The following is a 135,770-nucleotide window of genomic DNA, read 5'->3' as shown; positions in this document are numbered from 1 at the left end:
AACTCCACTTTCCAACCTTCCCCCCCATTTACACTCACTAGTCACCCTCCACCACCCCCTTGCTTGGGCTTCCTCACCCTTTCATGCTTTCCTGTGCTTGTTACAGTTCTATCTACCTGGCAGAACTCTTGACTCATAAAATTCTATCATCTCTGAGGCCCACCTCAAGCTCTGCTTCCCCATTGTCGTTCCAGGTAGAAAAGGTCTACCATTTAAATCCCCACAGCTTTGTCACAACTTCTTTAAGGGGCTTGCGATGCGAGGTGCTTGAGTTTTCATCACAACATTGGGAGGTACGTTTGTTTATTTATCTATTTTGAATGGGTATGGTTGTATTCCGATAAAACTTTATTTGCAAAAAACAGGCAGGATGCCAACTGCCAGAGTTTGCTAACTCCTGCCCCAGGCCTCTTCTGGCATAAGGAAAAATAGAAGGTCACCCTGACACTTATTTCTTCTCAACTCCTTCCCCACCCTCATGCCTCTGCCTTTCTGAAGACAGCACTGTGCGTGGCGATGGAGAACAGAAAGCAGACACCACCCATTTCGCCTGGTGGTTCTTCCAGGACTACATCAGGGCTCTGATGGGGATGGAGGACGATGGATAGGGAACCCAGCCAAAACCACCTGATCTCTTTTTAAAGTAGTGAGGAAGGGTGCACTGGAACAGTTTACCCTTGAGAGGGTCACTGCCCTTGGGAGCTCAGGGAGGTATGTTTAGTCCTATCTATAACATCAGAATCTCTTGGAGGGCAGCTGCTTATAAACCAAGTGTTCTCAATCTTTCTGGTGTCAGGACTCCTCTACTCTCAACATTTTGAAGGACTCCAAAGAGCTTTTGTTTATGTAAGTTTTATCTGTAGATATTTTATTAAAAATCAAAATGGAGAGAATATCAACAGTATTTTTCTAAAGGCGATCAAAAAAAATTATTCAGTTCCATTGAGCATGGAGTTTCTTGAATGTAACCCTTTGTCAAGATGGAGTCATGTAGTATCCAAGTTCGAATAAGTCACAACTGCTTTGATCTTTAAGTATGATCTTGGGGCGCCTGGGTGGCTCAGGCGGTTGGGCATCTGCCCTCAGCTCAGGTCATGATCTCAGGGTCCTGAAATTGAGCCCCATATTAGTGGGGAGTCTGCTTCTGCCCCTCCTTCTGCCCCACTCCTGCTCCTCTCTCTTTCTCTCAAATAAATAAAATCTTCTTGAATATGATCTTGATTAGATTTCAACTTTGTGAAAGCAGTACTTAGTCCCTGGTGGCAGACATAGAACCAAAAGAACTTTCTGTATCGTGTCAGAGGGGAAGAGGCAGGAAATAATGAGTAAGGGTTGAACGGTTTTCTAGTATTCATTGAAACTTGATTTCCTTCTTCCTACAACAGATAAAATTTCATTTGGTAATATCAAGTATATGAATTTTAAGCCTATGTCTTAGCAACAGAAACTTTTTATTCAGAAAAAGTCGAAGATAATGACTTGAAGTTTACTTGAACATCACTTAAAAAACTATTTTAAAAACTAAAGAAACTAATAAAATATAGAAGGGTCTTATTGTCATTGTTAGAGAAAAGCAAAGAAAATATTCGGGTGATCTAAGTTGGACCTTGAAATGTGATTGGATATTTACGTATTGAAATGATGTATCTGATATTCCAGACATTCACAATAAACTGAGTAAACTGAATATTTTCCCAATGAAAAAAATTAAAACTGAGAAAAATTTAAAGAATGTTTATTAATTCATTAAAAAAATAAGCCCATTGCATGTTAACATAAATGACACTTTTTTAAGATTTTATTTATTTATTTGACAGAGATAGAGACAGCCAGCGAGAGAGGGAACACAAGCAGGGGGAGTGGGAGAGGAAGAAGCAGGCTCATAGCGGAGAAGCCTGATGTGGGGCTTGATCCCAGGACTCGATCCCAGGACTCGATCCCAGGACTCTGGGATCACACTCTGAGCCAAAGGCAGACACTTAACAACTGAGACACCCAGGCGCCCCTAAATGATACCTTTTTTAAAGAGTTTATTTGAGAGAGAGAGCACGAGCAAGGGGGAGGGGTAAAGGGAGAGGGTGAAGCGGACTCCCTGCTGAGCAGGGAGACTGATACAGGACTCGATCCCAGCACCCTGGGATCATGACCTGAGCCGAAGGCAGACACTTAACCGACTGAGCCACCCAGGCGCCCCAATAATACATTTTAATTAAAAAGTACATTTTCAAAAACAAACAAAATTTAATGAACAAGAGTAACATTGTTTTATATTTTTGTAAATCTCCTTGATATCTGGTTCAATAAAAGACAAGTGAATTCCCGTATCTTCTTTCTGTGGTGGTATGTGGCTTTGGTTGAGTAAAGAAAACCTGGCCTCACACAGACGTGTAGGAGATCCTCAGACACCTCCTGAAAAGGGCCTCAGGGGAGCCCCAAGGTCCTTGGACCACATTTTGGGAAAGGTAAAAAGAAAAGCAGTGAGTTGGGAATCAGAAGAACTGGATTCTCATTCTGGCTCCTCCACTTAACCGAAGCATAACTTTGTTCAAGATACTTAACCTCAGTCTCCTCATCTACAGAATGGGTGCATCAGTAATTCCTCCGCCAGCAGATTATGTCCTGAGGATTAAGTGAGAGAATATATTTAAAGTGCCTGGCATGAGATAGGACTGAACAAATAATCGTCTGTGTAGGAGGGCTATTACACTGATGCTCTGAGGTGACAGTGACTGCTGAAGACAGGACAGCATGAGGGACCTGGAGAGAGGGAAGGGGTCTGCAACGGAAAGAAGGATACAAACAAGCTGAAAACCCAGGGGGAGGGCACAGGTTTTATACTCATTTTTAAAAATGTCAAACATGTTTATTACAGAAAAGTTGGAAAATACCATTTTCCCCCCCACATATCAAAGTCATTCTGTATGTACAGTTTGTAATCGGTGTCACAGAAGAGCATATCATTGAGCGCCCCTCCATGTTATTAAATTTTCTCTGGCTACATTGATTTTAATGGCTGCTTAAGCTTTCATTGCATGGATGATTTATTTAACCATACCCCTATAGGATATCCAACTTGTTGTTTTACATTCTTCGTAATCATAAAAAAAAATGCTACACTAAGCATTTCTCTTAATTAATCTTTGTCCTAGTTTGTGAAGATTGTCTAGGATAACTTTCTAGAAGGAAAATTATAGATGATATGCCTTAAGGTTAAGATCAAAGGCTCTGGAGTCAGTTGACCTAAGTTTGCACCCCATCTGAACCCCTTCTTAGGGGGGGCAACTCACTTTATCTTTCTTTTTTTTTTTAAGATTTTATTTATTTATTCGGCAGAGATAGAGACAGCCAGCGAGAGAGGGAACACAAGCAGGGGGAATGGGAGAGGAAGAAGCAGGCTCATAGTGGAGGAGCCTGATGTGGGGCTCGATCCCAGAACTCCAGGATCACGCCCTGAGCCGAAGGCAGACGCTTAACCGCTGTGCCACCCAGGCGCCCCTTACTTTATCTTTCTAAGACGAAGAGAGAAGTACCTCCTACCTCACAGGGTTCTTGCGAATGTACAGCGCTTTTCACAGAACCGGTCATGAAAGAAGGGCTCAGGAGGTGTTCGCTGGTTTTATTATTACAAATTAAATCATATATTTAATCACAAACATGTATACACATATAACTGGTCTGTTCCTGGGCTACTGGTTTAGCTCTTTTATTCTCTCTATTCTTACACCAACGGCACATTGTAGCCCTTTATTTATTTATATACTGCTTATTTCATAGAGGGTTTAAGGAAAAGGGCTTAAAATACAGAGTCAGTTCCTTCTCCTTTCTCCTCTTTTTTTTGGATTTTCTTTGCTCTTCTTGTCTGATTTTTATTGCAGATGAATAGTAGAATCATTTTATCAAGTAACAAAAGATTCCATTAGAGTCGTGATTGAATGTTGTAAAAGCGAGAAATTAATTTGGTAAGAATTGACATCTTTATAAGATTCTTTTTTTTTTTTTTTTTACAGAACACGGCTTGTCTCTCCATTTCTTCCTGTCTTTCATTGTATCTCTCAGCAAAACTTTGTAATTTTCTTTATACAGGTTCCCCACATTTTGCAGGAAGGTTCCAGCTAAGTATTTCATAGCGGCATTATTGTTAGCATTGTGAATGAGGAAAAAACTAATCGCAGTATTGAAGGCTTATTATGTGCAGGGTAGGTTCTCAATGTTTTTCTATTTTTAACTAATTTAAACTTAACTAATCCTTCTCACAGCTTTATGAGATAAGAACTATTATTTATATTCCCATTTTATGGACGAGGAAACTGAGGCCAGAGAGGTTATGGTCATGTCGTTAGTAAGTGGATGAACGGAGCTTTAACCATCTGGCTCCACAGTCCATGATCTTAATGATCACATTATTGGGATATTTGTATTAATTATGTCTTCTGACTGGTTATTCTCAGCATTTAAAAGGCTACAGATTTGTATGGTATTTGTCTTGTATCAAGTGACTTTTCTGAATTCTATTATTAATTCTCATCATTTTAAAACTGATCCTCATAGATTCTCTATGTATACAATCCTATCATCTGCAAACAGTGATAAATTTGTCTCTCTCTTTCCAAAAGTTATAACCCTTTTTTAAAAATTTCCAGCCTATTGTGTTTGATACTTCAGAATAATAGTTAATAACACAGTGATGAAGCTAGACATTCTTGTTTTTACATAAATTGTTGACTTCATGTAAATACACAGACACACACACACACACGTGTTTATATATGAAGACTATTAAGACTACTAGGAGTGCTTATAGCACATGGAATTGACTGGCCATGTTTTCTTTGGCGACTATTAAAGATGATCAGATGTTTTTCTTGTTTGGTTTATTTTTGACCTTTTATATAAATAAATTTCCTAATACCTAATCCTGTCTTAAGTCCCAAGATTAAACCCGAATTGGTTGTAGTATGTAATTATTATGTTAATATACTGCTGACTTTTATGTGTTAATCTTAAATATTTTAGGATTTTTACATTTACAGTCATAAGGGAGATTGGTCTATAGGGTTTTTTTTGGGGGGGGGAATGCTACTTCTGACAGGTTTTGATATTCAGCTTCGTAAACAAATCGGGTAGTTTTCCATCTTTTTCTGTGTTCCAGAACAGTTTCTACTTTCTATTCACTCTGACAGATAAACACTGTATAATAGAGCTGACAAGGAAGAGAATGCAAATCAGCAGCGATTATTTTGCCTCAGTGACTCTGCCACTTTGGTAGCTGCAGGACGGCCTTGATTGTACAGAAGCAATCTGGAGCGGTAGGAGGGTCAAACGGGCCATTATTTTGGTGTTGAAGAGTCTAGCTGGCTGGGCAGGCACAGAGGTGAGTGAAGGGGCGCTGGGGAGGGAGGCAAGTGCTGAGCGAGGAGCCGAGCACCAGGGACGAAGGGAGTGTTTACAATGGGCTGGAGGTGTTTAAACAAGGTCACAAAAACAGGATCCGGTTAAAGAACTGGGCCTGGAGGTGAGGAATGTGAGGGGAGGGGTAGAGGGGCAAGGGGAGAATCATCTGCGAGAGGATACTCCTTCCTTTCCAGAAAAGTTGCCAAGGTTCTTCCTGTTGGTCTCTGGCTCCTGTTGGAGAAAGTACCATTATTTCTCACCCAGAGTATTTGCCCCTGTCCTACCATCGCCCTACCTTTTCATCCCAGCAAAGGGTTGCGTTCAGTAGGCCTTCCATCAGCGACTTACATGCTTCTGAGCACAAGAGTTCAGCGCGGAGGGCAGAGCAGACGGAGGCCAAACAGAAGACAGACTTCACCAACTCTGACTTTATGCTTCCGGCCAAGTCCTTTCCAAGGAGCTCCGTTTCTTTTTCACTCCTTCGCTTCTGCTTCTCTCCGGCTCCTATAGGCAGACCCACAGTAGCTGCTGTTTTTAGAAGTCACAGGAAAGTGCTGTTGGAAAGGCGGGGAGCAATGTGGTGCGGAATTACTGGGGACTGTTCAGCACCATGTTTGCCACAGAGCTGAGGCCATTTTGAATGAAAAAACAAAGACATCCCGGACAAATGAAATTCAGCCCATGTGAAGTTATTTTAAGGCCAGTCAGAAATTCCAGGCTCGTTTTGCACAAGTTCTCTTGAAAATTATGTTAACCGATGGCAAAACTGACATTACTGTTTCATAGATATTCCTCCCTCCCCCTTACCCATGGATGGGTTAGTTAACAACCAACAGAGCAGCCACCAGCTTGACATCAGGAGGAAGATGCCAGGAGCACAGATGGTCCACAACCCAGATAATTAGCTTCTGAAGAAGAAACATCTAATAAGTCTTCTCTGAATGTAGACTTTGGTTGGGCACAGCTGGGGCAGAGAACAAGCAGTCCTGCTCAAAACTCTTTTTTACCTCTTCGAATGTTGGTAGAGCACTCACCCACTTCCTGTGGACAACCACCTACTCCTAAGAGCCGCAGGAAAGAATTCCAAATAAATATTGTTGACACTCCGCCCTAAAGGAGGGTCAGCATAACTCCCTACTCCTTAAGTGTAGGACGCACACGGTGACTTCCTTCCAATGAGCACGGGATGGAAGGAGGTGGGGAGAGTGTAATTTTACAGTAGAGGAACCTGATAAACACCACTTTTGCCAGGTGATAAAGGTCAACATCAACAGTCATAAATTATGTTGATGATATTAATGATATGATAGTATGGGACCGACACTTTATCTCTGTGATCTTCCTCCCCAAACCCATAATCGCAGTCTAATCATGAGAAAACAATCAGACAAATTCCAGTAGAGGGGCATCTATAGTGTGCCTGACCAGTGCTTCTCAAAGCTATCAAAGCCATTAAAAATGAGGAATAACTGAGAAACTTGACACAGCCCCAAGGAGCCCAGGAGACATGACAACTGTATGTAATATGGTATCATAGATAGGATCTTGGAACAGAAAGAGGTTAACACTAAGAAAATCTGAATAAACTATGGACTTCAGTTCATAATAATGTATCGGCATTGGTCCACGAATGGTAATAAATGTACCATATATGTTCAGATGTTAATAACAGAGAAATCTGTGGGAAGGCATTTGGGAACTTACTGTACTATCTGCCCAACTTTTGTGTAAATCTAAAACTGTTTTAAGAAATAGGGGCACCTGGGTAGCTCAGTTGTTAAGCGTCTGCCTTCGGCTCAGGGCGTGATCCCGGCGTTATGGGATCGAGCCCCACATCAGGCTCCTCTGCTATGAGCCTGCTTCTTCCTCTCCCACTCCCCCTGCTTGTGTTCCCTCTCTCGCTGGCTGTCTCTCTGTGTCAAATAAATACAATAATAAATAAGTAAGTAAGTAAGTAAGTAAGTAAATAAATAAATAAATAAAGCCTAGGGGTGCACCGGGGTGGCTCAGTCATTAATCGTCTGCCTTTGGCTCAGGGTCGTGGGATCAAGCCCTGCATCAGGCTCCCTGCTCAGCAGGAAGCCTGCTTCTCTCTCTCCCACTCCCCCGGCTTATGTTCCCTCTCTCGCTGTCTCTCTCTCTCTGTCAAGTAAATAAATAAAATCTTAAAAAAAGAAAGAAAGAAAGAAAGAAAGAAAGAAAGAAAGAAAGAAAGAGAGAAAAGAAATAAAGCCTAGGGATGCCTGAGTGGCTTAGTTGGTTGCATGTCTGCCTTTGGTTCCTGTCATGATCCGGAGATCTTGGGATCAAGTCCTGCATCAGGCTTCCTGCTCAGGGGGGAGCCTGCTTCTCGCCCTGCCTGACACTCCTCCTACTTGTGTTCTCTGACAAATGAATAAATAAAATCTTAAAAAACAAAAACCTGGTAGTAGTAGTTGTTGTTGTTGTTGTTGTTGTAGTAATATCTGCAAGAAACAAATGAAGACTAAGGTGGGACAAAAGCTCTTCCAACCCCTCTAGGCTTCATAGGCATTTTAAGTTGTTTGGCTTTTGGACTTTCATCCCTCTGGAGCACTACTTTGCACCCAGGGCTCTTTAGAGCTTATCCTATCCACACCCTTACCAGGTTTCCGAGGACTTTGTCCCCGACGGGCCAGGATGATCTCATTCAATCTCGTGGCTTCTGTCCCTATTTCTCTTCTGGCCATCTCCAAATCTTGTCTGGTTCACCTCACCCTTCACCCAACTCTCTATTACACAGCGCCCCCTAGGCGTCCAATTAATTCAGCATTTCCAAACCCGAACTCTCATTCTCCCTAAACCCATTTCTTTCTTGTTTCATTCACAGAGGCCAGAACCCAGATTCCTCTTTCTTACGGCTCCCTGCCAGGCAATCCCTAAGTTCTGTCGACGCCTCCTTCTTTGGGCCTTTTGTGCTGTGTGCTCCTTTCCATCTCCGCTGCCAGGTCCTCAACACCTCTGGGCTCCCTGCCTTCAGGTATTCCCGTTCTCTTCCCTGTCTTTCCTTGCTTCATTTCTCTCCTTTCGTTCCGTCCCTCTAACAAGAATGAAGATATTTTCCCAGGCCTCCGCCAGGCAGTTCATGACTCCTCTGCACTGTAATGCCTCACTATGAATGAATGTGGTGTGTATGTGTGTGTTTATTTACCTTTTGTGTTTGAGATACAGAATCATGAGGAATTAGCGGCTGAGTTGCCACAATCTATTTGTAATATACTAAGGCCCATTTTAAGAGCACCAGCCATTAACCCGGTTTTCTCAGGGTTTAGAGGGACCCAAGCAGTGACACAAGAACCATCTCTGAATTAGTTAACGGAAAAAGCTGACATGAGATGGCTGCAGAACTCAAAATAAGAGGTGAAAGCTGAACTCGTGAAAACGTAACAAGGAAATTTCTGAAAGTGTAAGGAGGAGAAGGGAGACTTAAAAGCTGCTGCTTAAGACTGTATAGCAATAAAGAAACCTCCGTCCCACCGAGCCAGCCAGGAGTCGAACCTGGAATCTTCTGATCCGTAGTCAGACGCGTTATCCATTGCGCCACTGGCCCTGAGACAATTGCAGTGGGCCCAGTAATAATACTTCAAGCTTATACTGCAGGGTTTCATGGGATGTGTAGTCTCTTAACGGAGGTCTATGAATGCACGAAGCATTCTGGGAGATTGAAGTTCGTCAAGAACCAGACCCTGAGATTGGCGGATCTTCCGGAGCCACGTCGTACGTCACTGTGCAGCCCGCGGATTGGCGGGAAGAGCCACTCCCCACCCCTCCGCCTCCAGCTCTGAAGCAGTGGAAGACGCTCTGGTTGTTAAGACGACTCATCCCGCCTTCCGGGGGCTTTTTTCTGGCTTTGTGATTGGCTGCTAATATCAAGGAATCCCGGCGTGGACAGCGCGAGGGAAAAGATGGCGACGATGGCGGTCGGAGGTGCCGGTGGGAGCCGCGTGTCCAGCGGGAGGGACCTGAACTGCGTCCCCGAAATAGCTGACACTTTGGGGGCTGTGGCCAAGCAGGGGTGAGGGCCCAGACCTCCGCAAGCGGAATGCGGGCTCCGAACTCGGGGACGAAGAGGGACAGACTAGTCATCCCCTGAGAGGCAGGGGTGAGGGGGTCGGAGTGGGTAAGATAGGGCGGGAGAAACCATTACTCCTTGGGGGAGGATGGAGAAGCCTTAGGCCCTGGAGCGTGGGGGGGGGGGGAGAAACCAAAAAAACAAACAAAAACTTGCTGGGGCGTATGGTCACTGAGCCCCAAAGACAGGGGAGTTGTCAGGTAAACTCAAAAAGGGGACTACAGACCTTCAGGGCCCCGGAGAGCGGAATTATAGTTTTAAGAGTGGAGTTGGGGGGGAGTGTTAGAGGGTTAGGGAGAGACGAGATAAACCTTGAGGGGGAAGGCCTGGGCGGTACTGGGGCAAATCTGGATGTGACAGTCTTGGAAAACCGGTGACAGTAGAGTAGAAAATCCACTTGGCGTGTGTTTTTATCTTTTCTCCTTTTCCATGCCTGTATTTTGGGGAGAAACTGAGGCACAGTGCAGCGGAAGTGATAGGCCCCAAGGTGGGCTGAACTCAGCAGTCCAGTCGGGTGACTGATGGCAGCTGAAAGGGTTGTGCAGAATTGAGATAGTCTAATCCAGTTGCTTGGATCTTTGGGCACTGCTGCTCTCTTTACATGACGATTCTGGGTCTGTCGCGGTTGTAGGTTTGATTTCCTCTGCATGCCTGTCTTCCACCCGCGTTTCAAGAGGGAGTTCACTCAGGAACCTGCTAAGAATCGGCCGGGCCCCCAGACACGATCAGACCTACTGCTGTCAGGAAGGGGTAGGGACCATCCCATATGCTCCTTAATTATTAGAGGCAGTAACAACTTCTGCTTTAACAGTGCCCTCATTCTCTTCCTTTCCTGACTTGGATATGTTGGTTAGTCCTGGGACATAGATAACTTTCTCCTTGCTTACCTGCTAAAAAGCCTTAGTCTTTTCTGCATCAGGCTTTCCCACATCTGTGATAGAAAAAGTCTTTGTCTCTCATCTCTACTCTCTATTCCCTGTTAAGAACTAGAAATTGAACAAGTAAAGTGCTGAACCTCATTTAGTCTTTGTCTTTCTTGGATGGGGGGAGTGCAGACTGGAATACGCTAATTGTGGGAAAGCTTTCTCCATGGATTCGTCCAGACTCAAAAGTGGAGAAGATCCGCAGGAACTCTGAGGCGGTAAGACTGTTTGACCTCTCCACTGGATTTTTCTAGAGATCAGGTCCATAACCTGGCTGGGTGTAGAGAGCAGTATTTTCCTCCCATAACTTAGTAAATCTAATATAATGCAATTAAAGCTATTTGGGTTGCTAGCTCTTAACCTTTTCCTCTTATCTCCACTGCAGGCCATGTTACAGGAGCTGAATTTTGGGGCATATTTGGGTCTTCCAGCTTTCCTGCTGCCCCTAAATCAGGAAGATAACACAAACTTGGCCAGAGTTTTGACCAATCACATCCACACTGGCCACCATTCATCCATGGTATGGCTGAGGGCTTCATTTCCTGCTGCATATTATGGTAGTCAGGCTGTGCTAGGTACTTTCTTGTTCCTAGCCATTCAGTAAAGGGTGCATTTGGCAGAACTGAAATGTCAGTACTGCCTACCACCATCTAAAAGTAGTAAGCAGAGGGGTAGAAAACATACAGAATGTACAATTATTTCTAGAAACTTAGAGTTGCAATAAAGAACAGGGCTGATATTTACATAAGGATTATATACAAGATATGAAGACGTGTACATATAATCACAAGTTGGGAAAAACATAAAAGGATTAACTTGAGATCTGGATCAAGATAATTGAAGGAAACTTTCTGGACCCAATGAGTTCAAAATAGAATTCTAAATAGCGTGCTTGTTCATGTTCAGTTCTGGATGCGGGTACCCTTGGTGGCTCCAGAGGACCTGAGAGATGATATCATTGAGAATGCACCAAGTACACACACAGAGGAGTATAGTGGCGAGGAGAAGACATGGATGTGGTATGTCTGCTTTCCTGCTGTACCAGGGCAAAGGGGAGGGGGAGGGGAAGTACACGGTAAAGCCTATAGGGTGGTCTCCTCCAGCTATGGTGATTGGTGGGCCATATATATTTAACTGTATTTTTCTGTATTTGACCCTGGACAGGTGGCACAACTTCCGGACCTTGTGTGACTATAGCAAGAGGATTGCAGTGGGTAAGTCCACAAGGGTCCAGAGATAGTTTTCCCTTCTCTGACCTCCTGTGAATAAGAATGAGGAGTTTCAGAGATGCCAAGTGAAGTGTGTACATTTTTGATAACTGTACTTCTGGTGACTTTACAGTTTGAAATATTTTATCAATGTTCATAAAAATGCAGAAATTTATTTTACTTTTTTTTAAAGCTATATTGTTAGCACACAGAACACTTCATTGTTGTTTTGGGGGAAGGGCATATGTCACTAATAGAAGATCTCTGAAGCTAGATTAATACCGGGGGCGGGGACACCTTTCCCTTATAGTTTTGAGAAACTTCCTTTGGTTCCCAGGAGGAGGGATTCCTTGATGTTGACACACATTAGCCACCTTGGCAAAGATGTCTTCTGGTGTGGAAAAATTAAAATTCATTTTTTACATCCTCTTCTCCCTCTCTGTCTTCAGCATAGACTTGACTCCCTTAAGCCCAGGGACCTGTTGGAACCTGACCCCAAAACACCCAGTATGTCAGGCAATATGGACTTTGCAGTGTCACCATGGAGATGGCATCCCTCAAAAGAGTTCCTTTTTTAGCTTGGTGGATCTTCAGATTGAAAATTCTGCCATTTTCATTTGATTTCCTGAAAGTCAGCGTCGGCTTGTGAAAAGTTGTTAAACAGCATGCTAAATGTGAACTGTCAATGCTCACTCTGAACTTTCCCTGTTCAGAGCATCACATGAAGGCTTCACTGGGTTTTATAGTAGCTCTCTGATTTTCATAGTCTACCGAGGGAGTTTGAAAGTAGTTGTATACTGTTGAGGATTGTCTGCCCACCTTCTGCCTGAAATACGTGATTGTTTATGAAAAGTATCTTTAGTAAAGCTGGATACAATTAAGAAAAAAGAATCAGGAGTTTCATGTATACTTGGCTGCTGGGCAGTTTTGCTGCTCTCTCTGCCTCAGTTGCTTTGCTCTGAGGGAGTAAACAGATCTTGCACAAAAAAGCACGAAGGAAAGCCGTCTTGCCTAGCAGTAGGTAACTGGTCTTTCTTTTCCTTTGTGTAGCTCTTGAAATTGGGGCTGACCTTCCATCTAATCATGTCATTGATCGTTGGCTTGGGGAACCCATCAAAGCAGCCATTCTCCCCACCAGCATTTTCCTGACCAATAAGAAGGGATTTCCTGTTCTTTCTAAGATGCACCAGAGGCTGATCTTTCGGCTCCTCAAGGTGGGTGTAGGGTTTCAAAGGTACTCCAGCTAATCCTCTTGCCTTACTCACATACGTGTGATGCTTTTTTTCCCGTGGGGCTGATTCTTTTCCTCTTTGGTTTCTGGAGAGCAGTTTCAGCAAAGTTGGAAGGCTTGAGAACAAAGAATCAAATGGCAGTAGGAGTTCCCAGAAACATTTCAAAAGGAACCAGATCTCATGAGAACTTTTCAGGTTTCATTTAAGATGTTACAGCGAGGATCCACAGGGCTGTTTGAGCCACGATGATGCTTTATGTCACAGGAAGGACATAGGAGGGCTTTATGAGTTTATCGAGGCCTCATGCTGTTTTGTGGATCCCTGGAGGGATTTGTTAAACGGGAAGACTGCTGGTCCAGGCCTTATTTTATGCTAGGGCTCTTACGCTAGGCCATAAACCATAACAGTATCGCAGAATCTTGGTTGGAGGGCTGCGTCTGATGGTCTGACCTCTCTCACAGTTGGAAGTGCAGTTCATCATCACGGGCACCAACCACCACTCAGAGAAGGAGTTCTGCTCTTACCTCCAGTACCTGGAATACTTGAGCCAGAACCGCCCTCCACCCAATGCCTACGAACTCTTTGCCAAGGGCTATGAAGACTATCTGCAGTCCCCACTCCAGGTGGGTCTGGAGTGCACTGAGAGGAGGGAGCTATGGGAAAGTGTCTCCGGTGGTAGGTGCCATAAAATCCTACCAAAGCTCAGGAGGCAGTGGGAAAGGTTTTGGTATTCTGATACATTGCCCCTGCCAGAAACTGGCGAGCTAACTTTGCCTTTTTCCTCTCATTCATCAGCCACTGATGGACAATCTGGAATCTCAGACATACGAAGTGTTTGAAAAGGACCCCATCAAATACTCTCAATATCAGCAGGTATAGTGTGGGTCCGGGTCAGGTATAGGGCCGGGATGACCTGGGTAGATGGGATTATAGTCAGAGTTCTTCTCTCGCTCCTTCCCCAGGCCATCTATAAATGTCTATTAGATCGAGTGCCAGATGAAGAGAAGGACACCAATGTCCAGTGAGTGCTCTTCCCCACAATCCCAGAGATTTGCATACCAATTCTTTATCTGCTGAGTCAGCTTGACCCTTCCCCTTTCTTTCTTAGGGTGCTAATGGTGCTGGGAGCAGGCCGGGGTCCCCTGGTGAACGCTTCCCTGCGGGCAGCCAAGCAGGCTGACCGGCGGATAAAGCTGTACGCTGTGGAGAAGAACCCAAATGCTGTGGTGACGTGAGTAGCAACCTCCATGCTGGGAAGTTTGTCTCCAGTGCCAGTTTCTCTTATCAGTGTCCTCACTTGCATTATCCTTATCTTAGGCTAGAGAACTGGCAGTTTGAAGAATGGGGAAGCCAGGTGACAGTAGTCTCATCGGACATGCGGGAATGGGTGGCTCCAGAGAAAGCAGACATCATCGTCAGTGAGCTTCTGGGCTCCTTTGCTGACAACGAACTATCACCTGAGTGCCTGGATGGAGCCCAACACTTCCTAAAAGGTGCTTCCAGGCTGTGTTGTACTGAGTAGGGGGAATGGATTATCAGCTAGGAAGGCTGCGGCAGGTTGGGGGGGGGGGGTTGGGTGGGCAGTAGCCGTGGAAGAGGTTGCAAGGTTGGATCTGGGTCAATGCCCTTAGCACATGAAGTAATCTTTCTGAACCTTAGCATTCCCATCTGTAAATTGAAAGGTGTGGACTGGAGCAGAGATTTTCAGTCTGAGGTCTGTGGATTCCCAGCACTGACATGAGATGTACCTTGGGCTTAGCTTTTATCCAGATCTCAAAGGGTTTTTATGACTCCACAGAAGAACCACTAGATTAGAATATCTTAAGTTCTTTCCAGTTTTATTCTTGTAAGTTAACCTAGAATTCAAATCTCCCTTGACAGGAGTTGGGAGTAGGTTGGCCTGGAAATGTGACAACATGGAGCAGCCTGGGTCTGTTTTTGGGGTGGTTTTGTTTTGTTTTAATTTTTATTTTAAGTAGGCCCCACGCCCAACATGGGGCTTGAACTCACAACCCTGAGATCAAGAGTTGCACGCTCCACCAGCTGAGCCAGCCAGGTGCCCCTGCCTGGTCTGTTTTGATGTTTGTTGGAGGTTTGAACCTTCAGTTAGTCAGACACACCATCCTCATGCCTTGGGAACTTATCTGACCCTCCTGCTCTGCAGATGACGGTGTGAGCATCCCTGGGGAGTACACCTCCTTTCTGGCTCCCATCTCCTCCTCTAAGCTGTATAATGAGGTCCGAGCCTGTCGGGAAAAGGATCGAGACCCTGAGGTAAAAAGCCACTCTCTTCTGGAGAACTCTATTCTCTTTAGTCCTCTTTTTTTTTCCCCCCTATATTGCATCGACTGTTTTCTTCCACTGGAGAAGATGAAGAGGGGAACGAGATGGGGATGTGGGCAAGTGGTTGAAGTGAAAATGTTTTTATCCTTTTCTGTGTCCTGGAGGCTCAGGCTTCTTTCCCTGGGAGAGTGGGTATGTCTTGACTATCTGCTCCAGCTCTTGCTCGGTCTCTCGGGACAGGCCCAGTTTGAGATGCCTTATGTGGTTCGGCTACACAACTTCCACCAGCTCTCTGCACCCCAGCCCTGTTTCACCTTCAGCCATCCCAATAGAGGTGGGTTCCTGCGTGGCTGTCCTCTGACTGGATGGGTGAGAGCTTACCTTTTGGTTTCTTCTCTTGCTATCCTGGGTCTGCTCTCTCTAAGCTTTCCTGGTTAGTTCTTGCTCTTGCTTTACCAGGTTGTCTAGAGCTTCTGGTCCCTTGTCATCCACACATCTCTTCCCTAACAGATCCTATGATTGACAACAACCGCTACTGCACCTTGGAGTTTCCCGTGGAGGTGAACACAGTGCTACACGGCTTTGCAGGCTACTTTGAGACTGTGCTTTACCAAGACATCACCCTGAGTGAGTGTCTGGGGCAGTGGATGGCGGGATGAGTGTGTTATCTGGGCAGCTTATGAACATGTTTCACTTAAGAGTCACAGGGAGCCCAGGAATCTGTGAATGTAGGTCTTTGATTACTTATTTCTCTGTTCACAGAAGACACTCCCCTCAATCCAGGTAAAAAGTAGAGTCACAGAGACCTCAGTTTTTTTCCTTATTTTTTTCACACAGGTATCCGTCCAGAGACTCACTCTCCTGGGATGTTCTCATGGTTTCCCATCCTCTTCCCCATTAAGGTAGGAATCACCTTTAACACTCAGTGGGTTAAGGAATAACTTTTGCCATTGGTGTTCTGCCCCTCCTCTACTCTCAAGTTGCTGCTTGACTGTGACCCGTGTTCTACTGCCCCCACATGCTCTTGGATCCCTCTTGTAGGTGTTGAGATGTCTTCAGTGCCCTTCTGCTTGGCTTCCCCACATCTCCTCTGTCTGCTCTTCTGTCCAGTCTCTACCTTGAGCAAGAGTCATCTTTTAAAAACCCAAATCCGATTATATCTCTGTCACGCTTAATACCCTTCACCAACTTCAGGCTGCCTGGGTGGCGCAGTCAGTTAAGTGTCTGACTCTTGCTTCTGGCTCAGGTTGTGATTTGGGGGTCCTAAGATTGAGCCCAATGTGGGTGTTGGGCTCCGCACTAAGCATGGAGGATGCTTGGGATTCTCTCTCCCTCACCCTGTCCCTCCTGTTTGTGCACATACACTCTTTCTCTCTCAAATAAATAAATACATCTTAAAAAAACAAAACAAAACAAAAAAACCCTTCAATGACTTCTTACTGCCCTCAGGATAAAGATTTAACATTGTAAGACTTGGTGTGATCTAGTTTTAGCTTGTCTTTTCAGCGACTGTCTCCTTGATTACATTGCGTCAGCCCTATGGACCTTTTTTTTTTTTAATTGAAGTATAATTCACTGTGTTGTATTAGTTTCATGTGTACAGCATAATGATTCCACAAATCTGTACATTACTCAGTGCTCATGATTCTAATACCCTGTCTTCTTTCCTGCTTCAGGCTTTCACACCTTTCTCCTTTGTCTGGAAAGTTCTTTGTTCATCTCTTCAGCCAGCTAACTTACCTCCCATGTCCCCTTAAACATTCCTCTTGTCCGATAGCTTTCCCTGACCACCAGGACTAGGTGCACACTCGCTCTCATAGGTGCTCTTCAGCGCATGTTCTCTGCACATTCACGGCACTCGTCACACTTTGATTATCTGTTCAATGGCTGACGGTTCGGTTCTGATTATTCATTCTGAAAGACTTCCAGCAAACTTCGAGAGGGTTGGAACATCACGTTTTATCCTTTTCTCTCCACGCTTAGCTCAGGAGTACATTGCCACATACAGTTCATTAGCTCTACCCTGAACCTCCCTGTCTTTCTTCTTGCAGCAGCCCATTACGGTACGTGAAGGCCAGACCATCTGTGTGCGTTTCTGGCGATGCAGCAATTCCAAGAAGGTGTGGTATGAGTGGGCTGTGACAGCACCAGTCTGTTCTGCTATTCACAACCCCACAGGCCGCTCATACACCATCGGCCTCTAGCCCTGCCCGCAAGTGTTCAGAGCCTTGGAAGCAGCTTCCGGTTCTGCTCCTGTGGCACAGAAAGTGCAGTACATCTGTGGGCTGTGATTCCCTTTGCCCACCGGCGTGGAGCATTTCAGTCTGCTTTCCTGCCTTACACCAAGGTGGGCAAAGGATGAGAATTGATTGCAGGGCTCAAGCCACCAATCTGTGAAGACCTCAGGCCAGGGTGGGAGGAATTAGTGCTGGATCGAAGCTACTCCGACAGGCACTTGGCCTCAAGCGCTCCCTGGAATAGCCCTGAGAACGTGGACTGAACACATTTCCAGCCCTTTCCCTGCCCATCTCTGTTCCTGTTATGATGGTTTTGTGTGGGAGGAAATACAAATAAAGTGAAGTTACAGCCTTTTCCTGCTCCAACCCTGCTGCCCTGTGCCTCTGCTTTCCCACACCTTACTTAAATCTAGGCATATTCAGATCTATGCCTTTATCCAAGACCCAAAGTGTCCTCACTTTGTTTCCTATTTAGGAACCTTAATGGTCACTCTTGGACTCCTCGGTGTAGGTCTTTCTGACCAGCTGTAAAGAGGTCTTGTCCATTGAGACCTGTGATTAGGCTTTTCTCTGGGGAGAAAAGATTGGCCCAGTGGAGACAGACGGGAGTAGTGAATGAAGCCAGCTTCCCTTCCACGTTCCTGAGCTACTGCGCTGCCAGCTACGTCTTGGGAGGGAAACTGGAAGCCATGCAGGCATCTCCAGCAAGAATCCATCTGTTTTGTTTGAATAAAGTCACATGGTTAGTGTTCGAAGTAGTGAGTCCCAATTCTCCATTTTACAGAGGAAGAATTTGAAACTGACACAAAGGTTTAATGTTAGTATTCAAATCAAGACTGGAACACAGGTCCTCCGACTCTGGCTCTCTCGATGTTCTAACCAGCTATGTTTCTGGCAGCTGATATATTGGGCAACTAAAGTATGGGGATTCTGGAAGCCCTTGGAACGTGAGTGAGCATCAGGTCCTTCTCTTTCTGGTTAGAGATCTGAGTATTGCTGCACCCAAGGAGTCACCTGAGAAACTTACAACTTTACTTTTGCAATGGGAGGTGTGTGGCTGTGGGACCAGGCAATGGCCATAAGAGCGTGAAAGAAGACAAATAAATATGTGGCAAGACTTGTGTTTCCCGGGGCCCAAGCACTGAGGGCAGGAGATAGTTGGGAGGGCTGTGTAGACATCGCGCTCAGAATGGGGTACAACATCCTTCCTGACGTGAAACAAATGCAGGTGCTCTCCCCGAGGCTGTCGTGGCTAAGCAGGACACGTGACCTTCTGAGGAAATCAGGAATAGAGAGTAGCAAGGAAGTCAATTGTACCTCCTCGTTGGCTCCGCCCACGGCGTTGGCCTAGTCACCTGGAGCCAGGAGTTGGGCCGGAGAGTCCTCGCTGGTTCTTTGCCCGCGTTCTCCGCCTTCCGCGTGTCACCTAGCCAATGAGAGAGCAATGGGCGGCCGCCTTAGGACGCTTCCACTCTCGGAGAGGTTAGCCAATCGATGGGAACTGGATGGTTGCTAAGAAACATTTGAGTTTGGCTCCACCCATGCCTAGGGGTTTGGCCAATGAAAATCTGTACTTTGGACAGTTGCCGCGAAACCAGTGAGATTAGTTCCACCGCCTGAATGTGTCGGCGCCTGCGCAGATTGGGGAAAGTTCTGGAAGACGGCGGAGCTGCCGCCATTTTGCGGGAAGACGAGCAGCTCCGACTGTAGTGCTGCTTTTACTGCTGAGACTCTGGAAAATAGCCGAGCTTCGCGCCCCCAACACACCCAAAGGAACGGCGGAAACCGGGACTCCCCCCTGCGGGGACCCGGAACTGGTGAGAAACACCGAAACCCAGTCCCCCCCGCGACGTCACCAATGCGTGACGTTGCCGCACGGCGCCTCCCCCTGACGTCACAGGCAGAAAATGGCGTCAAGAGCAGAATGAGGCAAACTTTTAAGAAAATATTTTTGTTTACTTTGGTCTGGAAGTGTTCGCTCCCTCAGTGTAGCCCTCTGGCATGACTTTAGGGATCGGCACTGTCGTGGTTATATCTCCTAAAGATGAAGATGCTGTCTCAAGGATCCCAGTGACCGATGTCTTTCCAGGTCCCCGAAGCCCTGACGTTTAGGGTCGCCAGTACCGGGGCGGGATGGGGGGGAGCATCGACCCACCGCGGTTTGAGAGGGCTGGCAGGATGGGTTTTCAGCTCTTAGTGCCACCACTCCCAGAGAGGTTAGGGTACTGAGACTTATTTCTCAATCTTCAGGCTCTGGAAGACTCCTGTTCCTTGTGTTGGCCTCTGGGCTTTTCCCTGGTTCCTTTTTTTTGACCGCACGTTCCGTGGCGGTACAGGAGTATAGTGAGGCCACATGTGAAGTTTTAGCATTGGGACACTGGCCCTCGCAGGGACGGTGCGAATCGGTTACCTGTAAGACCATTTTTTAAAGTGTAGCCTTGGCTTGTTACATAGCCTGGAGAGTGTATTTTACCTTTCTCCTGTTCCTGTTATTAAGCAAGCTGCTTTCAGTTTGGTGATGTTTGTGCCCAGCTCTGTGACTGGATCCATCACCCCTTGGGACTCAGCAGGTGGTGAATTTTGCCTGAACTGAGCTAACAGTGGTTCTTCACTCTCTTTTGTCCCTTCAGCAGTGAGGCCTTAGTGCTTGTTGGGGTCTTGACTGTGCTATGACAAAGTCCAGACACGTGCATGATTGTGGGCCCACCCCTAATGCAGTTTTTGGAGCAGGGATGAAAGAAGGCTCTGTAGTTTTTTCGTGGATGAGGTTGATGGACTTTGGCCCTTAATTTAGGACATGGGAAGAGTTTGAAAACTACCAACTTGAAAATGCATAGTGTTTGGGACTTTACTGCTTCTAGGACATCTGAAAAGATACACCAAACCGAGTGAGATTTCAGGTTTCAAAATGCGCTCGCGTTTTGTATGCCTGTTGAATAGAGTCATTCATTTCTGAGTACCTGAGTGAAAACTTCACTCCGTAGGTGGTGGCTCATTTGTCAACCTGAGCGAAAGTTGTTGTGCATGTGTTAAGCTACTCCTACCCTGTACGAGCAGTCAACAAAGAGCAATTATTGAAATCAGAAGCATTTCATTCGGGGAGGAAAAAGCAGATTTTAAAAAATAGAGAGGAGCTGTATGACATTTAGAAAACTTGTATAGACTTGGCACCTGGCTGGCTCAGTTGGAGAGCATATGACTCGTGACCTTGGGGTTGTGAGTTCTAGCCCCATGTTGAGTGTAGATTACTTAAATAAATAAATACTTTTAGAGAAAAAAGGAAAGAAAACTTGTATAGGCTTGGCAGGCAAAATGACTGGAAAGATCAGAAATTGTAGATTGAAACCTTTTATTTTTAAGAACCGTTTTTTCCACAGTCGGTCAAATAGTATGTATTACAATGAGGTTGGTTCCTGGTATTTTGAAGTGTATGCTATTTCATCTAGAAGCCACATAATAAGGTGTGACTAATGGGACTAATGCTTTTGATAAACCTTTCAGAATAGTAATTCCTTAGATGACTGTGTATTTAAAAGTAGACATCTTCAGGGGCGCCTGAGTGGCTCAGTTGGTTAAGTGGCTGCCTTCTGCTCAGGTCATGATCCCGGGATCATGGGATTGAGCCCCGCAAGCAGGGAGCCTGCTTCTCCCTCTCCCTCTGTCTCCCAGCTTGTACTCTTTCTCTCTGTCAAATATATAAATAAAATCTTTTTAAAAGTGAAATAAAATAAAAAATAAAAATAGACATCTTGGGGCACCTAGCTGTCTCAGTCGGTAGAGCATGAGACTTGATCTCAGTTGTAAGTTCGAGTATCATGATGGAGGTAGATTTTACTTAAAAACAAAATCTTAAAAAAAACTAGACATCTTGGTATGCTGTATACTCTTTAAAATTTTCTTTAAGACTGAGTTATAAAGTACAGGAGAGAGAGGTCACCTGATAGAATTGATAAGACATTAGACCTTGGGTCAGGAGACCTTAATCAAGAGTCAGCTCCTCCATTTAAGCTTTGTGATTCTGGGCAGTTCACAAAGCCTCAGTTTTTTCATCGTGCATTGGACCTGATAGCGGCTTGTAGAATATATTATCTTTGTTTGTTTGTTTTTTTTAAGATTTTACTTATTTATTTGACAGAGAGAGAGAGAGACAGCCAGCGAGAGAGGGAACACAAGCAGGGGGAGTGGGAGAGGAAGAAGCAGGCTCCCAGCGGAGGAGCCTGATGTGGGGCTCGATCCCAGAACTCCAGGATCACGCCCTGAGCCGAAGGCAGACGCTTAACGACTGAGCCACCCAGGTGCTCCTATCTTTGATTGTTAAATAAATGTACAGTGTTACAATAAGCAGTTGAGTTCAATTGAGGGGTTTTTTTTATTTTATTTTAAGATTTTATTTTTGAGTAATTTATACACTCAACATGGGGCTGGAACGGACAACCCTGAGATCAAGAGTCACAAGCTCCACCTACTGAGCCTGCTGGGCGCCCCAAGTTCACTGGTTCTTAGACACACCTATTTGATTTTGATTTGGTTTCCATTTTAAGTCTTAAATATGACTCCAGGTAATTTTTGCTTTGCTCTTTCCAAGAATCTTGTCTCTGTAAACAGGCTTAGTACAGTGCCTAGCAATATTAGGTACTGTAGGAGTGATTAGTCCTATTTTTATATTACTTATTTTACATTAGTTATTACTTTTATATTCCTGTTTTATTCTAAAGTCACCAGAATAGGCTATGGGCTCTGAGGGCAACAAGGACAGCATCATTGCATGATGCATTAGCTGCTTTAAAGAGGACAAAGCTCTTGTGGATATGGAAAGTCCGATTATGATTAGCCTCTTTGCACCGAAGTTTTTCAGATTAGTTGGAGATTTGTTTTTGTTTTTGTTTTTCGGTCAGCTTTATTGAGGTATAATTGATATAAAATAAAGCTGTACACATTAAGGTGTACAGTTTGATGGGTTTTGATGTTTAAACACCCATGAAACCATCACCGGCAAAAGTTTCTTCTGCCCTTCTGTAATCCTTTCTTCCTAGCCCCTCTCCACCTCCTCCTGTCCCTAGGCAACCCGCTGATTTGCTTTCTGCCAGTACAGGTTAGTTTACATTTCCTAGAATTTTTTCCTATAAATGGAACCATACAGTATATGTACCCTTTTGTCTTATTTTTTTCACTCGGCATTATTATTTTGAGATTCATGCGTGTTGTGTATATTGATAATTCCAGACTAACATTTTTTTGAATAATTTATCCTATTGATTTTGTTTGATATCTTGTTTTTCTTTTTTCTTTTTTTTTTAAGATTGTATTTATTTGACAGAGCATGAGTGTGCACACAATCAGGGGGAGCAGCAGGCATGGAGAGGGAGAAGCAGGCTTCCCGCTGAGCAAGGAGCCAAGCAGGGGCTCTATCCCAGGACCCTGGGATCATGACCTGAGCAGAAGGCAGACGCTTGATCGACTGAGCTACCCAGGCGCCCCAATATCTTCTGTTGTGTTTTTTTTTTTTTTAATTTGACGGGCCTATGGCGGACAGACTTGGGAAAGATGATTGCTAGGTGTGAAAGCTTGGGGGGGAGGCAGGAAGTCTTACCCTTCCTGCGTAGACAGCCTTCAAGGTGGAATTGGTTAAGCCTGTCTTAATCATTATCTTTCTGAGTTACCTGAATTCTAGTTGGTATTATACGGGAAATGCTTGGCGATGAGTCCCCTAATTATTGATGATTGTGTGGGGGATGTCGGGGAGAGCTTAGGGCACATCTGCATTCTGGTGTTGTTTTGTCTTGTTCTGATTTTTAGTCTTGCATCCTTATCTTTTTATTGGAAATATGTGCTTATTTCTATGGTTTAACTTTATTATTTTTTTTTTTTAAAGATTTTATTTATTTATTTAACACAGATAGAGACAGCCAGCGAGAGAGGGAACACAAGCAGGGGGAGTGGGAGAGGAAGAAGCAGGCTCATAGCGGAGGAGCCTGATGCGGGGCTCGATCCCATAACGCCAGGATCACGCCCTGAGCCGAAGGCAGACGCTTAACCGCTATGCCACCCAGGCGCCCCTGTGGTTTAACTTTAAACCAGTTATTTATACAGAATTTTGAACTGTAGAATGGAGGCCTAGTGTCCATTGTCAAGTGAATAGTAATTTTGAATGCCAACACTTTCTCTTTATAGGACAGGGTCTGTATTGTATTTTGTTTCTATCTAGATATTTCTTTTCCTTCGAGACACTTGACCTTTTCTAAGCCACAGAGCAAAACTAGTTCAGATTTAAAATGCGCAAAAATAAACCTAGAGTAAGCAACAGCCAGGAAGATCCCTTTGTATTCAAGAAACAGACTGTATATTCTGAAGTCTGTTTCTTAGAGAAGGAAGGGAATGTGGGATGCCAGAAGGGGAGGAAAAAGATGAGGTTCTTACATATCCATGTCCTCTCCTCAGCTCTGCTACGATGGCGTCCGATGACTTTGATATAGTGATTGAGGCCATGCTGGAGGCTCCCTATAAAAAAGAGGAGGTAATATTCCCCATCTCACTCCTGGAATTGGGTTAGTAAGAAGCAGCAGTTCTAGATAATCGGTTTCAGCACTTTGTAAATCCTCTTTCCCTGCTTGTTTATTCTGTATCGTGGCTATTCCTAAAAGTCATGTTTTTTAGTAAGCACCACTCTTCAGCTTCCATACTCAAAGGCATGCTGGCAGAGCGGGTCCCAACGCTGGGGGGAGGGGGGAGGAGGGTGGGGCAGAATGTACTGGGAGTAAGTGCTTTGCTCATAGCTCTCAGTGACATAGTAGAAAGTCAGTGTATCTCAGACCTAAATAATTTCTCACTCTCCTGGGAAATAGATGTCAGTGGAACAAATGTTGGGTAGCTAAAGTTTTGACATCAAAATCTGTCACTCTGATCTCTTCTTTTTGAGTGGTTTCCTTCCTTCCTTCTATTATTCCCTTTGTTAGGAGATTTGGGTGCTCAGAAACTGGCTAGATAACTGTGAGCTTTGATTTCATAAGCTTTCTTTGTCCACTTTTGTTCTTTTGTTGCCCAATGGAATGTGTGTGTCTGCCACTTTGTACCTGGTGACATTTTTCCTGGCAAACCCCTCAGGATGAACAGCAGAAGAAAGAGGTTAAAAAAGACGGCCCTAGCAACACCAGCACAAGCAGTACTGGCACGAGTGGCCCGAGTGGCCCCAGTGGAAGCAGCACCAGTGGGGAGGCAAGCAAGTAAGTGTGGCAGGAGGAGGTGGGTCGGTGACTTGGGCAAGGGAAGCAACTGCGTCCATCAGAGAAACAGCCAGAACAGAGAGGTGGTTGCTTGTAAGACTGCTAAGTTTTAGTGATGGCTCCACTAGGTCCTGGGAATCATGGTGACTTGGTTTAATGATCTTCTAGTCTTCACATTCCAGCCAAGACTTGGGGATCTGTGCTAGTGTCATTCTATTTCAGTTGAGTAAAATAGCCAGGGGACCCCTGATTTGGCAACAGCAGCTTTTGCTGGGCTTTGGGGGGAAATGGCCACTTCAGATGGCTGACAGCATTCAGGGTTGTGTGCAAGCTAGTGTTGCTGTGACTCCTGCCAGATCATCTTGGGCTCTTTGGTCTTTTACTGCTGTTCAACCCTGGCCTTTCTGTCGTTCTTTTCCTTGGGGGAGAGGGTAAAACCTTCTTGATAATAAGAATTTGTTCCCTCCTTCACAGGAAGAAGAGGAGTCGAAGCCATAGCAAAAGCAGGGATAGAAAGTGCAGGTCAGTAATTCTGGGGGCTTTTGGGTTTTGAGGATTACTCTAAATGGGAAGATACCAGGGAGAGCTACCCCTCAAAGGCCGGAAGAGGTTGGTTTGCCCTGCAGCAAACTCAGTAGTGCCTTCCCCCTGTAGTCGCAGTCGGGACCGGGACCGGCATAGGCGGAGAAGTAGTCGGAGTCGAAGTCGGGACCGGCAGCGTCGCCACCGCAGCCGGAGCTGGGACCGGCGGCACAGCAGTGAGTCACGCAGTCGGGACCGGCGGCGTGAGGACCGTGTGCGCTACAGGAGCCCGCCACTTGCCACTGGGTATCGCCTCTTGCTAATACGATGGCCTTTGTGTTGGAGTCCGGGTAAACCCTGTGCACTGTGGTTCCTTCCCGCGGGTGCTCGCAGCCCGGTGTGGTGGGCACAGACCCTGTTACTGCAGGGGTGGTGTGGACAGTTCCCATGTGAGATGAGGTGCTGGCAGACCAAGCATTGGACGAGCGCGAGTGAAATCGGATGACGTGATTTTCCATCTGTTGTTCTCTGTTCTGTAGGCGCAGGCACGCGCACAGTAAGAGTCCTCATTTCAGAGAAAAGAGTCCAGTCAGGTGAGTGGATAGTGAGCACTCCGCCAGGGATCGTGAGATACGAGTAGAAAGCCGTTCGAGCCAGAATACAGGAGTGTGTGGTACTTGAGGGGAGCTGGAGAGCGGTAACCATGTATCAGGAGCAGGCGTCTCACCAGATTGCACTCGCTTTTCAGGGAGCCCATTGATAATCTGAGTCCCGAGGAGCGTGATGCCCGCACGGTTTTCTGTATGCAGTTAGCTGCCCGCATTCGGCCGCGGGACCTGGAGGACTTTTTCTCTGCTGTCGGCAAGGTAACCTTCCCCCGCCTTTAGCTTTCTTCCATGTAGCCTATTTTCTGTCCATCCTCCTTTATGCCCAACTCAGGATTGCTTTCTTGCCCGGGAAAGGTTCGTGATGTCCGAATCATCTCCGATCGGAACTCCCGTCGTTCTAAGGGCATTGCCTACGTGGAATTCTGTGAAATCCAGTCTGTGCCTCTGGCCATTGGGCTGACTGGGCAGCGGCTGCTTGGAGTGCCCATCATCGTCCAGGCTTCACAGGTGAGCAAGTTGCAAAGCTGACACGAGAAGATGGGCTCGGCGGGAGGAGGTGTGGGATACGAGCTGTTGGTTCCTCCTCGCATAGGCTGAGAAAAACCGACTGGCAGCCATGGCCAACAACCTGCAGAAGGGCAGCAGCGGACCGATGCGCCTCTACGTGGGCTCCCTGCACTTCAATATCACTGAGGACATGCTCCGGGGCATCTTTGAGCCCTTTGGCAAAGTGAGTAGAAAGTAATGGAAACCTCGGAAGGGAATTGGAAAAAGTGGGGAGAGTGAGCGTACCGCATTGTTCTGTCTGACCACGATTAACCCGCTGCGTCAGTCAGAATGAGCGGATGGGTCCGTGCTGGAAAAGTTAGGCTCCATCTTTGTATGCAGAGTGCTCAGTACGCATATGAGTCAGGCATCATGAAGTCATAATGGGGTCCAGATTCAGTAAGATTAGTAAGGAAAGGTGTTTTGGAAAGAGGTGGCCTTTGTCTCTTTTTAAAGAGAAGGTTTGGAGAGTTATAATTGGTTGGCTACAAAGTTAGAGGTGGGTAGAACAGTTAAGAAAGATCAAAGGTGCGGGTTAGCGCAAAGATTGCTAATAATTTCTCCATCTTCTACAGATTGATAATATTGTCCTGATGAAGGACTCAGATACAGGCCGTTCTAAAGGTTATGGTTTCATTACGGTGAGTTTGTGGTCATTAACTTTTGAATTTCAGTGTGGGTTTGTCCACTTGTCTGATTTTGCAGCTTAGCTTCATCCTCCTCCTTTAGGAACTGTCTAAATGACCCATAAGCCCGGGTGCCTGAAGCTTGGACTAGCCTTCTGCCCCTTGAGATGAGTGCATTGGTTGAGATCCTGGCTTTGCTCCTACACACTGTCAGTGGCCCTGGTATGGGGGTGTCCAGGAGTTCAACCAGCTTCTCTGGTGCCGCAGCTTGCTCTTTGGGTAATAGAAATGATTTCAGGCTACAGCTAAAAGGTTGGGGGTATGAGGGAGGTAAGATGTGGGCTTTTATACACATGCTTCATGGAATTAGTATGTTTTCACGATAGGAGCAGGAATAGGGATTTTTTTTTTTCCTGGCACTACCCCATTTGAAGCAGTTTCTCCACTGAGAAATATCTTTATATTCAGAGACCGCCGTAGGGAGAATAGCGAGGCCTTTTCCTGACACTCCCAACAAAATTGCTTCCAGTTCCCATAACTGGTTCTTCTAGCCCCGTGTGACTCCAGGCTGAGGACTGGCTGCCAGCCACAGAGTCTCGAAGCTGGTATTTTGTAGGTTCAGTCCAGGCAGCATACACCCCCCACAGCTGCCTGCAGGGCAGAGGGGAGGTAGGTTGTTTTCTACCAGGAGTATTGCTCACCTCAGAAGCATCCAGTGAAGGCAAGCCACTTATACCACCTGCCTAGGAATTGTCAGTACCACATGTCAGGCCCTAGGGCAGGTGCTACCAGAGGAAACGGCCAGCTGTGGTGTCCACAGTGGCAAGTACCTCTTCTAACTCCTTGATGACTCAGGTGCAGAAAAGCTTTTGTGAGGCCTTTTTGCCCTTGTGCTGCCGCCTTTTTGATCAATACCCTTGACACTTCAACAGCAGACTGGAATCTTCTCTACCCCAGGCTGCTCTGGTGCTGCTGGGCAGTAGCGCCCTCTGATCAGCAGCAATGGTGGAGGCGTAGGGGTGGGGTGCTCTCCATGCCAGGATGCGTGCCCTCCTGTGTCTGGGCTCTGGAGTGCCCGATTCTTACTTCTTGACTGAGAATTAACTGACTAGTCCTAAGGGCTGAAGTTAAAAAAGCCCAGGAATCTTGACTCTCAGGCTGTCTTACTTGTGTTTATATGCTCATTTGTGAAGCAGCCTGTAAGTGTAGGCCACCCTATAGATAATAGACTGTTTGCATTATTAGGTTCTTAGTGGAGCTGGAAGATTAGTGATTGCCATTGAGTCCATTGGAAAAGGTCCTTTTCACATGAATATTTTGGGGGGATGGGGATCTTAGGTCACATTGCCTGGGACAGAACGATTTGTGCCATAGTGAGCATGCAGTTTTCTGGGATAGCGGGACGAGGTGGTGGTGGTGGGTCTTGGCGAGCATGTCCACGGCCAGGAGGTGACTGATACACGGACTGGGTTTCTTGTAGTTCTCAGATTCCGAGTGTGCCCGGCGGGCCCTGGAACAGCTGAATGGCTTTGAGCTTGCTGGTCGACCTATGAGAGTTGGCCAAGTGACCGAGCGACTGGATGGTGGCACAGACATCACTTTTCCGGATGGGGACCAAGAGCTGGATCTGGGATCAGCAGGTGGACGTTTGCAGCTCATGGCCAAATTGGCAGAAGGTGGAGAGAGTTTCTGTGCAGAGTGAAGAACGTGGGGTGGAATTTTAGATCAGGGGTTGGGACTTAACACCAACTTTTCTTTCCCTTTTAGGCTCCGGAATCCAGCTGCCTACCACAGCTGTAGCTGCTGCTGCCGCCGCCCAGGCTGCCGCCGCCTTGCAACTGAACGGGACGGTTCCCTTGGGGGCCCTGAACCCTGCGGCTCTGACTGGTAGACTTGGACTTGGGGAAGGGAGAAGGGGTTGGGCCCTGGAAAGAAGGAATGCTCTGTGCTCACTAACTTGTCATGCCTCTCTGTGTTGCAGCTCTGAATCCGGCCCTGAACCTTGCCTCCCAGGCAATCGCCTCCCAATGCTTCCAGCTTTCCAGCCTCTTTACCCCTCAGACCATGTGAGTCTCAGGGTCTGGCTCAGTTTAGTCTTTGGTTTTCTTTCCTTTAGCTTTCTCTTGACCTCTTTTTCTTGCCATAGGTAAGTCAGTGGCGCAGTACACTGCCTCCCTGTGCCTCTGGGTCCTGCCACTCCCTTCTCCACGTCTACCTTTTCACGGCCCCTTCTCCATTTTGTGGACCAAGCCATCCTGAGCGTATGGACGTTGACTCTGCGGGAATTGGAGCCACCCTTGGACTCAAGAGCTCCTGCCCAGGGCTGCATTGGGAGTGGACTCTGCTGAGCAAAGCCACTAGTCGAAGAAGACAGAATCTGCACCTACATGGAATGCCTGTTTCTCCGCGTATGTCATCTTCTGGGATGAGCTTTCATTGCTCTTTCCAACCACCTCGTAGTGATTCCTCGATTCCTCCCCCCTGTCGGGAAGGCCATAGGGCATTAACTGAAGGAACTAACCTCTCTCCTCTTCCTATACCTTTACCCTACAGTCCGTTGAGGAAAAAACCCTTAAGACCTCTGGTCTAAGAGGATTTTGGGGTTTTGGGGGGTGGGGGGTGATCCCTGAAGGTGCTGGCTTGCTGCTGCACACGCCCTGGAAGGTGGCACAGACATGCGCATTGTGAAGCCTGCCTTAGGCCTCAGCTTGGGGCCAGAACTGCTACCGTGGGCTCAGCATCTTGCTGGGGGGTGTGAGAATGATCTGTCCTGCCAGGCATTTCGGATGTCTTAGGGGCAGGGCTTTCAGGAGTTTAGTGAAAGGTGGGATACCTTTCCAGTATCTTCCATCTTCCTTTGTGTAGTTGTCCTTCCTCCCAGGTCCTTCCTGTGGCCCAGGGTGGAAGGATGGAGAGGAGGCTGCTACTCTCTACCATTTCCCATGTGCCTCTACCGTGGGCTTAACCCCAGCTGATAAAGCTGCTCCTGTCCCCTACCTGGGCACATGTGAGCCCTTTTCACTGGATTTTATACCCTCGTGTCTGTGTACATAAAATATATGTGTGTGTGTGTATATGTATGTGTACACACATGCATACATACACATACATGTGCATATATCCATATAAACCTTGTATGAAAGGCAGGCTCCACTGTCGTGGTGGCCGCTGCCCATATGTGTGTGGTCTCGGTCAGTTGGTGTGTCTGATGTTAATAACTTCTCATGAGCCAAAACCGTGAATGGTTCTAGGGATATAAAACATTTGTAATGCCTTTGTGTTTTTTCCTTTTATTTTAATTTTGTTTTATCTAACCTTCCTTAGAAATTAAAATGGACAGAAGGCACATGCCTGGATGGAGTTCACCATCTGTCTGCATTATACTCTCGGCCCCGTGGGTCTCCTCCGTATGTCTTCATCGTAACTGCCCCCCCCCCAATATTTCCAAACCTACCTTGTCACTGGACACAGTAACAGGCTCTCTGTGCCTAAGGACAGATCTTGTCTTTCCACCAGATGGCAGTGTGACGGTAGCACATTTTGCACCTTTGGCTAGAGGTGTTCTATGATCTTGAGTTTAAGTACCAGAGAAGCCTGCTAAATTCACCAGTCTTACCATTAGCCTCTGTGCCTGCCTTTGGCCCTCTTTGTAATGGAACTCCTAGTCCAGTATCCAGAGGGGTTTGGGCGTCATACGTCAGGGCTCCCCATTCCTGAAGTCTGCTATTCCTCAGTCATTGCCCTCAACTCTTGCTTTCCATATGTGACTCTGCTTGGGATGACACAGGCTTGGGACCAGTGAATTCCAGAATGCTGAGTATTCCAGGAATTGCCCTGAGGAAGGGGATGCGCACGTCTCCTCCACCTGCTTTGTAAGGCTTATGACAAGAGGCCTGCCATAAGGTGGCTCACTGTGTTGGGACCAGCCTAGAGAAGAAGGTCTGAAGTTCAGGGGCAGAGCTCTGTGGGACTCCTCCATTCTCTACCGGTCTCTATGGCAACAATGTTAAGACTTTATTGTCATGCTAAAAATATGGATAATTGCTGTTAGGTTTTAATTTGTCAGCTCTCAGACTCCTAAGCAGAGTGAAGGTTTCTTGGTGATACTCGCTTCTGGGGTTGCTTTTCACACTGAAGTATTAGGTACTTGGCGCCTGCTTGTGGCAGAAAAGGCCAGTACCCAGAACTAGCTCTTGATTCCCCCAGGCTGCTGCAGCCTCACTGCTGTGTTGCCTTTGCCGCCACCCCCACCCTTTGCCTGTCCTGGTTTGCTCTCTGCGCCTGGGAGAAGGGAAGCAGGACGCGTTGTTTTTAGGTAGTAGCTGGCTAGGGCCCAGTCCCCCTATAATTATTGATTTGGCCGCTAATGCATCCTGAAAAATAGTGTGGACCATTTTTGTTAGTTATCCTGAGGCTCGGGACCAGGGTTCCTCATGGCAGTCTTAAACTCCTCCAAACTATAAATACCCACAGGCCTTGCCTACTTCCCTGCCCTCATCAGATGGGTGCCTGTCTCTGCTTGGTTTCCTTTCGTTCCCATTCCTGCCTACTTTGGCCTGCCTTCACTTTTCTTCCACCTCAGTTCTCCCCGCAACGCTTCTTCGTTCCTCATACAGCCTTTTGCTGGGGGAGAGACGGTGGTGGAAGTGAGGAAACATGGAAGACAACTACTCTAGTCCTCACCCATATAAGGTGACAGCATCCAGTGGGTGACACCGGAGTCACTACATGTGACTCAGTGCCTTCTAGTTACTCATCCCTGCGTTGGGGGTGGTTGGAGTAGAGAGGAGGGGACAGCAAACAGCCTCCTAAGGTAAAAGAAACCTTCCTGAGCCTCTCTTGCCTGGGCATAGTGGCTCAGGTGTGGGTAGAGGAGAGACTGGCCCAGATCCTCTTCTAGTGCAGAATTGCCCAGCTGTCCTCAGTTCTAAAAAGGAGACGTTCACCTGACTTTTGACTTCTAGCCTATTCTGTCTTCTCTAAGGCAGTGGTATTTCCTCCTTGTTCTTTAAATTTACGTGTTTTTGAAATTGGGTTTCTGCCTACTTTCTCCTTAGCTCCGACAGTCCCCAGATGTGAGTGACCAGAGGAAGCAGGGGTTTGCCCTTTGCACCTTTAGTCCTGGTGCTTATGAGGAAGGGAAACGAGTTTACAGCTTGAAGGGAGAGGGTCAACCACAGCCTCTCCTTTTTCTGTTACGGAAGGGGCCTAGTGAGAATCGGGAAGTAATAGTCGGATGGTGAGGAGAGGCTGTGCTGGCTCCGAAAAGTGGGAGGTGGGTGGTATGACGGTGAATTGTCGACAGTGGTGCAGGGCTGTTACGGGTTAGGCATTGTTCTAGTCACTTTATGTGTACTGAGTTCTTAATCCTCACAACGACCCTCCGAGGTCGACCCTCACCATCTTTACTTTGCAAACAAGGAAACGGATACCCAAAGAGGGTAAGTAGCCTGCCCTGCGATTACACAGCAAGTTTGGGATTCCAATCCAGGCAGTCGAGCTTCAGATTCCTAGATCCTAATCTGAGCCTGCCCCTCCTGGGAGCCAAGGCCTGGGAGTCACTTTTCCTCCCTCTGTACCCAGAGTTCTCAGTACGTCCTGCACTTCTCCACTTCCATGTTTGCTCAGCTTGTTCCCTCTGCCCCTCTTCTGCTGGTCAGAATCCTGTCCTTTAAGACTCTGAAGCTTTGCTAGTTGATTTCCCTTTTCAGGATTCTTTGTCCTGTTACAAGTCTCTCATTCTGCCTTTACAGTTCTGGGTAAACTCTATTACTAGAAGATTATGGCCTGATGAGGCCAGCCATAGACATGCCTTCTTCATTATTGCTTTGCTTTGCACATACTAGGTGTCTGTTGAATAAGTTCCTTCTCTGTTTAAGTCAGAGCTAAGCTTTCTGACGCCCGTCCCTTCTAGCCTGCTTTCCCTGGTATCCTCCATTCCTTCCTCACCCCTCCAGGAGAAAAGGCAGCTTCACTCTTTTTGGTGTTACCATGGTAGCCTCTGATGCTTTCTGTCAGAAGTGCTGCTTGCCATCCACCAGAGACTGATGTTTCCATGGCAACCAGGTGAAGTCGCTAGTCATGAGCTGGATGCAGGAAAGGAATTCTGGTCTCAGAGCTGTGTCTGAACCTTCTAGCATCAAACATCTCTTCCCTCCCAACTTTTGCACTTTATATCCAGGACGGCTTTGCTCTCCCTGTGCTCTTGGTGGAGAGAGCTCGGTGAGAGGTGAAGCACACCAACCAATTTAGATCATCCGGGAAGGTGGAGGCAAGGAAAGAGCTGATCAAAGCTCACTTTTAAAAGTTGGATGAGTTCTGTTAGCTTTCCCACATGATCTCCTCTCAAGAGCCCTTAAGGAGTTGGCTGCAGTTACTGGAGAGCCATTAAGCAGTTATTTTTGAGGGCAGTGGTAGATGGATGAGGGGCCTGAACACTGGAAAGGAGCCAGTCAGTGCTGGCTTGCGGGGAGGGGAAGCAATGACCTTGGAAATCAGAGACTTGTCAGACTCCAGCCAATGTTCCAGGAAGGAAGGGAGCTTCCATCAGCTTTCAAGCATCGTGAAGCCTACTTGTTTAGAGTGGGTAGTGCTGAAAATTAGCCTTTTCTGAACTCCTGGGCCTACCCAAGCCAGGGACCTTCACCCCGTAGCAGAATGGTCACACCCCGGAGCGACCGCACACGCTGCAGATGGCTGTACTGTCACAAACCAGCTGAGGAAGCTGGGGCTTCATCGCTTTTGTGACTCAGAATCTTCATCTGTGAGAAGGAAAAGCTAACAGTAGCACCTGTCTCAGGGACAGTGTGAGGCTGAAATGAAACAGTCCATGGAGAGGGCTTGGAACTTGAGAGCTTGTCATTCCTCCTGGCCATCGGTATTCCCGTTCCTCCGAATGCCAACACACTGGCCTTGCTACCTGACCTCAGAGAATGCTCCGTATGTGTGGGGAGAGAAGTGAGGGGGAGGCAGTGGTGAAAGTAAGGCTTAATTGTTGCTGGACTGGGTCTCCCCGGATCACAAGGTCCTGGGTCACAAGCAGCCTACTTTCAGAAAAACAAGTCCCACTGGCCCAGTGCCTTTTTGTCCCTGAAACTATAAATCAGGGGGCACCTGGGCGGTTCAGTCGGTTAAGCAACTGCCTTGGGCTCAGGTCATGATCCTGGGCTCCAGCCCCATATAGGGCTCCCTGCTCAGTGGGGAGTCTGCTTCTCCCTCGGCCCCCCCCCCCCCCGCTCATGCCCACTCTCTCTCTCAAATACAACCTAAAAAAAAAAAAAATTATAAATCAGAGAGCAATCAGATGGCTTCAAAAAGTCAAGGTGATTCTCTGCCTAGCCTCCCCGTCAGGTACCTTCAGCATGCCTCCTGCCCTTTGCTTTGGCCAGGGAAACCCTGCAGTGTTCTCTGCTACCACCCTTTGCTTAGCGCCCCTCCTCACCTGCCACAGGGGTCCTGTAGCACCTGCCCCAGCTGGTCTGCAGAGCTCTGACAGTTTCCTTTCAGAGAAATATTTTAAATGAGCACCGGTCCTCTGCCTAAAGACAAATTATAACTGGAACAAAAAAATGGAATACTGCAGGATAATACCATCAGTTAGGCTTCAGTTGCCAATCTTCCCTCTTCTCCCCCAGTACTCCTCAAACAACAAATCTAATAATGGGCATTACCTATGAGGGTTACCTGTGAGTCCTTTGGAGGCAAGTTAGACCTTGTGGACCGTGACTTAAAGATGTCTTTCTTTTTATCATTTATTTATTAAAGGTGGGTTTTTTTTGTTTGTTTGTTTTTAGGGATGCTTGGGTGGCTCAGTCGTTAAGTGTCTGCCTTCCGCTCAGGTCATGATCCCTGTGTCCTGGGATTAGCCCCTGCACCTGGCTCCCTGGTCAGCGGGGAGCCTGCTTCTCCCTCTCCAGCTCCCCCCTGCTCGTGTTCCCTCTCTCACCGTGTCTCTCTGTCAAATAAATAAAACCTTTAAAAAATTTATTTATTTGAGAGAGAGAACACGAGCAGGGGGAGGGGCAGAGGGAGAGGCAGACTCCCCACGGAGCTAGGACCCCAATGTGGGGCTTTATCCCAGGATCCTGAGATCATGACCTGAGCTGAAGGCAGACACTTAACCAACTGAACCAGCCAGGCACCCCTCTTTTTATTTATTTAAAGTAATCTCTATACCCAGTGTGAGCCTCGAACTCACAACCCCAAGATGAAGAGTCACATGCTCCACCAATGAGCCAGCCAGGTGCCCCTTAGATTTGTATCTCCGGGGCGCTGCTGTGCTTTGAGAAGTTAGCAAGCTGTCTGGGTACCTGAATAAGGGATGAGGACACAGACTGTAAAAAAAAACAGTACTTCCACAGCTCATTTCTCTAATGTTTGACAAATTACAAAAATATTTGCATTTGCATTTAGTCCTCATGACCATCCTACAAGGTAGGTATTGTTACCTTTACTTTATAATTGGGAGAGCTGAGGTCCAGAAAAGCAGAGATTGAGACTGACTTTCTCCATCTAGAAAATTGTGGGACTGGGTACTAACTAAAATGCTTGCAAGGCCCCCGCTGAGTTTGTATTCACACCTTGAGTCTACTAGGCCACCAAACAATGGAGCATGGCATCAAAATTCAAATAGATGAGGGGCCTTTGGCTGGCTCAGTTGGTGGAGGGTACAACTCTTGATCTCAGGGTTGTGAGTTTGAGCCCCACATTGGGGGTTAAGATTACCCAGAAAAAAAAACACCTCAAATAGATGACAAGGCACCTTGAGCATAGCCATGAGAGCCACCAAGATGACAAAGGACTAAGAAGCAGGATGCTCTTACCTGGTTTGGGGTCCCCTTGACAACTCGGCTGTACCATCCCCTCGAGTTTTGCTGCCTTCTTACAGGGAGGGTCTTTATCTTACTCGGTGGGCAATACACCATGTCTTGTGTCTCCCGTGCATTTGCTCAAGAAGTTGCCCCACAGGCAGTTTTTTCCTCTTTCTCCCATCTTTCTACAGCCTGCATATATCCTTCAAGACCCAGTTCCTAAAATCTGTCTCCAAATTCTGTTTCTACTGTTCAGGATTCTAAGAGCAGGTGACATAGCCCCCAGATAGTTAGATAGTCAAAATGTGGTCCAGTTTGCTGCTGTTGACCACCTTGTCCCAGCTCTCCAGCTCAGTTGTAAGCTCCTGGAGGGCGGGAGCAGTGTCTTACCTGTATTTGTTTTTCCCATAGGGCCTAGCGCAGTGACTGGCGTATGGCAGCAAAACAACTATTTGTGGATGGATGGCCGGGAAAAATGGACTTGGACTGCTGTGGCTAGAACTATGTTAGATTAATAAGAAGATGTACGCATGGGTGGGCTTTCTGGGAGTGAGGGTTTTTTTTTTCTTTTAAAGATTTTATTTATTTATTTGACAGAGACAGCCAGCGAGAGAGGGAACACAAGCGGGGGTGGGGGGGGGAGAGGAAGAAGCAGGCTCCCAGCGGAGCTTGGAGCCCGATGCAGGGCTCAATCCCAGGGATCTGGGATCACACCCTGAGCCCAAGGCAGACGCTTAACGACTGAGCCACCCAGGCACCCCATGGGAGTGAGGGTTTAACCCAGAAGACTTAGGAAATCCTCTCAGGCTTTTAGAAGAGGAGAGACCCCGCCCCAGTCTCTAGAGAGGCTTAGGTGCAGCAGGGCATAAAGGCCCAGCTCTGAGCAGGGGCCCAGAGCAGAGGGATGCCTTCCGAGACACAGGACTGGCCTCACCTCGGGCCCCTCGCAGAGCACACACACTTCCTGCCGTTGGCCAGTGAGGGCGCCTTGTGGGTCAGGGACCGCGGGGGTGGCAGGGGCCGGCTAGCAAAGGAGCGCAGACAAAATCGCAGTGGTTAGGAGGAGCATGGGGGGGAGAAGACCTTACCTGGCGGAAGCAGCTCAGGCCACAGGGCCCTCTGCTGATCTCTCACGCCAGTGGATTGGCAGCCCGGTGCGACTCCGCCTGGATGAGAGAGAGAGGAAAGGAATGGCCTGGCTCTCAGAGAAGACCCCACCTTCCAAGTCTGGCGGGAGCGTGGCTTCGGCTTCCGTCTGTTCTGAGCTCGTCCCTGTAGGCTGTAGGCGTCTGGAGGGAACGCACAGATGGGTTGGGCTGATGGGGCTGGCTGAGTGAGGGGGAGGGAGGCTTGTGGTGTGTGTGGCACCCCTCACGGGGGAGGCCCTGCCATTGTCAGTATGCATATTTGAAGCTTCAGACACATGAAAGGCACTGGGCCTTTTCCCTCATCTTCCCCTTTGGCCACATTTGACCATTGGTGGTAGGCTTCCTTTGCGAAAGCCCTCTTCCTGGGGGCCCGGCGGGCTCCGTCAGTAGGACATGCTACTCTCGATCTCAGGGTGGAGAGTTTGAGGCCCACTGTGGGCATAGAGTTTACTTACAAAAACCAGAGCCCTCCTCCCTTGGCAGAACCCCCACATGTTCAACTCCAGTTCTGCTGCTGCCTCAGTGGCGGCTGCGTCTCCACCCTCCTCATCTGCTTATCCCCAGGACCCTCTCTCTGGTCTCTCTTCTTTCTCTGCAACATCAAGACTTTGTTTTAAGTTATTTCGGTTTTGAACAGGTAATATATACCATAGTTAAACATTCAAACAGAAGAAAAAGGGCATACAGTGAAAAGTAAACCTCCTGCACCTGTCCTCCACCCACCCAGTTCCCCCTCCCAGCAGCAATCAGTACCATCCTGGTTTATAATTTGTTCGGTCACAGACCCCTTTGGCAGTCCCATGAAATCTGTGAACCCCATCTCAAATGCACAACTGCACAAACGCATCAAATTGCCCCACTTCTCAAACATCACAGACCCCTAAGGCCCATGTGTGGTTTGAGGCTAAGGATCCTAGCCTGTATTGTATCCTCTTCCTTAGTGCCTCCCTTAGCATACCTTGTGGATCCTGGGGCAAAATAAAAATGCAGGGCTTGGGACGCCTGGGTGGCTCAGTCGGTTAAGCATCTGCCTTCCGCTCAGGTCATGATCCCAGGGTCCTGGGATCGAGCCCCACATCAGGCTCCCTGCTCAGTGGGGAGTCTGCTTCTCCCTCTCCCTCTGCTGCTCCCCCTGCTTGTGCTCTCTCTCTCTGTCAAACAAATAAATAAAATATTTAAAAAATAAAAACGCAGGGCTCCCTGTTCGAAAATGTTCAAGACCGCGACCGCAGGGCCCACCAGGCGTGGGGCGCTGTGTGACTGCGGCTCATTCTTTCCTCGGGCTCCTCGACTACTGTCTTTATGGGGACTATTCTCACAGCTGCGTCTCTCACCCTAACCTGTTCTGAATTTCAGACCCAGCTATTCAGGGAGCTGCTGAAACTCCATATGGATGTTTTACCGTCTCAAATTCAAGGGTCTCCAAAATGGAGCCATTTACCCACTTCCTCTTCTGCCCCCGAGCTCCCAGTTCCTCACCATCCTCCCACCACCTGCGACTCCTGCCTGTACCTAGCCACTCAGTTGCCAAGTCCTGCCAGTTCTGACTCACACCCTGGTACCTCTCCTTGCCATTGCTGTCTCCCTTGGGACGGCTCTTTATTACCCTCCATATGTCTTACGGTTAATCGCCCCCTCAACTTAGCTCCTCAGGCCTTGCCTCTGCTCCTCCAATCCATGCACACCTCTCCCAGCCTCCTCTTCCCAAGGACCGTCCCGATCGTGTCACTTTCATACTCAAAGACCTTTGGTGACTCATTGCCTGCAGGCTTGGGCACAAACTCCTTTGCTTGCCATTTAAGGTACTTAGAAGTAGGGTTCCAAGCCTCCTTCTCCATGCTCATCTCCTACCCCTCCTCTTAATGTCCCTGAGATTTCAACCCAATGGTATAACCATCCATCCCTCCATGGGCCGAATGTGTATTTCTTCATTTTACAGTATGAAGTGCCTCTGTTCCTGGTCCCCAGAGTTTAGACCTGGCTATTCCCCCATAGCCGCATAATTTCTCTGGCCCATTCACCACAGCCACTGCCCATGGCCCTGTCCATCAAGTCCCCTACATTTCTTCTAGCGACCTTCTTTCCTCTTCCTCTACTTACTAGAAGGGGAACCTTGGAGCAAACCTGGACAAAATCATTAAGTATCAAGCAAATATGAGGGAGTTCCCGCTCTGTTTCTTACTAACCTCAGGCAAGTTACTTAAACTGTATCTTCCACAATAAAAGGCTCGGTAACACCTTATATAGTCATTAGAGAATTAACAGAGAAAGTGAATACAGTCCTCAGGATAATGTCAGTATTCACACTATCGTCTCATAACCACCCATGCTGAGCTGGTCCCCCTTGGCTCCTTCCCAACTGCAGGGATCAGGAGACATCTCATCCCTCTTTCCAGCAAGTTCTGGGAACCTGGGTGGGTTGGAGCGGAGGCCTGGCCCTCAGGTGCTCAAGTAGCTGTACTATAGTCTGGGGTGAGGGGAGCTGCTGCCTCTGCTCTCTTTGTTCAGACTCGTGGCTCAGGCAGCAGTAGGCGTGGGCGTCCCCAGGGGGAGGCACTGACAGCTTGAGTTCTCACACGGGCTTTGCAGGTGACAGTTGGGGTGGTGGGGCCTGCCGGGAGAGGTGCGGGCCATCTTCATCACGCCCCAGCCGATGGGCCTCCCTGGTGGACGTGGGCCCCACCTGAAACCAGCTGGGTGTAGCTCTGGGTGCTAACTGTAGCCTCCAGCTTACTCTGCAGAATAAGGTGTGGTAAGGTGAGGAGGTCTAGAGTCTGTGGACTTGGTCCCGTAGTGTCACTACATTTCTAAAACTTCTAGCAAGTCTTTGCTTCTTTCCAGGGTTGTTTGCTCATCTGCAGAGGGAGGAGCTGGACACAGTTATTTCTAACAGCCTGTGGCTCCTTGTCACAGACTACACCAGGACCAAGTCAGTTCTGGAGCCTCCTGGAGATTTCGGTTCCTTGCTCCTCTGGGCCTAAGCTTTAGGGTGTAACAGTTTCCATCTACAACTATTCCTTTTGTGGGGCTTTTGAGAACAGAGTCAAAATGAGCAAATGTAGAAAAGTTCTTTATTGAAAAGGGAAGGGTGGCTCCCTTGCTGGGGGCCTCCGCGGCCCTGGCCAAAGGGGACCGTGCCACCTGCTCAGCTCTTCACAATGGCATCTGAAGGCAAACGTCTGTCCAAACCTTACCTTTAATAACCTTACAAGGGAAGTGCCCTGGTGGTGTGCAGGTAAATCACAGAATCAATTCTGAAAAATAGCACTTCCAGGCCTTTGCCTTTAAGGACTTCTTAAAGGCAAAGTGGACGACAAGTGCAGCAACTAAGAGCCACCACGTTTTAATAAAAGTCTCCAAGAAGCGTCTCCGTGTCTTTACCTTTAAGGATTTCTTAAAGGTGAGGCGTATTCGCGCCGAGTACAAAGGTGGAGAACTGGAAAGGGGTCTACAAAGCACTTTTCCAGTTCTCGCCTTTAGGATTTCTTTCCAGGAGGAGTGGTCAAGCGTGGCTTCATACAAGTCAAACAGCTCGCGGAACGGTAGGCCCTCCTGCCCTCCCGGAAGCCGCCCGGCCCTCCGCCCGCAGCGCGCCCGCCCACAGGTCTGCGTCCTCGCCTTCTAGGCGCCCTGGGGCGGGGAGGTAGCCGGGGCACGCGCGGTGGCGGGGCTGCGGGCGACGCGCGCCGGCGGCCGGGCGCCCCGGGCGTGTTTGGTTTCCTAGACGGTCCTCGCGGAGGAAGCCGGACGGGGGCGGGGCGGGGCGAGGGGGCGAGCGGAGGGCGCGGTGACCATGGCGACCGCGGTGACCATGGCGACGGCGGCTCAGAGCACGGAGAGGTCGTGACACGACCTGGAGCGCTGCTTGAAGAACTTGGCGTTGCGCGGCACCAGGTTGGCCAGGAAGCGCTTGGCCTTCTTGGTGAGGCTCTCGCGGCGCGCAGGCGGCGGGGGGCCGTCGGGGCAGCCCCACTCGGGCCGCGGACCCCCGGCGCGGCCCCGGCCCCGCCGCAGCCGGATCTGGCGCACCGCGCCCTCGAAGAGCTCCCGCGTGTTGTGGTGCAGCGCGGCCGACGTCTCGATGTGCTTGCAGCTCAGGGTGCCTGCCAGGTGGCGGCCCTCTGCGGGAAGGGACCGGTTAGGGCGCCCGCGGGCCGCACGGGGCCGGGGCGGGGCGAGGGTGGGCTTGGGATGGAGGGGCAGGAGGTGCCCGGATGCACTAGAAGGGGGTCGCGGCCAGCGAGTCTCTAGCGACCGAGAACAACCGAGAACAAGGCAGGTATCGCGCAGAGGGCGGTGGTGGTGCCGAGGGGAGGAGAGAAAGGGGCCTTGGAGAAGAGGTGAGGCGTGAGGAGAAGGGGTTCTCGGGCCCTAGGCACGGGCACTGAGAGTCTGCCCTTAGCCTGCTAAAGGCTACGGGCAATTGATCGTGCACCCGGGAGGGTAAAAGGGCCCTGTGGAGAAGAGGTGACCTGGAAGGGGGAGATTTCAGGGATGGATGAGGTACAGGAAACTCACCCTCCAGTGAGACCTCGCGGGAGCGGGCCAGGTCGCTCTTGTTTCCAACGAGGATGACAGGGAGGTCGTGGTGGGGCCTCCCAGCCCGCAGCCGAAGTAGAGTCTCTGGAACTTTGGAGAAGCTTCGTCGGTCGGTGACTGAGAAGACGATGAGAAAGGCATCCCCGGTCTGAAGGCAGTGGTCCCGCAGCCACCCCCCTGCGTCCCCCTGCATATGGGCAGAGAGTGGTGGAATGTCAGGGCTGGAGGGGCGGGAGCACCTGTCCAGCACCTGCATGTCAAGGATGAGGCATCTAGATGTGAGGGAGAAGCCACCTGCTTAGCTCCGCGGAGCAAGTTAATGGCAGAATCTCCATACCGTGGAGTGTGCTTGTGGGGGAGAGGGTGGTTTATCATGTGATCCCCACATGGGGGAATTGGCGACACAGGCTCCTAGACTGGGGTAGCGCACCCTACTCTCTTATGCTTAAGCTCTCAGTTTAAAAATGAATGCTCTTCAGTTGTATGTAATCCGGCCTCTCATGTCTGCGTAGTAACCATTTATGCTCCAGTAGTCACAAATCCTCACTTTCTCCTCTTCCCTGATATTCCAGAGCCCTGAGCTCTTGTCCTGTCCGATCAGACTCTTCCAGGCTGGAGAATGTATGGATGGGGTCGATTTCAGGGTGTTCAGCCTAGCTCACAGCTGCAGGGTTTGTCAAATTCAGATCCTAACTTCCCTCTGGGTCAGAAGATCCTGGAAAGGGGCGCCTGGGTGGCACAGCGGTTAAGCGTCTGCCTTCGGCTCAGGGCGTGATCCCGGCGTTGTGGGATCGAGCCCCACATCAGGCTCCTCCGCTATGAGCCTGCTTCTTCCTCTCCCACTCCCCCTGCTTGTGTTCCCTCTCTCGCTGGCTGTCTCTATCTCTGTCGAATAAATAAATAAAAAATCTTAAAAAAAAAAAAAAAGAAGAAGAAGATCCTGGAAAGACAGAGGCACTCAGTGCCAAGGCATGCGCATTGATGTGGGCCTTTGCTCTCTGAGAGGATACGTGTGAAAGATCAGGTTCTAGGGCATATTGGAACCAGGGCCTACAGTGTCACCAGCCTTCAGCCAAACTCTGCCCCTCCCCAGCTCTCCTAGGTTCTTACCTGTTCCCAGATGTCATAAACAACTAGAGTCACTTCCTCCTTATCCACCGTGATGCGTCTTTCATAGGTGTCCTCTGTTGGGAAATAAAGACAAAGAATAGAGCCCATTAGGAGGCTCCCCAACACTTGTGAGGCCTGGTAACCAGGGCCCCCCTCCAGGGAGGTTGCCACAGAAAGCACTGGAGTCGCTTCTCTTAGGTTCTGGCCTCCAGGGGCTGCTCGTGCCTTGAGCTCTTCCATCCCTGACTAGGGTTCCACAGGTGCCCTTGACCTTTCCAGGGCTCCCCCAAAATACCTGGGTTCTCCGGCTCATGAGCACTGTCTCCCTGGAGACCACCGAAAGTGCCCGCTAGGGCGCTCTTGCCCACGCCGCTCTCCCCTACCAGCATGACCTTGAAGATGCCATCCTTTTGGGTGGGGCCTGCCTCCCCTGAGCCCAAGGAGTCAGAGGAACCAGAGGATGAGGCTTGAGGTGGCCAGTCAAGTTCATCTATGGCCTGGGCGCGCCGGAGCTGGTGCTTGTAGGGGACAGGCATACTGCCTCTTCGTCTGGGGGCCCCTGGGGCAGGGGGTGGCCCACCCCGGTCCAACCCTGCCAACAGCTTCTCTGGCTTCTTCAGCAGTGAGGCATCTGTTTCTGGGGGGGCAAAGAGAAGGAAGCTATGAGTGGGGGTATGCCTAGCCATCTGCAGAGGGCTCAGTCCTGCCTGCTCTGGCCCCAGAGCCCGAGTGGATGACCATGACCCAGAAGGAGCTAAGAATATGTGTCTGACCTCTGACACTGAACTCCCCCAGAACCCTGAACTGGTGGGGCTCAAAGGAGCTGAACTGAAGCCTTACCCAATGCGGTTCCAGCCACAACCTGTTCAAAACATGCTCCATGCAGGGGAGGCACCTGTGCGCAGGCTCGCACACCCACTCAGGCCTCACACTGACACACAGGCCCACCCCAGACTAGGCCTCTGGCCCCGGGGGCTGCCCCTCCTTCCACCAAGAGGCCCTGCCTTCTACTGCTTCCCAAACCGGTAGTCCCCCCAACTGGGGAGGCGCGAGGGGTTGAGAAGCCGCCGCTGCTGCCCAGGTTCTGGGGGGCGGGTAGTGGTAGAGTCAAAAACTTTGTGGGGAGCCTGTTCCCAGGGAAGGGCCTTCCCTCCTTATGATGTGTGCATTGGGGCGCCCCCCCCCCCCCGTGTGTGAGAGGAGCTGCCTCTTCGCATGGCCCTGTAGGTGAGCATCGCCCAGTGCATGGCTGCGTGTGAGAATCTTTCTGCATCTCTGGCGGTCCCCGCGAGTCCCAGAGAATCTGTTCGTGGTGAGGTAGAGGGAGGGAGGGAGTGGGGGAGATGAGCGAGAGAGCGGGAGCATGAGCGAGAGGGAGAGTGACAATGCATGGGTCAGGGTAACTGGAGGAAGAACGACAGACACAACAAAGCGGGATGGCGAGAGGCTGGAAATAGCCCAGGATCAATACTTGGCTGGCCGCCAGGGCCTCCGAGAGCCAGTGAAACCCTCACAACAGGTCCCCAGGGTAGCCCCCAGCCCGTGATTCCCAGGCTGGTGGGCTGCCCCTTCCCTCTCCCCCGTCTGTCCTGCCCATCCCAGCCTCTTGGGAATGAGGCTGACCTAGGGCTGAGCACCAGTTTCCCCAGCGAAGCCCTGGGAGTGATGGGGGAGGGGGCGTTTAGGCAGCGCCCCGCGGCCCCCAGCCCAGCCTCAGTCCTGGTGTGAGCGGGAGGCTTCCCCACTTCCTGAGTTGCTCTTCCCCTGTGCTGTTTGGGTTCAAGCTCCGTCGGCCCCCAGTTCCGACCTCCCCACCAGAGCTTCAGCTCCCACCCCCATGGTGTCGGCTGCAACCTGCCCAGCTCAGCCCTCACCTGGTGTGGGCGTCCCCGGGGGGGAGGCCTGGTGGCTGCCGGAGGGGCAGAGTGCTGTGGTTTCTGTGTCCGTGTCCATGTCGGTGTCGAGGTCCGCGTGCATCGGTGCGCGTGTGCGTGTGCAGCCCCGCGGCTTGCAGTACCCACTCCCTCACTCAGCAGCACTGTCAGCTTTTCCCTTAAATACCACCCCCATGCCCTCCTCCCCCCCCACACCTGGGGAAATTGTCCCGCCCCCTGATGAGGTCACACATGCTAATGAGCAGTGATGTCAGCGGGATTCCCTCCTTTCTGCCCCCCCCCCTTTCCTTTGTGTCGCTTCCCTCTGGGAGCACACACACTGCGGAGTCTGGTTAAGACCCGACCAGAGACCAGAAGGAAGTCAGAGGGGCGAGAGAGACAGGGGTTCAGAGCAGCCGGGTGAGGGGTCAGTACGTAAGGGAGCTGAGGATGGCCGGAGGCGAGGCCCCGGGACTGGAGGTCTTCCTCCAGGAGCCAGGGCTGTGCGTCATTTGTCTGTGGACTCCCCGCCTCAGAGCCCAGTGTCCAGCTCCGAGTGGGTGCTCCGTGGCTACACGGGGGGGCCTCGACGCAGAAACTAAGAGATTCAGGGTCATCCTGGCACCAGGCTTCCCCATCACCCTCTCGTTCCCACCACAGTAGCCCCTTCTGGGCGAGGACCCGCCACAGTAGCCATTCCCCACCTTGGCCCCCAGGCAGGTGGGGGCTCTGAAGATGGGCGGTGGCTGCCCTGTTGGCACAGCTTCATCTTGTCACTAGGGTCAGATGGGTGCAAACCATGTGTGGACCGCCCCTTCTCTCCTGCCCTGCCAAGCCCACCAACCTACTGTTAATAGGAGCAGGACAAAAGGGGGAGATCGAGCTAAACCTTCTAGAAGTTCCCAATCCCGAGTGCCAGCCCCCGCTCTCTGTGCTCCCTGGGGCACCACCAGCCCTCCGGGGCTACAAGACGATGTCTATCTCTGTGTGGGGAGCCAGGATGGCTTTACTGCTCCTTTTCTGCCCGGGTCCCTTTCCCTTCAGGCTCCAGCTCTTCTCTTTTCTTCCTGACACTGCAAGCACCCAAACAGACCTTCCGACTTCCTGGCTCCTTCCCTCCCCCGCCACAGTTGGTTGCCAGGTGCTGCGCTAAGCACCTTCCTGCATTCTCCCCTTTCATCCTCATGACCCGAAGGCTCAGAGCGGTAGGTGGCTGGCCTGTCCCCAGATCTATCGATCGATAGATCAATCGTGCAGCTGGAAAATGGGGACACCAGGATTCCCAACCTGATTTTTCCAATACCAAAGACTGTTTTTCACCAGCTATGCTGCCTTCTTCGTCTTAAATATTCCAACAGTCTCCTGTTATTGGGAACGGTCTGTATGGTAATCTTCAGTGGACTCCTCCAATGGAAGAGACAAAGAGGAATCTTGGACTGATGTGCGGTGACCACTTATCTGGAGTGAACTGCAGGGCAATGTTCGGGGTCTCGGTGGGGCAGAAAGGACTCCTGAGCAACTATCATACTTCCACACTTTACTTGGAGAGTAGACTCTCCAGTCCTCAGTCACAGCCTACTTGTCCTTCCTTATTCACAATTCCAGAATGTCCCTGTGTGTTCCCGTACTCAACATTTAGAGTAGCAAGGGACCCCTGAGAGCCTGGTAGCAAGCAACAGTACGAAAAACTTTGAAAGCGGTCGTCAACATTTAAAATGTGGTCGGAGGGCATTTGGCAATAAGGCAAACGGCTCCCCTGACCCCGTTACAGGCTCTGAGAGCATTGCTATGGAGAGGCCCCTGGTTTCTCGGAGTGATCCTCCGCTCTCCAGAAAAGTATTCTATTGCAGATGTGCTGAAGAGGAGTATGTTTAGAATGATTTCCTTCCAAAATGAGTTTTAAACGTTTTAAATTGTAAAGGGGTGAGCTTCACGGATCTGGAAAACTCACTTAGGTGGGTGGAATCCTTTCTAGGATACCAGAGGAGAGTGAGTCAGGACACAGCGGACCCCGGCAGGACTCCGCCAGCCTTGGGTCGTACGAGCAGGCTGGGTTTCACCCTGAACCTCCATCTCTCTTGTCCCACTAGTAAGAGGCTGTGCGCTGGCCCCTGGCCCAGCTTCCTCGGCAATGGGAGATCCTGAGCAATAGCGGGGCGAAGGTGAGATCTGGAACTGAACCAATCCGGGCTTAACCCTGCATCTCCGTAGAGGCTGGACTAGTCTCGAAACTCCTGAGATTGCTCCTGAACCTGACTTGGGCTGATGATGCTCACGGCACAGCCTTGTTAGGAGGGTTCGCACACGTGAAGAAGGATCTGGCACTCGGCAGGTTACCCAACCAGCAGGAGCTTGCACAACCTCAGGCAGGGTGGCGGAGGTCCCTCACCCCTCCCAGCAGGGCCCAGAGCTTGGTTCAGGTCCATTCTTAAGGACTGAATTCTGGTCTGTGCTGTTAGCTCAGATTCCCAGGCTGATCTCCATCTCGTGCCGTGAACACCTCCCTCCTCCAGAGCCAGCGCCTTGGCAAGAGTCCCACACCCGAATACCGGGAACTTTGGATGGTGGTGTCTCTGTCTTGATAGGATGTGACGTGGTCCCGTTTCTTTTTCCTTAGGCCACGGTGCAAGTAAACTTGGGTGACTGCTGCCCAGTGCCCCACCTCTCCTGGGTGGGACCCTCGTAGTTTCCCCATGCTGCCTGTACAAGGCTCATCCCCTCTCCGCCAACCCGGGGCTTCACCGTGGCTGAAACAGTAGTGTTGCCCCTTGCACCTTCTGGAGCGTACGCCCAGCACCTAGAGAAACTTCTTTCAGGCTCAGGAATCCAGACACACAGCCCTTCCCAGTGAACGCTACCCTCAGGTCTTCCCCCTCTGGCTTTCTGAAGCATTCCACCCTGAGGAGCATTCCTTTACTTTAAATCTTTGTCCACATTCAAGCTACAGATACCACCAGGAGGTAAAAGGACTGGAGCAGGACAAGGAATGAAGCTTTCGGCTGAAGGGTTTTTTTTGGGTGGCTGTGAAGAAGAGAGGAGCAAGGGAGAGGCAGAGAGCATTGATGGGGAGGTGTGGGAGGGAAATCAGCACTCCCTGCTTCCCTGGGCCTGACACTGGGGGAACTCAGGGACCGCTGGCGCTTGGGAAGACTCAAAGAGGGAAGCGTAAGCAAGGATGGGGATCTCTGAAGGCCCTCCCCCAATCTCCAGAGAGGGTCTGGAGTGAAAGGATTCTGGCTCTATCCCAAGTCAAGATCCCATGATCCCACGACTGTACCACATTCACCCTCGGCCCCTTCCCTAGGCTCTTGGACCCAGTTGGTGCTGGATGTGAGGATGCTGACAGGCTGTGATCAACAGGGCCCCTGGACCCGGGGGTGGGGAGAGGCCAGGCCTGCCAGGAAGGCTGAGGGCGAGCCCGAGGGGAGTCTGCTTCTGTTGAGGAATGCCTCACTTCCACTCATGGGGCACCATGCCCACCCCGATCAGCTCTGTATCCTTTGTCCCAGTTTTCATTCCGAACTCTGGGACAGCTTCTGTCCCTGCACTCGCCAGAGGCTGGGCTCCAGCATTTCTCACGGATTATCCCCTCTTCCATCACCCTCTCCAGCTCTTCGACTCCGGCTGCTGCTTACACTCCTGCCCCTTGTCTCAGGTCTGGGGTCCAGCCTCCAGCCCTAGCCTTCACAGCGGCTTAGTTTGCTTATCCTGTAGATGCTTACTCTCCCTGGAATCCACAACTCTATTCCAACTACTGACCACATTCTTTAGAGTCTAGTTTGAGCCCTCTTCTGGGAAGACCCTTTGGATTTGGTCAAAGTGATGCCAGCATCTTCACATCCCGAATGTTTATGATTTTTCTCTCGATTTATCTTTGTCTGTTCTGAGGCATCCTGGCTGAGAGTTCATCTGTCTTGCCTAGGACAGACTGTAAGTGCTTGGTGGGGGTGGAGGGTGGAGGCCAGGAGTCGTGGCTCCTGTGTTCCACTAGGGACGTTCTGCTTCTGTGCTCTGGAAGTACTCCATAAATGGGAACCTTCCCAGCTACAGGGCCCAGCTGGCTCACCAGACTCCTGGCCTGGCGGTGAGTAAAGAGGTCCGGTGCTTACCCCTGGTGTCCCTCACTGTAGAGCTGAGCCCCGGGGGTGGGTGGGGGTGGTGGAGAGAGTTGATCTTTGGGCATCTTGGAACTTTCTTCCCCTCTGAGTGGTATAAAAACCACAGGTGTGTGGTTAGAAGTGAGCAGGACGGGGCAGGAGCGGGAGGGCAGACCAGAGGGCTTCACAGGGAGGAGCGCGGTGAGGCGAGCATAAGCTGAGACGGGTAGAGACAGGGCTCCGGTCATTGCTCATTTACAAAAATATGAAATTTCTCGTTCTTTTATTTTCAACCTTGACTTGCTGGGCAATGACCTAGCTATGGGACAAAAGCATTTTTTTGTGTGCTCTTTTTATGAGCCAGGCCCCGTAGGAAGGATCGAGGTGGGCAAACTTCAGGCTCTGCCCAAATCCTTCCCCTGGGGGCTGGAGGTCTCCAGCCAACTGACGGTCTGGTGCTTAAAGGCCACTTTTGGGTAGGGGTTTTGGTAAGGATGGAGTGTCCAGGCCTATGACCCTTTAAGAAATGTACTTTTTAAAAACAGCCACGTGAGTGGTGGCGGTGTGGGGAGACGGTGGCGGTAGAGACACTCTGGTCTCTGGACATGTGCAGACGGGGAGCTCTGTGTGAGCCCTTTCCCCGCCCGAGGGATACCTAGTTTACAGCAGCTACACAGGGTCAACAGGAGGCTCAGCAAGGCCCCTCAGATGGACGGCCAGGGAGGGAAGTAGGGGAAGGGAAGCTGAGCTGCCCTCTAAAGGGCTGTCGTCACTGCGACCAGAGCCCCCAGGGGCGCCAGGTCACCTCAGGCCAGCAGTGGCTCATCCTCCGCCTCGACCACCCAGACCCCCGGCTCAGCCAGCGGCAACAGGAGCACGTCATCCTCGTCCTCTGGAGACAGGACTGGGGTATGGGGTTCAGGTGGGGTCCGAGTTGGTCCTGGGGGCCGAAGGCTAGGCAGGAGGCGGCCTCGCAGGGCCTGCACCACTCCTGACAACAGGGACGGCTCTAGGGGCGCGGAGGGCAGTGGCCCTGGGGCCTCAGAGACAGTAGGGGGTGCCGGAGACGCGCTGCTAGATGGAAGGGGAGCCTTGGCGGGCAGTGGGGGTGCCTGTTCCCCATCCTGCCCTCCCACCGCCCCACCCTCACGGGCCGGCCCTGTGCTGCCATCTAGAGCCTCAAGGGGTGCGGCAGAAGGGGTGACCTGGGATCTGGTCTCGGGGGTCCGGGCTGGGGGGCTGGCTCGAGGCAGCAGGCCCCAGCGGCGGAGGCGGCGCACCAGCCGGCGCACAGAGCGGCCCCGCTGCCGGCGGCGGGCACCCGAGGCGGCCCCTGGAGTCATGTCCTGGCGCAAGATCTGCAGCAGAGAGCGCAGGTTGCCGAGCACTGAGTTCTGCAAGGAGAGGACGCAGACACCGCGGTCAGAGTCGTGGGGAGGGCCAGGAGCCTGAAGAAGGGTGGTACGGGGCGGGGCCGCGGGAGGCTTGGAAGCGGGAGGCAGGGAGGCACGAGGCAGGAGGTCACTTACGTCATTGGGGTTCTCTGTAGGGAAGTCCTCTACAGGCGGGATGGCGCCCTGGGCAATGAGCTGCCCGTAGGAGGGCGGCGCCTGCTGCTGCACAATCTCAGCCTCCATCCGGGACAGCGGGGCGAAGATGCTGGAAGGAATGAGGGCTGCTCAGTCACAGGTGGTGCCAGCCGGAGCAGCCTGTCCCAGCCCGGGCACGTCTCTTCCCTCCGCACCCAGGCCAGGACAACGGAGCTATGCCCCGGCTTTCCCGAGAGTCAGCTGAGGTCCCCTCCTTCCTTGAGCTTGCTTTCGGCACCTAGACCTGTCGTCTCCTCAGAGGAGCACCCTGTGCCCCAGCTGGACAACTCCAGGAGCCAACCCACGAGCAGGTCACCAGAACGTGCGCCCCTCCCGGCCTCGCCCTCGGCCCCACACGGCAACGGCTGGCTGCACCTTCACTGACCTGTACTCCTGGGTGCGGATGGCATAGAGCTTGCAGGTGCAGCCCAGCGCGATGACCAGCAGCAGGCCGCACACCAGGCTGCCGATGACAGCGGCCGTGATGACCTTGCGGGGCAGGGCATAGGAGCAGTCCCACTCGTCGCTGCCGTCGGCACAGTCTGGCTGCCCGTCGCACACCCATGTCTCATACACACACTTCTCGTCCCGGCATCGGAAGTTGCCAGGCTGGCAGTGCCGGCAGCGTCTCTCGTCTGCTCCGTCGGCACAGAAAGTCTGGTAGTTGCAGCGGTCGGCAGGCAGGTAGCAGGCGGTGGCCCCGGGGGTGCCGGCCGGCCCGCAGGGGAAGTGTCCAGGTGGGCAGCTGGGGCAGTTTTCCTCGTCCGTGCCGTCAGCACAGTCCCACGAGCCGTCGCAGCGCTGTGCCTCGCTGTAGCAGCGCTCCCCCAGGCCCTCACTGGCCCCCAGGCCAGCACCCAAGCCACAGGGTCGATCCCAGGGCAGGCAGTAGCCCCGCACGTGGTAGGTGGCGTTGAAGCCCCGGCCGCCGCTCCAGGCAACCGTGTGGTAGGCCACGATGGCCTGGCCGGACAGCGTCTCCACAGTGACAGCCTTGCCGTTGCTGAAGTGGGTGAGGCTGCGCAGCAGGCGAGAGGTCTTGGGAGGCCCGGGGCCGTCGTACACATGGACCGCATCTCCGTAGCCCAGGTCCAGGGCCGTGAAGCGCACTGCCAAGCGCCGGCCGTCGTGGGGGTCCAGCAGCCAGAGGCAGGACTGGGGGTGGGAGACTGAGGCTGGGTGTGCGTAGCCCGGGGAAGAGAAGACCCCGTAAAAGTCTTCCAAGGTATGATTGCAGGGTGGGGTGGGGACAGGGGCCGGGGTCAGGTCGGGGAAGGGGTCTGAGCTGCAGCCGGCCTCGTCAGAGCCGTCACCACAGGCATCGATGCTGTCGCAGCGCTGCGCCACGGGCACACAGCGGTGGTTCAGGCACTGGAACTCTTCGGGCAGGCACATCAGCCAATCTGCAGAGGCGCCGTGGAGAAGCGCCATGAAACACGGGAGCTGGTGGGATCCTCCCCTCCTCCCTGGGGCTGCTACTACCTGTCTTACTAGTCCCAGAGACCTCCCTGTCCGGCATACCTTGGCTGTAGGAGAGCAGGAAGCCCTGGCCCATGGGTGCTCTGGCCCCGGCATAGCTGTAGGTGATGGTGACGTTGCCCCCAGGCAGCTGCAGAGGGCTGGCTGGTGCCTCGCACAGGGAGATCTGCGGCTGGAGAGGGGAGCGCAGGACTAAGCGCTCTGAGCCACAGGCCAGGTGCAGTTTTTGGAACCTACAGGGGTGGAGGAGAGCAGGACATGAGATTTTGGTTTTTTTTAATGATTTTATTTTTAAGTAACCTCCATACCCAATGTGGGGCTCAAACTCACAACCCAGAGTTCAAGAGTCACACACGCCACCAACCGAGCCGGCCAGGCGCCCCACGGACGTGAGATATTCTTGACCACCGCTGGTTTCTTCCTCTCCCACCGCTGTCAGGTCCCCTCTACCCCAAGAAGCACAAGTCCCTGCTCATACACAATCCACATCAAAGAGCCAAATGAACTCAGCCAAATTCCGTCCGAGTCAATGGCAGTAGTCCTAACGGAGGCCAGCAGCAGCATGGCATTCTGATTCGTCCACCTCTTCCCAGACTGCCCTCTTTGCCCTTTCTGGGTAAATTCATGAGCGTGAACTCTGTGAAGCAAATAGCCAGGTACTTAATTGGGCCCCAACCCTATGGCCCAAGGTCAGAGGAGACTGGGGAGACCCATACCGCTTAAAAGACCTGGGGAGACTGAGGAAGGTTCTACGCTAATTAGGAATAGCTTTTGAAACCCAGGCGAGGGTGTGCAATGGATTGAAGGAATCCTCAGAGCAGCCATATTGGAGCCCAAGGACTGCTTCTAGAGTGCCTGCTGTCCTTCAGAGAGGACCAGAATCCAAACCAGGTGTCTGCTCCAGCTCAGCTCCAATGCACTGTAACTGGGCCAGAACAAGCCAGGCTTTTAGGGCAGACTCGGCCAAATCAAATTCTACTCTTCCTCCCATTGGCAGGGCTGGCAGCTCCATGGAGAAGTAATTCCCGAAGACTTTCCCATGGTGAAGGAGGGAGGGTAATAGGATCTTGCCCTGCTTCTCACCTCACTGTTACGGTCTGCTCCTTGCTCCCCAGGATAAGCCAGGTGCAGTTGGCAGGGGCGCTGCGGCTGTCCCTGCCCAGGGGCCTCTGTAAGGTGCCCTGCACTTCCAAGAGCACTGCCGGAGGGTCCTCACAGGCTGGAGAGAGAGGAAGGTAAGGACACTGATGAGAGCCCATTACTGTCATACCCCGTGCCCCCAGGCTTGAGGCCTCTAAGGGCCTGAGCTCTTTAAGAAGGAGCAGAGACACTGCCCCTCTCAGTCCACACACCCACACCCACACTCTAGAATCACAGTCTTCATCTGGCCCCCTTCCTTCCCACCTTCGTTATAGCTTCACCTCAAATATCAACACCACAGACGATCTGAGGTCTGCTTTGCCAGCCACTGGGCCAGGAGGAGCAGGAAATCCTGTCTCTACAATCGGGGAGACTACATTCTGGCTAGGGAGCTCAAGTATGGATATTTGGAAAAAAACAAAATAGTACATAACTACCAGGTGAGAGCTCACACGGGGTCTGTTTCCCCGTTTGTAAAATAAGGATGGATAATCTCCACTCTAAAACTATGGTAGGTGCCACAGGAATTCAGGGAAGAGAGAATCCTCGTGGGTCTTCTCTTATTACCAAGCCCTTGGGGCCCCAGGGGCATCCTCTACTCACCAGGATGTGGGAAAAAGGTCCGGTCTGGATGTGCCAGAGCGCCTCCTAGAGGAAGAGCGAGAAAGGGCAGGGGAGTGAATCGCCCCTAGTTTTCTTCACCTGAGCTACTCAAGGAGGAAAGGGAGCCATCTGGGACTTCCGGGTAGTTTAAGGGAAGGGGCAGTGGAGCAGGGGGAGGCTGCGCTGTGCGGCCGGGAAGAAGGTACGGAAGCACGGCCTGGGGGGGTGGGCATGGCGATCTAGGGAAGCCCGGGGGAGGAGGAGGGCCGAGGGGGGCGGCTGGCAGCCTCCCGGGGTTTGGGGCAGGCAGCGTCGGATGCGGCGGCCGGGGCTGGGAGACACCGGCAGGCAGGGGAAGTGAGGGGCGGCAGAGGAGGGAGTGAGTGCCGGGGCTCTGTGACAGCCCTAGGGGCGGGGTGCCGGGTGAGTAGTCTCGTTTCGGTTTCTTACCCAGGAGGAGGAAGAGGAGGGTGGTGGGCAGCATCCTGAGCCGTCCGGAGGTGCAGGAAGCGTCCCGGAGCTTCCGTCGTCTATCCAGTGGGGAGGCGGCGCCGCTCCGGGCGTCCAGGCCCCCCACTGCCGCCTCCCCGAGGGGGCTGCATGGCCCGGGCTCCCCGACCGGCGCTCTGGATGCCAGGGCTGGGGACGGGGAGGGGGCGGCCGTCCGGGAGCAGGGGCGGTGCCTCTCTCCCAACTTCGGAGTTGTTTTCCCCAGCCGCCGCTGCGCTCTCTCCCGAGGCCGGCTCCCGAAGTCCCGGGAATGGGTTCGAGGCCCGGCGCTGGAGCGCGCCCTCGCCTAGAGCCCGCCCGCAGGCCGCAAGCGCCCCTGTCCAGGCCCGGCCGCCACCTGCCGGGTCTTGAAGCCACTTCCTCTTCGGGCCAAACTTTGCCGACGGTCAGCCCCCAGGGCCGGCCCGGGCGCGGCACAACTTCTCCAGCGCGTCCAGCCGGCGGGACGCGGCGGGGGAGCGGGGGAGGGGGACGGGAGGCTCGGCCCAGCTCCCCGGCCCTCGCCCGGGCGGTACCCCTGCCAGCCCAGGGGTTGGAGGAGCCGGGGCGGAGGGAGGGGGCGGGTGACGAGCCTGGCCCCACCCCTGCCAATCAACGCGCGCGCCCCGCCCACCCGCTCGCCTTAACCCCTTTCCGGCCCTGCCGGGACTCGTCAGACCCGCCCTCGGCCGGGCGCTCAGCCTCCGCTTTGAACTCTTGTTTTGTTCGGGCCTTTCGGGGTGACACGTTTGTTACAGGACACGTTGGTCAGAGAACCACTGCTTATTCCGTAACTGTCATGTCTTTCCTTTGGACCCTTAAGCTCTCAGTACTTTTCTTGTCCCAGTGTCTGAGATCCGGCAGCACTTTTTGGCGTGAGCCTCTATTATAGCAATTACCACACGGTGTTATAACTATTTGTTTACTCGTCTTTCCCGCCCCCGCCCCGCCCCTTCTCTGGAAGCAGAAACTTCCTGTAGGTTGGGGCCTAGACTGTTTACCTTTGCACCCACAGGGTTTCTCTCCTGCTGAGACACAGTAAGAACCCAATAAACGGGAAATAAACGAATACATGTACCTTCGCCACATGCTGACTCTGTGACCTTGAGAAAATCACTTAACATCTCTGTGCTTCTCGATTGTAAAATGGGGTTAATAGTGCAACTCTTTTAAGGTTGTCATCAGCATTTTAGGGAGGTGATACAAGTTGAGCATCTAGGAAGTGCTCTGTACCTTGGAAAATTATTATGATTAGTCACAGAAGATCTTTCTTATTTATGTGGGCTGTTATTACTTCTTCTTCCTGGGGTACTGATAGCTAATATTAGTAAACCGTAACAGTAGCAAATACTTTTTGAGCTTTTTTTTACATTTCAGGCACAGATCTAAGCACTTTTCAAGAATTTGCTCTTTTGATCCTCCTCATAATCGTTGTCAAGTAGAAACTACTGATGCTCCCATTTTACAGATAAGGAAACTGAGGCACAGAGAGGTTAAGGATTTTGCCCCATCTAGTAAATGCTGAAACAGGGTTTGGAACCTAGGCGATCTGGTTCTGGACAGAGTGTACATCTGAATCCTTGCTCCTCTCTCCTCTCTACAAACGGCACAAAACACTTTTTTATCTGAGACATTTGTTGTTGGCATCCGTTTTTATATTTTCAAAACTGGAACCATAGCAGGGCCTGAAGCCATAGCGTTGGCCATAAAAAGGCCCGTCTTCCACTTGGACCTTGGTGCCATGCCAAGGGATCTTGGTCCCTGGGTCTCTCTGTGCCGTCCGCTGTGCTCTCTCTCTGTGCAGCTCTAGGGATTAATGAGGAGTGAAATAGAATCCTGAGTGTGGGAAAATGATGTGGAGCAAAGGGAAGCAGAGCAAAGAGGTTGGAAAAATTAAAAATATTTAAGTTCTAAAAGTGATCATGGAGGTTTTAGTTGAGTGCTGGCTACGTGTTCTCTATGCTTGGTGGATGCCTGGAATTCCTTTTTTTAAAAAAAAAAAAGATTTTATTTATTCATCTGAGACAGAGAACATGAGTAGGGGGAGAGGGAGAGGGAGAAGCAGAAGCAGACTCCCCACTGAGCAGGGAGCAACACCCCGCCCCCGCCCCAGGACAACAATGAGATGATGAGATGTGGGGCTGGATCCCAGAACCCCAGGACCCAGAGATCATGACCTGAGCCAAAGGCAACCGCTTAACCATCTGAGCCACCCAGGTGCCCTGGATGCCTGGAACTCTTAAGACTTCACTTGAACTTCAAGGAGCTTACTGTCTACTTGGAAAGAGAGGTCAGATACACAAATGAAAGAAGCCAGACAGCCATGGGTAGTACCCGTGGGAGTGGGCATGTGGGGGAGTAAGGAATTTAGAAAGGAACTGGAAAAGGTGGTAGTGAATTGGAAAGAGTTGTGGGAGGCAGGGAAAGGAGGAAGGGAGCCCATGGTCTGGGATGCCCAGTAAATGAAAATTTGCCAAAAAATAAAGTCAAGATCTAGGCTGTTGGAAGCAATCATCATCATCAGGAAGAAATTGCACCAGGGTAGAACAGACTTTCATTCTATAACTATTTATTAGAGTGCCTTCCAAGTGCAGGGCACTGAGCTAGACAGTGGGGTTCATAGTTAGAGTGAATTCAAGCCCCAAAACGATAGGAAAAGATTAAAGAGGACCTAGGTACTTAAAATGAGTGTAAGCTTTAATTAGTCTAGTGAGTTGAAGTGTCCGGACCCCTATAAATCACATCCTAGACCATCAGGTACATTTAGGAATGGGCCTGTGAAGATGTTCTTGGAAATCTTTGAGGAATTATGAAAAATAGTGGAAGTAGTGGAAAACGGGCAGATGTCTGGTTTTCAAAATGATAATATCTAACTTTGGTAGACTACTTGCCTATGGCAGGCACTGTCCTAAGCACTTCACGTGTATTATCTCAGTTAACCCTCACCACACCTCTAGGAAGTAGGTGTTATTTTTGCCCTCCTTTTATAATTGAGGAAACTGAGTCATAGGTAGGTCGAATGACTTGCTCAAGATGAAACTTCTAGCACACGCAGGAGCCAAGGTGCTATGGTCTGAACATTTGTGTCCCCCAGACCCCAGATTCATATGTTGATTTCCTAACCCCCAAAGATGATAGTGTGAGAAGGTGGGCCTTTGGGAGATGTTAGGTCTGTGAGACGGAGCCTGCAATGGGACTAGTGCCTTTGATAAAAGAGGCCCTAGAGAGATCCCTCCCTGTCCACTAGGAGAGGACACAGTGAGGAGATGTGGCGGTGAACCAGGAGGAGGGCCCTCACCAGCAGGTGACCACGCTGGTGCCTTGATCTTGGGTTTCTCAGTCTCCAGAACCATGAGCAATAACTCTACCGAGTCGGTGGTATCTTGTTATAGCAGCCCAAGTGGACTACGAGGCTTGCTGCTGAGAAGTTGGGGTGCTGCTGTAGCAAATACCTAAAAATGTGGAAGTGGCTTTAGAACTGGGGAATGGTCAGAGGCCAGAGGTGCATGCTTAGGGAAAGCCGCCATTGCTGTGAATGGACCATTAGGGGCGATTCTTGGGAAGGCTCAGAAGGAGAGAGCTGTATAGACCTCAGTCTCCTTAGATTACCTGAGTGGTCGTGCACAGAATGTGGATAGAAGTGTAGATGGTCAAAGTCCCTCTGACTAGGTCCCAGATGGAGATGAGGGACATGTTAATTGGAAGCTGGAGGAAAGGAGAGCCTTGATAGAAAGTGGCAAAGAGCTTGGCCTCACTGTGTTTGTGTCCTAGTGTTTGTTGGAAGGTAGAACTCGTGAGTGATGAAATTGGATATTTGGCTGAAGACATTTCTTCTTTTTCTTTCTTTCTTTTTTTAAAAAAAATTTTAAAAATATATTATTTATTTATTTATTTATTTATTTATGAGAAGCAGAGAGAGAGAGGCAGGGGCAGAGGGAGAAGCAGATTCTCCACTGAGCAGGGAGCCTGATGTGGGGCTCGATCCCAGGACCCCGAGATCATGACCCGAGCCGGAGGCAGATGCTAAACCGACTGAGGCACCCAGGTGCCCCTCTTTTTTCTTTTTCTTTTTTTTTTTTTAAAGATTTTATTTATTTATTCGACAGAGATAGAGACAGCCAGCGAGAGAGGGAACACAGGCAGGGGGAGTGGGAGAGGAAGAAGCAGGCTCATAGTGGAAGAGCCTGATGTGGGGCTCGATCCCAGAACGCTGGGATCACGCCCTGAGCCGAAGGCAGACGCTTAACCGCTTAACCGCTGTGCCACCCAGGCGCCCCTCCCTCTTTTTTCTTTTTAAAGTAATCTCTGTACCCAGTGTGGGGCGCAACCTCACAACCCCAGGATCAAGAGTCTCATGCTGTACCAATTAAGCCAGCCAGGCGCCCAGTTGGCTGAAGAAATTTCTAAGCAAAGTGTTGAGGAAGCAGCCTGGTTTCCCTTGAATACTTAGAGTAAAACACAAGAAGAGAAAAGTGATTTATAGGGGGGAACTGTTCATCAAAAAGGATGCAGAACTAAAAATGTAGAAAATTCTTATCGCTATCTAGTGTTCCATAGATACACATATGTAAATGCGTGTGCGCACCCATGCGTGCGTGTGTGTGTGTGTGTGTGTGTGTGTGTGTATTTTTTTCACTCATTTATCATGTTTATTGCCTGCTCCTCCCACAAGAATGTACGTTCCTTGGGGCAGGGATCTGTTTGTTTACTGGTGTATCCCCAGTGCCCAAAACAGTGTCTGACACAAAGTAAGTACTCATTAAATGTTTGCCGAATGAATGCCAGCCATAGGCATCGCATAGATTACATCTTTTAATTCGTTCAAGTACTCTTTCAATTATTAGCCCCATTTTAAAGATGAGGAAATGCAAGCTCCGTAAAGTTACATAACTTGCTGGCCGCCAAACCAGTGAGTTGTAAAGACTGGATTCACACTTGGATTGTGTAACTGCAGAGCCCTTGTTCCTAACCGTTGCGTGATACTGCCTCTCTCTGTGCTGGAAGCTATGTTTTAAAGGATTGATACAGTGGGGGTGCTGGGCTGGCTCAGACTCTCCGGGTTGTGAGTTTGGGCTCCACATTGGGTGTAGAGATTACCTTAAAATAAAATCTTAAAAATATATATATTGATATAATGAATCAATCCAGAGGAGGGTGTTCAAGACGGATGAGGGGTCTCTAAGCCATGTCATATGATAAGCTATTTATGGAACTAGAAAGTCATTTCACCTAAAGAAAAGCTTAACTTGAGTGAGGGATTGAATATATGAAAACCAGATCCAAATATTTGAAGAGCTATAGCATGGAACAAGAATTTGTTTGTTCTGTGCAGTCTGAAGGGCAGAGCCTGGAATTAACAGAGCAAATAAAAAAAGTCAGTCTATTCCCTGCTTGAGATATAGAAGCTGACGGTACAGGTAGGGTTGATGCAGGGGACAGATGTCCTGGACCTTCAGGATTCCTTGGCAACTCTGTGAATTGTGAATTTCACGATGGCATGACTTCCCAGAAAACAAGGGCAAAGAAGCTTCTAGAAGCAAGTTGTGTTCGATGCTGACATGAAGCCAACACAGTGAAAGCAGAGAAAAGACCTGGAAGGAAAGAGGTCATGAGGGACCTTTAAGGAGAAATTTCAGTGCTCAATGTGGCAGCACATATACTGAAACTGGAACAATACTGAGAAGATTAGCAGGGCCCTGTGCAAAGATGACACGATTTCATGAAGCATTCCATATTTTTATTGTACACCTAAAACTAATATAACCCTGTATGTTAATTACACTTCAATTTTTTAAAAACGGTTTTTTATTTATTTGAGAGAGAGCGCATGAGCAGTGGGGAGGGGCAGGGGAAGAGGGAGAAGCAGACTCCCTGCTGAACGGGGAGCCACAAGAAGAAGACGAGGACGGGGCTAGATACCAGGACCCCGAGATCATGACCTGAGCTGAAGGCAGACGTAACCTACTGAGCCACCCAGGTGCTCCTCCCCCTTTTTAAAGGAGAAGTTTCAGGGGTGTCTGGGTAGCTCAGTTGGTTGGGTGTCTGCCTTCCACTCGGGTCATGATCCCAGGGTCCTGGGATCGAGCTCTGTGTCGGGCTCCCTGCTTGGCGGGGAGTCTGCTTCTCCCTCTCCCTCTGCTGCTCCCCCTGCTTGTGCTCTCTTGCTCTCTCTGTCAAATACATAAATTAAAAATCTTTAAAAAAAAAAAAGGAGAAGTTTCAGTAAATGCCTGGGTTGCCTCCACAGATGTGGAGGTTAGTTTAAAAAGAAATGACTGGTTGGGGCGCCTGTCAGGCTCAGTCAGAAGAGCATGCCACTCTTGATCTTGGGGTTGTGAGTTCGAACCCCATATTGGGTGTAGAGATTACTTAAATGAATAAATAACTTTAAAAAAATTTTTTAAAAAATGACTAGTGAAGGAATGCAGACAGCTGTTGAAAAACCTTGGCTTGACAGAAAAGGGGGATATGAGGGAAATCATTCAAGGCTGCAACAGTATCCAGGAGAGAGCTTTTCAAGATGTGGAAACTTCTGTGTTTGAAGGGAGTGGGGATTAAAGACCCTGCCATATGGTTATAGGAGGAAGTTTCCTTGCGCTTTGGAAAGAATGAGATACTGGGTTGGAGACACACCTCGGAGATTTGGAGCAACCTCAAATCATGTCCATTTTGGGGGGTGTCTGGTATATTACAAAGTAAAAGACTAAGATTTTTTTGAATATACTTAGTATATTTTATTTTTATATTTATTTATAAAGGTTTTATTTTTTAAGTAATGTCTACACCCAACATGGGGCTTGAATTTAACAACCCTGAAATCGAGAGTCACATCTTCTACTTGACTGAGCCAGCCAGACACCCCAATACTTAGTGTATTTTAGATGTTTCTATTTAACAAATAAAAACTCTTTGCATAAACACAGCAATAACATAGTGATAGTTACAAAATACCTACAGGCATTTTTTTTTAAAGTACAAAATTGAAGAGCCCTCTAAATATGAGACTGGGATTAAAGGATCCTCCTGGGGTGAGGTTGAGGTTAGGGTAGGGATGAGGTTAGGAGGATGGGTGCAGGCTAGAGGCGCCCCAAGAGGAGGCATGATCTCCAAAGGCCTCAGGGAAGGGACACAGAAATGCCCACTCTGGGATAAAGGAGTCAGGGAGGCCGGAGGGCCTTGGCAAGGAGGAGCCCTGTCAAAGCATTCCGAGGTCAGAGCCCAGGGGAAGGGCATCCTGGAGCCACCAGTGTCTGAGGCGTCCACAGGGGGGCAGCATGGCGACTCGGAGGGGCTCTGAGAGGGCACCGAAGTGCCCCCTTACTTCCTCCCGCACCCCCTCAACTCCACACCCTCTTCCTTCCCGTTGTTATTCGGGAGCTGCCCACCAACCCCCGCACAGAGACAGCTGAGGGAAACTCTGCCTTTTTCTTCTCTGCAGCTGGAAGACTAAGGCTTGTCATCCTGTTGCGCCCATAGTCCCACCCCTTTAAGTACAGGTGTCCTGGGTGGAAACTTGGAAAGTGGAAAGGGGGAAGGAACAGGCTGGCGGTATCCCTGGCCCTTGTTGGGGGGCTGGCTTGGCCTCTGCCTCTCTCAAGCTTGGTTCGCAGTGCCAACACCCAGCACAAGGGGGCGCTATCGCCCCGCAAACCCTGACCGGCTGGTCTCTGCGGCGGAGGGGGTGTGGCCAGCTGGGGAGCGGGGTGGATGTACCTCTGGCCCCTTGTCCAGTTTTCCTCCACCCGGGATTAGGATGCAGTTTTGTGCAGGCAAGGGGTGGGGGGGTCTCTGGCGCACAGGCCGGTAAAGTGGAGGAGAGACTTTGGGGACAACTGGCATGGAGCTTAGAGACCTGTGTGTGGGGCCCCCCAGGTCAGGATCCGGGGAGCAGGCTGGCCTGAGGGTGCAGGCTGAAGGATTGGTATTTCCAGAAGCGCTGGGTTAACACAGCGCAGTACTGATCACTCCCAGATTAAGGGCAGGCGGTGGGGGACACATGAGGAGGCCACAGGGACAAAGTAGTTGCTTAGGAGTTATGAACCCATTGCCTGGATATATTTTTCTTTCTTTTTTTAACTTTTTAAAGATTGAGGTAAAATACATAGTCAAGTTCATAAAATGTACTAACACCTACAGCTCAATGATTTTTTAACTTACGTATACATAATACTCGTGTACATAATACTGGTAATACAGTACTTACACATTCCCAGCTACCGCTGTGTGCTTGTGTAATTCACAACTTTCACGGGCAATTTCAGTCAACAAGCATTTCCCCCCCTTTTTTAAAGATTTTATTTATTTGTTTGTCAGAGCGTACAAGCAGGGGGAGGGGCAGGCAGAGGGAGAAGCAGGCTCCCCGCTGAGCAGGGAGCCCATCTGGGACTTGATCCCAGGACCCCGGGATCATGACCTGAGCCGAAGGCAGACACTTAAATGACTGAGCCCCCCAGGCGTCCCTTCAAATCAACAAACTTAGTAAGGGGCTCCTGCGTGCCTAGCACCGTCCTACTCCTTTGTGAGGAAGCGAGGACAGAACATGCTTGTCCCGTGGCTGTGGTGGGGTCAGTATTCTTATGAATCACAGTCATTCCTTGACAGAGCTATCCCAGCAGGGCCTCGGAGGGCTGGGGCAGGCCATGTGATCTGCTCACAGGGGCCGTGTTTTTGAAGTATCTGCCATGTCTGAATGCGCTAACGCACAGAACCTCAGGAAGGTTATGTTATTGGATCCAGAATATACGGTCAGGGCAACCACGATCCTAGCACGCAGCCAGACACGGAGTGGCCAAGGAGAGCATTTTTGGGAATCGATTTTGCTCTCTGGCCTGGTGCTCCGTGTCTCTGGAAGCTGAGCAAAGGCTGACGTCTGTGACCACAGGCAGGATCGAAATGAGCTGGAGCTTGTCGCGTGTGTGTGAATCCGCTAGGCCTCGGAGGTCCCGGTCTTTCCCCCTCCCTCGTGGTCATCCTGGCCTTGCCCCACCCAGACCCCATCCTGCCCCAAATGAGGGAAGTGCCCCTACTGGGAAGTGAAGTGTATGAGCAGGATGTGACCCATGGTGAGACAGCTCCCAGACCTGGTCTGGTCCCTGAGTCAATGAGCTACTTGAGGCACTCAGAGGAAGTCCTTCCGCCCATTCACTGCAGTGTGGACACCTCTTCTGTGCTCTCTATTGCCCCTCCCCACCCAGGTGTGGGACTTGGGGGACAGGAAACTAGTCTCCTCCTCCTCTAAGCCACAAAGGGCCCATTGGAGAAATAAGGTACCCTGGGGGTGGGGAGGGGCAGTGGAAGCTGCTCCCTTGGGGTGTGGCAACAGCCTTGCCCTGGGTGCCCAATTCTGCTGTAAAACCCCTGGTTCTAGGACTGGTGAGGGACAGAGGAGGACAGAGGGGGCTGGGCCTGGCTGGGGAAGGCTGGCCTGGAAGGCGCTCAGCCTTCGGCCCTGGGCCAGGGTGGAAAGTATGTGTGTGAGCTCATTTGGAAGGTGGCTTCTGGCCAGTCAGGACTGCCTCCTTTCCAGGCCCCAATTGCCCAGCCCCCTCAAAGGCTGCCTCTGGGTCTCCCCAGTCTCCCAAGACTGTCTGAGGGACGAAGGCCGAACACCCCAGGTTAGGTGTGCAGGCATTGGTGTCTTAAATGAAGTGAATGCAGATTTGGAGGGTGGGTAAAAAAGGGGTACAGGGACCGCAGGACAATAGATTAGCCTTGACTGGGGTTCCCTTGGGGCCTCAGGGAACGGGAACTATCCTCCTAGGCCCTTGCCACAGCCATTCGCCACCCCCATCCCTCCCCTAGCTGCTGCCATTCGAGCCACTCAGTCCTTCTGGCTTCTGAGTCCTTCCTGCTTCTTCTTTCCTTCTCTCGGGGTACCTGTTCCTGTCCCCCAAAAGGAGGTGACTGCAGGCAAAGTGGGTTCCTGAGGAAGAGCCCTTCTGCTCCATTCCTACTTCCCATGCCGATGCTGCCACAGGAGGCAAGCCCACATGGGCCCTCAGATCCCCAGAACACACACTACCACACACACCGGCCACACAGCGCCACACTGGAAGAGACACCCTGAGACACGGGCAGAATCTACCCGCACAGATTAAAAAAAAAAAAAAAAAATCAGACAGACCTGGGTTTTCATTTTGGCCTAACAAGTTCCGACCTTAAGGAAGTCTTATCTGGGCCTCAGGTTCCAATCCTGTGAAACAGGGGCCGTGGTCGTGCCTGTGTCACTGGGTGTCATGAGGACCTCAGCAAATGTTGGGTTTTTACCACCTCCCTTTGGCTGGAAAGGGAAGTGGGAGCACAGAGGGGAAAGAGGACTGGGACGTCTGTCAGAGTGGGGAGAAGGGGCCCCAGGGGAGGGACAGTGAAGGACCAGCAGGGCTGGCCAGGTTGTGCGTGAGGGGTCACTCTGCTCAGTCCTCTCTTCTCTGGAGGGCCTGGCTCCTCTTCGATCTTCCCTCCTCACGTCACTGACCCAGCACCTGGCTGGCAGCCTTGGAGGTGTGGGCCCAGCTGGTGGCAGGAGCCCTGGGGAAGGGAGTCTGTGGCTCCCCGCCTCAAACGTGTGGGGTGCAGTGGGGGGCAGAGCACTGCTTCTCCTCAGCGCTTGCCCCTGCTCCAGTCTCCTCTGAGGCCGCTTCCCTGGGTTCTGCCCAAACCTCCTCGCAGATTCCCCTTGGCTCCCTCCTGGCCGCTCTAGCTCACATGTGCTGCTTTCGAATACAGGAACTTGGAACCTTGGAAACTGGGTCAGGCCCAACGGACAAAGCGGGGTAGGGCCAGTGAAAGCGGCATTTTCAGGTCTCTTGGGAGCCACAGGGACCTCTGTTCTCCCCTCACCCTGCCTGACCCTGTGCAATCGGCTAGGCACCTCCAGGGGTCTCTGGGTGGCCTCCCTGGGCTGGATCCCTTAGGCCCGGGGCACGTCAGAAGCACGGGACCTTGGCGGCCTCCACCCCACAGTTCTCCCTGCTTGGGAAGCCTCTTCCACCTCTTCCCCCCTTTGTCTCTGGTCCTCCATTCCCATCTCTCCCCCTTGGCTTCAGAGAGCATCTTGTGATTCCAGAATCAGGGCCAAACAATTTCCTCGTGATGGGGAAACCGCACTCCAGCCGTGGCAGCCCTAGGCTCCCCTCCTCTTCCCTCTGGCAGTCCCCCCTCCCCAGGCTCCTGTACTGGTTCCAGCTGTGTTTTGCAGAACTCCCACTGGATAACATCTGTAATTGCCTCCAGATGTGGGCCACAAAAACACAAAGGGGCCATGAGCTCATCTTTGAGCTCCTTGCGACATGCACGGCCCCCTACACCCCCCCATACAACCTCTGGCTTTCCCATGCCAGCTTCCCCGGGTCCCCATCCCCTCCGGTGAGGGTGGCGGGGAGGTGGTGTCCAAATCCACTGAGATACACAGCCTGTGCCAAACAGCTGTTGGCAGGAGAGGTGGAGGAGGCCAGGCATAGGTTCAGGGTTCCTGGCTGGCAGAGAGGTGGGGTACCCCTTCTGCCAAAGCAATCACACCAACCAGCCCTGAAGAACAGCTGGATAGAACCACACCGGCCTAGGTGGGGCCAGCGCTCTTGGAGGAAGGCTGTGGAGGGGGCCTGGGCTGGAGCCCAGGGAGGGCCGGGCTAAGGCAGGAAGGGAAGGGGAGGAAGAAAGAGGGCTGCTCCCCTTCAGCTGAGCTGACTCAGCAACTGAGCTATTCCTCCCTCCAGGCTGGTTTCGGAGGAAGGGTGGGTCGACAGCCTGGGAACCCTGTCTGGAGCAGCAGTTTCGAAGAAACAAAGCCTTGTTATTCTTCCCTTCCGACCTGACCATCCTGCCTCTCCTGGGCGATTGGGGTGAGATTCGTTTTGCCCGAGATAGGCTGCTCCTGATTGGCCACGGGGCAACTGTCCGTCCTTCCCAGGTGTTCCTTTTGCCCCCCCACCCCAGGCAGAGCCCCCCAGGCTTAGAAGAGGCTTAGACATGGAGGGCTGGGGTAAAGGGCCTGCCTGAGGCCGAAGATGATCCTGGTGGGAGTCCCCAGCAGCAGAAAGAGAGGTCTGAGGAAACGGAGGGTCTGCGGCCAGATCACGGGACAGGGTAATGCAATTTAGGAAGATTTTCCGAGTGGCCCCAGCTTGACCACTTCCTCTTGCCTTTGCAGCTCTGGGCCTCGAAGGTAACCTCTTGGCTGGGTTGGGAGAGAGCGGCGGGCTCTGTGGACCACTTCCCTGCCCCCACGGAGTAAGTATGCCCTCCTTCCCAGCTATGGCCCTGAATCCCCGTTGTCCACCAAGAATAAACAGATTCCTTTATGAAAAATGCCGAAACTCCACGTCACAGGAAACACCGGCTATGGGCATGCTTTCCATTCACCTCTCCGAGAGAAGGCAGCGACACAAAGAATGTGAAACACCATTTATTCTTTGTGGAAAGGTTGAACAAGGTCAAAAATGTCCTTAGAGGGCACTGACCCAGCCCCGCCCTGCAGGTTCCTGGGGTCGGATGCCTCTGCCCCCCCCACCCCCACCCTTCCCATGCCCCTTGTTAACAAAAAGGAACGATTTGAAGGGAATTCATATATAATAATTATAATAAAAATATACATTAAACAAAACAAAAAAAAAAAACCCCAAACAAGACAAATTTAGCCGAACTGCCAGCACCGTTCATCCCACACACCCCCACCCCCCATACCCCCCCACCCCTGACATCCCTCTCCTCTCCCTGCCCCCACAGGGTCTCACTCTCCCAAGTCCCCGGTACCATGACCACGTGTGGTGGCCAGAGGAGACTTCAAATGGGTGGGCTGGGTGGGGGAGAGGAGGCAGGACACCGGTAGGATGGGCCAAGGGGCGGGGGCATCAGGAAGTGAGGGGCTAACCTGATGAGACCCACCCAGGCACGTGCCCCTCACTGAAGCCAGCTGAGGCTGCTGTCTCAGCGCTGCCAGCCCCTGTTCGCCTCGCTGCCTAGGTGGCCACCCTCATGAAGGTCCCGAGTCGCCAGGCCCTGGATGTGTGTCATCTCTGCCTTTCTCTGGGCTCCCCACCCTTCCCATACACGTACTCTGGTTGGAGGAAGGGCACTGAAGTGGGGCAGGTGTGCTGTTCCCCGGCCCTTCCTCAGAGCTCCGATAAAACATGCCCTCCCCTGGGTACCACAGCCCACCTTGTGCTGTCGCTGCTGGCCTGGCCTGCCTGGCCCCTGGCCCTCCACTCCCACTGCACCTCCCTGGTTAGCCTTTTGGTCCTGTCCTATCCCCCCCCGACTGCTCTGCCCCTTGGTCCCTATCCCAGCTGCCTGCATTTGAGCAAGATTCTTCTTCTGTGGCCTTCAGGCTCACCCCCAGGGCTCCAGACAGTCTCTCTCCTTGGCCCCACCTGCCCTACCCCGGTAGCTACAGCCCCTAGTCTCAGCTCCTCTAGCCCTGACATCCCAAGGCTGACATTTGTGGGGGTAGGGCCGTCAAGGGTTTCCACAGCCCCTTAATGGCTCAGGCTCCTGGGGAAGTTCTCGGGGCCAGGTGGGGCAGAGGCAGATCTTTGCGGAGAGGACTGACTCTGAGCTTTCCTCCCAAGGTCTTAGGATGGCTGCGCGGCCCTTCCCCCCTCCTCCTCTCTCTCTCAGGGTCTCCCCCTCAACAAGATTAGATTCCTTTAAGCCAGGAAGAGTGGTAGGAGGTTGCCAATGGGGCACACCTGGGGGCTTGCGGGGCTGGCGTGCCCAGAGCCTCCTGAGGTCAGAGTTCAGAGGTTACAGTTACGTCAGGGAATGGAAAAGGAGCAGATGACCCCATTTGACCTTTGCCAGCGAGGTCTGAGGGTCCTGCCTTTAAGTGCAGAGCCAAGACATTCAGGTGGGGCTGGACACATACCAAGCTACGGAGGCCCCTGGGGGGACAGGGGCTGGAGACGGCGGCCCCTGATCAGCCCCCAGGGGACCCATCTAGGGAAGAAGCAATGCCAGGGCTGAGGTTGACAGAGGCAGTCACGGGACAGAAAAGAAGGGAGGTGGGGGGCGGGGAGGGAGGGGGCCCGGGACAGGTGGGAGCAGCCCACCCACCACCACCTGCTGCCACTGGCCTTCAGAGGCAAAGTCCTCGTGGGAGGAGTGGGCGGGCGGCCGTGGGGGTCAGACCTTGTCCAGCAGGGACCGCTGGCAATAGAGCAGTCGTTTCGGGGTCCCGTGGCGTCTGAAGAAGAAGACGGCGAGGCCCGCCGCCAGCACCAGGAGCAGCAGCAGCACGGGCAGCACCACGGCGGCCGCGCTCACCGCCCCGCTGCCCTCTTCGTCCACCTCGATGATGATCACTTCCGTCTCCTCCTCGGTTCCCTCGTCCGGCCGGCCCCCCGACGCGGGGCAGCCCATCCAGTCCCGCAGGGCTGACTTGGGGTAGCCTGGCTCTACCTTCAGCTTCTGGTTGTTGAATTTCCAGTATTTGTTCCCCTTGTAGAAGTACGTGAAGACTGCAGGGGTCGGCACGAAGGTGGCGTCCGGAAGAGCCACAGAGAGGAGAAGAGCGAAGGAACATCTGTGAGTGGCGCGAGCCAGCTGAGTTCATCCCTTAACCTTTGTGAACATCACTGGCCTCAGCCGTAAACCCGGCTAGTTCTAGGACCAGGCTGGAAGGGCAGTGGGGCTTCGGGAAAGCACCGTGCTCAGAGCCGGGCGCGTGGCAAGGGTTCCGGCGCCCTCCTCGTCACTGCTTTCCCCAGCATACTGTCCTGTATGGCTCCCCCCCATTCCCCTTCACCCCCTGTCCCCATCCTCCCCTCACGACACCTCCCTTGCCCCTCACCTTCATCGCTGCCCATGAATGACCCTCTGGGAGACTCGGGGATCCCTTCCCAGACCTTGATGTTTTTGGGGTACTCGCTGTCCACTGCCCTGAGCTCCTCGTTGAAACGGTAGTACCTGGGGGACAGGAGGGGGACGGAAGCGGTCGGGCACTGGGCCTGTCCTCAGAGGGTAGCGGGGCCCACGACTAAATCCACCAGTGAGCAAAGGGTGGCTACGGACAGGGTGCGCGACAGGGGTTTTGAGTAATGAGGGCCTGCAGCTGAAAGTGGCGGAAGGTGGGGGTGGATGGGAGGTCCCAGGCTGCAAGGAGCCACCAGCAGCCTTTAATGACAGTGCCTGGCAGCTGGGGTGGAGGCACGGTGCTGAGGGCAGGAGGCGCCAAATGACCGGGTCTGGTCTGGAATGGTGACCCGGTCACTTCCCACTCACTCAGCACCTAATGGAGGCTGTCTGTTGCTAGGCAACAGCGCAGGCTCAGCCAGCAGCTAACCTCTCCAGGGAAACGCCCCAGGGGTAGGTGGGTCTTTCTCCAGAATTGAGGGACTCTGGTGGTGGTGTCTGAGGAGGGAGGCCTAGAGTCAAGGGGCTGAGGTCTCACTTGTTTCCTCGGAAGAAGTAGGTCTTTCCATTGGGCATCCAGAAGAGAGCGGCATCAATTTTGTCAGTAGGCAGTCCTCGGCCCAGCTCCTTGATGTGCTTGGGGTAGCCAGGCTCCAGGGAAGCTTCGTCAAACACCCAGTGCTTATCTCCTAGAGAGGAGAGAGAAGGGCCGGATCAGGGTTCCCCTTGGGCACTTGGGTCTTTGGAGGAGTCAAGTGGAATCCACTCCTCCAGGGAGACTCTCCCCACACCCAGAGAACTAAGGCAGAATGCCTGGTTACCTTTGAAAAAGACAAACTTGCCATCCTTCCTCTCGTAGGCAGTGCTGATGGATGCAGGCAGGCCCCGCCAGAACTGGCCGATGGGCATGGGGTATCCATCCATCACTTGGTTATTTCTCACCCTCCAGAACCAGCGCTCCTAGAAGGCGTCGAGGTGGGGACAGTACATTGTCTTGTAGCTCGTCCTCTGGCTCGGTCCCCAAAGCTTCCCACTGTCTCAGTTCTCGTTCTTAGTCCTCCTGCTGCCGTTTCCACCCAGCCTGCTGGGCTTAGAGCCCTCCCGTCTCCCACACCGGCCCACTTCTTCCTCTCACCTTGAAGACAAACATCTCCCCTCGGAGCACGGCCACGGTGTCGAAGTTCCCGTCACAGATGTTGGGCCCATAGGTGGGGTTTTTGGGCTTGTCGGGGACAGAGGGCCTGGAGGTCGTCCTGGGTTGAGGGGGCATCTTGGTGGGGGACCCTGACTGACTCCCTGGTGTAGAGAACATGGGAGGCACTTCAGAATTTGTGGCAGAGGGGGAGGAAAGAACAGCTATTTGGGCAGATGATCTCCTCGGAAAGGTGTGGATGGCCCTTTGGGGGAGGCTGAAGCCATCAGGTGGGAAAGGGCAGAGAAGGTGGAATCAAAAGTGGGAGAAGAATAAAACATGTAGAAGAAATAATGTAAAGAAAAAAGAAAAAAGTGGGAGTGGGTGGTGGGTAGAGGCCGGGTCAGGTGGGGTTGGGTGGAGACCGTAGGGTGTGGGGGAAGGGAAGGGATGCACAGGTCGGAGAGACCAGGAGAGGAGAAGGAGCAGGTAGGGATTACTCACCGTAAAGTTGCTGGATCCCCCGGCGGTCGTCATCGGGCAGCACAAAGTTCTCTGTATCCATCCACTGGTAAAAGGGCGCCATGATGGCCGAGGGATCATTGGAATGCTCAAGGCCCAGGGCATGGCCCAGCTCGTGCACAGCCACCAGAAAGATGTCATTCCCTGGAGGGATGGGGATGATTATGAGGGCAGCCTGGGTCCCTTCCCTCAGGCTCCCTGCTTTCCCACCAGAGGCTTCGTTTTCACACCCGAGACTGCCTGTCATGTTTTCCACCCCCAAAGCCACAAAGCCAGTCAGCAGTCTATTCTGGGTAGAGGTGAGAGGGTGTCCTGGGGCCAGATACCAAACCCAGGAAGATGTGTATGAAAGGAAGCTGAGGTCCCATCTGGGCTGCAGGTTCTCCCAGGAGCTAGAGGTGACGTTTGCCTGGAAACGTGGGAAGTCTTTGGGAAGTCAATTATTGGGTAAGAGAGGGACCAGATATAACCAGAGCAAAATAAGAATCCTGCTTTCACTGGAAGTCAGACTAGGAGATCTTTGTAGGCCAGAGACTTTGGGGTTTGAGGTTTTGGGAAGAGGCAGAAGAACCCCCCCCCACCCCCAAATGATCATCGACTCTCTGCAGAATAAAGGAGTCCCAGGGCTACTTTGCTCACCGTTCACATCCTCATTCCTGACAGTCCAGGGCTCAGCAGAGTCAAAGTGGGTGTCCCCTCCGATGTTGGGGCCCGGGAAATAGGCATGGGCCAGGAAGCCACCCTCGCCATCGAAAGGCGTGCTGTCACCATGGAAACCCTCAGCGAAGAAGATCATGATGTCTGCCTGCTTCTCATGGCCCTCGCGGATATAGGCATAGGGCACCTCTCGGAAACGAAGTGGTGTGGCGCTCTCCCACACGCGGAACGCCTTGCGAATGGCCTCGAACGTGGCATACTCGCCCACCTTGGGGGTGTAATTCTGGATGCTGAGGTCCAGCCACGTGGGGAGAGGATGGGAGTGTGTTAGGATAACAATGGATACGATTCTCCTTCCCTGTACTTTCCCAGGTCTGACTGAACCGCCCAGCCACCTTTCCTGCCCCGGCTCTTCCTGCTGCCTCGGGATGCCTCTCCCCCAAGAACGGAGGGCTCAGGGGACCCCGAGGCTTCGGCTTTCTGGCCCTGGGGTGCACCCCCCACAAGCTGCACCTTCCTCCAGGATTACAGCCACGTTCCTCCCCACTCCCAAGGGCACTTTGCAGAGAGGTGAGTAGGACAGGAGGCCTCAGGGTCTGTTAGCACAACTGATAGGGAGGGCGACCCTGATGCGAGAAAGGCAGCTTGCCTGTTGGACTCACCAGAAAGTGATCTCATTATGCTGCCATTTGAGGCCCTGGATGGCATAGCGCTTCCTTCGAACATTGGCCTTGATCTCGGCCCCAAACTTATCGGGAACACCACAGCGGGGACGCCTCATGGCCCTGGGGTGTGACGATTGTGGTCAGGATAGCATATTAAAGAGAAAGGTCTTCAGAGGAGAAGGGGAGTGCCTGGTCTCAGGGTCAGTGTGGGGAAGGGCCAAGGCTATGGGGTTGGGGTGAATGGGAGAGGGCGGGGACCAGCGAATGCCCAGCGTGTGGGGTCGGGGGAGAGGGCAGGAGTCAGGCGTGTCGGTGGCAGTATCTCTGTGCTCAGTGTTGTCGCTGGGTGCCAGGCAGGATTCCTGCCAGGGTCTCGCACTTACTTCATGGTGTCTGCATCAGCCTTGCCCGTCACACGCAGCCCATAGAACTTCTGCATGGCAGCGATGGCTGCTGAGAAGGACTGGGGCGAGCGCTGTGTGTGCGTGCGCAGATCCCCGGGGGGCAGGTAGCCATACTGCTGCAGCCAGGCCTGTAGGGAGAGGGATGTGGCTTAGAGCATCTCCACTTGGCCCAAGGGGAGCCTCTGCCTCCCCATGGTATCTGGCATGCACCCTTGGCTTAGGAGGAAAGGGCAACGAGCTCCCAGCCTGGCTCTGGCAGTGGGGCTGGAGGAGATCCCAGGTTGGACCTGAACTCTGGCCCAGGCCCCAGTATGACTTGTCTTCTCGGGGCTCTGGGCTCAAACAGGGGTGGGGAGCCACGGCTCTGGACTTTGGCTGTGACTCTTGAGAATGGGAGTCCAGATGGCTTAACTGAGTCCTAGGATGTCTTCTCAGAGCTGAGATTCCTTCCAGCACTTTCCTCCTCTGTGTCAGTGTTCTTGTAAATATAGCAGGTCCTACCTGCGAATGGGCTGTGCCCATGATGGGTGGAGGCAGGGAGGGGGAGGGGGCTCTCTTTTGGACCTGGTATGCGACCGTCTTGGGACAGGGGTGCCATGTCTCCAGGACCCTCACAGCTGAGATCTTCTTAGAAAGGAGAGTGGAACAGGAGCTAGGGCTGAGGTTGGCTGCTGAGATGGGAAGCTGGGACCTTTGGAGGTGGGGGTGTGATCCAGCCACAGAGCTAGGATCCTGCCACTGTCCCCATCCAAGCGTCTGACCTAGGGCTTGGGACCTAAAGGCCCATCTGAGGTTCTCAGTAGAGGGAGTGGGAGGTGGGGGTGGTGACAGAGACTCGGTGACAGTATTGTACTTGAGGTATGTTGTGAATTGTTCGTAATATAAAGGCTGGCATGTTGCCTTAACATAAAGTTAGGTTTTCGGTATTTGATTGAAAGGCACACAAAATACAAAGCCCTGTCGGGGGGAAAAACCAGCCTTTATTATAAGAACAATGGAGTATTTTCCTAAAGCCTGAAAAGTAAAACGAGCCAAGTTATATATGGAATAAGAAAACACTCGGCTTCTCCAGTGGAGACACTACTTTGGTCCCTGCTCCAGCTTCAGTTTCCTAAGGAGATAGGAGAGGGCCTGCGGGTTGCCTAGGGTGCAAGTTGGGAGTGGGTGCCACAACCCCTAGCCCACGTTGTCACGGTGGGTCTTCCTGGCCCTTCTTCACCTCTAGGCCCAGGCCCTGGTAGTGGAGCAGTGCTCCTGCATTGGGGCTGGGGGTGATTCAGGAGCAGCTGACTGGGGACATGTGCCCGCGGGGGCAAGAATTGCAACAGGTTCTGGGAAGTGATCCCCCAAGGCTGATGGGAGTTAGGGCCCGAGATGTAAACAACCCAGCCTTTCCCCAGCCAACAGGCCTGGCCAAAGCAACCTTAGCACCACCCGCCTGGGAGAGCCCCTCCTCAGGGGTAGAGGAAGGAGCCAAGTTTAACCTCTGGGATACCACAGGGGAGCAGAGCAGGGTGCTGCAGGACCTGGTTGCTCTCCCCAGGAGCTGCAGACTTGCCCTGACCTGTGCCGGCTGATACCACAGCTAGTGCCCGCGGGAGGCCTGCTGTGGCCTGTGCCTAAGTATGCGGGAAACTCCCTTTGCCCTTAGCCTCACCTGTGGGGTACACACACCCCAGGCTCAGGACCCCTGGTGGGGGAGCGGCTGCTTCAGCTCTGGAGAAGGATGAGAGTGGCCTACTCCTGGAACTGGAAGTCAGGAGGACTTAAAGTCGGGCCCTCTCAACCCTCGGGGAACACAACTGAGGGGAATTCTCTTAGGGCAGAATGACAGAATGGAGAGTGGCAAGAGAGGTGAGAACCCACATCCAGGAGCTCTGGGATAAAGCCCTCTCCCTGATGCGTCTTTCAAGAAAGTAGGCAGGCGTAAATATTCACACCCACAACGTCCACCCCACACACAATAGACAAAAATGGAGACTTAGGCAAGAAAGGGACTTCCCTGCAGTCGAGAGAGCCTCGAGGCCTGGAAAGGAAGTGCCCCCATCCCTCTCCTCCCCGGCCTAGGCTCTGAGCAAAGCAAGAACCACAGAGGAGACTAGGAGGTGAGGTAGGAACCACAGAAGAGAGGACTCTTGTGTCTGCGGCTGGGTGGGGGAAGGGCCAAATGCCAGACAGGCCGCGGGGAGGAGAGGGCCGTCCTGGAGCTGGTGCAGGACTCTGGAGGCCCGGTGGGAGGGACCCGGCTGCCTGAGGCCTGGCCACCCCAGCTCGTCCTCTAGCTTGGCCTGGAGAGGGAGCAACTCTGTTAGGTCAGAAAACTCTGTTGGCTGGCTTTGTCTTGAAAACTGAGTGGTCCGGAGGTATTCCCCTAGGGGAGAAGTCCAGAGAACCCCTCCCACCTCTGGCCTAGGAGTCCTGGGGAAGGTGGGTGGGTTGGGGGGAACTCTGGCAAACTCCAGCAGGCCCTGGATGGGAGCCTCTGGGCGCGCTCCTCCATCCCTCTGCCTCCCACCCCTCCGTGGCCCAGAAGCGAATGGTGGTTCTGGCACTGGGACTGCCCATGACCCACTTAAAACAGAGCCAGGGCTGCCGCCCCTCCCCTAGGGGGCCTAGTGGGGCAGGGGAGGGAAGGCAGGGCAGGCAAAGTTGGCAGTGGGCAGCCCCAGATGCCCGGGCTTCTTTTGTTAGGAGCTCTCTTTGCAGGCCTAGGATGAAGACTCCAGGCCAGGGGAGAGGATGCCTCCTCCTGCAGGACCGTGTCAGGCTTAGCCGCAGGGCAGATCTGCACTGTCCCTGGTTACCCCCACTCCTAGGGCCACACTTGGCTTTTTAGCCTCAGATCCCTTCGGGACAGAGAGAGTGTGTTCTTTCTGGAGATGTTTCCTCCGGGGGTGGGTCCAGGGCCAGGACCAAGAGGGAGGAAGCCAAGTCCAGATCCCCTCCCCCTTCTGGGGCCCTTCCCGGCCCCTCCCGACCGCACCCAGGCCCTGCCGGGCTGAGTGGGTTGGGATGGCCCAAAATAAGAAGCTGATCAAATTCGTCTCCCACCTTCACCCCAAAATAAGAGAGAGAGAGCGAGAAAGAGAAAAAACCTCCCCAGACAACTCCTACGCGGCTTCCTCCCGGGCCGGTGGGCCAGCCTCAGGGAATGGGCTGGGGGGGCGCCCGAGGCAGTCAGTCGAGACATGTGCGGGTGCCCTGGGCCCGACCCTCTCCCCACTCCCCGGTGCGATGCCCTCAGTCTCCCTGCAATTAACACAGAAAAGCAATTAACAAAAGCAACTGGAAGAGCCTAAAGGCGCCGCTGGGGGGTGGGGTGGGGTGGTGAGGGGGGGCAGAAGGAGGAGGCGGCCTCCCGGCCGAACCCCGGCTCACAAGGAGAGCTTTGTGTGTACGGAAAGGCGGCCAGGGCGCCAGCCCCGCGACCCTCGACGCCAGGGCTCCCGGCCGCGACACGGGGTCGGCGCGGGGAGGTGGGGTGGGGTGGGGGGCCGGGGCCGCTCAGCCGTCCAGCCCCGACCCCACCTGACGGCGGCGGCATCCGCGGAGGGCCGGGACCGCCCGGGAGGCGCGCAGCGTGGGGGGCCCCGGAGCCGCGGCGCGGTCCACCCGAGCCTCCCCGGCCGGCGGGCGCGGGCGGGAGAGCGCTGGAGGGCTGGAAAGTTGAAGAAACAACGGACTCGCGCACATGACAAGAAACCAGGGCAGCGCAGGGGCTGAGCGGAGTCCAAGTATTTACCAGGCTCCCTCCTGCTTCTGGAGCTGAGCTCAGAGCCCGGGGGAACCGGGGAGGGTGGGGGTGGGCCCAGGCTGTAAAGCTTCCCAGGAAAGGACCGGGAAAGAAAGTCAGCGGCGGCGGGTGGGGGGGCTGGCTGGGGGAGGCAGAAGTTGGATCGACTTGGAAGTTTGGAGATGAGGAGGGAAAGGAGAGGGAGGGGGTTGCTGCGGGCCGGAGCGGCCGAGACCCCGAGCGCCCTGCTCTCCAAAGAGGGGGCTGTCCCCTTGGAGACCCCCGGCTCGCCTCCCCGGCGGGCGCGACTCCCGGCAGGGCCGGGGGAGCTCACTTACTTCGGGGCTGAAGCTGCTTTGGGCCGAGCTGAGGGAGGCGAGCGCGGTGGCGAGCGTGAGCAGGGGGAGCAGCAGACCGCCGGTGGGCCGTGGGGCAGGAGACATGGTCCGCGACCGTCCCGGCAGCCAGCCGTGCGGGCTCCGCGGCGGGGGCCCAAGCCCTGGGGTCGCGCCGCCACTCCCTTGGGGCGCCTTTGTCTTCGGTGGGCACTGAATCTGGATTCCTAGAGCGCTGTCCGCTTGGAGATGAGGGGATTGTTCTTGAAAGCGCCTGTTTGCTCGTCCCCTCTTTCCCGTTTTTTGATCTTTCTTCTGCTTAGTCTGCGAACTGCATCGCGAGCCCTCTCTCACTCCTCTGGTCCCTCCCTTCTCCCACAGCCTCTCCGCCCCCGCCCCAATGCCCTCCTTTCCCGGTGCGGACGTGGTTGTTTCAGGCTGAATCCAATTACAGCCAAGAGCCGGGTAAAAAAAAAAAAAAAAAAAAACAACACAACACACACACATACACACACAAACCCTAAGTTGCCTTTCTGTGGTGGAGGCTGCCATCTGCAGGGGTTGAGGCCACAGCTAAGGACGGGGTGCGGGGGGGCAGGGGACGGGATGTGGGAGACTTTCTCCCCTTAAGCATATTTTAGGTGGCTTGATTCCTCTGGTATTCAGCGTTTGTCGCACCTCGGAGTGGGAAGTACTGGGAGGCTCAGTGGCTGGGGCAGACAAGTTCAGAGTCTGGGAGGCTGCTGGTGGAGGTCTTCTATGTTCACCACACCTGGGTTGGAGATTGTCTGCTGGGACCTGTGGCTCAAACAAATTGAAACTTTTGCCCCTTGTTCTTCACAACCACCTCCATCCCTCTCCTGCCCAAAACATGCAACAGTAACAAAACCCACCAACCAACTTCCACAACCACACTGGTCCCGTCCTCGTGGAAAAGACAAATGCACTCCCTTAATTATCATTTGCAATCTGGCTGCTCCTTAAACTGACTGGAGGAAGGAGGTGCAAGGCCGTGGAATGTGGTGAAAGGCAAATCAAGTTCAGGGAAACTTAGACAAGACAGACTGGGAGTTCGGACTTTGGGGTTTAGTTTCCCCGCTGCAGTGGAAAAGGGCAATTTCTTGAGGAGTAAAATCTGCAGGGACTGACTAAACAGAGAACAAAAGGTGGAGGTATGTGGGGGAAGGGGGAGGACTGGCGAAGGGGGAGGGAGAGCTGAAGCTGACAGTGGGGAAGAGAGACCGATAAGAGGCTGAGAGCTAGATCTGGAAAAGCAGCCCAACAGAAGCAGGAAAAGTGTGGGAGACAGAAAACTCGACCATCAGCGAAATCTAAGATCCCAGAATTGCATTGGTCAGCGAGAGAGGAAGGAGGTAGTGGGGGGAAGAAGGGAGGGAAAGAAAGCAAGGCAAGGAATAAAGGAGGCTGGACAGAATTTAGGTCAGGTAGGGAGCTCTAGCAATACTAGAGATCCAGGAACTATCACAAGTTTGTAGCAGGATAATGGAAAGAAAGCCCAGTGCTCTGTGTTGTAATGGGAGTAAAGGCCCTTTTCTCCCAGAATCCATGATCAACAATAGGAAAAGTTTCTCTGGGTCCTGGGCAGCTTACTGGTTTGTGGGAGATATATGGTGGATATTAGACACGGATGCCACGGTGACCGATTAGGGGCCGAGCACCTCCAGGGCTCCCCTACACAAATTGGGGTCGAGAGGTACAGGCTGTCTCTGACCAGCCTCTGGAATTCAGCCAGAACCACAGAAACCTCAGGCTCCAAGGCTTTAGCAGACATGCGACACCCAAGTCTGGTTCTTCCCATGTCAGCTTTCCCAGTGGGGGTATCCTCTTGGGCCATGTATCTGAAGTTTGGGAAAACTGACACCAGTTGCTTGCCAAGAAATGGACCTCAGCCGGAAAGCCTTTTTCATCAAAACATTTATTAAATGAGTAACTGCAGGTGGCCTGAGGTGTGTACGGCCGTTAAAGGCCTGAGTGCCTGGCTAAGACCAGGAGAGCTGCTGCCCCTTTTCCATGTTCGCAGAGCAGCTACTGTTCATAGCTGGGCCGGTCCTATGGCCTGCAGAGAGGGTAAGTATCCCAGAGCCAGACTCCACTGAACTGGAACGGGGCCAGGGATGAGGGCACTGAGCCAACTCTTCCAGGCAGTGATCTTACAGGCGGTTCTTCCTAGTGTCCAAGCTCTTGTGCTCTGAAGACAGATGGGGACGGGGGATGTGGAGACTCTCTTCTGGCCGGGATGAGGCATGTAGGTGACAGAGAGGAAAGCCAGAGAGAGAGGCTCGGCAAGGGAGACAGGAACTGCTTTTTACTGACTCGGCCGTGGGTTCTGCAGTAGAGCCCCTTTGGGTTTAAGAGCATTTTTCTGCTTCCCTTCTTCTTCCTGCAACTTCTCCTGCTGCCTAAGCTGCCATGCCTGTAACCCAGCATCCATTTCCTGTGACAGCAGTACGACTCGTCTCTGAAACAGACAGGAAAACAGGGTGGATAACATCTGGGGCTTGAGCTCTGCACCATGTATCCTTTCGCTCACAGATCAAAGCCAGAGGTTTCAGCTGGAAAATGACACTGCTGACCGGGGGAGGGGACCGGGTCCCGGGATGGGAAGCAGGAGGCGGCAAAATGTGTGGCAGAATGGTTACGACTGGTTCCCGCCCTGGGAACGCCCCACTCTCTTCCTCCCTTCGCACAGTACCTTAAAAACCTCTGGCTGTTTAAACGTTGGTGTAGGGGTACATGTGGGCTTAGGTGTCAGCACAGCTCAAGCCAAATTAAAATGTAAATTTTTCCCTCCAAGTACATACAGGTTGCCCTGACTGGGGCCCTAGCCACTTACTGCAAACTTCTCCCTTTGGGCTTTTCTTCGAAGCTGGCCTTTCATTGGAGGTGCGGGGCGGCCATCTGTAGGTGGAAGTGAAGAAAAAGACAGGTATTAGAGATGGCTGGCAGCACCCTGTGAAGGCAGTGGGATAGGAAAGGACCAGTCTCTAGTTGCTCTCTCCCATTTCACACCCCTGGTGGCTTCATTTTCCAAAAACCCATCCCTCGGTGTCAAGGGTAAGGTATGCCAGGAATAAGCTCTGAGGCAAACTCCGACTCTATTTCACGTACCCCTTGTTATCCTGGAATGGTCCTTTGCAGTGCTGAATCTCTTGTTTTATCTTTTTCCCCCCAAGTTTTTATTTATTTGAGAGAGAGGGAGAGAATCTCAAGCAGACTCCCCCCTCCCCCCCCCCCCCTGAGTGCAGAGCTCAGCTTGGGGCTCAGTCTGGGGCTCAATCTCGAGATCTTGACTGTGAGATCATGACCTAAGCCAAAATCAAGAGTCTGGTGCTTAACCGACTGAGCCACCCAGAAACCCTCCACTCAGGCAATCTGATCACTGTTCTACTCATCATGAGTCTTTGCTAAACTCCACTTCACTCTTCAATGAAATGCTCTCTTTTCCTTTCTTTTCTGCCCAGTTCTTGTCCTTAAGCTCCCCTAAAGTCCTATCTGCCCAGAAACGCTCCTTCAACTCTGTTAGCTTTCTCCTGAAAGAAGTGCCTATTGGGGCGCCTGGGTGGCTCAGTGGGTTAAGCGCCCGCCTTCAGCTCAGGTCATGATCCTGGAGTCCCTGGTTAGAGTTCACTGCATCAGCCTCCCTGCTCAGCAGGAAGTCTGCTTTTCCCTGCCCCTCCCCCTGCTTGTGGTCTCTCTGGCTCTCTCTGTCTCTCTCAAATAAGTAAATAAAATCTTTTTTTAAAAGTGCCTACCAATGATTAATATTCATCTATTTGCCTTGGGACATTTATTGTACTATTGGGTTTTTTTTTTTTTTTTTTTTGCCTTATTTGGCCATCTCAAATTCTTTTGGAAAGAGGTAGAGCACTGAAGTATTATTATTATTATTTTTAAAGATTTTATTTATTTGAGAAGGAGTGCATGTGGGTGAGACAGCATGAGTGGAGGGAGGGGCAGAGAGAGAAGCAGACTCCCCGCTGAGCAGGGAGCCCAATGTGGGGCTCCATCCCAGGACCCTGAGATCATGAGCTGAGCCAAAGGCAGATGCTTAACCAACTGAGCCACCCAGGCGCCCCTATTATTTAATTTTTAAAATCTCCATGCGTTTTCCCAGCTAGGCTTTCACAGACTATGTCCTAGGTTTCACTGTAGTACAGTATAGGCACACAAGTACATCATACAAATTCCAGAAATTCTGCTGACCTGGTGAAAAATGCAATATCTGACCTGAAGTTGTTTATAATGAAGATAAAGAAAAAGGACATTTACTTTTTACAAAGTAAGAAACAGTGAAAACTCTGCCCAGAAGTTTTGTAGAAACTGAGAGATACAATGAAGTAATATGTCCAAGACCACAAAGTCAGCAAGTAGAGAAGCCTGAATTAAGAATTCCAGAGTCTTTCCAATATTCCATACTACTTTTAGGAGATGCTGGGTTTCCTGCAGTAAGTAATAAGTGGAAAAAATCTTTACCATCCTCAGGATCATAGTCCAATAGAATCCAATAGGGTATTAATACCCAGGTCTCTGTGCTGTTGAAGGGGGCCTTGCCCCTACCCAGTTCTAGTCTTTGCTTTGCTATTACCTAGCTTTGAGATCACAGGAACTCTTAAGGCCTCAGTTTTCCCATATTGGGAGGGGGGAGTGGCTTCAACTTTTCTAAGATCCCTCCCTTCTAGGGATAATACCTATATTTTCTTTCTTTCCTTTTCCTCCCCCGCCCTCTTTTTTTCCCCCCTAAGAGAAGAAACTTTTCTGAAAGGAGCCCTCCATCCTCAATCCTCACCCTCCTAACCCCTCTCTCTGAGATGTTCATTTTTGGCAGCCTTTCAGAGATCTCTCTGCATTTGGTACCAGATTTTCAACAATATACTCACCACATGAAACGGTGGATCTTTCTAACTTTAAAAACCGTCCCCCCATGAAAAACGTAAAAATCTTTGTCACTCTCTCCCCCGGGGCGCTCCAAATTAGAATTATATTCTGCTCATCCCCACAAGATCCTGTCTAGCTTTATTTTCCATAGGCGTAGTTTAATTTACAAAATAAACAATTGGGCTTTTCCCCCCAACTCCAAATATAAAGTTCAATACGTTGTCCGCTCAGACACATCCCCACCTTGACTCCCTTCTCTCCCTCCTCGCTTTCCCCCCCTCCCCAGCCCTCCGTCCAGGGGCGTTCCCTCTGGGCGAAACTGAGTTAACTGTCAGGTCAGCGCTCACCCGCGTAAGACCAGTCTGGGAGCTCCGTAAGGGGCCCGTAGCCGGAGGGGTTGGCAGCCAGGCCCTGCCTGGGTGGAGAAAAACAGTCCGGTAAGGATTCGGCCCCGCTTCCGGCTTCCCAGTACCCCCCAGTACCCCCCAGACCGGCATTAGACCTGCACTCACTGGAGTCGCCACTGGCTGCCCGCCCGAGCCGCCACGCTGCTGTGCAGCCTCCGGACACCTGCAGGGAAAACAGGGCAGAATTGGGGCAGAGGCCATACAGTCAATTCAGGGGTTCTAGACTTGCCCCCGCGGGCTCCCGAGCCCACCGACTCCACACCCACTTACCCAAAAGCAGAGTACCTAAAGCAGCCATACTGAGGCCGCGGAGCCGGAAGTGGGCGTGACCTCGGTGGCCACGCGCGACGCTGCAGGGGAAGTCGGTAGCCGCCATCTTGAATCTGAGATTCCACCACGGGCCCCGCCATCTTGGGGCATTGTACGGAAGAGAGGACAGAGCTGAGACCGATGTTTTTGAGGGAGAACAGTTGGTCTGCATATGAATCGTTCGTAATGGTTACATCCTCAGTGGAAGTCGTGTCCTAGACTGAACCATTTTGAACCGTACCAGTGACCTCTGCGCAGGGGTGTCTGGTCCTTTGGAATTTATTCCTTTATCTTAGAGGAGTATGTACCTCATTCTGCCTTCTTCCGCATCACTGAAACGTTTTTCATAGCCTAAGAGTCAAATCTAGAATGAATAAGAAAATTTGGGTTTCAGGCCTTATTTATCCAACAAAATTGAAGAGCTTATATGTGACAAGCATTGTATTAAGTGCACGGGATTCTATGCAGAGCAAAACAGACATTACTATTCTGGTAAGAGTTCTGGGTCTAGAGAGAGAAGACGACAATAATCACACACATTACTGTAATACCGCTGAGATTGTAGAGGGTGCACAGGGGTGCAGGAGCACCTGGCTGCGCGGGTCCCAAACAGACGAGCTTCAGCCACTTGCCACTAAAAATCCAAAGGCAGAAAAACGGTGGTGAAATAAGAAAGGAATTCATTTCAGTGAGGCCATCACTGGGAAGACAGGGAAGTGTCTCAAAGACTGTCCCCAAAGTGCCAAAAATACTTCCGGTTCTTATAAGGAAGATGAGGGGCAAAGGTGGGTGAGTAGGTGCAGGTGGGCAGTGAAGGTCAAATCCATCCTTGTCCTGGAGTCAATCACAAGTGGGATCTTGCTGGCTCAGGACAGTCGTTTTTGCTTGAGGGGGTAGTTTCCTTCCTGTCATGGGTGGCTTTGCCCTCAGGGTCTTCCATCTGCGCCAAGAGCTGAGCAGGAAAGAACCCAACTACAAAGTTTGAGGCCAAAATTGAGGCAGCAGAAGTCCTCTTTCAGGATGAGTGTTGGGAAGGGAGGGACTCCTTTGTAGCTGTAATGGAAACTTGATCTGAAGAAGGGTCTTAAAGAAGGCTTTCTTGAGGAAGAGGTCTTGTAGCTAAGATCTGATTTCATCTTTGTAAGGGCTAACACCACATATTATCTAGTATAATCCTTGCAGCAACCTGTGAGGCAGGTAGAGAAGTCCCCCCTTAACCATGGTTTGGCTTTCCACAGTTTTAGTTTTCCAAATTCAGTTGCCCTATGGAAGCAGATGATCCTTCTGACAAATTGTAAGAAGGCCAATAGTAGCCTAATGCTAAGTTACAGTGCCTATGTCATGCACCTCTCTTCATCTTATCATCTACAAAAGAAAGATGAATACAGTATAATAAGATGTATTTTTAAAGATTTATTTATTTATTTGAGAGGGAGAGAAAGCACAAGCGTGAGGGGCAGAGGAAGGAGAGAGAATCCCAAGCAGACTCCGTGCTCAGCACGGAGACAGACACTGGTCTCAGTCTTACAGCCCTGAGATCAGGACCTGAGCCGAAACCAAGAGAAGATGCTTAACCCACTGCACCACCCAGGCACCCCAGTACAATAAGATATTTTGAGAAAGACCACATTCACATAACTTTTATTACAGTATATTGTTATAACTTTTTATTATTGTTAATCTCTTAGTGTGCCTAATTTATAAATTAAACTTTATCATAGGTATATCTGTATAGGAAAAATAAAACACATATAGAGGATTTGGTACTATCCATGGTTTCATACATCCACTGGGGTTCTTGGAAAGTATCCTCTGTGGATTAGGTGGGACTATACTGTATTAATACATAGTAAACCCAGATCTGTGACTCCTTCCCTCTTTTTTAAATCATTATTTGTCTTGGGAAATTCATTTATTCTTAATTTCTTTATTTAAAAAACCCTTAATATATCACATTTCTGAAAACATTTAGAAATGATAATATAAGTGCAAATGCTTTATAAATGGTGAAGCTTTGTGCTAGGTTAGACACTGAACATGGGGGCTGGGGGATACTGAGGGAGGGGTGCGATGGCCTGTCTGGAAGTTGATCATTTCCTTCTGCAGGACTGGGAAGTTTTTCCACAGGAGGTGGCTCTGAGCTGGGCTTTGCAAGAGGGGAAGGGTGGATCCTGGTTTAAGAAGTAAAAGCAGCTGTTTCAATAACAATAAAAATGGTATAGGCTAGGGCTGAACCAGAAGAAAGGATGGGAACAAAAGAACCTTGGCTATAAGCCAACAGATGGATCCCCCAAAACTAAGCAAGGGCAATAAGACAATAAAGAACTATCACCATCTTACACTCATACACTTCATTTTCACTTATGGAAACACTTCTATATAAATGATTTCGCATGATTTTCATAAAAAACATCTACAGTAGATAAGACAGTCCAGGAAGCAATCATCGTAGAGATTGCTTGTAGTTGTCAGAGATCAGGAAATTGAATCAAAACGTGGCTCTGGATTTATTGTTTTACAGTTGCAATAATGATTGAATGCCACTTTCCCAGGCCTGGCTGGCTTCATAGACCTTTGGCTGGTCCTCAGACAGCTGAGGTAGACAGCACTTGGAATCCCATTACGTAGTTTACAGTTGGCAAGTCTGATAGTAGAAGGCAAGGGCTGGAAAAATAACCTTAGTGTCAACATTCAAGATTGACAGGAAATATGACAAGCTGGCACTACCACCAACACTGTATAAAGGAATCGAAGCAGTAGTACTACCTTCCAGTAGCTCACACACTAGGGGGACGCCATCGGTTTGCAAAATTAAAAAAATGGGCACACGCATTAAGGTGAACAAATCATGTGAACAATATAAATTCCACAGGCTGAAATGAACACATGCAATACTTTAATAGCTGTGGGAGTCAAGGAGCCCGAGCTGGAAGACTTTGGGGGCAGGATGGGAAATTTAATTGGGAAAACTGAGAAATCTGGGAGGGGAAAGGTCTTTGGAAGGAAGACAAGTTCAGCCTTTGACGTGGTTGGTGTGATGTGGACAGTCCGTGGGTTGTAAATAGCAGGAAGTATGGGTTAGGATTTTGAGAGCGAGAACGAAAGAACATTAGTGCTGACAGCTCACATCAGCAGCATTCTCTGCGACCTCATGGAACACTGTGGCAGGGGAGGGGGTCTGGCAAGTGGACAGCACTCCTTAATGACTTCACTAGACTCAAGCCACAGGAAAGCGGCTTCGTCATCCCAAACTAGATGTCTTACAGACTCTTGACTTCATCTGGCAAAGGCTGGCGTTAAGAGCAATGAGAAGCATCAGGAAGCTGAGCTTCATGTCTTTCCTCTCTCTCTCTCTCTCTTTTTTTTAAGATTTTATTTATTTATTTGACAGAGAGCAAGACAGCCAGTGAGAGAGGGAACACAAGCAGAGGAAGTGGGAGAGGAAGAGGAAGAAGCAGGCTTCCAGCGGGGGTGGGGATGAGGGGGGAGCCGGATGTAGGGCTCGATCCCAGGACTCTGGGATCATGCCCTGAGCCGAAGGCAGACTCTTAACCACGGAGCCACCCCGGCGCCCCCATGTCTTTCCTCTCTTAAACTCCTTTGCCTCTCAAGGGCGTCACAGCCTGTATTTGGTTTTAATACTTTGTTGTCAACTCATGTTTTGTCCAATATGTTTATTCACTATCCTTCTGTATGGTCTGTACACAGTCACTTTTGTACAAGTGCATTGCTCTGAGAAATTAGGAACGTTTTATTTTTTATTTTTACTAAAACGTTAAAAAAATTTTAATGAAATAATCTCTATGCCCAACGTGGGACTCAGTCTCGGGACCCTGAGTTCGAGTTCAAGAGTCACCGACTAAGCCAGCCAGGTGCCCCTGGGAAATCAGGTGCTTTTTAAATTGTTGAGATGAATAATAATGACATTGGAGAAAATGTCAGTGAAGCTGACTCTGGGCGACCAATTCCACCTCATTTTGTAACTTGTTCTCATTTTTGCATGCTTCTGACCAAACTGAAAGTTGAAGAAGAGCAAATTACTTGGGAAGTGTCTTATTTTACATTCCTTCATTATCTTCCTCCTTAGGCCAGCTCAACAATTAAACCACTGTCACCCCATGCAAGAAATGTGGGAGCTAAAGGCAAGCCCTCACACAATACATTGCTTTGCACATTATTTCCTTATCACATAATTCGTTGTAACTTATTCCTTTTCTTTTCCCATGGCTGCTAAATCAGTTCGGGCTAAATTTTGTGTTAAATCACCCAGCTTTGAGATGCGTAAATTATGACCTCGGGCTACACTCTTTTTTCTTGCCTGGCAGCTGGGAAGTCTCTCAGCTGTGTGCCTTTCCACGAGGCTGGTCTTGAAGGCGGGTGGCTCTTTGTGAATTTCTGCAGAGTGACAGTGCCGGCTTTAAAAAATGCCAAAATTTGCCCAAAAGGTGTAAAAAATAATCATAGTATTTGCAAGTCATCTTTTAGCCTTAAAACATGGTGAAAAGAGTGTTTCCAGATTCTTTTTCTTAAATCAGCCCAGCAACTCCCTCTTTTGTTGGGCCCATGCTGTCACTAAGACTCTTCAGATGAAAGATGCTTTGGGGACTTCAACCTCCCTGGCGCCCTAAGACAGGATTTTTGGTTAAGTGCTGCCTCCTGGCGGCGGCTCTACTGCCCGACACCTTCCCGGCCTTGTGGAGACCACTTTCTTTAACTGGGGATCTCGGAGCTGATGCAACAGCTCCCCGAGGGGGCGGGGAGTTGAGAAGCCCTTGCGGGAGACCCCTCCCCTGGCTCGGGGCGGGCGCCGCTCCCCTCCCCCTCCCCTATGGGGCTTTGCAGTTCAGAGTCCCTACCGAGTTTCAGCTGACGTCTCGGGACCGGAGGCGGGGTTGCCAGGGTTTGGGGCCCTCGCCCGGACCCCCGTCGGGCCACCAGCGCGAGCAGGATTGGGAGGGAGGGAAGAGGAAGCTGAGCGTTCCTGGGGCGGAGGACGCGTCTAAGGGTATCAGCTGTCAGTTTCAGGCAGCGCAGCTGTGCCTGAGTGAGGAGAGGGCAGGGGAGCGGGTTGCGGGGCCCCTCGGTTCTCGGACCCTGACGCCCTTCGTCTACACCCCACCCCCAGGGCTTCCTGGAGCCCGGGGAGGGGCGGGGGCTGCTCCGCCAGGTGGAAGGAAGGAAGGGAAGGGACGCCGGGGTGGGTGGGCTCCTGGTCCCCCAAGGCAGGCCCAGGTTTGGCCTCCGCAGCCAGACCTGGACTTCGGGGGCGATCGAGCTCTTAAGAGGGTCAAGGAGGGCGGGCAGTGGCTGGGTCGGGATTTGGGAAGGCGAGGTCTCCGGGCTGCAGACTCGGAATAACCGGGGTCAAGGGAAAGAGGGTAATAAAGGGACTGGCGGAGGCGACGTTTAGGGCCGGGCAGGGGCCGGCGAGGCGGGGAGGAGGGGAGCGTGGGAGAAAGGGGCAAAGGTGAGGTCTGGCAGCCGCTGGGCGGGGGCGGAGGAGCGTGGGGCCAGGGTCACCCGGAAGGGGAGAGTTGCGGGAGGGCGTCCGGGAAGAGGTCACGCTTAAGGGTTCGCGGCTCCGCTCTTGATCTCGCCTGAGAGCTTGTGAACCTGAGCCCTCGCCTCCCTCTGCCTCGTCCGTCCTTCCGCCCCCGGCGGCCGTCGGTCACACCTTGCTCTCGCCGCACCCAGACCGGTCACCTGAGCGGGGCTGTGGGACAGCCGAGGTCCCGGAGAGCGCGTGGGATGAGGGGCTTTTTGTTTTCCCCTTACTGAAACTAAACGTTCATTTCAAACCATTCTAGGCCTCGCAGTCAAACTGAAGATTATACCCTCCCTCTCCCTTCAACCCATTACTATCAAAAAGAATAAATACTTCCAGACACTCCTGGCTTAGTTTAGGGGCAGACCAGCAGCAGCATACGTGGGCCAGAGGGCAAGTTCAAGGACGTTCCCAGAGCCCCGGCTGCTGGGAAATCAGCCGAGGAGGCACGGGATCGTTCGTGCGTTCATTTATTCTTCCCGCAAGGATTCTTGACTGTGTCCCTGTGCTTTGCCCTGGGGACGCGGGGTGAATAGCGACGGCTCTGGTGGTGCCTGCATTCTAGTGAGAGAGGTGACGACAAGCTGCAAATGCAGTCTGGGTGGCGGTGCCCTTGCAGGAAAGTCCAGGACGGTGAATGGATGAAGAGGGAAGTTGCTCTGTCGGAGACTCCTCACGCGAGGCCTCTGGTAGTGTGGTGTCTAAGCACAGACCCGGATGGAGTGAGTGGAGGGTGAACAATGTCACCAGGAAGCATGTTGCAGGCAGAGGCAACTGCGATTGCGAAAGCTCTGAGCGGGGAGCGTGACTGCTGTGTGACAACAGCAAGGAGGTGGGCAGGGTGGCTTGAGCGCCAATGTCAAGGGGGCCGCCTTAGGGCTGTCTCCCTAGGACTTCCTCATACACCTTGAGCCTGACCCCAGAGGGGAATGAAGGGGCAGGCCAGCTGGGCAGTGGCCTGGGTGTAAAAAGACACGAAGCGATCTTTGGAGTAATTCAGACGTTCGGTGCCAGTGAACTCCGATTTCTGTCTGTGTCCCTTGGTGAACCGTAAGCTGGCTCCCATCCACAGACGGAACCCTTGACGACTGCTTACCTGGACTGTCTGTCTGTCGGATAATTTTGCAACACGCAGGTACAGGTATAAGTTGCAGGGTGTAGTCCTGAGACTGGCCAGCCGGTAGTTGTAGGGAGGCAGGAGTCAGAGCTGGAATTCTGAAAATGCACCTTGCACTGTGAAGTGCCATTCCCCAGGAAAGATTTACGCTCTTGTCTGCAGTTTAAATGGTTTAATATGCCCGCCGAGAAACTACTTCAGAAAGCTGCATGTAATGAATTCATAGAATAAGCTCTCATTTTGAATAGGAAGAATGAGGCTTCCCGTTTTGATTCCAAGAAAACCGGTATTCCTCCACCTCTGCTAAGCTGACATTCAACAGACGTTTAAAGGATCCTGGTGTGAAGGGGTGCCAACTCATTAGCTTGCCCAGGGTGCCAGAGCTGGCTCTTACCCGGTGGCAAGTATATCCCCTGAACCAGCTGGGGACCTGAGCTGTGAGTGGGCTTCTTGTTGGGGCATCTGGCTGTACCCGCACAGGTGGTCTTCTTGGCATGTGTTGCCTGACATAGGGGCTGAGTTCCAGAGCCCTAACGACGGATCCTATGCCCTCCGCAGGACCAAGGATAGTATGAGAGTGCGAGCTGAGTAGGAGACGGAATGAGGGGAGCAGGCGAACAGGAGGGCACTGTCAGTCACTGGGAGAGCTTAAGTGCTCAGTAAATGTAGGGCAACAAGGAAGATCAGGGACCAAGGTGGGGAACAGGAGGAGCTGAGACTGGGTAGAGAAGGTGCCTAGAAGCAGGCAGGCGACGAGGTCCTCTGGGTCTGACCAGGCAGTCCCAGCTCCAGCCCATCCCCTGGCCCCTCCCCGCCGCCGGCCAGAGTCACACATGTGTTTTCCTGTTTTCCATTTCGGTCCCCGTCACCCTCTGCCTTTTCTGCTCCTCGGAGTCAACAGCTGCTGCAGCTCGAGCCTTAGCCGGCTTCCCTTCCTAGCACCTTCCCCTCCCCCGCCCCCCAGCGTGCTGGTAGCCCCTCCTCCTCGCACCTGCCCAAAGGTCACGGGACAGGTAAGAGGTGGGAGAGGAGGGACTATGGGCGAGAAGGGAAGTGCAGGAGGAGGATGGAGTGAGCCTCCGACCGGAGACCCAGGAACCTCTTGTCTCCCGGTCCTGACCCCGGCCCTCCCTAGGCAGAGTCCTCTGCCCAGAGCCTTCAGCCCTATGCTAATGGGAGCCCTGGCCACAGGAGTAAACAATTTCGTTTCACTTTTTTTTTTAAAAGGGACTACCGGAGCCACAGGGAGTATAGAAAAACAAATGGAGAGCTGGGGAGGGAGAAGCTGAGAGCTTCCAGCTTGGGGTGATGGGGGCATCCAGCTGCCCCACAGTGTCTGTGTTTTCTGTTTCTGTTGTTAGGGGAGGCAGGACAGACCAGTTGGAGCTAGGAAGGCAGGACATGGGGTCTCTGGGGGAGACAGTGTCTTCTCACATTTAGCTCTTGAGCTAGACCGAGCAGCCAAGACCCTGAACTGCGGGCTACTAGTTCCTGGAGGAAGTATATTTTGGTGTTGCCATTCATGGGTGGGTTTGGGGCCAGGGGCTTCTCTGGTTGTTGTGCTGGGCATGGCATGCTGGGTGCCCAGTACCTGCCTTCCCTGAACCCCTGAATCTGAAACTTCACCCATAGGCTGTAAGGTGAGTGTATTGTCCTGTAACCTCCACTAGGTCCTCAGAGTTGAATGCTCCTCAGGCAGGAAGAAGACGGGGCGCTGTGTATCAGGAACGCTGCCATCTCCTGGGGTTCCAGACTCTACAAGGTTCTCCTGTAAAGCCTGGGGTGGGAGAGCCCTCTGGGAGAGGTCCTGCTGGTCCCAGGCTGCCTGAATGGTGGAAGCATTGCCTGAGAGCCAGAGGCTCCGGGAGGAATGTGAGCTGCCAAAGACGGTGCCTTCCTGCCCGCAGCCGCTGGTGCTGAGCAGTGGTTGAGGAAGGAGGGGGCATCTTTTCTCTGAAGGGCAGCCTCCCCCGTCCAGTTTGCGCGGGCTGAGGGGTAGGCTAGAGAGAGTCCACCGGCAGCACTTCCTGGTGAGGCCGCCAGGGTGCGCTGTCCGCTGGAGTGTGGGTTTCACCGCCCCCGGCCCCCACCGTGAGTTTTCGTCGCAAGATTCCCTGAAGAGGAGGACTTCGCTTTTCCCCAGCGGGGGTTAAACCCTGCACACCTCTTCCCTACGCTCCCTCACAGTTTCCCCTTCCTTCGTCCCTCCTTCATTCGTTTCCTTTCTGTTCCATTAGGACATACGCCCACCCCTTGGTGCCGGTAAATGTGGTCTTAAGATGGCAGGCGGGATGATGTGTTTCCGCGTGTTTTTGTTTGCTGAGCAGTGGGCACCCTAGCAATAGCGTCGCCGCCAAGAGGACTTGCGGTCGCCTCTCATCCCTGCAAGGGGATGAGAAAGGGGAGGAGCAGCTGGGAAGGAGATGGACCGGCTTTGCTGGAGCCTTTAGGCTAGCCTGCAGGCTAAAGGATGGCAGAGGCTTTCTGTTTAATCTAATCACACCCTCCCCCAGGTAATTGACGAGGGAGCCATCTGAAGTGTTTTCCTGTCTGAGGGGAAGGCCTAGCGATGGGGCAGGTCGGAGCAGGTCGGAGCGGGTGAGAGGTGGGGGAGATGCGCAGTGCCCTTCAGAGCCTGGACTCTGCTGGCGAGGCTCCCCGCCTCCCTGGCTAGTTTGCACCCTGGCACGTGACTTAGTGCCAGCCGTAAGGGGCTGCAGGCGGGATTGGGCCAGATAAGGCATTTGGGTGCTTAGCATATGTCTGGCACTGGGTAAGTGCTCAATAAATGACCGCTATCATTATCAGAGCCTGGAGGGGGCAGCTGGAAGCCAAGGACAGGACCCTCTGGAGGGATTTCCAGATATTTGTGAGGATGGCTTGGGGGAAGCGTGATCTCTGGGAAGGCTGACACCAGGATATTCAATTAAGGGGCTTGAATGCAAAGACACAGGGTAGAGATAAGCCCCCACCCCCTGGGGATTTTTAGATCTTTATTCTCCGGTTGTAGAATAACCAAAGAGGGTTAGAAAGAGTGTGGGAAGACACCGACAGATTTCAGAACAGATAGGATGTATTTCAGTTGGTAAAAGAGACCCAGAATACCAGATTGAAGTAGACTATGAAGATAGACTATGTGATTTCCAAAAAATGTTTAACTTTCTCTGTTCTGGGCCTGTCTGTCCAGGATAGCTCAATGAAATCTTATTTCTCCGTATTTTTAGGAAATTGGATTAAACTTATAGGTGGGAAGGTGTTTATAGGAATTTATGGTTTCTTTTGAGGATGGAAGGGCACCATGCAGCCAGGGGTTTGAATCTCCTTTCTTGACCTTGTTTCCTTGGAAGTAGCTTGAGGCTCAGCCATGGGGTCCTGGCTCAAATTTGGGGGCAGCCATCCTTTGCTCTGAGGGGAAGTGTGCAGAGTTCCTCTCTAAGGACTCCCGTCACAAGGCCACGAGGCGTGGGGACTGCACTCACACTTCCTCTAATCTCAGCACAGCACCGAGCCTTTGTGGCACCCTTGCCACCTCCCTGCCTTGCTTGTTGGGGCGAGAGGGGAGTGGGGCTAGGGTGGGGCCTGGAGGACAGAGGGTTGCGCCCTCCTTCTCAGCCGCCCGCCCTGGCCTCAGCTAATTGCCTCAGGGCCAGCTTCCCTGGGGCTGCAGATATGCACCCAGCTACGGTCATTTCTTCTGGGCCCTCAGTCCCAGCGCAGCGCTGACAAAGGAGATTCCTGAGAGAGTGCCTTCTTATCATGGAAAGTGCTGAGCCAAGAGTTCCTAGCTGCCCCTTTTGCAGATGTGAAGGGCCAGTGAACCTTGGACCCAGACAGTTGCTTAACGCTCCCCTCCCCCTCCCTCACCCCCTCCACCCATCTTGACTTCTCGATTTGATTTAAATCCATAAGCAGTAGCCTGGCCTTTCCTTTTACTGCTGACTGAAAAGGAGGAGTGGTCAGGCCACAGTTCCCAGAGGCTGCGTCTCTGTGCCTGCTACTGCGGGAACCTGCTGGAGCCTGGGGCCAGGGAGTGAGTGTGCTTCCCCCCGCCCCTCAGCCCCGCTCACCTTGCCCACCCCCTGTGCTGCTCTGCACCGGCCAATCGCTTCCTCTGCCCCGGGCCTCGGGCGCTCGTACCGCTGTCCTTGCCGGGCCAGCCTCGCCTCTCGTCCTCCCGCTGTCTGCTGCTCTGCGGGCCGGCACCTGCGGACACTTTAGCGGCTTCCTAGCCTTTGCGTCTTTGGGTGCCGACTCTCCAGCTGCGGCTCCTGGGTGGGGAGCCGTCATCAGCTGCCTCCAATCACCTCGAGGTTGGGCTGTCCCTTCGGATCACCCTTCTCTGATTCAGACTTTTTTGGGTGATGGCGCTATGCTGATGTGAGGAAGTTGACAGCAAGAGGCCTGGAATATTAGGGGCTGGGAAAGAGGTCTGGGAAGGAAAAGAGGAGAATAATCTGCCTTCTTTCTTCCAGGGTGGGGTGGGGCTGCTTGGGCTCTATTTGCTAGGGCTGCCGACTTAACCGAAGGGTACTTAACCTAAGGGTGGTTAGGGTTAGCGGCTCCCTGAGCAGGGGGAGGGTTGTAGGTTTCCAGCAAGAGGTCCCTGAAGCCTTTAGGTTTGCCAGAGCTGATGTCCTTGGCGGGGGTCGGGAGGGGGTGGGAGGTGGGGGGGGGGTGGAGGAGTTTTTGAGGAGAACCCACAGATAGGCAGCTTGCAAGATCGGTTCCTCACGTTGCAGCTCAGCACAGGTAACAGGTGAGACTGAAATTAGAGGGAAGACAGACTTTTGGGGTGAGGCTGAAAATGCAGACTCAAATCGTGATGGTTATACCCGGAACTGCCGGCTTGCCTTTTACCACAGCAGGCTCAGATCGAACAGGGTTTAGTTTTCTCTTCTGTAGATGCGGTAGGCAGCACCATCCTAGTGAGGAGGAACAGCTGCTTTCTCTCTAGGGAATGAGGGCTTTCCCTTAAAAATTCCAGCTGGGGTTATTTGAATGAGCCAGCTGGAAGAAGAAGAGGTTGATGGGAGGTGGGAGGCCAGAGAGAGCTCTCTGGGCTGGGGGGGGCGCTGGGGGACAGCAGGACATTGTCCGTGTTGACCACTGCGGGCGAGCGTGCTCTGTAATCGCCAACCACCTGACTTGTTCTTTCTTCCTTAGAAGGCAATGCCAAGAAGCTGGTGACGGCCATCTTCTCCTCCGCCATGGCTGACGGCGTTAAGTATGAAGCGGCCTCCCAGCAGGAGGGGGACGCTCCCCCTTCGGCTGGTGAAGCCAGCCCAGGGTCTGAGCAGGTAAAGCTGAAGAAGGAGATCTCGCTGCTTAATGGCGTGTGCCTGATTGTGGGGAACATGATTGGCTCGGGCATCTTTGTCTCCCCCAAGGGCGTGCTCATGTACAGTGCCTCCTTTGGCCTCTCCCTGGTCATCTGGGCTGTGGGGGGCCTCTTCTCCGTCTTTGGGGCCCTTTGTTATGCGGAATTGGGCACCACCATTAAGAAATCTGGGGCCAGCTATGCCTACATCCTCGAGGCCTTCGGGGGATTCCTTGCCTTCATCCGACTCTGGACCTCGCTCCTCATCATCGAGCCCACCAGCCAGGCCATCATTGCCATCACCTTTGCCAACTACATGGTGCAGCCCATCTTCCCGAGCTGCTTCGCCCCGTATGCTGCTGGGCGCCTGCTGGCCGCTGCGTGCATCTGTAAGTGGGGCCGGGGCAGGAGGTGTGGGCTGGAGCTCCAGGGCAGAGGCTGGGGTGTGAGTCCAGGAAGCTAGGGAGAAGGAGCTGGAAGGGAATGCTTCTGACAAACACTCTTGTTGTTTTTATTTTATTATTATTTTAAAAAGATTTTATAGTTAAGTAATCTCTACCCCGAACATGGGGCTTGAACTTACAACCCTGAGATCAAGAGTTGCTTGCTCTACCGACAGAGCCAGCCAGGTGCCCGCTCTTACTGTTTTTACATTCGTGTATGCTTCCCGTGAAAATTCAAGTGGTAGCAATGTGCAAAACTACAAAGAGAACAATTTACCTTTCCCCCATTTTCCCATGGTGAGCCCCATTAGCAGTTTGTATGACCTTCCTGACTTTTTCTTGTTCCTTCAAGAAGTATAGTGTTTTTGGGTTTTTTTTGATTGATTGGTTAATTAATTAATTAGTAGACACCATGCCCAGTGTGGAGCCCAGTGTGGAGCCCAGTGCAGGGCTTGAACTCACAACCCTGAGATGAGGACCTGAGCTGAGACCAAGAGTCAGGTGCTTAACCGACTGAGTCACCCAGGTGCCCCTCATTAAGTGTAGTTTTGTTCTGTTTTTAAAAAATGGGATCATAGTACACATACAATCCTACAGTTTTTGCTTTTTCCCCAGAATTTACCAGTGATATTTTCTACTTAGAGATCTACTTTTTTAAAAAAAGCTTCATGGTATTCCATGTTAATTCTAAGGGTGTATTATTTAACGAATCAGTCCTCTGTTAGTGGTCACTTAAGTTGGTTCCAGTTTTTCTGTCCTACAGGTCATGCTCTGGTGAATATTCTGTTGCGTTTGCTTGAGTTTTTCTGTGGGCTAGATTATTATTATTTTTTTAAGAGATTTTGTTTATCGAGAGAGAGAGAGATTGAGAGATTGAGACCACGAGCAGGGGGGACAGGTATAGGAGGAAGCAGGCTTCCTGCGGAGCAGGGAGCCCGATGTGGGGGCTCTATCCCAGAATCCTGGGATCATGACCTGAGCCGAAGGCAGACGCTTAACCGACTGAGCTATCCAGACGTCCCTGTGGTCTAGATTCTTAAAACTATCATTTCAGTCTCCCTTGACTTTGCTGTGTCTCATAAATAATGCATTTAAACCTGTACATTCTACAAAGCTACGTTGGAGGTACTGGGAAGCTGATCTTCTATAGTCCTATCCCTCAGGTGCCTCTGTTCTGTAAAAATGCCCTCCTAGCCTGAAACCTTGGAGACCCTTTCCATGCCTGGATTAGCCCTGTCCAGTCACCCTCATGTCCCCTTCTCTTGAGGTTTCTCCACTGCCCCATTTTATCCCTCAGCTTCCTCCCCAGCCTCCCTCCTTTTTACTCTTGCAGAGATCTGGGTGTCTGTGTGGGGCCCCCCTGTGCTTCGTGCGTCCATGTGTGTGGCTCGGACTCATATCTTCGTGTATCTTTGTGTATGGGGTTTATCCTGCCTGGCAACAATCAGGGAGGAGTGGAAGGCCCTGCCTTGTGTTACAAGAAGGAGGTTCTAGGGGCGCTTGGGTGGCACAGCGGTTAAGCGTCTGCCTTCGGCTCAGGGCGTGATCCCAGCGTTATGGGATCGAGCCCCACATCAGGCTCTTCCGCTATGGGCCTGCTTCTTCCTCTCCCACTCCCCCTGCTTGTGTTCCCTCTCTCGCTGGCTGTCTCTATCTGTCGAATAAATAAATAAAATCTTTAAAAAAAAAAAAAAACAACAAGAAGGAGGTTCTCCCTGGAGGTCTTAAATGGGATCTGTAATTTCTCTCGCATCATTTACAGATGATCCGGTAGGTTGACTTACTGGTGAAACGAATTTTAGGATCTGTCAGGCTTCAGGTGCCCTCAAATGTGGGTATACAGTTAACATGTCTTGTGTGGTGTAAGGATTATTCCACCTAAGTAAAATTTCCAAGATGGCTGCATCCCTTTAAGGCCTAGGATCCTATTATGTTAGTCATCTTTGTCGCAATCTCTTTAAAACCGGTGATATATCTGCTTGCCTTCATAACTTGACATTTCTTCTGGTGACTCAGAGTTACCATTGCGCGTCTCAATTCCTGTATGACTGTGAGGGCTTCCCAGGCCACTGGGGGTGACGATGAGTGCTTACTTCCTCAGTGGCTTCAGAGTGCTGGCCAGACTTTAGTTCATCAGGTTTCCTTCTTTATGGCTTCGATCTGTGTCCTCTGACAGCTGTTCCTGGGTTCTGGCATCATGCCTGCCTCCATCAGTCACCCCCTTTTAATCTGCATCTACTTTGGGAGCAGAGGTGTCCTCAAACTCTCGTGTACCCAGGTACACTTACGCACGCAGGTATGCCCTTGTAAGAATACATGCGAAGGAGCCACAGTTACGATTAGTCTGTAGAGCTCCCCAGTTAATAAAAGACACAGTCGTATGCAGGGATTTATGGCATATTCCGGTAGAGTGACAAGAGCACCAGACCTGCATTTGAGGCTGGACTGTGTGACCCTAGGCAAGAGGCGGTTACTGTTTCACTTCCAGGCTGCTGGGTAGGTGAAGTGAGATTCAGTGAAAACCATAAATCATGACTCAAGTGCAATGTATTGGTGATGATTATGTTTAAAATTACTCTCTCTCTCGGCTGCTTCTAGGACTTTGTTCTGTCTTTAATAACTTCCGAGGAACCTAGAGATCTGGAAGAAGGTTCAGAAGGGCAGCCAAGATTGTAAGGAAGAATTAGGGACATAGGATTCATGAGTTTCTTCCTTCAGTCATTGTCTAATGAGCACCCAATGCATGTCAGATGTGGAGACCTAGGAGGACATTCTGGCCATATACCGCCATGCGGTAATGTCTGTCTAACCATAGCCATTCAGGAGAAAGGCAGGAGGTAGGCCTAGAAGCAGCCAAGAGAGAGAGTAATTTTAAACATAATAATCATCAGTATGTTTCACTCGAGCCACGATTTATGGTTTTCACCGAATCTCACTTCGTCCGCGCGGTAGCCTGGAAGTAAACCATCCCTGCGCTTGCCTGGCGTCATAGGGCTGCGGAGCCCGCCCTCAAACACGGGTCTGGTGCACTTGTCACTGCACTAGAGCTGTCAGATATATGCCAACAGTTTACGCACAAAGTGAGGACTGAGGCTAAATCTTCAAATTTAGCAAGGGAAGGGATTCAATACAGAACGTTCCTTCGTTCAGGGAACATTTAGGGCATACTGTGTGCTAGATATCCCACCTAGTGCTGGGAAGCAAAGAAGAAAAAAGTATGGCCCTTGCCATCCAAGAACTCATAGTTGAGGAGGGAGACAGATATGTTGACCGATAATTATCATGCAATATAGTCAGTGTGGTGGTAGAGACACCATGGGAGTGAGCAGGACAACTTTCTTCCTGTGGGGAAGAGAGCTTAGGAAGACCCCACGGAGACCACGGTGTCTAAACTGAATTTTGGAAAGATCCACAGCTGTCTCCTATGACACTTCTCACAGAAGGAACTGGGTGTGAAAAGGTGTGGAGGTGCAGAAAGGCATGGAATGTTCAGGGAATTCAGGGTAGTTGGTATGGCTGGAATGCGGGGTGGGAGAGGGTGAGAAGGTAGAGACTGGAAATGCGGCCCAGGGCCAGCTCCAGGACAGGTTTGTCTGTTGCCTAAACAGGTTAGGCTTTATCTGGAAAGTGGGGGGACGCTGTTGATTGTAAGTGGGGAAGCGAAATCAAATTTGCTTGGAAGAAGAACTCTGGTGGCCACATGGAGTGTTTTTGGCAAGTGTGAGAGTCAGAAGGTAGGCAGACCGGTTTAGGGAGCTGAAACCTGAGTCCACGTGAAGGATAGTGAGGCCTGCACTGTGGGCAAGGCCTTTGGACTAGAGATGAGGGGATGGATAAAGAACTAGTTGTTATAAAGTGGCATTTCTCGGACTTCTGGCCGGGGGTGTGTTGGGGGGCTCTCAGAGGTGATGCTAAGGGTTCAAGCTTGGACAGGTGGGCAGTGATGGTGCCTCCATCTGAAATAGGGAAGGTGAGCTGAGTGATGAGTAGGGGGGCATCTGATGACCCAGAGTTGGTCATTTTCCCATCCACGGAGTCCTACTTACCTAAAAAAGAAACTGATGTGTAAATGGTGATGCCAGTCTGTGACTGTACAATGGTGAGCGTACATGTGTGATTTCTAGGGACCAGAAGGCGACTGTGTGTCCACTATCAAGGGGTCCTATTACCATAGTCCCTAGGAAGCCCATCCAGTACTCAGGGAATTGCTTGCAGGGCATGGACTCGGAACAAGGGAGTTGTGACCACTGGAGAAAAATTTACGGAACGTGATGGGTTCTCTCAAATACGGAGCTGAGAGGTAGAGCCCGGAACTCGTGGTGGTGGAGACAGGCAAAAGGAGTCAGTGAGACCTACTGTATGTGGTCGGTGGGCACTGGGAGGGGGTGGAGAGTGCCTTACTCAGGAGATGTCTGCACGCAGCACTGAAGGAGGAAATGGGGTCCGGGCGTGCTTGGAGCGGCTGCTTAGCATGGCCTGCGAGGCCTGCTCCATCTCTCTTCTCCCTCACTCTCTCTGTTCAGCTACACCGGCCCTCTTGCTTTTCCTCCAGTTCCTGGCCTGTTCCTGCTTCAAGGTTCTGTACTTTATTGTTCCTTCTGCTGGGAAGGCTCTTTCCCCAGATATGCTCAGAGCTTACCCCCCAGCCCCCACTCCATTCACGTCTTTGTATGGATATTACCTCACCAGAGACTTATCCTGTCTGAAGTGGTCACTCTGTTTCCCATCCTGTTTTGTTTTTCTTTATAGCCCTTGTCACCACCTGACATTAATTATTGACTTGTTTATTGTCTGTCTTTCCCTCCAGAATGTAAACACCACAAGAATAAACACGTTTGTTTTGCTCACTGCTGAATGTCCAGCGTCTAGAACAGTGCCTGGCATCCGCTAGGTACGCAGTAAAATTGTTGAATGAAGAAGGGGCAGGGGCGTTCTAGGCACAGGGAAAGGCAATGTAAAGCACAAAGGGGAGAAAAAGTACGGGGTGTGGGGGGTGTGGGGGCGATTGTGGGATGTGAGGGGACAAAGGGAGGCAAGGGGCTGGAGCACGAGGCAACTGTTCCTGGGGAGTTGAGATTTTAGCCTAATGCATCTGAGGAGCCACCAAAGGGTTTTAAGCAGGGGAACAGTGTAGCGGGGGTGGGACATAAGAGCAAGGCTGGTGGCAGAGACACAGATGAGGGAGCTCTTGTGGCAGTCCCGGCAGGAAATGACAAAAGCCTGAACTAGGGCCATGGCGGTGGGAGTGTGACTTACTTAGGAGATGACGTCTCCAGGAAAGGACAGGTAGGAGAGCAGTTTAGAAGGTATAATCAGGGGCGCCTGGGTGGCACAGCGGTTAGGCGTCTGCCTTCAGCTCAGGGCGTGATCCCGGTCTTATGGGATCGAGCCCTGCATCAGGCTCCTCTGCTATGAGCCTGCTTCTTCCTCTCCCACTCCCCCTGCTTGTGTTTCCGCTCTCGCTGGCTGTCTCTATCTCTGTCGAATAAATAAATAAAATCTTAAAAAAAAAAAAAAAAGAAGGTATAATCAGCGTAACCAGTAATACTCATTGGGATGTCCGGTGTAAGAGAGAGGTAGGTGATGAGGGAAATACTCACCAGCCTGTGAATTCTGTGCCACAGGGGCTAAGCCTGTCTTAGGATCCACTGTATCCCCAGCAAAGAAAGAGAGGAGCTTGATAAAGATTGTTTGAATGAAAAGCTGAGGTTTCTGGTTTGGGCTATTGGTAGGTGGTGGCATCATTTACGGGGGTGGGGAAGATGGAATCATGTTGAGTTTGAAGTTTATTTGTAGGATAGTGGGTGGATTTGCCCATTTGGAGCTCGGGAAAGAGATGGGGCTGGAGATTGGCAAGTGCTTCGTGACTATTTGTTGAATGTTCATTTTCCCAGCACTATTCATTGTCTTTATGGAGCTCTGTGTGTGTGTGTGTGTGTGTGTGTGTGTGTGTGTGCGCGCGCGCGCGCGCAAGAGCACGCTGGGGGCGGGGCGGGATGGGCAGCCCAACACAAGATCACAATGGATTATGACGAGTGTTGTGATTCTTCAGGCACAGGGAGCCACAGGAGGACACCTGTGCTAGTCCTAGGAGTTGAGAAATGTTCCATGAGGAAGTTTAGGCTGACACCCGAACGATGGATTAACCAAGAGTAGATAGGGCGGAGGAGCAACTCAGGCAGCAAGAACGGAATGTGTGAAAACTTGAAGACAAGAAGGACATTTTTTTTTTAATATTTTATTTATTTATTTATTCAACAGAGATAGAGACAGCCAGCGAGAGAGGGAACACAAGCAGGGGGAGTGGGAGAGGAAGAAGCAGGCTCCTAGCGGAGGAGCCTGATGTGGGGCTCGATCCCATAATGCCAGGATCACGCCCTGAGCCTAAGGCAGACGCTTAACCGCTGTGCCACCCAGGCGCCCCAAGAAGGACATTTTTGAGACTCCTTTCAATGAAGGAGTTCAGGGTGGGCTGCAATATTGAGTTTCAGGTAGGAAATGTTGAGAGCTGGCTTGCAGAGGTAGGTGGAAATCGTAGGATAGGCTGTTCAGGGCTTTATAAACTGTTCTAGTTACTGTTGTTATATAACAAATCACTTAAAACTTAGTATAGACTAACAGCCATTTCATTCATTCATTCATTCATTCATCCATTTTTAAAGTAATATCTCCATACCCAGTGTGGGGCTTGAACTCACAACACCGAGGTTAAGAATCGCGTGTTTTACTGGCTGAGCTAGCCAGTGCCCCACGGCCATTTTGTTCTTTTGTGGTTTCTGTAGCTCAGGAATTTGGGAAGGGCTAAGTGGGGCAGTGCTGGCTCGGGGTGTTATGTGGTTGTAGTCAGATGGTGACAGGAAGTAGAACAAGGAGGTGCCGAGGAAGATGGGGACTAGCTGGGCATCTTTCTCTCTTCAAGTTGTACTAGATGTGTCTTTCCATGTAGTCTCTCCCTATGGACTGCGTTGAGTTTCCTCACTTAATGGCAGCCCCAGAGCAATCACACCGTTTCCTTGGCAGCCGAAGACTTCAAGAATGAGTATGTCAGCAACTAAAGGAGAAGCTACGTTGCCTTTTATGACCTAGCCTCTGAAATCACAGGGCGTCTCTCCTGTGCTCCGTGGGTAGAAACCGGCACAGGAGACCATCCATTCCTAAGGGAAGAGGCCCAGACCCTACCTCTGGATGGTCAGAGTGGTAAAGTCACATTGTATGAAAAGCATTTGGGTTGGGAGATATTGTTGAGACATCTTTGGAAAGTACAGTTTATTGCACAAACTATATTTAAGGAGTTTGGTGGGCTTTTTCCTAAGGCAATGAAAAACCTCGTTAGGTGTTAGACAGAAGAGTGACTTGTGTCATTTGTGATTTAGATCTTAGAATTTGTGATTTTTAGTTTTTAAAAAGATTTTGTGTGTGTGAGAGAGCACGTGCGCGTGAGAGAAAGCGAGCAGAAGCTGGGGGAGCAGCAGGCAGAGGGAGAAGCAGGCTCCCTGCTGAGCAAAGAGCCTGATGTGGGACTCGATCCCAGGACCCTGGGATCATGACCTGAGCCGAAGGCAGATGCTTAACTGACTGAGCCACCCATGCGTCCCAGATTTGTGATATATATATATATATATATATATATATATATATATATATATATATTTTTTTTTTTTTTTAAAGATTTTATTTATTTATGTGACAGAGAGACAGCCAGCGAGAGAGGGAACACAGCAGGGGGAGTGGGAGAGGAAGAAGCAGGCTCATAGCGGAGGAGCCCGATGTGGGACTCGATCCCCGTACGCCGGGATCACGCCCTGAGCCGAAGGCAGACGCTTTAACGACTGCGCTACCCAGGCGCCCCACCAGATTTGTGATTTTTAGAAAGGTTACTCCGACTTCAGTTTGCAGAACTGAAAGCAGGGAGAGCAGTTAGGAAGCTGTCACCCTGATCCTGGTGAGAGATGTTGGCGGCTTATATTAGAGTCATGGGATGAGGGAGGGGACTGGTTTAAGACTTGGATGCTCATTAGATATGGGTGGAAGTTGAGGAGGATAAAATGGCCAGGTTTTTGGCTCAGGCACCTGGGTGCTGAGGGTGATGCCAGTTGCTTATAGGGAATTAGACTGGAGGAGAAGTAGCTTGAGAGAAATTGACAGGATCGGTTTTGGATAGGTTGGGTTTGCGCCTGCTGATGTCCAGTAGGTGGTTGGATACTCGTATGTATCTGAAATCACAGTGGTTGGGCTGGTGATACACTTTTGGGAATCATCAGCGTGGAGATGGTCATTGGAATCAGCAGATGAGATGATCTTGGGACAGGTGGTAGCAAGAGAGGAGGAAAGAGCTTAGGACCGCATTCTCACGAATGCCAGCATTGAGGGACGACTACTCTGCAAAAAGGAGAAGCAGCACCTAGAGAGATAGGAGGGAAATGGGACACGGTGAGTAGGAGAGAGCAATCCGAGGAGGAGTTGGTGGTCGACAGTGTGCAGTCTGCTCAGAGGCCAGGCTAGATAAGGAGGGCAGTGGCTTGGATATATCAACAGGAGGCCGCTGTGACTCTGGAGAGGGAAATTTCGGGGCAGTGAGGGTAGAGTCAGATCTCAGAGACGTTGGTTCATTCATCCAGTGAAATCTGAGTGTCTACGATGTGCCTACCTCTGAGCTAGGCCTTAGGGGTCCAAGGATGACCGTTCCTCAGTCTGCTCTCGTGGCTCCCAGTTGATGGTAGAAACAGATATAAACCATTCTATGGCAGCGTGGTTAGTGTGGGGATGTGGGAGCCCAGAGCAGAGCAGCATACCCAAGGGTGCTAGGTTTGCACTCAAAAGTAGCCTTTGTGGAGGAACTGTTAAGTAAGATAAGGTATGGAATGTCCTTGGAATTGGCAAGTAGGAGGTCAAGGAAAACTGTGTGTAGTAGGAGTGGTGGAGTAGATGTTAGTTGAGGGAAGGGGAGAGAATACAGATATCCTTGAATGTAGATATACTTTCCAGAAGGCTGCTTCTGAAGACGAGAAGGGTGGTGGTTAGACGGAGGGGTCAAGGTTGAGGGAGGAGTTTATGGGAAAGACGACTTTGGGGGTATATTCCTGGAAAAGTTGGATGGAATAACCTTCACAGTAAGGTCTTGCCCGTGGTTGGAAGGCTTGGGTGCCCTGAGTCAGCACTTCTCTCGCTTGTCCCGTGTAGAGGGTCCCCTCGTCCCTCTGGGAGGCGGCGGTGTGGTGGTGAGGAGCGTGGCATCCGGCCAGATTCGTTAGTCTCACGTTCCTCATCTGTAGAATGGGGGCTCGGTCTCACAGAGGCGCGATCTCTGTTTGCCATACTTTCCTCCTTTTCTAGTCAAACAGTGACCATTTCAAGAGAGCAGATAGTTTCTGCTCCTGTCATGGTGGCTCACTGTCCTTTTCCAGGTATAGTCTTCCTTCAGAACTGCTGGTGAACTACAGCCCTGGAGAGGCTGGTGTTGCTAATAGACCTTGAAGTCATTTACTGATTATTGCTTAAGTAAGTTTTTTTCTCCGGGTGGCTGACTTCACTCATTGCTGATTTCATTGTCAGGGTAATCACGTGCTGTCCTCTCTGCCAGGAATTTGTCCTCCCCTCCCCCGGCCCTAGCACCCGCCTCCGTGTGCTCAGTCCCAGCAGCGGTGGTTCTAATGCCCTCGTGCTCCCCGTTCACTGCCCCAGACTGGACGGGGTGCCTCACACTGACTTTCATAGCACCCAGTTCTTAACAGGGTTCTCTGTTCTGTGAAGGCTGGGGGCTGGGTCTGTAGGGGCCTGGAGCACAGCCGATGCTCAGTACTGGCCGAATGAATGAATGAATTGGAAGTTCTGAAGGAACCTTGCTCTCCTGCCCAGGGTACTATAAATGGTTACTTTTGGGGGGCCTGGGTGGCTCAGTTAGTTAAGCGTCTGCCTTTAGCTCAGGCCTTGGGACCGAGGCCCACATCAGGCTTCCTGCTCCTCGGGGAGTCTGCTTCTCTCTCTCCCTCTGCCTGCTGCTCTCCCTGTTTGTACTCTCTCTCTCTCACTTTATCTCAAATAAATAAATAAAATCTTAAAAAAAAAAAAAAGTAACTTTTCCTAACCAGGGAGGTATGCAGATGGCCCTCCTGAAGCCTTTTATTCTGGAATCTCAGGGTTCTTCGAGGGTTGGTCCAATTTTCTGCAGCCAGAAGCCTCAGTACCCCAGAGGGAGGTCATCCCACATCCCTGCATACAAATAGGGAGGCACATGGTGTTCTGGAATGTGTGCAAGCTTTGGAGCTCGCCACTGGCCTCAGGTTTCTCAATTACAAGATAAAGACAGGGGCGCCTGGGTGGCTCCATCTGTTAAGCATCTGCCTTCGGCTCAGGTCATGATCTTAGGGTCCTGGGATGGAGCCCCGCTTCAGGCTCCCTGCTCAGTGGGGAGTCTGCTTCTCCCTCTGCGGCTCCCCCCGCCCCCACTCATCCTGTCTCACAAAAATAAATAAAATTAAAAAGATATAAAAAACAGTCGACCTCCTCTATCCGAGTAAGTTAGATCATATATGTAAGAATGTAATTGACCTAAAGCTTTATTGTCGGTCGAAAATGGTGTGCCCTGCTGCAAACTCTATTCAGTCACATGCATCTTATTAATTCACAGTCACATGTGTCTTATTAATTTCTAAATACTTCCTACATTCTGTGTCCGGATGACTTAAGAGCTGGTTTAGTTTTACAGAGATCAGAAAGGAGGCCTGAGACCCTTCTCCCTCTCTGCGGGAGAGGGACTCTTCTCTTGGCCGAGTCCGGGCTAGGTGTCCAGAAGGCCCCACCCGCGTCCAGCTCCAGCTTCCCCTTTCGTTCTCGGGCGGTTTTACTTCCCGCGTTCTCCCCAGCAGGCTCCCCACGCTGTGCCAGGCAGCCGGCAGCCGCTTTCCGGCCCCTCCGCGAGCAGAGCCCTGGTGTTCGGGGAGCAGGCAGCCTCTTGGCGTCCCCGATGCGTGACCCTGGGGACGTGCATGGAGCGGGCGCTTGGGTAGACGGAGCTGGGTGAAGGAACAGAGGATAGGCCTCTGGCTTCAGCGTGGCTGAGAAGGGCATTGCGTGCCTTGGGCTCTCGGGGGCTTCAGGTTGGGGGCTGGGGCCACTGTGGGAGCGGGGCCCGGGGGAGGGCAGGTGGCTCATCCGGAGTCCCCCAGAGCTGCCAGTGTGCTGTGGAGAACTCCAGATCCCCGCGTGTTGGTCGGAGAGCTTTGGCCGTGGCTCCCCGTGAAGTAGCTTCTGACAGAAGATGAGTGACTTCACGTACTTGGGGCTAATGAAGTGGAACAGCCAGGTGCAGGGCCCCCAACTGATTCTTGCCCTTCGAACTTTCTGCTTGGAAGCTAGTACTCTCCCAGAGGAGTTTTCTCAAGGGCCACTCCAGGTTGGTGGTGAGGAAGCTTCCAGTTCACGTCCCATAGTCACAGCAGCAAACAGGCTGGAGTCAGCCTTGGGTTCTTTGTGCGATGGGGGCAGTGTAAACTTGGGCACAGCCTTCCCCAGTAGTGAGAGGGTAGGGCTCTGTGCGGGTTTGACCCTCAAGGCTCTTCAGGGGCTCACCCTTGGTCTCCTCTTTTTTTCTGTTCTCTTTCTCTCGGCCTCAGAAGAGACCGAGTGGATAGCCTCCGGGGGGCTGGGGAAGGAGCTAGGGACAGTGGGTCCCCACCCTGTACATTGGAATCACCTAGGCCTTTAGAAAAATGCTGATGGCCCCTCCCTCTCCCACCTCGTTTCCCCAACCAAATAAATGCGAACCGCTGATTAGAAGAACGGGAATTGGGGACGCCTGGGTGGCTCAGTCGGCTAGGTGTCTGCCTTCGGCTCTGGTCACGATCCTGGGGTCCTGGGATCGAGTCCCGCATTGGGCTCCTTACTCAGCAAGGAGCCTGCTTCTCCCTCTGCCTGCCGTTCCCCCTGTTCATGCTCTTTCTCCCTCCCCTCCTCCCTTTCTCTCTCTCTGACAGATAAATAGATAAATCTTAAAAAAAAAAAAAGGGAATTGGCTGGGAGAATGAGAATTGGGGAAACAGAAAAGTTGCTGCTGAGAACTGATGGGGGCCTTGGGAAGAAAGTTCTCAGTTGTCGCTGTCCTTCAGAGTTGTGTGGGGAGCTTCGGGAACGTGCTGATGCCGGGCCCCACCCCGCGGTTGCCGACTTCGCTGTCCTGGGGGGGGCCTGAGCCCCGGGCTTTGCTGCAGCTGTCGTGTGATGCCAGTGTGCGCCCGGATACGGGCACTGCGGCAAGGGAAGGGCGTGGGCTTGTTCCCAGCAAGGTGGCTCTGCAGGTGGTGACGTTGAGCGAGTACCTTTACGGAGCACACCCAGAGCCGGCACATGGTCAGACGCCCCTGGGAGTCCCTGTCTCCAGCCTCCGGCGTCAGAACTTCTGGGTCGGAGCTGTAGGTGACATTCCTCACGTGGTTCTCTTTTTTTTTTGTTGTTTAATTTATTTTATTTTTTAAAAACAATTTTATTTATTTGACACGTGCACACAAGCAGGGGGATTGGCGGCAGAGGGAAAGGGAGAAGCAGTCTCCCCACTGAGCAGGGAGTCCGATGTGGGACTCGATCCCAGGACCCTGGGATCACGCCCTGAGCCCAAGGCAGACGCTTAACGACTGAGCCCCCCAGGCGCCCCTCCTCAGGTGATTCTGACGCTCACTGAAGCTTGGGGTCCTGTTTCTGGGGACCTGAACTGTACGTAGCTGAGCAAACCAGGAAGGCTCAGATGGACAAGGACTAGCCGGCTTCGAGAAGGGAGCAGAGAGTGCAGCTTAGTAGGAGGGCCTCCTGGTACAGACTGCCTGCTTGCTCCTTCAGAGGGAGGTAGAGCCATGGCGACCAACATGCTGGCTGAGTTCCAGGAGGCAGAGGAGGAGGCCGCTGGTCCAGTGACCCATAGGGCTTATGCTTGGTGTGCCTTCTTGCCAGGTGCTCTCACCCATGATGTCTGAGTAAGCAAAATGGTTCTGTAGCCTGAGAGGTGAAAGAATTTGAGGCACCCAGGAAGAGTGGAGAAAAAAGGAAGGAAGGCAGGAAGACAAATGATTTTTAAGGTGTGGAGAGTATCCTAAACCAGCATGAGACAACAGAGATACAGCAAGGAAAGAGAGGAAAAAGCTGAAATTTCTGGGTTGAGGCCACAGACCTGAGGCTTTTTCAGAGAGCTTATATCTGGTCCTCCTGGGGAAATGGCAGCAAGAGAGTGTTCTGGAGACATCTGGGTATAGCGGGTGTGAGCAAAGCAGTTAAGAGGCTCGGCTGCTCCCCGAGGGGTGTGACTCTGGCTGTATCTAGACCAGCGTGATGCAGAGACATGCGGTTTTCCTGGAGCAACAGATCGCAAAGAGCTTGTGGGAGCCAGTGAGGCCGCAGACGCCTATCCTTTTGCCATCCTGGGGGGTGACTGATGTCACCAGTCGGAAGATACCTTGAGGTGTGTCACCGGTGACTTTGAAGTTCAAGATAGAGAACTGAGGGGAAGGTAGCATTTTCATCTCTTGCCACTGAAGGCTGTGTATATGACAGCAAAAAGAGAACCTAGAGCAGAGTACCTGGCTGTACATGCTAAGATACCAGAAGCCTAGACTCGTCGAAGGGCTAGAGCAGATTTCATAGTGGGAGAGAGGGCTTTAATGTGGCTTTCACCTGAAATTTTAGAGGAAAGGAGAGAAATGCACAGACGAAAGTATAAATGTGGGTATTTTAGAGGCTGTGAGGAATTACAGAGAAGAATAAAGGTGAAAAAGTTGCTGAGTAATGCATTTGGGGAAACAGGGTAGAAGATTGGGAATGATGCTTTTGGACTCCTATCTGTAAACATGAAATAAGGCTATTAAACATTTGCTTTTTACGTTTACTTGCAAGGAGGAGAGAATTTCCTGTTTGATTAGAATATGACCGTGACAGCGTGTACCTTGGTGAGAAGTGGCAGGTTTCCTGGAAGAGCTGAGACTGATGTGAGACCAGAGAGAGCTGCTTGTATGGGATCCGCTGCAGGATGGGATGATGCTTGCTCCCTCTGGGCAAGGTCTCGTTTTGATTCTTTTGATGGCAGTGAGTGGGAAATTTCAGTCCTCCAGGATACAGAGACCTGTCAAAGGATTTTGCTTCCCCCGTTTTTCATTCTGACAAATGCAACAAACAGGACCTCCTTGTGCCGCCTCGGGCTTTCTGCCTGCAGATGGGTTTCTTCTTACAGCCAAATAGGAGAAGACTTTCTTCTCTCACCCTGGGCCTCACAGATGTGTGGCCTGTCTCTTAGGGAAAAAGACACTAGATGTCTGTTCATTCTGTCTGCTTACCTGGGGAAGAATTATTACGTGGTGCTGTCAGAGGCTTTTGGGTTCCACTTGGGGGAATTTTCCTGCGGGTCCCCTCTAGTAATAGTGCAAGGAAATAAATCCCCATCCTCAGGGAAGAAGCATGGTGGAGAGAACAAGAGATTAAAAGCAAAAAGAAGTAGGGGTGATGTGATCATGGGCACAGACTGCATACTGTCGGATCAGAGGGAGGAGAAATATTTTGCTTTCTTAAAAGTCACGGCAAAATTTGTACCAAAGGGAAAATATGGTAGTGATGGAAGTCTCAACTCCCTGAGCATTTTTTGCTAAAATCAGTTTCATTCCTTAGAAGCAGTACCTCTATAAATTAAAAAAAAAAAAGTTTATTATAAAACATTTCAAACATACAAAAATGGAGTGAGTCATGTGATGAACTCCCAGGGTTCAAGCACCAGCACGAATGATGAATCACCCTTGTTTTATCTATACTCCAGCTACCCCCATTCGTCCCACTAGATTATTTAAAGCAAATCCAAGACATTATACCCTTTCACCTGAAAGGCTTCAGTATGAATCGATTAAGGATAAGGATGTTGTTGTTTTATTATTAATTTAACATAACCAGGGGAAACGTGGGATCCTTGTGTGAAAGTGACTCTGCCTACCCAGAATTTGTACCTCCCAGGAAAAGAAATAGTGCATTTGCTCAGAAATACACTCTAAATTCGGGCAAAGAGATCGCAGAAAAGTTCAGGGAAAAGAATTTATAATCTTGGATTTAGGGATTTAAAAAAAAAAAGACCAGAAGCTTCTCTGAAATGAAATTTTCACCTACTTGATCAGAATTATCTTATTTAGGAAGAGAAGGAGAACCATGTGAACAAACCAGTGTGATCGAACACATTGCTTTTTGATAAGCTTAGATTTTTAGAAACAAGATACGCAAGAGATGGTGAGAGGTGGTAGAACGAGGACTAAATATTGGAGTGACCCAGAACCATGAGAAGAGCATCCGGAGGCTGGTGCCCAGCATCAACTCAGATCTGAAGAACCGACTGCAGAGGATGAAAAACTCCAGAAGCAACATAGAGAGTGAGAAGAGCAAGGGCGGGCAGTTCTGTAGTAACAGATGGTGGAGAGAAAGGAGAAGGCCACAGCCCCATTCTCTTTCTAACTTTACATAGCAGAACGATTGCTAACCTAGCAAAGGTTCAATAAAAAATAGATAATAGCAAAAAACCAAGACCAGGAGAATTGAGGAGATAGTCATGAAGCATGCCATTGTTTCTAACTATCCGCTTGCAGACAAATGGAAAGAATTTCTAACTAGCCCAGGCATCTCCACCAGGCATCTCTGGGGTCTTGGAGAACAGGAATGGTGCGAAAGGGAAGCTGTTGAACAAGGAATTAGTTTCCTATTGCAACAAATTACGACCAGTTGGGTGGCTTAGAGCAACACAAACTTAGAGGCGCCTGGATGGCGCAGTCAGGTTAGTGGTTTCAGCTCAGGTCAGGATCTCATGGGTCTTGAGATCAAGACCTGCATCAGGCTCCGCGCTCGCTGGGGAGTCTGAAGATTCTCTGCCTCTGCCCCTCCCCCATCCTCATGCCTGCATGTGTGTGCAGGTGTGCTCTCTCTCTCAGTAAGTCTTAAAAACACACAAATGTATTATCTTGCAGTTCTTTTTTTTTTTTTTTTAAAGATTTTATTTATTTATTCGACAGAGACAGAGACAGCCAGCAAGAGAGGGAACACAAGCAGGGGGAGTGGGAGAGGAAGAAGCAGGCTTATAGCGGAGGAGCCTGATGTGGGGCTCGATCCCATAACTCTGGGATCACGCCCTGAGCCAAAGGCAGACGCTTAACCGCTGTGCCACCCAGGCGCCCCTATCTTGCAGTTCTGTAGAAGTCTGAAATGGGTCTCATTGGGCTAAAATCAACGTATCAGCAGTGCCATCTTACTTTCTGGAGGCTCTGGGGAAGCATCCATTTTCTTGCCTTTTCTAGCGTCCAGAGGAGGCCCATACTCCTTGGCTCTTGGTCCCCTTCCATCCTCAGAGCCAGCAGTGGCTAGTCAAGTCTTTCTCACATCACATCACGGTGACACCAACTCTTCGGCCTCCCAGGGCTGCCATTCTGCCCACGAAAATGATAATCCAGCTTTCTAAGGAAGAGGTGGATTCTGAGCATTCTGCACCGAATGATTTGAAGTTGATTCCACTCCAAGTTCCAGGCTCATGTGTTGAACCTGGTTAGCAAAGTATGAGGAGAAGAAAGGAAGATCTCTAGCAACCTGTATGGATTCACTAAAAACAAAACATGCTAAACTCATTTTTTGGCTCAATCTTAATATTTTATTCAAGTGTAATATGGAAGGAACAGTGCACAGCTTGATGAATTTTCACACATGTGACTATCAGCCACATCAAAAACCAGCCCCCTGAAGCCCTCTCGTGTTCCTCCAGTCACTTCCCCTTGTCCCCATGCACGCACGCAGGGAAGTTTCTATTCTTCTTAGTAGCATAGAGTCGTTTTGGCCGTTTTTACGTAAGAGGATATAAAGGATGTGCATTTTTTTGTGTCTGACTTGTTTACTTAATATGTTTGTACATATTTTTATAGTGGGAGGTCACACCATTATGTAGTATTCCACTGTATTTAGCCACTCCACTGTTGATTGGCATTTGGGTTGTTTCTAATGATTATTTTTGCAATTAATATTTTAAAGTAAACTCTACACCCAACACGGGCCTCGAACTCCGGACCCTGAGATCAAGAATCATGCTCAGCGGTGCCTGGATGGCTCAGCTGGTAGGGCATGTGACTCTTGGTCTCAGTGTCCTGAGTTTGAATCCTATGTTGGGCGTAGAGATCATATTTAAAAAAAAAAAAAAAAGTCGCATGCTCTATGGGACTGCGGTTACTTCTAATTTTTGACTCTTACAAGGGAATAGCTCTGAACATGCTAGGATAAATATGTGCTAATTTCATTTGAATCATTCGATAGTGTCATTGATTGCAAGAGTAGAGACTTGCCTACAGATTTCAGAGAAATTCTTGGCAAATTCTCGTAATATTCTTTTTTTTTTTTAAGGTTTTATTTATTTATTCATTCGACAGAGATAGAGACAGCCAGCGAGAGAGGGAACACAAGCAGGGGGAGTGGGAGATGAAGAAGCAGGCTCATAGCGGAGGAGCCGGATGTGGGGCTCGATCCCAGAACGCCGGGATCACGCCCTGAGCCGAAGGCAGACGCTTAACCGCTGTGCCACCCACGCGCCCCTCTCGTAATATTCTTGTTGACAAGGTAGGAAGAGGTGGACTAGATAAAATAGTTCAGTAGATACTTGGTTGATGTTATGGAATGACGGCATAGGGGAAAGTCTATAGTGATGGACTAGAGGGCTCTGCCTGTCTAATCAACATCTTTGTTAATGACTTCAGGGAAGATCCAGAAGGTACGCTAATCAGACTTGCAGATTTCACAAAATTGAAGGCTTTCGAAGTGCCTGATAAGGGGGAAAATCAACTTTTTAGTAGTTGGGAATGATGTTTAAAACTTTACAGAGGAAAGTTGCTAGGAATAAATGTTAGCCTCATATTTGGGATTAAAAAACAACACTTTTACAGGCCCCAGAAGGGGGCAGGGAAATGCTCATCAGAGGTGGAACTGAGGTTGACAGGGAATTCAAACCGAGACCCCATCGTCTGCACAAATGTCTGGAGTGTTCTGCGTGGGTCTCATGTTTCAGGGATGTCCTGACAAAGTGAAGTGAGTGCAGAGGGGAGAACCTCGACGGTGAGCTGCCTGGAAGCCACACTTGCACACCGCAGGCTGAAGAAACTGGGCTTTTAGCCGGAAAGGGGGAAGCCTCCCGGAGGACAGGATGTTAATCTTTAATGATAAGAAGGGCCATTATGTGGATGCGGATTTAGCCGGGTTCTGTGTGGTTCGAGAGCAGAGAGGTCTAGGACTACTGGGTAGAAGTTGTGAGGAAGAAGTTTTTGACTTCGTGGAAGGAAGAGCTATTGATCTCTTTAAAAGTGGAATGAGTTGTCTCATAGATAAAAGTACTGAGGTTTTATAGTCCCTGGGAATTTGAAGCAGAAAATAGACTGAATAGTGGCCTAAGTTTTTTTTTTTTTTTAATGATTTTTTATTATATTATGTTAGTCACCATACAGTACATCCCCGGTTTCCGATGTAAGGCTCGATGATTCATTAGTTGCGTATAACACCCAGTACACCATGCAATACGTGCCCTCCTTACTACCCATCACCAGTCTATCCCATTCCCCCACCCCCCTCCCCTCTGAAGCCCTCAGTTTGTTTCTCAGAGTCCATAGTCTCTCATGCTTCATTCCCCCTTCTGATTACCCCCCCCTTTCTTTATCCCTTTCTTCCCCTAGTGGCCTAAGTTTTATCTGTTACATTCTATTTATTTAAAACTAACGGCACTGGAAAAAAAACGAAACAAAAAACAACTAACCGTGTTGGGGGAATTGTGGGGTTAATGTTCTTTTTCAGGGACTGTCTAGTGTGGGCTTCTAAACCAGATCTGGGCATCTGGTCCCGATGGGCGTGCAAGCTTTGTTCTGTTCTGGATCAGCCTATGTGGGCGCTTTCCTGACTGTCATTTCTACAGCTGGTGCTGGGCCTCAGTGCTAGGACCAGCCTCCTGCTCCAGGAGAGCCCACGTAGGTTGGGACTGATGACCACTCAGGAGCATCTCTCTCTCTCTCTCTCTTTCTCTCTTTTTTAAGATTTTATTTACTTGAGAGCGCAAGAGAGAGCGCAGGCGCACGTGAGGTGGGGGGAGGGGCAGAGGCAGAGGAAGAGGGAGAAGCCGACTAGCTGCTGCTGAGCAGGGAGCCTGGTGTCAGATCTCGGGACCCTGGGATCAGGACCTGAGCCCGAGGCCGGTCCAACTGACTGGGCCACCCCGGTGCCCAGAGCATCTCTTGCAGGAGTGGCTTCTTCAAAGCTGCCCCTTCCTCGAAAGCAGGTCAGAGCGGGAACGGAGCCGCGCCTGAGTCAAGGGTCCAGGCCGATTTCAGGCCATCTTCTTGTGGACTTGACCCAGTGTTGGGTGGAGATGGAATTACACCTAGAGGTCGGAGGGTAGGGCCTTTCTCTCCCTGAGGTTGACTTGCAGTTGCCTCCCTATTACTCTCACCCTGTGGCCCCCTCCTTTCCCTGCCTCTGAAGCAGCAGGTTGGGCTCCGCGTTAAGAACAGTGCGCTCGGCCGGGCTTCGGGGCCTCGGTCCGCTGTGTGCGCTGTGGGTGAGCACAAAGAGCCCGGTCAGCGGCGCTGCCTGCCATACCCATTTCCTGCTCCCATGGCCAAGAGGCCCCGGAGGAAGCTGGGCTCTGGGCAAGGTGAGGGCCAGCTCTCTTCAGGCAGTTCCGCTGCTCCTGGTTTCTTTCCGGAGGATTCCCTTCGTTCAAACTGAGTCCCTGTGCTTAGTACAGAGAGTAGATCAGGGCAAGATGGTGGGTCAGTGGCTGAGAAATAAGGCTCAGGTGCAGGGGAGGGAGAAAACCCAGCGGGCCAAAGGAGGAGTGCAAATGGCTGGATGTGGAATTCCAGCAGAGAAGCGGTATTAAAGTGCACACGATCCGTGTGTTTTCATTTCAGAATGTGTTGTAGTAAAGGATGATGCATTGTTCGCTGCGCACGTGCCTGGACAAAGCCGAGGACAGATCCCTGTGGCACAAGGCTGCAGACTGACTCCGATCCAGAACTAGCCCCTGCAGCCTGTCCCGGCTTGGTGTTGTGACTGTCGTTCCGCGGTTCCGCTGAGGGTTAACGGTCAGTCTCAGTGAGGCGATCCCATTCCCTTGTGAATAGGGCAGCATCCGGTGCCCTTGCTGTTTCTTTTTATTTCTTTTTATTTTTTAAAGTAGGCTCTAAACCCAGTGTGGACCTTGAACTCATGACCCTGAGATCAAGAGTCGCATGCTCTACTAACTGAGCCAGCCAGGTGCCCCCCCATTTTTTTTTTTTTTTTGCCCCTGGCATTTCTTTTTTTTCTTAAAGATTTTATTTACTTATTTGAGAGAGAGAAAGAGCAATTGAGCATGAGCAGGGGGAGAGGCAGAGGGAGAGGGAGAAGCAGGCTTCCCATGGAGCAGGGAGCCCGAGGTGGGGCTCGATCCCAGGACGCCGAGATCATGACCGGAGCCACCCGGGTGCCCCAGCCCTTAGTGTTTCTGGTCAGAAACCTGGGCCGGGTCCTGTTGGTAGGGCAGCCGCAGAGCCAGAGGATGAGGTGTAGGGTTACTGGGTGGAGAGCAGGGGCATGGGGGCTGGTGGATGGCTGGAAGCAAGTCCGGGGGGAGTCAGGGATGGGTGATTGAAAGGTTTGTGGAGGGCGTGATACAGGCACTTGGGTCACTTTGTGGGGTGCTTGTGGAGACTGTGTGCTTGCATCTTTAATTATTAACTTCGCATTGAGGAATTATGGGTGTAGTCTTGCCCCGCCCTGTGATAAGGTTTGGTTGTTATTGTCTTGTTTATTAGGCAGAAAGGCAGGTGTTTGTTGAGGGCTAGGATGCCACATCTGGGGAGGAGCAGAGAAGGGCTTGGGCAGGCGGTAGACTAGGAGGGGTGGGGTGTAAACGAGGGAGAGGGAGAGACAGAAGATGAGCCAGCTGTTCCCTGAGGTTGGTCTTCCCTGCTGCTCAGGATGAAGATGCTTCTGGGCTAGTGTGGCGAGGCCAAGACACAAGAAAATAGGAGGATTGGGGACATGTCCCTGCCAGAACTGAGACAGGGAGGAGGCTTCCTGTGTTGGTGGCCTGAAGCAGGCAAGCCCAGCACCAGACCTCCCTTTCTCCCAGGGGAAGGCGGGCTGATTCTGATCTTGCCCTTGGAGCTCTTGCAGGGACTGGGGAGCCCTCCTCCTGTGGCTGCCGTGGCTGAGGAGGCTGCCACAAGGTGGGCTGCAGGTGCCTGCCTGCCCAACTGCTTCAGACACTGCTGCGGGATCCGGAACGTGCAGCTGGCTCTCAGAATCCTTTCTTTTCACTTTCCTCCAGGCCGCATCCTGGGGCTGTGGGTCAACCTCACAGCATATGTGGGTTTCCCTTCTTGCATTTCTTTCTTCTGAAGGAGTGGATTGCAACTTTTTGGGGGGTCATGGATTTCTCCGAGATTCCGACCAAGGCCATGGACCTTTTTCTTAGAAGAATGCGTATACTTTGGACATATGTACATAACCATTTACAAGGAATTTCAGGCCTTGTGGAAGCCCTAGGTAAAGAACCCTGGCTCTGAGGGTGATCCATGAACTTTCCCAAAATTCATCCGGGTAAAAGGATTGCCTCTACCCCAGGGTCGGACTTCGGAAATGTTTGTGGCTCAGTCTTCTGCATTATCCGGTCAGGAAAAATGCCGCCCCCACTCTATAGGAACCTCGGCTCCAAGGATCTTTCCAAGTACAAAAACAAGGGCTGAGCTGGCAGGCGGTAGCAGGAAGTCTGGCCCCCCTTCTAATCCTTGGCCACGCGTCCTGACCTGCTGGCCCAGGCACTGGATAAGTCAGTCACAACAGGCTTTGTCAAGGCTAACAACACCACAGGGTGCCGAGTCCTAGAGCCCGTATCAGGAGGTAAAGAGGTGCAAAGCTGGGAGGATGGTGACGTTTCAGAGCCAGTAGCCGGAAACCGTCACTAATCCTGGATGGCTACCAGTTACCGCCCACGGCTGTGAGCACTGTTGTGTGTGAGCAAATCCAGTTACTTGTGTTTCCTCCCGGGAAGTGCTGAAGGGTGCGCCTGTGCTGCCTGCAGCGATGCTCAGCGGGCGCCTCTGGGTGCTAAGGGTGAGGGCCTGCTGGGGAGAGGGTGCAGATGCAGAGCGGGTCAGAGCCCAAACACGTGTCTTTGGCCAAATGTCTGCTACTGGAAATCATGCTTGGGGGTCTGAGGCTCTCTGGGTGGTAGGGTCAGTCACCGGTCAGAATTATTTTTTCAGGTCTCTTAACCTTCATTAACTGTGCCTATGTCAAGTGGGGAACGCTGGTACAAGATGTCTTCACCTATGCTAAAGTATTGGCGCTGATCGCCGTCATCATCGCGGGCATTGTTAGACTTTGCCAGGGTAAGCCGGAATAGCAATGAACTCTTGTGCATTTTCTTTGAGTCCTATTTCTTTCAGTGCCCTTTGTGCATTCTCAGTTGCTAGGTGCCGTAATTTCCATTTTATAGAGGAGGAGACGGAGGCTGCAGAATTAAGTATCTTGCCCGAGTCCCCAGCTCCTAGTATGTTAGTGGGGATTTGCGCTCAGACTGACCTCAAAGCCCGTCTTCTCTGCGTGCTCCCAGAGGAGGCTGATCTTGACGAAAGGGCTGACTGTCCAGCCCTGGGAGCCGGCTATAGCCGACTGTCAAGCCCAGTGCTGTGGCTGTGATTGCTCTGCCCTTGGAAGTTCTGAAGGGCAGAAATTAACTCCTCTCCAGTTTCCAGGTAGGAACACCTGCCCCACTACTCTGCTGCCCTGGGCATAAGGAGCACTGTCCTTCCTTCGTCCTGTACCAGCTGTTTGTGGTGTTAGAAAGGAGGTGGGAATGGGGCAGCTTAGAGGGCAGGACAGAACCACATCACTTCTGCTCTATAGGCCTTTTTTTTTTAAATTTTTATTTATTCATTTGAGAGACAAGCAGAGCACAAGCAGGGGGAGAGGCAGAGGCAGAAGGAGAAGCAGACTGCCCGCTGAGCAGGGAGCCTGATGAGGGGCTAAATCCCAGGACCTGGGAATTGTGACCTGAGTCGAAGGCAGTCCAGGAGCCCCTGTTCTATAGGCCTTCTGCTCCGTAGTGGTTTCTTACCCTAGAAAGCCACCGCAGTCCTTCCTGTCAAGATCCCCGTGCTGTCCCCTGCACTCCAGCCCATCACTGTAGAGGTCTCTCTCCTGTTCCCTGTTCTTCTGCCAGTGCCCTTGCTGCCGAAGGGGTTCTCAGCCACTCAGCTTGTTAGGTGTCACGTTCTTCCTCTCCTTTTCTGGATCACTTTGAAGCTGGGGGTAGACCATTAATCCTTCTGCCTTTCCATGTTTTCTGGATTCTAGGAGCCTCGGCTCACTTTGAGAATGCTTTTGAGGGTTCGTCATTTGCCATGGGTGATATCGCCCTGGCTCTGTACTCGGCTCTGTTCTCCTACTCCGGCTGGGACACGCTCAACTATGTCACGGAAGAGATCAAGAATCCTGAGAGGTAGGGAGCTCACCAGCAATTTTCCATGCAGTAAGGACAGCTGTCATTTATGGAGGTAACGCACCACCGCGGCCCAGACAGATTTTATCAGCTCCACCTGAACACACGGGAGCCCTAAAGGCAGGAGATAACCTGTCTGTGATAACAGCAAGTCTTTTCACATCCGTCCCTTCGTTCCTGCATCAATTACAGCAGGTCCTACCATGGGTTTGTGTGTGCTTTCCTGGGGGTTTTGATATTCACCCACCCTTATTCCCACATAGATAACTTCAGGTCACAGACACCCCAAAATTTTCCTGTTCTTTTGAGCCCTTCCTGCTTTCTCACATTTGTACTGACATAGTGGTATGGTGTCAGCATTTAACAGCGTTACTTCAGCCTTGTTATTCCAATTATTCGACCGTCCTGCAGAGTGACAAGAGCACTGGACAGGGAGGGAGTCAAAGGGCCTGGAGCCTGTCTTTCCACTGATTTGAGTCCCTTGCCAACTCTGCCTGCTTCCTTATCTGTAAATTGAGGGGGTTGAATTATAGGATCTCCAGAGCCCTTCCTGGCTCTGAAATTCAATGATTCTTGGAACTAAGATTACGAGGGAGTGGAGTTTCTGTAAATTTTTAAGTCAAAATAATAAACTCCTCTTGGCACACATCCAGCGTTGCAATCTGGGGAACAGAGGATAGAAGCACGACTGAGGCCTGGGCTGTGCTTCCACCTACTGGACAGAAGCTAAACGACCTGAGTATGCGCCCTCCCCTCCCCGTGAAGAATGGTTTTGAAGGGCATAGCTTTATTGGCCTCGAGGACCTTGTCTTTGTATCTTTCTCTTAGTTACTGGTTAGGACGGCCCCAAGGTTCTCACACTGAGTGAGGGGATGGAGTGAGCAGAGCTCCCAGGTCGCTTGTGTAGACACAGATTGTCCTTGTCAGCGAGGGCCTTAGTCTCTGGATTTCACAATTTGCCTCGCTAACTTCCTCTTATATTTCTCAACCTTAAGACGAATTTCCCCATGTTGACAATCTTGAGAAGGAATCCTGACACTAAGAGGCTTTGGATGTAAAAAGGCACCCCCTCCCCCACTGTTTCCTGTGTGACATTGTTCCATTGTTCTTTATTGATCCTTTCTCTGCCGTTTGGTTAGCCTTTTCTCTAAACGTGTTATTCCTTTCCCTTGATGCTCTTTAAGCCCGGAGCTCAAGAGCGAAATCACCGCTGTGCACACTTCGAAGGCGAAAGCACTGGGGAAACACACAGCAGGCACCACCCTGGATTGGTGCGAGTCTGAGGATCAAAGGAGATGGGGATGTGACCCTGGGACTAATGTGTGCATTGTTCTGTCTGGCTACAGGAATCTGCCCCTGTCCATTGGCATTTCCATGCCCATTGTTACCATCATCTACATCTTGACCAATGTGGCCTATTACAGCGTGCTAGACATGAGGGACATCCTGGCCAGTGACGCCGTTGCCGTGGTAAAGGATTTTCACTAGCAGAAGGCTGAGGGTGTGTTGTGGGCTTCTTGGAGTATCGCAGGTCCTGAAAGGCCTGGAAACGGGGTAGTCCTTGAAAGGAGTACGCTTAGGGGCACCTGGCTGGCTCAGTCGGTCAAGTGTGTGACTCTTGATCTTGGGGTTAAGAGTGTGAGCCCCACTTGGTGTAGGGATCACTTAAAAGTACGCTTCACATTCTGAGTTTACAAGGTTGTCACCCCAGCTGTGGCAGAAGGGTTGGTTAGATGAGGGGCCATCTGGGGGCATGCTGTCATCCTTTTCAGAGCCTGCTAATGACTCTTTTCTGTTCCTTTCCTTAAGACTTTTGCAGACCAGATTTTTGGAATTTTCAACTGGACGATTCCACTGGCAGTTGCATTATCCTGCTTTGGTGGCCTCAACGCCTCCATTGTGGCTGCTTCTAGGTATGAGTGGGGTCTTTCATTGGGGGGGGGGATATATTGTGAAGAGCTAGGGCAGGGCAGGGGAGGCCCCAGAGTTTAGGCACTGTGTTGCCCAAATCATATTAACCCCTGACGGAGGTTTCCGTCAGCAGCCTCCAGTTCTCACTCATCTCAAAACTGGACCCCATTCCCTATTATTCACTCTTTCGAAGGAGGGGAGGGCAGCGGGAGGGCTAGGAGGCATGTGAACCAGCCCCACCCCATGTCCCACAAGTTTCTCTCTCATCTTACCCAAAATAGGCTTTTCTTCGTGGGTTCAAGAGAAGGCCATCTCCCTGATGCCATCTGCATGATTCATGTGGAGCGGTTCACGCCAGTACCTGCTCTGCTCTTCAATGTAAGTGACCTCAAGGATGGGGCCGAAAGCCAGACGGGGGGGGGGGGGAATGTCAACAATAGAAGCAGGGGCGCCTGGTTAAGCGTCCGACTTGATTTCAGCTCAGATCATGGTCTCAGGGTCATGAGATCGAGTCGCACGCTCAGCATGCACTCTGCTTAAGGCTTTCTCTCCCTCTGCCCCCCCACAAATCTTAAATACAGACAAAACCCAGCAGAAGCAACTGTTACAGCTTTCCTAAAAGCTCTAAAGAAGAATTTAATATTCTCTAAAAAAAAAAAAAAGTAACCTCCTCTGGTCTAGGATGAAGCATAAAGTACACTAAGTCTATTACAATGCAATAACTGCTAGGACAGGAAATGATGTGGTGGTTAAGGAAGAACGATCCTCTGTGAGAGCAGAAGGTAGAGGAGGAAAGACTTCTTAGACAAAGTGCATTTGTTTTTTTTTTTAAAAGATTCGAGACTGCGAGCACGCAGGGGTGAGGGGCAGAGAGAGAGTCTTTTAAGCATAGTCCACAGGGAGGGCGGAACTGGACATGGGCTTGACCTCTCGGCCCTGAAATCACAACCTGAGCCGAAACCAAGAGTCAGACGCGTAACTGGCTGAGCCACCCAGGCGCCTCTAGACCAAGTATATTTGAAGTGAATTTTTAAGGTTAGGTTGCAAAAGATGGAGATGGGCTTTAGGTTAAGAGAAATAGTATGGGGGGGCACCTGGCTGGCTCAGTCAGTGGAGTATGCCAACTCTTGGTCTTGGGGTCCTGCGTTCGAGCCCTATGCTGGGTGTAAAGAGGACTTAAAAAAAAAAAAAACGTTAAAAAAACCCCAAAACCATATCAAAGTGCTGGGGTAGTTGGGTAGTAGGAGATAAAAGCTGGAAATGTGGGTTGGAGCGATCATGGAGAGGCTCCTCAGCAAAAGGTTTGCGAGGAATTGTTCTGATTTGTGCTTTAGAGGGTTAACTTGGCAAAGGTTTGAAGAATGGGCCTGAAAAACCAATTGAGGCGCCACGGGCTTACTAGAAAAGGAAGGAGAGACGGCAGGTAGGGCGCTGAAGCGTGTGAGGACAGAAGAGGACAGACAGGGGAAGACGCTGGGGACTTGAGAAGGGGCTGGCTCTGTGGGCGATCGGAGGCGGGGAGCGCGCCGGCAGTGACGAAGGCCGAGAGGCGCTGACGCGGGCCCGTGGCCGCAGGGTCTCATGGCGCTCATCTACCTGTGCGTGGAGGACATCTTCCAGCTCATTAACTACTACAGCTTCAGCTACTGGTTCTTCGTGGGGCTCTCTATCGTGGGTCAGCTCTATCTGCGCTGGAAGGAGCCTCAGCGGCCTCGTCCCCTCAAGGTAATCCACCTCCACCCCACCTTCGCCCGGGACCCCGTGGTGGCAGGTGCGGAGATGAAGGAAGCGGGCTCCCTGCTCTGATCGTCCCAGGAGAGGCCGTAACTGCAGCGCTGGGGGGGGCGGGGGGGGGGCGGGGCGGTGTCTGACCTCCAGCTGTGCCCTCTGTGCTCTCCAGCTCAGCCTGCTCTTCCCCATCGTCTTCTGCCTGTGCACCGTCTTCCTGGTGGCCGTGCCGCTTTACAGCGACACCATCAACTCCCTCATCGGCATCGGCATCGCCCTGTCAGGCCTGCCCTTCTACTTCCTCATCATCAGAGTGCCAGAGCACAAACGACCTCACTGCCTCCGAAGGACTCTGGGTAAGCCTATGGTCTCCACGATGATTAGCTCTCGTTGGGCCTTCTCCGCCCCCCTCACATCTGGTCGCCCCCAAGTCCGCTTTGCCCTAGCCCCTTCCTGTTGTTAACCCTGCGGCTTAACCTGGTTATCCCTCAGCGGCACTTGAGGTGAGCGCGGCTGACCGCTTCTCAGTGCTGACCCACATCTCTCTGTAGCCTCTGCTACACGGTACCTCCAGGTCCTGTGCATGTCAGTTGCTGCAGAGATGGACTTGGAAGATGGAGGAGAGCTGCCCAAGCAACGAGATCCCAAGTCTAACTAAATACCCTCTAGAATCCATCCTGAGAGGTGGAAAGCAGCGGCCTCTTGTCCCTTACTGGCTGGAGCCAAGGAAGATGAAAAGCAAAGTATACTTCTTTGTCGAAGCTGCTCAGACCAGGCTTCCGGACAGGTGCCTTCGATTTCTGAACTTGCCTTTTGAGAGATGAAAAGTAATTTATTTGTTTTGCTACACATTGCTTTATTGTCCCTTTTTAAAAAATCTGGAAGACTGTGGTGGGGAGCATGTCCGGTGTGGGCTTGGCTGTACAAGGAGCACAGTCCCGTGTTAAGGGGTTCACTCACCTCTGGGTGTGCCCGCCCACTCCTTTTCCTTTAAAAGGGCCAATAATGCTCCGAACTTCCTGTCTCCTTTCGAGAGACATGAAACTGTCACAGGTGCTAGATAATAAAGGGGTTATGTTCTAAACTTTGAGTGGCTTCATTTTAGACAGGTCTCTGGGACTGTTCTCATTGGGCTCAGAGGAACACTAAAAACAGTCTTGTGCTTGAAAGGATCGGAGTATTTCTTTCCTCTCAGGTCAGCTGCGGCAGCTGACACAAGCCCTCTCTACACAAGAGAACACGCCTGAGCTGCTCTAGCAAAATGATATTTTCACTAACAGCCTCATTATCTCTCAGGATGGAGCACATGTACTTCTTGAATATTTTATAGCATCCTGAGACCCATGTGGATGGAAAACACCACGTACGGGGTAGGAGTGTAAGCTCCCAATGCCACTTACAACGCCGAAGCACTTCCTAAGAGCACGGGCGGGAGCAGCCCCGCTCAGTCGGGTCTGCAGTTTCCTGAAGCGCACCATCCATTGCCCTGCTGAATAAGTATCCGGAAGCAGCGTGTAGTACAGAGCTTTACTAATTCCGTGGCTGGCAAGATCACTGGGCTCTTTTACACGTAGGTGGGAGAGTCTGTAATGGAATCCACTTTTAAAAGGAAGATCTCTGCACCCCACGGTTTCTAGGTCTGGGGCCAGGACTCTGTGTCAAATCTGTCCTGAGGCTGAGTGTGAAGAGAGAGCTCCTACCAGTCTGAGCAGGAACGGAATTCAGCCCAGTGTGTCACGCCAGGGCTGCTTTGGCTTGGCATTGCTGCTGTTGGGGGTGCTGGGAGGCTGAGTCTTCCCATGCTGTAGCAGAGGGTTGTGGGTAAAGGTCTGTCGTAAGGGACCTAGGGCAAGAGAAAACAAATCTTGATGAAGGAAGGAAAGGAAGAAACAAATCGGAGAATTTAGCCCGCAAAGGTATTTACCCCTGGCGGCTAGTTCCAAGTGATTCTGCATGCGTCGTTCGCGCTCCTGGAGCTGATGTGTCAGTTCAGCGTTCTTCCACCCTGTGTAAAGAGGAGGAAGACACTAGGGCCCTAGGCCCATTTTTAGACTACTTCCCCGCAGTCCTGTTTCACTGAGGACAGAGCTTTACCTCTTTTGAAGCTTTTTACGAAACCTTCCCGTGGAGGTAATTTGCTGGGGTCGTGCACAACACGCTGGGGGATTTTAAGTACAGTCCGCACGGCTGGAACCCGGAGGCAGGCTACCTGGACCAGGGAAAACATGTTGGAGGAGAGCCAGTACATGAACACCGCCTGGAGGAGAAGAAAGAGACGGTACTCAGGAGCTGTCCTCTGCTGTCAGCTTGATGGGGGATGGCCAGGCCAGATGGAAAGGCTTGGAGCCAGTTCCTGCACCATTACCTACCGTGGGGAAATGGATAGTTATGGGCAAGACCGCTAGGGGCATCACTCTGATCACATTTCTCATCCACTGAAGATCAGAACTCTGCACACCAGTCTCTGCACCTAACTGCCAAAACAAAAGCAAATGCACGTCATTTCTAGAGAATCTGCCTCAGATTTCAACCCATCAACTCTACCTCCACTCCCCACTTTGCAGGCCTGGCACTTAGCCAACCCGGGCTTACCTCAAGGACACCCCACATTGTGGCAGTAACTATCAGCGGTAATACGTAGGTGGGGTCAGATAGTGTGAGATCCTGGAACCACAGGAGGCCACCTGTCTGCAGGCTGGGCACAGGAAGGTTGGCCATTTCTCTCAAGGCAATGAAGAAGGAGATGAAGATTGGGGCCTATTTCACAGGATAAACAGTGTCAGGACCCTTTAGCAAAGTGGACATTTTCACCATGCCATCACTGAAAACCCTATCATCACCACCTGCTTTTGGGGGGTCTAGGGCATGGGAAACACAGGAGTTTATCTGACTGGTGTAGGATAAAATAAGAAGGAAAATGTTTTTGCTTACCTGAGTCAGAGGTAGAATAAGAGGTCTGAAGAGTTTAATATCATACTTTTTCTGGTAAACTGTCATTTCCGAGGAGGCCTTGTAAACTGAATGAGGGAAAGTTAATGGTTGGGCTAATAAATACATCGATGGAGGTGACCATCCTTACCACCTAGCCCATAAAATTTCTACCTGACCCTAGTCAGTCACTGGAAGCATCAGGCCCAAGAAGCAGGCAGGTCTTTAGAACTTGCCCACTTCTATCAACTCCTGATTTAGGCCGTTCCCTTCCCTCAGCAGAACGTCAGGAAAGTGCAAATGGTCCTCTCCTATGTGCTTTCTGCAGTTGACTCACACTCAGCGTGGTCTCCTGCCAACTTGGCCTCTCTTATTCGAGTGGAAAACTTCTGGATCTCTGGCAAGTGGTTGTGGATCTTGGCTGCTTCTCGCTGGCCCTTCACGATGAGAGGAAACACCAGGCAGCGGGCAAGGACGGTACCTGGAAAACACAAACTAGGACTGGAGTGAAATCAAAGCAATTAGGCAGTTGGAAGGTTGAAGGTGTTTAGGTCCTCACTGAAAGGGTCTTTTTTATTCTAGTCTTTTCAACACTGATGCCTGCTGAAGGAACTCAACAAAAAGGGCAGGGGTGACTTGGTTCCTCCAAGGCTCAGTTCTCTGCTTTGACCTCACAAAAGTCTAGCATTAACTTCTATACGCAAATGGCCAAGGATACTGTTTATTTCCTCGAACAAAAGGAGGTGAGAGAAGATCCTTTTCTAGATCAGTGGTATCTGAACTTTTCTAGTATCAATGGAATCTCCCTACCCCTAACTCTTAAGTATAGCCCCAATATACATAATAGATAAGACCAAGCTGAGTGAGCTATCTGGCTACAGAACTGTTCAAGCTCTGGCCTCTGCTTTTCTCAGAGGTACCACTATAGAACTCGGGGGCTCCCAGCAATGAAGTTTGAAAGCCACTATCCTAGAAATGCCTAGCATAGGAAGTAATCTGGTGGCTTACTGCTTTAGCTCCTTCCCATTTCTTATACTTCCTATTTCCCGCTCATTCCAAAAATATTTAGTTTTACTCTGTAGACAAGAGGGTCTGGGGTGAGAAAAAAGGTGGTGGTGTGGGGGGAATATGGGCTTAGGCTTTATCAACATTATGATGGCTGATACGGGGTGGGAAGAGAAGGGAAGCTAAGATGAAACCAAGAATATTAGCCCTGAAGGAGGAGACTGAGAACTGGGCAATGGCAAGATGTGGTCAGAAAGACCAGAAGAAAATCAGGAAAGACGATCACAAAAGCCAAGGGAGGGATGTCAAGGTCTAAAGGGTCTCATACGGGACCGTAGGCCCAAAGGGATCAAAACAGAGGCGTATGACTTATATCCTCTGAAGGATATACCAAAATCTACAACTACATATAGAACTCTGTGTAAAGAACTTGAGCAGAACAGATCTTACACACCTAAGGATATAAAGAAAAAGTCATTTTGAGATGGATAGGAGGCAGAGACAAGGTCTAGTCAGGACCCACAAGTGGGAGGGATATCACAGACTCTCCCTGTGAAACAAGGGGTCCAAGCCCCACATTGGGTTCCCAGCCCTACACTAGGAAGACCAGCCCCTACAACACCCGGCTTTGAGAACCAGCAAGGCTATGCCTGGGAGGCACAGCACAATCTCACTTGCTAAAGTTCCAGCACAGAGGCAGCAGTCTGAAAAAATGTCTGGGCTACACGTGAAGGAGATCCACGGACTATTTCTAGGGCATGTGCTGGCAGGGCAGGGATCTGCTGGAACGTTCTCTGGGGATGGAAGAGCTGGCTGGCACCGTTGCCGATGTTCTCCATCTACTTTGCTAGCACCAGCTTGCTCAGCCCAGCTGACCCACAGGCCAAGAGCCCCTCTTAGGTGGCCCCCTGCCCCTGCCACACCCCCTCGGCCTGCACCAGGCCCCCCAGCCAAGCAGCCCCTGCCCTGTGTATACTAGAGCACCTGCAGCAGCCGGACCTCAGTCAGCCACACAGGAGGCCTGCCCTCCCCACCAGTGGATGCAGCTGTCACAGCTGGCCTTTGTAGCCAGCTGTGCTGAGGCCAACCCCCAACACCTGCTCACCCAACAGCAGTAGTGGCTGGACGTCTCAGACAGGATGGGGGGCAGCCCTGCTTCCCAGCATACCTGAAGAAGTTGTGGTGGAGCTTTGCAGACAGCTGTGTCAGGGGACGGCCCTGAAAACCACTCAGTCTACACCAGTAGTGACCCAGCCACAAGAGGAGGGTGCACGCAGCCCACACGAAGAACCCCCAGGGCATCTGGCTCAGGTGACTACGAAGTTTACACTACTGGACCTCGCAGGACACCTGCAAAAAGCTACTCCTTCAAGACCAGGAGACAGAACTGATCTAACTAATAGAAACACAGAGAGTTAGGCAAAAACGAAGAAACAGAAGAGTACATTCTAAATGAAAGAATAAGACAAAACCTCAGAAAAAGAACTAAAGAGATGAGCAATCTACCAGATAAAAAGGCCAAAGTAATGGCCATAAACATAGTCACTGAACTCCAAAACGAACACAGGAACTTCAACAGAAACTATGAAACAACAACAACCCCAATCAGAGCTGAAGAATACAGAACTGAAGACGTCCACTAGAGGGGTTCAATAGCAGAACAGGTGATGCAGAGGAACAAATCAACGATCTGGAAGACAAGGTAGCGGAAATCACCCAACTGGAACAGCAAAAAGGAAAATACTAAGGATAGTTTAAGGAATCTTTGGGACAACATCAGGTGTAACTAACACTGGCATCACAGGGATCCCAGAAGGAGAAGAAAGAGAAAGGGACAGAAAACCTGTCAGCTGAGAAATTCCCTAACCTGGCAAAGGAAACAGACATTCAAGTCCAGAAAGCACAGAGAATCCCAAAGAAGATGAGCCTAAAGAGACACTAAGACTAATCAAAATGCCAACAGTGAAAGAATCTTAAAAGCAGCAAGAAAAAAACAACTAGTTACATATAAGGAACCCCCATAAGACAATCAGCTGATTTTTCAGCAAAAACTTTAAAGGCCAGAAGAGAGTGGCACAATATATTCAAAATACTGAAAGGAAAAAAATTAAAACCAACGATATTTTACCTGACAAAGTTATCACTCAGACTGAAGGAGAAGGAGTTCCCCAGACAAGCAAAAGATAAAGAGTTCATCAATCCCAAACCAGCTTTATAAGAAATTTTGTTAAAGGGACTTCTCAAAACAGAAAAGGCCATAATTAGAAATAAGAAAATGATGAAAAAAAAAATCTCACTGGTAAACATATAATAAAGGTAGCAGATTATTACCTACAGAGCTAGTATGAAGGTTACAAGACAAAAGTAGTAGAATCATCTAGACCTATAATAATCAGTCAAGGGATACACAAAATATTAAATTCTAAGATACAACGTCAAAAACAATGTGGGAATTTTCAAGTCATTTTTTGGTACAACCTACCCAAATTATTATACAACTATTTCACAGGCTTTCTAAATAAAAAATTTTAAACCTTGGGGGGAAAAAGACCCCCATAAAATGTGGGAAGGGGGGACCAGGACTAGTACTTTTAGAATCCACTTGAACTTAAAGCAACCATCAACTTAAAATAGATTTAAATACATACAGTGTTAAATATGAACTTCATGGTAACCAGAAGCCAAATATCCATAACAGACACACAAAAATAAAGAGAAAGGAATATAAACCTAACACTAAGGAAAGTCACCAAATTGCAAGGGAGGAGAACAAGAGAAGACAGGAACAGAGAACTACAAAAACAACCAGAAATCAATACAATGGTAAGAAGTAGGGGCGCCTGGCTGGCTCAGTCAGTAGAGCATGTGATTCTTGATTGAAGGGCCCTGAGTTCGAGCCCCAAATTGGGTACAGAGGTTACTTAAGAAAACGGTAAGAAGTGTATATCTATCTGTAATTAGTTAAGTGTAAATGAACTACATGTTCCAAACAAGACACAGGGTGGCTGAATGGATTAAAAAAAAAAAAAAAAATCAATCCAAAAAGAGAATATAACACTTGTAAATATCTATGCACCCAACACAGAGGCAGCTAATTACATAATGGAAATGTTAACAGACAAAAAGGAAGAAACTGATAGTTATACAATAAAGGTAGGAAACTTTAACACCCCATTTACATCAATGGATAGATTGTCCAGACAGAAAATCAGTAAGGAAACTGTTGCTTTAAACAACACATAAGACCAGCTGGACTGGGGCACCTGGGTGGCTCAGTCGGTTAAGCGTCTGCCTTTGGCTCAGGTCACGATCCCAGGGTCCTGCTGGGACTGAGCCCCATGTTGAGCCTGCTTCTCCCTCTGCCCCTCCCCCTGCTTGTACTCTCTCTCAAATAAATAAAATCTTTAAGAAACCCCAAAAACCCACAAAAAACACGACCAGATGGACTTAGTAGATATAGACAACGCATTCCATCTCCAAAAGGCAGAATACACGGGCGCCTGGCGGGCTCAGTCGGAAGAGCACAAGACTCTTGGTCTTGGGGTTGTGCGTTTGAGGACCACAATGGGTGTAGAGATTACTAAAAATAAATACTACATAAACTTAAAAAACAAAACCCCCCAATGGCAGAATACACATTCTTTTCTAGTGCACATGCAACGTTCTCTAGAATGTATCACACGTTAGGCCCCAAACCAAGTCTTCACAAACTGAAACTGAAATCACATCAAGCATCTCTTCCAACCACAATGGGATGAAATTAAAACTCAAATACAAGAGGGAAAAATGGAAAAACCAAACATGTGGAGACTAAACAACAACCTACTGAACATCCAATGGGTCAAGGAAGAAATCAAAGAAATAAAATAAAAATCTTAAGATAAACGAATATGGAAGCACAACAGTTCAAAACTTATGGGATACAGCGAAAGCAGTTCAAAGAGGGCAGCTTATGGCGGTAGAGGCCTACCTTAGGAAACAAGAAAAATCTCAAACAATCTAACCTTACAGCTAAATGAACTAGAAAAAGAACAAAGCCCAAAGTTAGTAGAAGGAAGGAAATAATATTAGAGCAGAAATAAATGAAACAGACTAAAAAAGCAATGAAGATCAACAAAACGAGATTTTTTAAAAAAATAAACAAAACTGATAAGGCTTTAGCCAGACTCATACAAAAAAAAAAAAAAAAAAAAACGCGCGTGTGTGCATGCACCCAAATAAAATCAGAAATGAAAGAATTAACAACTAACACCACAGAAACACGAAGGACTGCAAGACATTACTATAAACAAATATATGCCAACAAATGGGACAACCTAGCAGAAATGTATAAATTCCTAGAAACATGTATCTTCCAAAAGCAAATCTGGAGAAATAGAATATCTGAACAGACCAATTACTAATAATGAAATTGAATGGGCAAACTCCCAACACCAGACAGCTTCACAGGTGAATTCTACCAAACATTACAGAGGAGTTAATACCTATCCTCAAAATATTCCAGAAGACAAGAAGAGGAAGAAAAGCTTCCAAACTCACTCTACAAGGCCAGCATTACCCAGATACCAAAACCAGACAAAGACACTAAAAAAAGAGAAAACCATACAGGCCAAAATCTATGATGAACATGATAGATGCAAAAAACCTTAACAAAATATTACCAAACCACATTCAACAATACATTTAAAGATGATTCACGCTGATCAAGTGGATTTATTCCAGGAATGCAAGGATGGTTTAATATTCACAAAATCAACGTGATTTATCACATTAACGAAATGAAAGAAAAATTGTATAATCATCTCAACAGATGCAGAAAAAGCATTTGACAAAATTCCACATCTGTTCAAGATAAAATCTCTCAACAAATTGGGTTGAGAGAGAATATAACTCACCATAAGAAAGGTCATATATGAAAAACCCAGTTAAGGGGCCCCTGGGTGGCTCAGTCTGTTAAGCACCTGCCTTAGGTTCAGGTCATGATCCCGGGGACCCTGCTCAGTGGGGAGCGGTTTCTTCCTTTCCTAGTGCCTGTGCATGCATGCTGTCAAATAAATAAGTAAAATCTTGGGGAAGAAAAAAATTGAAAAACCCACAGTTAACATCATACTCAATGATGAAACACTGAGAACATTTATTTTAAGATAGTAGGAAGCCAAGTATGTCCACTCTTGCCACTTTCATTCACACAGCCCCGGAAGTCCTAACCAAAGCAATCAGACAAGAAAAATAAATAAAAGGCATCTAAGTTGGTAAAGAAGTAAAACTGCCAGTATTTGCAAATGACATGATAATGTACATAAAAAGCCCTAAGGACTCCACTAAAAAAAATGACTGCAAGTAATAAATGAATTGAGTAAAGCTGCAGGATACAAAATTAATATACAGAAATCTCTTGTGTTTCCATACACTAATTATGAAGTAGCAGAAAGACAAATTAAGAAAAAACTCCATTTACAACTGCATCAAAAAGAATAAAATATCTAGGGATAAATTTAACTAGGCAGGTGAAAGACCTGTATTCTGAAAACCGTAACACTGATAAAAGATACTGAAGACAACACAAATAAATGAAAAGACACACCATGCTCACAGATTGGAAGAATACTGTTATAATGTCCACTCTACCCAAAGCAATCTACACATTCAACGCAATCCCTATCAAAATACCAATGCCATTTTTCATAGAACTGGAACAGATAGTCTTAAAATGTGTACAGAACCACACAAAACCTTGCATAGCCAAAACAATCTTAAGAACAAAACTGAACGTATCACAATCCCAGATGTCAAGATATATTACGAAGCCGTAAAATAGTAATGTACTGGCACAAAAATAGACACATAAGCCAACGGAACAGAGTCCAGAAATAAACCCACACTTATACAGTCAATTAATCTTTGAGAAAGATCGCAAGAATATACAATGGAGAAGAGTCCCTTTAATAAACGTTGTTGTTAAAAATGGACAGCCACGTGCAAAAGAATGAAACTGCATCACTTTTTTATACCATATACAAAAATAAACCAAACTGGATTAAAGACTTCAATGTGAGACCTGAAATCATAAAACTCCTAGAAGAAAATATAGGTAATAAACTTTTGGACATCACCCTTAGCAATATATTTCTGGATATATCTCCCCAGGCAAGAGAAACAAAAGCAAAATTAACTACTGAAACTGTACCAAAACAAAAAGCTTTTGCACAGTGGAGGAAACCATCAACAAAACAAAAAGGCAACATACTGAGTGGGAGAAAATATTTGCAAATGATATAATAAGGGGTTAATATCCAAAAAATAGTACAATTAAAACCTGGACAAAGGACCTGAACAGACATTTCTCCAAACACATGAAACAGACACATGAAAAGGTGCTGAACATCACTAACCATCAGGGAAATGCAAGTCAAAACCAAAATAAGGTATCACCTCAATACCTGTCAGATGGCTAGAATCAAAAGATACGAAATAACAAGTGTTGATAAGGATGTGGAGAAAAGAGAACCCTGGTGCTGGTGTACCACTGGTGAGAATGCAAAATAGTATAGCCCTGTGTCCAGCTCCACACTCAGTGGGGAGTCTGAAAAGAGTTTCTTCCTCTGCCTCTCTCCCCACTAATGCACGACTTGCTCTTTCTCTAAAATAATCTTAAAAAAACCCCCAAAACAAAAATATATATGCACTCCTAAGTTCACTGCAGCATTATTTACAATAGATATGGAGGCAACCTAAGTGTCTGTTGATAGATGAATGGATAAAGAAGGTGTGGTGTAGGGGCGCCTGGGTGGCTCAGTCGTTAAGTGTCTGCCTTCTGCTCAGGTCATGATCCCAGAGTCCTGGGATCCAGCCCCATGTCGGGCTCCCTGCTCAGCGAGAAGCCTGCTACTCCCTTTCCCACTCCCCCTAATTGAGTTCCCTCTCTTGCTCTGTCAAATAAATATTAAAAAAAAAAAAAAAAAAGGTGTGGTGTATAAACACACAATAGTATATTACACAGCCATAAAAAAGAGTAAGATCTGATCATCAGTGACATGGATGGACCTATAGGGTATAGCTATGTGAAATAAGACACAGAAAGACAAGCACCATATAATTTCACTTATATGTGGAACCTAGAAAACAAAATAGACTCATAGGTGTAGAGAACAATCTGATTGTCAGAGGGGAGGGGACTGGAGAAGATGGGCAAAATAGGAGATTAAAAGGTACAAACTTCCAGGGGTGCTAGGCTGGCTCAGTCAGTGGAACATGCAGCTCTTGATCTCAGGGTCGTGAGTTTGAGCCCCACACACCCAATGTGTGGGTCAGGATCATGACCCTGAGATCAAGAGCTGCACACTCCATCAACTGAACACCAGTCAGGTGCCCCAGGGATTGCATAAATAAACTTTAAAAAAAGAAAAAAAAAAGGTACAAACTTCCAGTTAGAAATAAAGACCCAGGGATGCAATGTACAGCATAGGGAATACAGTTAATCTATTGTACAACTTTATATTGTGACATGGTGATCACTTCGTAATATGTATGCTGAATTACTATGCTGTACACCTGAAACTAACGTAATATTGTATATAAACTACACTTCAATAAAATAAACGAAAAAAAGTGTCTAACACAGAAAGGTCAAGTATGAAAAGAAAAATGGGTTTACTAACGATGTCACTGACAAAATGAGGTGGTATTAGTAAGTCAGATTGCTAAAAAGAAAAGGTCAGATTGCTGAGTGTTAAGGCGTGGAAAGAAAGAAGTCCATTGCACAAAGAACACTCTTAAATAACAGGTATGAAAGGACAAAGAACTAAGGATGAAAAAAAAAAAAAGGGACTTTTCCTCAAGAAATCCATGGTATACTTGAACAGGTTTGTATTTTCAGAACAGGACGGTAAAGAGAGAGAAGCTTGAAGACCTAGGGAAAAGGTGATCACTGGAGCAAGGTGTAGGAAGAAGAGAATTTAAAGTATAATCTCAGCCTAAAGAGAAACAATGTGGGTACCTTCCAATTTGGGGGGGTTTAAGCGCCTGGCCTGTCTATTCTCCTAAACCAGGGCAGCTTCGTCACTGTTAACAACGTCTCCTTACTCTAACCCCACGCTCACATTAAATAGCTACACTTGTTGAATCGCAGGTGATCCAGTGGTTTTATAATGCCCTTCGGGAAAGATCAATAAAGTATACTGAGGATCAAGAGCCTCTATCCCTCATCTGAATCATCTGCTTTTCTGACCCCTAAACCTCTGCAACGACAGTTGACACTTGAACAACTGGGGTTTGAACTGCATGGGCCCATGCATATGGGGATTTTTTTTTTTTTACAGTACTGTACATGTTTTTTTTCTTCTTTACTTTATTGTAAGAATATAGAGTACATGTAACATACAAAACATGTACTAATTGACTTTGTTACCAGCAAGGCTTCTAACAGTAGGCTATTAGTAAAGTTTTTGAGGAGTCAAAAGTTATACATGGAATTTCAACTGTTGGGTGGGGTTAGTGCCCCTAACCCCCAGGTTGTGCAAGGGTCAGCTGTATTCCCTCCAACCACTTAGAGAACTGCTATCTTTTAAGTTCTACCCCCAAGTTCCCATTTCTTCTACCCCTGACCAGGATGTGTTTTCCTTACATGCAGCAATGGCCCCCCACCAAGGTAGGCCTAGATTAACATGCATAAATTCCAGTAAGTTCTGAATCAGTCCCACTGGGGTGTATGACCCCAGACCCAGTTCAGTGAAGCTCTGTTCTGCAGCAGCTTGGATTACATCTGTGGTCTCTCCAGAAGCCACCTCGGGTACTGCTGTGGGTGAGGGAGTTGCAGGAATGACAGGAGGGGCTTGAACCTGTGCAAAAGGAAGTCATGTGTAATACTCAGTAGGGGAGACATATAGAAATCACAGGTCCCCTAAAATAATAACTCGTATCAGGTTGTTCTGTTGACTTTCTACTTCTGGTTCTCCTGGGTTAGTCTACAGTGTACACAGAATTTAAGGCTTAAAAAGGACATTTTATTTTTTCCTCTAGGCAGGAAGACAAGTTAGAGTAAGATTTCATGACTTCCCTTCCTATTAGTAAGTTATTTCTTCTATCAGTGTTTTCCAGACTTCAGTCATTTGAGTATCACTGGCACGGTTTTGCAGTTACTGAAACTACCATAATTTTTATTTAAAACAATTCAGTTTTTAAGACCAAAATATTTACTTGGTCTCACCAGAAATATTAATACCCATGAAGACACTGATATGCAAGTTATCACTTTCCTAAAACACACGCACACCTGGAATTACATCTCATACACCATCAGCGGCTTGCCACCATTATGGCAAACAATGCCTTGTATATAACGTAAATCTCTCCTGCTGTACTCTCAATCGTTTTCCCACTGATTTGAAAATCTATCCGAAACAGAGATGCTACCACTTTGGGGAGCTGCAAGTTCTTGGGAGTGTGCCCAAGAACTCTGTGCCACATTCCCCCATCTTGTAGTTAAAACAAAACAAAACAAAAAATCAACAAACGCCACTCCTCACGTCGCAGGACGAATCGCCTCTCACCTGGGCTTCTGCAAACAAGATCACGGAGGTACTGAGGCCCCGGGGGCCAGGGCCCTCGAGGACAACATAGTGCGGGCGCCCGCAGCACCGGCCGGCTGGAAAGAGGAGTCCCGTGGTCAGCGGTTTCCGCGGCCAATGCGAGGGCCTTGCGACGCTGTGGAACTGCGAGGGTAAAAGAAGGATGGAGCCCTTTTATCGGGAGCAGATGTCGCTCATCATGATCATTCGCCACGAAGCAGGCAGCCCGTGACCACAGGTGAAGGCACTACTACTCTCCGCGCGCAGATGGCTGACCCAAAGGCACGCAATTGGTGCCTCCTGGCTCTCGGTTACCTCAGGCCCAACCCGGAGCACAGAGGTCGAGGCTGAAGTTTCCGTGGCAGGGGTGACAACGGGACCCACGAACAGACAACGATACGCAGCCGCTGAGCCCTCAAGGTCGGGGACATAACCCTCCCGTGTACTCATGCGAACCGAGGTCGAGAGGCAGGTCCTGGTGAGCAGGTCAGCGTCTGCTCATGTTGTTCCTGGCACGAGCTGTCACTGGCTTGGGTCATGGGGACAGGGCCGAATCCTGGCGCTCAGCCTTGGGGAATCCTTACCTGACGCTGTGGCTGTAACAGGCGCAGAAGCACCCGGCGTCCGCACATCAAACCCATCGCCATTTTGCCGGAAAGAGGACTTGCCCTCGCGCCTGCGCACTCAGAACTTCAGCCTCGCGGGAAGAGGCCCTTTTGGAAATGGGCATGAAGCCAGAGCGGTTGCCACCATCAGGTGGTAAAGGAAACTGGAGCTTAGCGGCCATATTTGAAGTGGGTAAGAAGACGCTAAGGGCCCTATTAACAAGATCGCGCAGTGTGTTCAGGAGATTGAAAGGTGATTGAAGTTAAGAGCCACTTGAGGGGCCGTCAGGTAGTGACTGCAAAAACCTGGAGATTTTCCCTCTGTTCTGCAGAAGGGCGATTCTCCTCTGATTTGTTGATTTAAAAAACAAGTTCCCGACAGTCTTGGCAGTGCTTGGCGTGGCTTTTTCCGGTCCAGTGTCATT

At 50.7% G+C, this 135,770-nt stretch overlaps 8 protein-coding genes, 1 long non-coding RNA gene and 2 other non-coding genes across 23 annotated transcripts in view; 5 read left to right on the top strand and 6 right to left on the bottom strand.

The window, feature by feature from the left end:
• Window positions 1-7,345, top strand: part of LOC130542555 (uncharacterized) — an 8,775-nt gene extending 1,430 nt beyond the window's left edge. Inside the window, exons 1-3 of one of the 2 annotated variants that reach the window (XR_008957200.1) lie at window positions 1-293; window positions 4,084-4,196; window positions 5,181-7,345. The exon at window positions 1-293 is cut by the window's left edge and continues 1,430 nt beyond it. This is a non-coding gene — a long non-coding RNA (uncharacterized LOC130542555). Of the gene's footprint in view, window positions 294-4,083 lie in introns of both variants that reach the window. The other variant, XR_008957201.1, reaches the window with a different exon arrangement.
• A 1,541-nt stretch (window positions 7,346-8,886) lies between these two features.
• TRNAR-ACG (transfer RNA arginine (anticodon ACG)) lies at window positions 8,887-8,959 on the bottom strand. Its single transcript has one exon. It is a non-coding gene; the product is annotated as a tRNA-Arg (tRNA).
• A 215-nt stretch (window positions 8,960-9,174) lies between these two features.
• PRMT5 (protein arginine methyltransferase 5) lies at window positions 9,175-17,730 on the top strand. Of its 2 annotated transcripts, XM_026486482.4 has the most exons (17): window positions 9,175-9,424; window positions 10,113-10,231; window positions 10,537-10,622; window positions 10,790-10,924; window positions 11,311-11,423; window positions 11,569-11,618; window positions 12,663-12,826; window positions 13,306-13,467; window positions 13,640-13,717; window positions 13,807-13,865; window positions 13,953-14,075; window positions 14,162-14,337; window positions 15,009-15,118; window positions 15,368-15,461; window positions 15,638-15,754; window positions 15,965-16,029; window positions 17,179-17,730. In XM_026486482.4, exons 1-17 carry the CDS (start codon window positions 9,315-9,317, stop codon window positions 17,329-17,331), a joined length of 1,914 nt encoding a protein of 637 aa, XP_026342267.1. In that variant the 5' UTR covers window positions 9,175-9,314; the 3' UTR covers window positions 17,332-17,730. The 2 variants fall into 2 exon arrangements, with proteins under 2 accessions (XP_026342267.1, XP_026342268.1); XM_026486483.4 differs by lacking the exon at window positions 10,113-10,231 and having other exon boundaries at window positions 9,337-9,424.
• A 1,193-nt stretch (window positions 17,731-18,923) lies between these two features.
• RBM23 (RNA binding motif protein 23) lies at window positions 18,924-30,160 on the top strand. Of its 6 annotated transcripts, none has more exons than XM_057306400.1 (15): window positions 18,959-19,181; window positions 21,500-21,659; window positions 23,803-23,878; window positions 24,466-24,584; window positions 25,059-25,106; window positions 25,239-25,412; window positions 25,646-25,699; window positions 25,855-25,972; window positions 26,069-26,221; window positions 26,307-26,444; window positions 26,836-26,901; window positions 28,367-28,562; window positions 28,654-28,773; window positions 28,868-28,952; window positions 29,033-30,160. In XM_057306400.1, exons 3-15 carry the CDS (start codon window positions 23,813-23,815, stop codon window positions 29,034-29,036), a joined length of 1,341 nt encoding a protein of 446 aa, XP_057162383.1. In that variant the 5' UTR covers window positions 18,959-19,181; window positions 21,500-21,659; window positions 23,803-23,812; the 3' UTR covers window positions 29,037-30,160. The 6 variants fall into 6 exon arrangements, with proteins under 6 accessions (XP_057162382.1, XP_026342271.2, XP_026342269.2 ...); XM_057306397.1 differs by having other exon boundaries at window positions 22,664-23,878; XM_057306399.1 differs by lacking the exon at window positions 29,033-30,160 and having other exon boundaries at window positions 18,924-19,181; window positions 22,664-23,878; window positions 28,868-28,956.
• Window positions 30,161-40,669: 10,509 nt separating this feature from the next.
• Window positions 40,670-44,470, bottom strand: REM2 (RRAD and GEM like GTPase 2). The gene is made up of 5 exons (XM_026486411.2): window positions 44,368-44,470; window positions 42,789-43,130; window positions 42,494-42,567; window positions 41,363-41,570; window positions 40,670-40,965 (listed from the first exon to the last, which is right to left on the bottom strand). Exons 1-5 carry the CDS (start codon window positions 44,468-44,470, stop codon window positions 40,670-40,672), a joined length of 1,023 nt encoding a protein of 340 aa, XP_026342196.1.
• Window positions 44,471-48,730: 4,260 nt separating this feature from the next.
• Window positions 48,731-54,336, bottom strand: LRP10 (LDL receptor related protein 10). The gene is made up of 7 exons (XM_026486527.4): window positions 53,726-54,336; window positions 53,276-53,320; window positions 52,616-52,751; window positions 51,575-51,765; window positions 50,439-51,456; window positions 49,994-50,123; window positions 48,731-49,858 (listed from the first exon to the last, which is right to left on the bottom strand). The coding sequence occupies exons 1-7, from the start codon at window positions 53,757-53,759 to the stop codon at window positions 49,271-49,273; spliced, it is 2,142 nt and encodes a 713-aa protein (XP_026342312.1). The 5' UTR covers window positions 53,760-54,336; the 3' UTR covers window positions 48,731-49,270.
• Window positions 54,337-59,399: 5,063 nt separating this feature from the next.
• LOC113246093 (U6 spliceosomal RNA) lies at window positions 59,400-59,503 on the top strand. Its single transcript, XR_003312882.1, has one exon. It is a non-coding gene; the product is annotated as a U6 spliceosomal RNA (small nuclear RNA).
• Window positions 59,504-66,154: 6,651 nt separating this feature from the next.
• Window positions 66,155-76,460, bottom strand: MMP14 (matrix metallopeptidase 14). Its single transcript, XM_026486528.4, has 10 exons — window positions 76,063-76,460; window positions 71,971-72,119; window positions 71,585-71,707; window positions 70,905-71,212; window positions 70,248-70,409; window positions 69,747-69,907; window positions 69,433-69,571; window positions 69,150-69,300; window positions 68,550-68,665; window positions 66,155-68,217 (listed from the first exon to the last, which is right to left on the bottom strand). The coding sequence occupies exons 1-10, from the start codon at window positions 76,165-76,167 to the stop codon at window positions 67,883-67,885; spliced, it is 1,749 nt and encodes a 582-aa protein (XP_026342313.1). The 5' UTR covers window positions 76,168-76,460; the 3' UTR covers window positions 66,155-67,882.
• Window positions 68,193-122,325, top strand: SLC7A7 (solute carrier family 7 member 7). Of its 5 annotated transcripts, XM_048216163.2 has the most exons (11): window positions 68,193-68,284; window positions 71,295-71,492; window positions 93,497-94,039; window positions 116,365-116,490; window positions 117,458-117,602; window positions 118,949-119,072; window positions 119,412-119,515; window positions 119,795-119,891; window positions 121,089-121,238; window positions 121,414-121,597; window positions 121,793-122,325. In XM_048216163.2, exons 2-11 carry the CDS (start codon window positions 71,351-71,353, stop codon window positions 121,897-121,899), a joined length of 1,722 nt encoding a protein of 573 aa, XP_048072120.1. In that variant the 5' UTR covers window positions 68,193-68,284; window positions 71,295-71,350; the 3' UTR covers window positions 121,900-122,325. The 5 variants fall into 5 exon arrangements, with proteins under 5 accessions (XP_048072120.1, XP_026342315.2, XP_048072218.1 ...); XM_026486530.4 differs by lacking the exons at window positions 68,193-68,284; window positions 71,295-71,492 and adding an exon at window positions 89,258-89,346; XM_048216261.2 differs by lacking the exons at window positions 68,193-68,284; window positions 71,295-71,492 and adding an exon at window positions 89,360-89,973.
• MRPL52 (mitochondrial ribosomal protein L52) lies at window positions 77,977-87,311 on the bottom strand. 2 transcript variants are annotated; one of them, XM_026486536.4, is made up of 6 exons: window positions 86,528-87,311; window positions 81,633-82,035; window positions 81,468-81,525; window positions 81,303-81,370; window positions 78,914-78,978; window positions 77,977-78,538 (listed from the first exon to the last, which is right to left on the bottom strand). In XM_026486536.4, the coding sequence occupies exons 2-6, from the start codon at window positions 81,841-81,843 to the stop codon at window positions 78,386-78,388; spliced, it is 555 nt and encodes a 184-aa protein (XP_026342321.2). In that variant the 5' UTR covers window positions 81,844-82,035; window positions 86,528-87,311; the 3' UTR covers window positions 77,977-78,385. The 2 variants fall into 2 exon arrangements, with proteins under 2 accessions (XP_026342321.2, XP_044235539.1); XM_044379604.3 differs by lacking the exons at window positions 81,633-82,035; window positions 86,528-87,311 and having other exon boundaries at window positions 81,458-81,515.
• On the bottom strand, window positions 122,073-135,440 carry OXA1L (OXA1L mitochondrial inner membrane protein). The gene is made up of 10 exons (XM_026486470.4): window positions 135,325-135,440; window positions 134,723-134,884; window positions 133,798-134,011; window positions 124,507-124,650; window positions 124,173-124,258; window positions 123,834-123,998; window positions 123,611-123,715; window positions 123,336-123,498; window positions 123,166-123,246; window positions 122,073-123,084 (listed from the first exon to the last, which is right to left on the bottom strand). Exons 1-10 carry the CDS (start codon window positions 135,385-135,387, stop codon window positions 122,963-122,965), a joined length of 1,305 nt encoding a protein of 434 aa, XP_026342255.3. The 5' UTR covers window positions 135,388-135,440; the 3' UTR covers window positions 122,073-122,962.
• Between the last annotated feature and the right edge of the window lie 330 nt (window positions 135,441-135,770).

The sequence above is a fragment of the Ursus arctos genome, unplaced genomic scaffold (genome assembly GCF_023065955.2).
Source record: "Ursus arctos isolate Adak ecotype North America unplaced genomic scaffold, UrsArc2.0 scaffold_37, whole genome shotgun sequence".
Lineage (NCBI taxonomy): Eukaryota > Metazoa > Chordata > Mammalia > Carnivora > Ursidae > Ursus > Ursus arctos.
This window is presented reverse-complemented; position numbering and strand designations above follow the sequence as displayed.

Excerpts from the sequence above, each read along its gene's own strand:
- RBM23 (XM_057306398.1), top strand. The coding sequence starts at position 23,747 with ATGCCAGAAGGGGAGGAAAAAGATGAGGTTCTTACATATCCATGTCCT. Across the intron at positions 24,585-25,058 it reads ACCAGTGGGGAGGCAAGCAA|GAAGAAGAGGAGTCGAAGCC; the intron begins GTAAGTGTGGCA and ends CCTCCTTCACAG. Across the intron at positions 25,413-25,645 it reads AGCCCGCCACTTGCCACTGG|GCGCAGGCACGCGCACAGTA; the intron begins GTATCGCCTCTT and ends TCTGTTCTGTAG.
- MRPL52 (XM_026486536.4), bottom strand. The coding sequence starts at position 81,843 with ATGCAGACCAACTGTTCTCCCTCAAAAACATCGGTCTCAGCTCTGTCC. Across the intron at positions 81,526-81,632 it reads TTTAGGTACTCTGCTTTTGG|GTGTCCGGAGGCTGCACAGC; the intron begins GTAAGTGGGTGT and ends TTTTCCCTGCAG. Across the intron at positions 78,979-81,302 it reads CCCAGACTGGTCTTACGCGG|ATGGCCGCCCCGCACCTCCA; the intron begins GTGAGCGCTGAC and ends TTCCACCTACAG.
- MMP14 (XM_026486528.4), bottom strand. The coding sequence starts at position 76,167 with ATGTCTCCTGCCCCACGGCCCACCGGCGGTCTGCTGCTCCCCCTGCTC. Across the intron at positions 68,666-69,149 it reads TACTTCTTCCGAGGAAACAA|GTACTACCGTTTCAACGAGG; the intron begins GTGAGACCTCAG and ends CCTGTCCCCCAG. Across the intron at positions 68,218-68,549 it reads ATTCATGGGCAGCGATGAAG|TCTTCACGTACTTCTACAAG; the intron begins GTGAGGGGCAAG and ends CGACCCCTGCAG.
- REM2 (XM_026486411.2), bottom strand. The coding sequence starts at position 44,470 with ATGCACGCGGACCTCGACACCGACATGGACACGGACACAGAAACCACA. Across the intron at positions 41,571-42,493 it reads TTTATGACATCTGGGAACAG|GGGGACGCAGGGGGGTGGCT; the intron begins GTAAGAACCTAG and ends GCCCATATGCAG. Across the intron at positions 40,966-41,362 it reads CCGCGAGGTCTCACTGGAGG|AGGGCCGCCACCTGGCAGGC; the intron begins GTGAGTTTCCTG and ends CCCTTCCCGCAG.
- LRP10 (XM_026486527.4), bottom strand. The coding sequence starts at position 53,759 with ATGCTGCCCACCACCCTCCTCTTCCTCCTCCTGG. Across the intron at positions 53,321-53,725 it reads CCTCCTCTTCCTCCTCCTGG|GAGGCGCTCTGGCACATCCA; the intron begins GTAAGAAACCGA and ends CTCTTCCTCTAG. Across the intron at positions 49,859-49,993 it reads CTACAGAGAACCCCAATGAC|AACTCAGTGCTCGGCAACCT; the intron begins GTAAGTGACCTC and ends CTCTCCTTGCAG.
- OXA1L (XM_026486470.4), bottom strand. The coding sequence starts at position 135,387 with ATGGCGATGGGTTTGATGTGCGGACGCCGGGTGCTTCTGCGCCTGTTA. Across the intron at positions 134,885-135,324 it reads TGTTACAGCCACAGCGTCAG|TTCCACAGCGTCGCAAGGCC; the intron begins GTAAGGATTCCC and ends TTACCCTCGCAG. Across the intron at positions 134,012-134,722 it reads TCTTGTTTGCAGAAGCCCAG|GTTCAAGCCCCTCCTGTCAT; the intron begins GTGAGAGGCGAT and ends CCTTTTGCACAG.
- PRMT5 (XM_026486482.4), top strand. The coding sequence starts at position 9,315 with ATGGCGACGATGGCGGTCGGAGGTGCCGGTGGGAGCCGCGTGTCCAGC. Across the intron at positions 14,338-15,008 it reads AGCCCAACACTTCCTAAAAG|ATGACGGTGTGAGCATCCCT; the intron begins GTGCTTCCAGGC and ends CCTGCTCTGCAG. Across the intron at positions 15,755-15,964 it reads TTACCAAGACATCACCCTGA|GTATCCGTCCAGAGACTCAC; the intron begins GTGAGTGTCTGG and ends TTTTTCACACAG.
- SLC7A7 (XM_048216163.2), top strand. The coding sequence starts at position 71,351 with ATGCCTCTCCCCCAAGAACGGAGGGCTCAGGGGACCCCGAGGCTTCGG. Across the intron at positions 71,493-93,496 it reads CAAGGGCACTTTGCAGAGAG|AAGGCAATGCCAAGAAGCTG; the intron begins GTGAGTAGGACA and ends TTTCTTCCTTAG. Across the intron at positions 121,239-121,413 it reads AGCGGCCTCGTCCCCTCAAG|CTCAGCCTGCTCTTCCCCAT; the intron begins GTAATCCACCTC and ends TGTGCTCTCCAG.